We start from the raw sequence: 124,186 nt of genomic DNA, 5'->3' as shown, positions 1-124,186 counted from the left end.
AACAGTTGAGTGGGTAATTCAAAATAGTGAGTAGTATCAAATAGCATTGCTCTTTAAAATATATAGTGAAAAGATATTTCAATAACCAATGTGATAGAATGACGTCATTCTGACCAAAAGCTCCACTCGTATAAATTACAACAACTGATTTCAAATTAGGATGATTGATATATATCTAGTAAGTTAAGTATATATTGGTCAATATGGCTCACTCAATCAAATTAAGTAGCCGGGTGCTTGACAGATCCGCAAATTAAATCAAGCAGACCGGCCATTTTAAAAAATATTTTATTTATTTCACAAAGTATTGGATTTAAACCAAACCAACAAGATTTAACCATAGAAGATAATTAATGAGAGTAAGATAAAGGCCAGGCTCCAAAATAATACATACACCTAACATATTGCCCTTTCTTTATTTTTCTACCCTACTTTCACTCAAATTTCACCCATGTCCTTATTATTATATGTACATTCATCAGTTGTACATTCATCAGTGGGAAGAGAAAGAGTAATAAAGGTAGGTCGGGTGTTGGAAGAACTAGAATTATCTTTTTCCCCTTGGATGCGAAGTGATGAGAGACAATAATGCACAATAATGTTGTACCATATCTCATCCTCTTTTAGTACTACTCAGCAACCTCTAATCAATAATCTGAATATAAAAATCAAATAATGATTCACCTATTTTCACATGTCAAATTACAAACACATGATACACACGTACGTATAGCTTATGATTGTATCATTTATGAACATTATATAGTCCTGCCACCAAATTCCTATAACTTATAGTGTAAGTAACTAAATTGTTATAAATTGATATAGTATTATATGAATATAAACCTCCAAACTCTCGAAACAGCCTAATTAATTACGCTGAACTATTCCTCAAAAAAAAAAAAAAAAAAAAAAAAAATTACGCTGAACTAGCTAATGCATACACCACACACTTACGTATTGGATATATATAGATTTTTTTGGTGTCCCATGCTGTACATGTGTGATGTGTCATGTGTGGGAATAAGTATGCTGTGTCAGAGAGTGCATGCATGATTGAATGTACGTACGTCCAATAATAGCTCGTTAGCTCAGACCAGGCACCACGTAAATAGCTGTATTTGAAAGAAAAAAAATTATATTAAAAAAGTTATCTCTTTTTAATAGAGTGAATATTACCTACCATAGATATATAGATGGACATGTGGATAGACACATCACCATTGGTTAATTATCCATAACATAGTTAACAAGCTATATTTTTTTCAAAATGACTAATTATTATTCTCAGTTTCTCACGCGTAAGCTGGTTACGTTCTTCGACTTCATGAACGTTTATACAAAAGTATACTTGCCTCCTATAAAAAAAAAAATTTGCACTTTTTGCCCATTTTTAAAAAAATACATTTTTTTTCTCTTGAAAATTTATACTTTTGGCCCAATTTTTATAAATTTTTTACAATCAAGCCCCCCTGAATTTTTTTTTTCAAATTAGCCCCCCCTGATGGGCTTTTCTGGCTCCGTCACTGGGGATAGCTATAGACCCATTAAGAAAATAGCCAATTTAAACATTTGACATTGCTAAAATAGCCAACGTTTAATAAATTTTAAGTAAATTGTTAATACCTGAAAATGGATCAACACGAAAATCGGTCCGCGGTTCGATCTAGGGCCGGAACCTATGACCGCGCGGTGATCGAACGGAGAAGTTGTCCCAATACATGTACCTCCGCCGTGCCGGAAAATGATTTCCGACGACTCGTCACCTGAGAAAAGAGAGAAGAATGAGCTAAAGGACCGCGGAGGGGTTTCTTCCTGCGGGCACTCCGACGCTCAACATTAGTCTAGGTGTCGTGCTTCAAGTTCTAGAGAGAGAAGTTCTGATGAGAGAGAAGCAGAAGTTTTGTAAGTGTGAGCAAACTTTCCTCCAAGTGTTGGAGATGAGGGTATTTATAGTGTTGTCTTGAGAGTGGGGGTAGATTCGTCATCTACCAGGGGTCCTTCTCTATTGTTTGAGGTTGGGATCCGGGTTGCTTGCATTAAGCAAGTCGCCTTAGGCTGCTGAGCAAGTCGCTGGGCAAGCCACTGAGCAAGTCGTTAGGCAAGTCGCTGAGCAGGTCGATAGACAAGCCGCTGAGCAGGTTGGTAGGCCAGTCGCTGAGTAGGTCGCTAGGCAAGTCGCTAAGCAAGCCGCTGAGCAGGTGGCTAGGTAAGTCGCTAGGCAAGCCGCTGAGCAAGTCGCTTGGCAGGCTGCTAGGCAGGTTGCCTCTCCTTGGTAGGCTGCTGAGCAAGTTGCCATTTTTGGCAAGCCACTAGGCAGGTTACCTCTCTTTGGTAGGCTACTGAGCAGGTCGCTGGGCAAGTCGCCCTTTTTGGGTAGGCCGCTAGGTAGGTTGCCTCGTTTTGGCAGGCTCCGAAGCAGGTCGCTTGGCAAGCCGCTGGGCAAGTCGCTCTTTTTGGGCAGGCCGCTGCTACTCGATCGCGCCTTCGAGTGTTCCATCTTGTTTCTTGGGCCGGGCTTGATATGCTTCTTTGATTTTTTGTCAGGCTTTCATGTTTTTCGGGCAAGAGAAAATCCCTCAAAACATAAATAATCATTTTCATGTATGTACAGACGTAAATCTTAGATAAAAAGTCACTTCTCCATATATTAGGCTACGTCGTTATTTACGGTTACTTAATATTTATTAAACGTTAACTATTTAGCAATGTTAAAAGTTTAAGTTGACCATTTTCTTAATTTTAGGTATAATCAAACTATCATTTTGATACAAAAAGTCATGATTAAGCTATTTTAAACCATGTTTCTCATGTTAGTATAAGTTTTTTTTTTTTATGTATATAAGGGAACAAACAAATAATAATATACATTGCGTAAACTCTGATCGAGTTAACGACATATGTTAGTAACAAAACAAAAATCTCATAAGTTGGGTAAAAGTGACATAATTTCACCAATAAAAGAAAACGGAATATTACTACATATGTACTAGTTTACTAATTATTTATTCAAATTTTGGAGAGCAATAGCAAGAAAGTATTGAGTAGGGCATAGATGTGGTAGACTATAGGGACAACATGGCTTGGTCCGTATGAGAGTTAGATTCTGAGGATAAATGAAAGGATTTTGTTTTTCTCTTTATTTATAAAAATATTAAATGTTTCCTATGCACACTACAAGTTTGTCTATCCACAGGAGGTTGTTGAGCATACAAATAATATGGGCTCAAATTGTAACAATACCACACGGACGTAGATATATAGTATATAGTATATAGTATATACATACATGTAACATGTACTCTTTTTCTTTTCGAACTATATATACATGTATGGTGGAGGTAAGAATTGCAATTAAAAGGAAGAAATTATAAATTTGATTCTGGATAAAAATTATAATTTTCAAAAGTTCAGGGAGCATTTTATTCCCCTTGATCGCCGGTGCATATACTACTAGATATTCACGTACATGATTTATAAAACAATTTTATTATGGGTTCAGTGACTATCTAGCCATAAAAAAAACGTAATAAAATTTGAAATAGCCAACGTTTCGTTAATTTTTTGTAAATAGATACGTAAATCTATTTACGCTATCAAAATAATAAAATACGTAGAGTGAATTTCTAGTAAATATGACTATTCATAAAATATTCACAATAGTTTTTTGCTATTTACGAAAAATTTACAAAACGTAAACGCTTATGTTTACGTAGCTTAAATTTTTGTTTAATTATTAGTTCATATGTATACACTTCACGACTACTCGATTCTCTCTTGCACAAATTACATGACCAAAATGCTTAAATTATATATAAATATTGTCAAAGATAACAACTTCATTCAATAATTATATTTGGACACATGTTTATGTATGATCGCCAAAAAAAAAAAAAAAAAAAAAAAACCCTGAATTCAACGACGATTTAAGTTGAATTATCACTACAATGGACGAATATAATAACATAGAGAGATAGTAAACAAAATTAGATTGAGGTACCGAGTAAATTTAACCATGAATCACACGGTTAAAATTAACCGTGACTGAATAAGAATAACGTGTGATATAATCATATAAATGCTTCAGATGTGAATATTTATATTAGCATTTATCATCATTAACCGTGTGATATTTATATATCAGCATTTATAGTATATAATATCAGCATTTAAATGTATTAATTGATTATCCCCTTTTTTAGAATTTTGTAACTAATTAGGTCACCCTAAATTCAAGGTTTGAAATTTAACTCACGTTTGGAGACTTTTGGAAAAATAGCCAATTATATTATGTGACATTAGAGCTAATGGGTTAAAATTTCATATTTGTCCTTAAATAAATATAATTTTTTTTTAGATTCATCACTTTCTCTCTCTTGTTTTTTAATTCGCCACTTTCTCTCTCATACTTTTTTTCAAACAAATTTTTTTTTTTTGCATCAAAACTTCAAAAATCCATATATATCTCATATTAACTCGAAATTGAGTTTTTCCAAATCCTACAGATTCGTGACGTCGAGATCTTAAAAAATAAACTCATTATGTTTGATAAAAAAAAAATCATGTTTAATGCATCATGTTTACGTTTCCATTTATTTCCAAATGATTTCCGAAAATTTTCAATTATTTTCATGTCTAAGGCAGTAGTGTGATTTTTCTACATCTATGGCATTAAACATGATTTTTCATCAAACACAATGGATCTATTTTTGAATATTTCGGCGTTACGAATCCGTAGGATTTGAAATCACTCAATTTTGAGTTCATATGAGATATATATGGTTTTTTGAAGTTTTTATGAAAAAAAAAATGTAGGAAAATAAAAATAGGATAGAGAAAGTGATGAATTTGTTAGATAATGGCAAATCAGACTTTTTTTTTTCTTATCAGTCCGTTTGGTTATATTCCTAAAGTTTGACAAACATGAGCTAAAACCAAAAACAGATATTTGCTTTTGACCATATTTTTAGAACGCCCCTTTTTTTATTGGTAAATGTGGCCCGAATAATCTAATATCCACATTTGTATTATCAAAACTACTCGTGATTATATTAGACATGATATAAAAGCATGCTTAAGATCTTTAGTGAATCATCTAAGTGTATATTATCGACAAGCAGTACTAATTGATAAGGGCAAACTAGCAACGTAACCTTTTTGAAACGTGGTATTTAAGATCTAGCCAACGTTTGATAAATTTTTTAATCTAGCCATTTATTGAAATTTACGACTATGAAATATTGAATATACTCTTATGTGGTTTAAATGGGTGAAAATAAAACAGTAGCCAACGTTTGAGTCTTACTAATAAGAAAGTCAACAACATCATCAGGCTTAGTACACGCTTGGATTCAAATTTGAGTATTTAAAAGGAAAATCATTAATGAATATAATATAAGAAACAAATTAAATATTGATTAAAATAAGTAACTTGTGAATCGTCAATAAATTTTCGTTAATTTTTATTTATACGTGTAATAAATAAACGAAAATAAACCAAAATAAATAGGCGAGATATTCAGCCGACTTTTAAACAAATGATAAACATGTAAATTGTTAAATGACTAATAAAAGTCACGTCATCAATTGTGGTTATGTTTGAAACTTAGCTGAAACGTTGGTTAGATTGCAATTTTCACGCAATTGATAATTTGATAAAATTATGAATAGTAATACATTAAATTATGTTTAAATCTCACAAGTGTTAGATATTGAAAAACCATGATTATTTGGAGAAAAAGATATTTAAATTGTTTAACCCAGTACTGCATTTTAAAATTTTGCATCAAGTTTATGGTTTTTAGAAGATTTGGAGAAATTTTGTCGCTAGGGAAGTTATTTTATAACATTACTGTATATATTTTGTTGAAAATTTGTACTTTGTGTCATTTGTCGCTGGGTCCCCGTACGTAAGTCGCATTTGACCGCAATTGTTTTTTCTTCAACTATGGTGCGTCGCAGGTTCTTTAAAGATATTTTGGTCTAAAAAATCATAGCTTTCTAGTTTTTATTTATTTATTTCTAACGATAGCTTTGTAGTTTATGACATTCTTGTATCACAAAATTGTGTCACTTTAAAAATATAAATCGAATTTAACGTACTTTAGCAATATTTTCCAATTTTTTCCGCTATTTAAGCGACTAAATTTCTAATAATTAGAATATTGAAGGTCATAATTCCAGAGTGTTTTGGTTATTACCAATATACTAGAATATTCTAAGCACAATTCCCAGTTTCAGGCACAGTTGAGAATTGAGATAGGATGTGTATGGCAAAAGGTAATGTGCACTAAAATCTGACTCTATTAAAATATCTTAATTAAATCTAAAGAGCAGCCTCATTAACGTAATCAATAGTTAATCTTTCACCTTTGTACGGTTGTGTTCTAGTTTGAACGTTATACGCCCATACGGAAAGCACAAAGAAAAAAATATACATAACTTGGGCTCGACATTTAAAAAAAATGAGTTCATACCTATAAAGTATCATAAATCTTGCCTCAAAAGTAATTCACAATGAGAAAATTAAAACATGACATGTATAAACTTATTTAGTTCCTATATATTCTCTTTTCAACTTGGGATCTCTAACCTATCTTATCCGTGAATATGATGACTCTTTACAATGTAACAAAGAATTCCAAAGTACGACTTATCAAGCTTTGATTTCTAACCTTGTTGCACGGTTCATGAACGAGAGAAGTATAAAGAAAGTAATAAATGCTCTTGAAGGCAATAAAGATGAAATCAACCTTATCAATTTTCATTAAAGTTGTTTCCTTATATACAGATACGTTACTACCAATTCTATACAGAGAATATACAAGCAGACAAAATAATCATCTGCATTTACAGCTGCAGATTGGTACGGATTCAATAATGATATGAGTTCATTAAAGATTCGATTCCAATGAAATGAATCAAATGACAAGAGTTCATTAACATGCCCTATGACATCATTTAGAATGGTCGATTCATGAATTAATGCAGGTTGTTTCATTGAATGTAAGTGGTTTAATGCATGGTCTGGAGTTATATACCATTAACCAGCACTGCATAAACCACATAATAGGACCGACCACTGACATCAAATTAACAGCATGAAACCGTTGGCTAATCCCAGGCTTCCAGCACATGTACGAGGTATAACTTGGGATAAGGATGGACACGTCATGGATGTGCCACGTCAGCAGGCTGGAAGTAACTAGAAGCTTATGGGAAGAGGAGGGCATAATTGTCTTGAAAGACCATTTGATTTGCTGAATGTCGTTTTAGACAATTTCTGTTGTGGCTGTATGAAAAAATATACTTAACATGCCCCGTTAATTCGACTGTCTCCTCCCATGGCCGTACACCCAGACGATTTCGAAGATTGGTGAAGAACGCGGCGGAGAGGGGCTTCGTGAAGATGTTGGCAACCTGGTCCTGAGTCGGAACATGACGAACCTGAAGCGATTTGTCTTGAACCTTTTCACGAACAAAAAACAGATCGAGTTCCATGTGTTTGGTTCGTGAGTTTTGAATCGGATTTCCAGTTAGAAGAACAGTGCTTAAGTTGTCGACCCAAATGACGGGGTTTTGACTCGATGATACTCGTAGTTCACGAAGGAGTGACCTGAGCCAGAGAATTTCAGCGGTGACGGAGGCCAAGCTTCTATACTCTGCTTCCGTCGAGGAACGAGAGACCGTCGGTTGTTTCCTTGAGCTCCAGGTCACGAGATTGCCGCCAAGGTAGACACATATTCCGATGGTGGATCTTCGATCGTCGACATCCGTGGCCCAGTCAGAGTTTGAAAATTCGATGATGTCGAGGGTCGAATCTGAAACTCCGGTGATGTTGAGAGTTGGTGATTGACGCAGAAACAATCCATAGTGAAGCGTGCCACACAAATAACGAAGGATTCATTTCACAGCTTTCCAATGAGGTTGTAACGGACAGTGCATGAATTGGCTTGCTTTATTCAGCTGATTTTTGGGCGAGTGATGGTCGCATATTGTAGAGCTCCGACGACGCTGTGATACAGAGTTGCGTCTTCCACTGGATCTCCTTGAGAGCGGACAAACGAAGACCGCTAATCATGGGCGTTGGTAGAGAGCTGGCTTCGAGCATGTTGGTGCATCGGAGAAGGTCTGAGATGTACCACTTTTGTGAGAGGTGGATTCTGGACTCATTGTACTTGACTTCGATGTCTAGGAAGAAACGCAGGGGACCCAGATCCTTAAGGGAGAATATCTGGTCGAGTGCTGAGATAAGCATCTTGACTTCACGAGGCTCAGTACCGGTGATGATGATATTATCGACATAGATCAATAAGTACACCGTAGATGTTGGAGAGAAGCGTACGAATAAGGAGGTGTCTGCTCGTGATTTGGTGAAGCCAAACTTGGTGAGTGTGGAACGCAGCTTCTCGAACCAGGCACGCGGTGCTTGTTTAAGACCGTAGATCGCCTTATGTAGCTTGCAGACTCGAGGATGGGCTGTGGAGACTTCAAAACCGGGGGGTTGATCCATGTAGACCTCCTCGGTAAGACCCTCATTTAAGAAAGCGATGTTGATGTCGAGTTGGTGTATTTTCCAGCGACGAGACAAGGCGACTGTTAGGACAACACGGGCGGTGACAGGTTTCACGAGCGGTGAAAAAGTGTCTGTGAAATCAAAACCAGGTACTTGGTGGAATCCTTTTGCGACGAGCCTGGCTTTATATCTTGCAATATTGCCATCTGAGTTTCTTTTTACTCTATAAATCCATTTGTAACCAACAATTTTCCGATTTGTCGGAGCGGACGTTAGGGACCACGTGTGGTTGTGGTCGTTCGCGTCGAGTTCTGCCAACATTGCATTCCGCTAGTGAGGAGTGTCAAGAGCTTCCTGCAAAAACATGGGCTCTTCTTCAAGCAAATTGTAAGTATTCTGAGATAACGCTATAAAAGCTTTGGGTTTCCGAACTCCAACCTTTCCTCGAGTAACCATGGGATGTGTATTTGTGTTGTCGGTGTTTGATACATGCATAACTACATCCATATTAGGTTGTTCATTTTGGGAGCAAGTTGTTTGAGGGGTAGAAGGAGTCAGTGAGGTGTGTGATTGGCGAGAAGATGGGGTGGCGATTGGTGAGTGAACAATGGGTTGTGACGGAGATGCTGAATAGAGTAAAGGTTGTGATGTTACCTGAGAGGATGGAAGCAGGACTAGAAGAGGCGCGAGCACCGGCATATCAATATTCGAGGGTGAGAGAAGTGATTTTTGGCTGTAGGGAAAGACAGATTCATTGAAGGTGACATCGCGAGATATGTAAGTCCTTCCATCTTGGGCTAAACATTTATAACCCTTATGTTGTGGAGTATAGCCTATGAAAGGTGCATGGTTGAGACCGAAATTCTAGTTTATGCTTAGTGTATGGTCTGAGATTAGGGAAGCATTGACACCCAAACACTTTTGGCATATCATAGTTAGATTGACGGTTTAGGAGTTTTTCATAAGGGCTTAGGAAACTTATAACACTAGATGGGAGACGGTTAATGAGATAGGTTCCCGAGAAAAAAACATCATCCCAAAATTTTTGTGGCATGTTGGCTTGGACTAGGAGGGTAAGGCCGATCTCGACGATATGTCGATGTTTTCGTTCGGCGACACCATTTTTCTCGGGTGTATGAGGACAAGACACAACATGATCGATTCCAAGGGTAAAAAAAAGATTGTTAAGGCTTGGTATTCCCCACCCCAATCACACTGAACTCTTTTGATTTTGTGGTTTAATTGAAGCTCAACGTTGGTTTTGAATTTTGTGAATATGTGAAAGACATCAGACTTATTTTTTTAAAAATAGATCCAAGTATATCGAGTGTGAGCATCAATAAAACTGACATAATACTTGTATCCGTTTCGTGATAAAACAAGGGAAAAGTCCCCAAAGGTCACTGTGAATGATTTCTAATGGGTGGGATGTAATGGTGTTGGCACGAGAATAAGGTAATTTGTGTACTTTTTCTTGTTGACATGTTGAACATAAAACCAGGTTATTTGACATAGACATGTTGCAAGAAGATATACTTTTTTTAATAATTTTGACGGTTGGATGGCCAAGCCGTCTATGCTAGTACATTACATCATTCTTGCTAGTGTTTTTAACATTTTGATTTAAAGAAAAGACTCAGAATCTAAAAACCCGGAAGACCTCTGAGCTAGGTTGATACATGGTTTTGGAATAGTAGTAACGCAAACAGAATTAAACCTCGGCTGAATGGTGTTGATGTTGACTTTGGCTTTCTTGTTGACGGTGAGATCGAAGCGATACATCCCATGCTCAAGCATTCCCCGAAGAAGTGCCTGCTGCGTGGCTTGATCCTTTACAAGACAAAATGAGGGGTGAAATTCAAAATAGACAGAATTGTCACAAGCAAATTGTGAAACGCTCATGAGATTTTTCGTAATTGCAGGTACATGTAAAAGGTTATTTAGAACAAGTTGTTTTGTGGTTTTGGATTTAGGAGAGTGAGAGATAAATGAACAGAAAATATTAGAGATAGATAATCTTGTACCATTCCCGATTTGCACTTTGTTGTTGCCGCGATACTCAGTCCCGGGGTTGATGTTGTTCAGGTCGTTGTGACATGGTTGGAGGCGCCGGAATCAGGGTACCAAGCGTCGTCTCCAAGCTGTTCGGATGCTGAGAAGATGGCGGCAAGGGCAGTGGGGTTATGGCCCGAGGATTGGCCATTGTTAGAGCTAGTGTAGTAGCCTCCATCGTTGCTGGTGTAACCGTAGAATTAGTTATTGAAGCGATTGAAGCAGCGAGCCGCGGAATGGCCTTGTTTTCCGCAGATCTGGCAGAGAATGCGATTGTAGTTGTTTCATCCTCGCCCACGTCCACCTCGTCCTCCTTGTGTGTTGGTGTTGTGTTGGGGATACTGGTTGTGACCAGGTCGAGGCGAGAAATTTGAGTGTCATTGTGGACCAAGGTGAGTGAGGTTGACACTTAGGAGGTGGGATTCAGATGAGGGATTGATGCTCTGGTCGAGACGAGCTTCGAAGCTAAGTAGGAGGGAGCTAACATCATTCAGCGTGAACGGTTCCGACCTGGTGGTGATGGATACAACCACAAGGTCGTATTCACAACCGAGGCTGGCAAGAACGTGCATAATCTGGTCTTCTTCAGGGAGCTTGTGTCCAGCGGATAACAAGATGTCGATGCAGGAATTCATCTTCGAGAGGTAATCACGCATGGACATACCTCTTTTCTTCATGGTTTGAAGTTGGAGCTTGTATTGCAGAATTTTGGCTTTTGATTGACCGGCGTAGGCTTGTTCCAGGGAGTACTATATCTGGTGGGCACTGTTCAAGCCCACAGTGGTAACAAGAACTAGCTCGCTGATGGATGCGAGGAGCCAAGAGGTAAGGAGCTGGTCGTGGCGTTCCCAGTGGTCGAAATCTGGGTTGGGGAGGCCGTTGACTGTCGCCGGCGGTGAAGGACTAGTGGGGAGAAGAATCTCAGTGAGGCCATAACCTCTAACAGCCGTGATAACTTGTTGACGCCACATAATGTAATTTGTGTCTGAAAGTCGGATAGTGAGTATTTGGTGGCCATGGTTGATTATGGGTTGGGGAACAATGGGGATGATGGGTTGTGTATTTTGTGGTTCGTCAAAAACTAGGTTGAGTATTTTAGGGTTGGCATTTGGGAGTTGTTCTGCCATTTTGGTTGATTAGGCTGATGGGAGCTCTGATACCATATAAAGAAAGTAATAAATGCTCTTGAAGGCAATAAAGATGAAATCAGCCTTATCAATTTTCATTACTTTTGTTTCCTTATATATAGATACGTTACTACCAATTCTATACATAGAATACACAAGCAGACAAAATAATCTTCTACATTTACAGCTGCAGATTGGTACGGAGAAAACTGTTGGCTAATCCCAGGCTTCCAGCACATGTACGAGGTACAACTTGGGATAAGGATGGACACGTCATGGATGTGCCACGTCAGCATGCTGGAAGTAACTAGAAGCTTATGGGAAGAGGAGGGCAGAATTGTCTTGAACGACCATTTGATTTGTTGAATGTCGTTTTAGACAATTTCTGCTGTGGCTGTATGAACACATTTACTTAACAAGAAGTAATATGAGACTTCTATTAACTTTGATGACAGTTCCTATCTTCTATAATAATAAAAAATGAGACTCTTAATAATATGACTTGGTTTCATAAACAAAGTAAAATCATTAATTTAACCCCAAACACGTTTTAAAAATACATAAATAGATAAATAAATAATTTTCATCGGTGGACGGGGAGAATTGAAATACTATTACCGATGTCGTACCGGTACTCAAATTTTGCTGGGATACCAATAGTTAACCGGAGTATCCAGTAAGAAAATGATAAACTATATCAATGAAGTTACCGTTCCCAATATGATAAATTAACAAATATCGAATTTACCGAGAGATATCCAGTGAACACAAAATTAAAAAAAAAATGTGTTTTCATACATATGATAGAAATGTAAATAGTCTATAATATCTTCATTACAATACATCACTTTTGCAATTCAACAAACTCATTGGAGCAATCAACCATCTATTATTTAACGTCCACAATCATGTGCTTAAAATTTCAAAAATTTTAAAAGTCGGCCCATAAGTTGGTTTTTTTTTTTTAATTTAAAAAAATTGGCATGATTTTTGAGATTTCAGTAACCGATCCTGTTTTCTGCTGATAACCGACAATTTTCCCGATGTCTAGCGGTTTTGGTCATACCGCTATCAAGAAGTGCCAAAACTGGTATACCCACCGTGGGATACATGGGTAAAAAAAATTGATTATTTTTGTTTATTGTTATTTATTTATTTTGTGTGGTTAAAGTTGAAAATTTTGATTAAAGAGAGTAAAATTTGGTAGCCCGTGAATAAGTTGAGGACTATTTGCGCGTGCTAAATAACATATTGTAGAGCTTGTGAGTTTTGTGTGACAATAATGTCTATAAATACGTGTGTGAGTATATGCAAAACACTCATCATATCGTCAAAAGAGTGGGACACTGAAGCAGAGGATATTTCTATTCTTCTCTGCTCCCAAACAAACAAACTAAGCTCTATACAGAGAGAGAGAGAAAAAAAAAATGGAGATTGAGGGTGAAATATTGAACGCATCAAAATTCAAGAGGATTTGTGTCTTTTGTGGAAGTAGTCCCGGAAATAAGAGCAGTTACAAAGACGCTGCTATTGAGCTTGCCAACGAATTTGTAAATCTCTCCTCTGTTTTTTCTTTCTTTATTAATTAATTTATCAATCACTCTGTTTTTGCTATAGCTTCTTCTTTTTCCAAAATATGTAACTTTTTTTTTTGTTCTTGTGTGTGTAAATTATTCTCCGTTTGTTCTCTCTGCCTGCCTCCAATGATCTTGGAAAATAGAGATCCTTTTTTGCTATTACTTTTATGATATAATTTATTTTTTATTATTTAAAGGTTGAGAGGAACATTGATTTGGTTTATGGAGGAGGAAGTGTTGGTTTGATGGGTTTGGTTTCACAAGCAGTTTATGACGGTGGTCGTCATGTCCTTGGGTCAGTAAACGTATCTATTTTATTATTAAGAAGATTAAAAAAAATCAGTTTATGGTTTCAATTAATTTAATTTTTTTTAAACTTTGTTGTGTTGTAGAGTGATTCCCAAGACACTAATGCCTAGAGAGGTATGTACTTCTGCTCTCTCTCTCTCTCTCTCTCCTACTGTTGTATTAGCTTCGTGTCACACTCTGGAAAACAAGAGAACGTTGAATTGATTAAAATGAAAAACATAAACAATTGATCTCAATATTCATCAGCTCTGTCCGTTTTTAGGATCCATTTGAGGCTTTTTTAAATTTTTTACTATGGTTACATACACCTTTTTGATTGGTTCTCAAATTTCTATAAAATATACTCTATATATTGTCCTTCTCAAACAAATATATACAAGAGACCAAATTATCAGGCAGTTTAACTAGCTTCTTTTTTTTTTTTTTTTTTTTTTTTTTGTCAAGTGGGAATGTATTACCATTATTATGTATTATCTCTCCTGGGCCAGAAAAGATGGCCATATGAAATACGGAATAGGGATATGAAATACGGAATACCGGGATCTCATTTCTCGTATTATTAATACTATCTAAAGACTGAAGAAACAAAACATTATAAAATGTGGTATCGAGATTTTTATCCCGAAATCATCTGGAAAATGAGACTGACCAAGATTTCCGTTTAGCACCATTTTTTTTTAAGTTGTATTCTTTTTTTAAACTGTAAATAAAAAAATCCATTTTTTTAGCATTCATGATCAAATATGAGAATTCCGAAATCGCAAAATATGGTACAGAAAATTTCCGGTATCGTGGAAAATCATTCTGAAATTTATAGGCACCATTTTTTTATGATTTCAAGAATCCCATTTTTCATAAAATACGAGACAGGATAAAAAAAATTTATTTCCCGAATTTCACGTGACCAACTTCAGTGGAGAGTTAATTTTGCCAATTGACCTAGCCCACCACTCCTGAACCACTCATCATTTCTTCTCTTCTCTCACTCTTCCGCTTTTATCATTATCATTATTATTAGTAGTAGTAAAATATCATTATCTAAATTACAAAAGATATTTATATTAAAAAAACACACACACACACACACACACACTCAAATGAACATCATTTCTTACGACCGGTAGTGCGCATAACTAATTTAAAAATTCTATCAATTTATATGAATTGAAATAATTAAATTATATTAATTTATTAAAAAATGAGTGAGTTTTGAAATGGGATGTAAATACAGATAACTGGAGAAACAGTAGGGGAAGTGAAGGCAGTAGCAGATATGCACCAAAGGAAGGCAGAGATGGCAAAGCAGTCTGATGCTTTTATCGCCTTGCCTGGTTCGTCTATTCTCAGCCACTTCTTTATATTTCTTTATTTTTATTCGTCAACATTATTCATTATTGCAACCAATATATATGTATAGAATATCAAATGCAATCATGCTATTATCATCCGAAAATTATGCCATAAATTAAGAGGTCTTTCCGTTTATAGAAAGGTTTGTCACGTTAAATTACGATACGTTTCAAAAGAATTTCAACTTTTTTTATTTTTCTGTGGAGATAAATAGGTTTTAAGGTTATTGTCCTTGATTCCAAAAAAAAGTCAACCATGCATGTTGACACACCACACTTTGAATAAGCATTACTTTTTAGTCACGAAAGAAAGAAGATAAATCGAAATTCTGTGTGGAGAATATTCTTCCAAAATGTGGTTATTGTCAAAATATCCCTGGCCAGCAGGCCAAGGGTGGGTGAAGGGTCCTTTAGTTTTTTTTTTTTGCTTTATCTAACCCTTTAATTTTTTTTTCATGAAATTGAATCTAACTCGTTCAACACTTTGAAGAAGACTTTTTCATGTCACACAATCCAACCTTTAAGAGGATAAGGCATGTTATTATGTATGAACACGTGAGTAAATTAATCAAGAACGAATCAGAACTTATCTTAGTCGGGAAAATCAAAGAAAAATTAGAAGTTTTATAGGATTGAAATCAATGCTTATCAATATGACAAGTTTTGGGGTTTGGTCCACAAATGGACCCAAAAGAGACCCATAGAGAGAGAGAGAGAGAGAGAGAGAGATTTGGGACCCACTAAAAATTCAATTCACTCGAAAGTCCAAAAACAGCCTTATTATCACCAGCCTCTCTGATGGTGACAACTAGGCTTCTGGGGCTTTCCCTTGCATTGTATTTTGTGGCTTTATATGTATGAAGCTTTTCTCTCTCTGATTATTCCTTTGCCTGTTTGTAATCACCGTACAATCCAATCCATTCACTTTTTTATTTTATTTTTATTTTTTTTATGAAAGAAAAAAAAAAGACTCTTCTAGTTGTAAACTAGTGACACTTAATTTTCCAGCCAATGGTTTTTTTTTTTTGTCCTAAATGCTACTGCAGAAATTTTATCCATTCCTTATTGGGCTTTAGCTAAACTTTTTGTTTGATGGCCAAAGCTGGGTCAAGATTGAAAATGGCCCAAATTATATTGAAAATTAGCTTGGGCTTTTTGATGCAATCTAGGGTTAGTAGAAGTAGTTTTTTTTTTTTTTTTTTTTTTAATTAAAAAAATTCATGTTTGTGTATATTTAAAAAAAAAATATTTACTGTTTTGGGCTCTATTTAAAAATTTGTTTATTGTTTACGATTTAAAATGACTCTTTATAGTTAAAATATAAAAGATTTTTTAAACCTTAAATAATGTTTTGTATAGGTGGTTATGGAACTCTGGAAGAGCTCCTCGAAGTGATTACTTGGGCACAACTTGGCATCCATGACAAACCGGTAATTCAGAAATAAACGTCTCAAGGAAATTATTTAGAATCACCCATATTTTGTATATTCAAATTATAACGTGACAATGATGAAATTGCAGGTGGGATTGTTGAATGTGGATGGTTACTATAATTCATTGTTGTCATTCATTGACAAAGCTGTCGAAGAAGGCTTCATTTGCCCTAGTGCTCGCCATATCATTGTCTCTTCACCATCTCCCAAGGAATTGGTCAAGAAAATGGAGGTATATACATATAAACAAAACTAATAATAAAAATTAGATACTAAATGAACTTATTGCCTATTAAATTTCAACATATATTTATTTTTCAGGAATACTTTCCACGCCATGAAAGAGTCGCTTCAAAGCTAAGCTGGGAGATTGAACAGCTAGGGTACCCACTACAATTGGATATTTCAAGATGAACAAGTCTTGAGATAATTTTGGGCAGCAAAAAATAGTGTAAGCCCATAATATTGGTGATGGAATTTACTAATTTTAGGTGACTAGACCATTATTCAAGTGGGAGATTGTTCGCTTTTTTTTTTTTCTTTTTTTTTTTTTTTTTTTCCTTTTCCTTGTTGCCTTGCCACTTCTGTTAGTGCAAACCTTTATTTCAAGATAAGAAAAAAGAAAAGGTTGACCTTAAAAAAGTATGTATATTTGATTCCTTCTCTTTTGCATAGTTGGTTCTCTTAGTGACAAAAAAAAAATTAGTATATTATGTAGTAACAATGAATATGATTTGTGCACTGAAGCTACTAGCTAGAGCACTGTATATATTTTATAATTTTACTCTCAGTATTTAGCCACGAATGAAAGCTCAAGCTATGACTTTTGGCTTTTTATACCTGTTATATATGTGTGTATCTATATATATATATATATATATATATATACACACACAAATAGTGAAGTATGTTGCCAACTTACCATTATATATTTACAATTGAACTATAAACTTAAGAAAAATAATATTTTCATATGGAAATCAGTAAATAGAAGTGGACTACGCATAAACAGCGTATATGAAGATGTTGTGAGAGCACGATTTGCCAGAGATTGAACGGTATTAAATTATGATCCACATGCCCGGGGTATTTTTTTTAGGCCCACATGTTAAAGAAAAACACAAATTGAATTAAGATCCACTTGAACCACACGTTCTTGTTAGACCATTAATTATGAGCTTTATAATCAGTTGATAAATGATTCAGAAATTTGATTCATATTTCTAAAAAAAAGCTGTCCAACTGAGTTGTGTTTGTGAATCAATGTTGATCAGTATACTATAAATGATAGATAAGTACTTGATCAACTGATATAATCACCTCACAGAACCAACCTCGAATTATGTATATTGTATAGTGTCTTCGTGTGGCTTAATTCTTCTGTACTTATTTTTTCTTTCTCAAACGTCATTGATTCTGAACACTAAACAGATCTCATATATAAATATATACATATATATATATACATAAATTGCAAGTGTCCATGAGAAATTTGATTAATATCTCATATCTTTTAAAAATGTTGGATATGGTCCCTATATTAATACAAATAAAGTATAGACACACACACACTGTCTAGCAATAAAGAAAGAAATGGATAACAAACACACACTTAGTTACATAAAACGATTGAACTCAATTAATTACATTTTTGCAATTGCTTTTTTGTTACTAATGTATACACACCGACGGTGCTATTTAAATAGAAGCAAATAACTAATTCCACTACTATCTCTTAGTCCACTAAAATAGGACTACTATAAGACTAAATAGTTACCACTAATAACACTGTAACAGATTACTAACAATTAACACAATAACACCACTAACAATTCAATCTAAACTCTGCTAACCACTACTACACACACGTAAAAATATCCACCACGTTTCATAATACAACGTAAAACAATACTTTCTTTTTCAAGTCTAGATTAAAACTAACAAAAAATTGGGTTTGTATAATTATCTTTATTGTTTTGGACAAAGATATCATTTAAACTAGAATATTGTCCTTATCTTCTCTTGTCATCATTGAATTCGAATATCTTACTCAGTCACTGCAACACTTAGTAAATAAAATGGTCAATTCCCTGGTAGAAAACGCCGGAATATTTTTTACAGTATTGATATATAGCGTCCAATAATTTTCTCTTTAAACAACTTTGGACAAGTCAAATAAATATTGGGAGAAAAATATAGATTGGGTGGTTTTCAAGTAAGTTATCGGCAGTTCGGCACTACTAGATGAAAGTCTATTTACGTCCCTCAAAAAGCAATGTCTAAAGCAACGTGTAATAGTTTTCACGTCGCTCCACGTCAGTCTAGTTAAATTTATGGATAAATTACATCAATGCCCCCTCAACTATGTCGCTAATAACGTTTCACCCCTTCTAATATGAAATCGTACATCACAGACCTTGAAATCCTACATCGTAACGAGCACCTCCTTCTGTCAAATTCTACTTAACGGTGTGAAATCATTAAGGGTAAAAAAGTATTTTTATAGCTATACATAAAAAAAAAGTGAAAATAAAAAATGATAACAGATGACTATGAAGACACAGAGGCTAGAGCCTATGAAGGCAAGCGCCTATGGACAGAGCTATGCCCGGAAGCTCCTGAAATCGCAAGAGCTGTGCCCGAAAGCTCCTGAAATCGAAAGAAAAGAAAGTTATTACTGTAAAATAAGATCTCGACAAGGCCTAATGAATTTATTGATAAACAAACCAACCTTGTGATGGGTCGATCTGTGACGAGATTTCCGATATCTCCGAGAGCTCGGCGATTTCTCCCATCTCCCAGGCTCGCGTTCTTCTTGTGCACCTTATTATTGTTATTATTATTATTATTATTATTATTATTGTTATTATTTTCTCCTCCACCATGTACAGTCACACCTGTTTATAGTGATAATGAAAAACCAAAGAAAATCCATTTTTTACATTAAGAATCAAAGAGCAACGAGATCTTCTTGCAAGACTTCAGTCAGGAAATAGATCAAACATAGGATGAGCGAGAAACAGAATCGGAAATAGAAATACAACCAACATAATCTCAAACAAACGCTAAGAAGTGATTTTGATATGTCGCAGTCCCGGAAATCTCATGGCGTAATCGCAGTCCCGGAAATCTCAAGCAAACGCCAAGAATCTCACGGCGTAATCGCAGTCCCGGAAATCTCCACTCACTGGATCTCCTCCCGCGATCAGTTGTCATCCTCGCCACCGACGGGGTGGGAATCCGTTAACCACTCAAACCCTAACCAAAACAATTTTTTTTTATATTTACTTTGGGCTTTGGTTGTTTCGGTGCAGGTTTCGGACGTGATGGCGATCGGGCAAGTGGAGGAGGTGGTGCGGAAAACGGCGGCGGAGGGGAAGGAGAAGGAGGCGGCGATGGCGGGTGGTGGAGGCCGCCGGAAACGCGTGGAAGAGGAAGTTCTTGAGGTCCAAGGTTGATGGCTGCGCAGTCGCTTGCCTCTTCTTTCAAAGCAAGATGAACGGAAACGATGTCGTTTCTGCAGCCAAGAGTTTGCCTTCACAGGCTCTAGCCTCTGTGTCTTCATTGTCATTTTTTATTGTCACAAAATACATAAATAAATAAGTAAGGGTATTTAAGTAAATTTATGGTCCAACACATAAGTTACTCTTAAATGTTATTCCACGTAAGCATAAAATTTGTTAAATATTTAACAGAAGGAGGTGCTCGTTACGATGTAGGATTTCAAGGTCTGTGATGTACGATTTCATATTAGAAGGGGTGAAACGTTATTAGCGACATAGTTGAGGGGGCATTGATGTAATTTATCCTAAATTTATATATGAAAAAAAATATTTTAATGACGTTTGTCACAGGAGTAGCGTATTTTTTGTTTTTAACGTCGCTTCACACAGAGCGATATTGCTACTTCTATGCTCCAAAAGTTTCCACGTCACTCTTGCGATTAACGATGTGTTTAGTGAAGGTTTTTTCAATTTGCTTTATAATACCCAATTTAGTTAGTTTGCTATAAATCATGGTATGTTTGTAGTTCTTCATTGAGCTGCAGAAATAAATTTGGTGTTAGAAGTAGTACGTAACTTTCTGAATTAAAATTGTTTGATAATTTCACAAAAGTAATAAATTAATTCTAAATGTAATAATAAGCCGAAAAAAGTTAAGACTAGTAAGCAATATGTTAACAATCAATTATTCAGCCGTAACATCATTTTAAAATTTAAAAACTATTTGTATATAAATAATCTGAGACTATATCATAAAACAATATATATATATATACTTCATATAGGCGAATACATATTATCCTTTATTTATTCAAGTACCATTATGAAACAAGAGAATATCATGAGCTTACCAATGATACAAGATTAGGAAGAGTATCCCTAATTAATATTATTTACCCTTTATCATTATTACAATCAAAATGCTACAAGAGAGAGGGTGGGTTTAATTTGATCGACTGTATATTATGGACTATAGAAGAGATCTGCCTTCTTAGAATTTGCCTCTAAAACCCATGTGAAATGCCTCGAGAAAAGCCATTAGGCACTACTCCACTCACACGTACAAAAATGAATTGGAAAGAAAAATAAATAAATAAAGCCTACTGGTTAAGACCAGAACTTTGTAACGTTGACTTTTCGACGTCAGATAAAAATGAACAGCACGCGAAGACCCCTTTTTAAAAAAAAAAAAAAAAAGAAAACTATTTTTCATTTCTCTTATATTTTTGGGAAAATAACACATTTATACCCTGTATTTTAGTGAAATGTCGAGTTTAACCCTCGGTTTTCAAAAATGTCGAGTTCATACCCTCTGTTTAACTAAAATGACAAAATTATACCATCTGTTTAACTAAAATGACGAAATTATACCCTGAAATAGACAACAGTGTCACGAATATTCTTTTTATTGATTTTTCATTGACGTTGACTATAATATTTATATATAAACATCAATTATCTTTATTCATTCGCGCCATATATGTAATTTATTTAAAAACTAAAAAATAAACAACAATCTCTTAATCGTGAAGAACACAGAAAGATGCAAAGGGGTAAACATCGATAGTTGATAGTCATCAAAATCGCATATTCGAACAGAGAATCCAGGATTTAGAGTTACAGTTCGAACACGGAATGAAGTCATTTATTGGGAGGTATGAGTTTTATTATTTAATTTCAATTTAAGGCTATTTTTATTTCAAAATTGAGAATTTGGAAGTTAGGGCACTGATTTAAATTTGATTTGGTTTTTCTTATATAAGAGTTTATATCAATGAAAGGGAGATTTGTGACACTGTTATTCATTTCAGGGTATAATTTCGTCATTTTAGTTAAACTGATGGTATAATTTCGTCATTTTAGTTAAACAGAGGGTATGAACTCGACATTTTTGAAAACCGAGGGTTAAACTCGACATTTCACTAAAACACAGGGTATAAATGTAATATTTTCCCTATATTTTTTTGAATATCTACCTAGTTTCTCATTTTATGAAACATATGTTTTCCTTATCTTTAGGTTCGTTCTTCGTGCTAATTTATTCTATTTATGACACGGCTCACACTATATATACCTGCTTTACCACCAATCAAAATCCCAACTTTTCATTTTACGAAAGGGACAAATGCTTAATTTTAGCCATGAATTTTCATGTTTTAAATATTCATAAGTCAAACTCATCTAAGTGCGCGCTGGATTTCTAGCTATATTCTTCATGATCTGACCATAAAAACTGTCACATTATGTAGATCAGTGATTTTACAGTTGACTTTTCCCACATGATTTTATATCTGACCAATTATATCTAATATTAATTCGAATGTATACAGAATTTAATAGAATAAGAATATAAATATAGTCTTGCGTTGCGTGCATATCATTCAATATAGCCTTCAAGATCAAGAGCTTAGGAGAAAAATACTCACCACACACAATTGTAGAGTTCAGAGGATTATATAAAATATATTGATCTTTAAAGAGAAACAGGAGCTAAATAATGCCATTTTTAAGATAAAAGTCGAAAACGTTATATTGGACATCACTGTCTATGTTCTATAAATTTTAAGGGCTTGCAGTTGGGTGATTATTAATTATATATTCATCAGATGTGGCTTGATCCAACATTAACGCTGAAACCATTTGCTGATTTTTGTACGCATTAATTGATAACCCTTTCAAAGAAAATGATAACGCTATACACTATTTTGATATACGCAAAATCATTATTATTAATATTAGTATTATATCGATAGGCGCAGAGGCAGAGAGCTTAAAATTTAATATTTATTGACCAATCTAAAAAAGTTTGAGGTTGTGGATGGTTCAACCTTGTAGTCAAAATTGTGTGATATTTTTTTTTTTAATAATTCAATTTTACATAATATATTATACAAATAATTGGCTGCTTAAGCCACGGAAAGTGTAGCAATTTAAAATTGGCCAACCTTTCGTTAATATGCTGTAAATAGCCATATTGCTTACGTGACAGCTTATTAATTAAATTAGGTTTACACTTTTGCCCTTATTTAATTCGCAGAAACCGAATAGGGAAGTTTTCAAATTTGAAATTTGAAATTTCCTGCAGATTTTGAAAATTAATAGCCCATTTATTGTTATGTTTTTGGAAGTTTTTAGCGTTGACTTTAGGTAATTAGTATCTATTTTCGTGGTTAAACTCTGTAAATATATTCTTCATTTATTGATATTATTTTGTCTTCCATATATTCATAATTTTCAGAATTTTCATGCTCAAAATATTTCCAGAATTTTTTTTCAGTTCAAATATACTGTAAATATGCTTCTTATTTACAATGAATATACTGTTAATATGTTGTGTATTTACAATGAATATACTGTAAATATGCTTCTTATTTACACGGATATACTGTAAATATGTTTTCTATGAACAACAACCAGGAAAAAAAAAACTGTTCTTCGCGGTGTCGCAGATCGGGACCTTGGACGCAGATCGCGGAGAGGAGGACGATTTATGGCTGTGCCATCAACTCTCCGGTGCTCTACGCGTCATTTCCCGGTGTCTCCTCTCAGTCCGGCATCCTCGGCGGCTCGTGGCTGTCCTCTTTTTCTCGGCTGGAACACGCGCGAGTGGTGCTCGGTCTCGGCCATTGATGGCGCGCAAGGAATGAAAAAAAAGATAGGAGAAGGAGATGAAGGAGACGATGACGATGAGAGAGAGAGGAGGGGGGTGCTCGGGCTCGGCATTGATGGCGGCCAAATCTCTCTTTTTTTTTTCCTGAAGAGCAGTAAAACAAGACCGATACAAATCGTATTTTTGATTTATTTACTAACCTGTGTTCGTTCTTCTTCGTCGTCGCTGTATTTCTTCTCTGGGTTTCGATTTCGATTGTAAATAAATGTGTTGAATCTTTTTTCCGGTTCAAATTTGAGCAGTTTCTTCTCTGCGATTTTTGGGCATCTCTTTTTTTTTTAAAAAAAACAATTTTTTTGAGCGGTTGCGTGTTAATGTGAACGCAGCTGATGGTTTTAATTACTCCTCGATTTTCGCGTGCATTAATATCCAAATATTACAGCTGATCACGTATTAATGACCAGGAAGATAGTGGGCGGGAAAATGGAATGGTAGTCTCGGCCAATTTTTGTTGTAAATGAATCCTCCTGGCTATTTACCACTTATTTACAGAACGTTGGCTAAAAATAAATTGGCTATTTTCAGGAGGCTACTTAGCTTAATTTCAATTACATCGAATATTTAAACACAAATTATAAAATATAATCATCCAACATTAATATTGTGTTTTTTAGAGATGCTTCTATGAAATTATAAAATATAATTTTCCAACATTAATATTGTGGTTTTTTAGAGATGCCTCTCATAGAGGTAATGTCATCCAAATTAAACAATTGGAGGTTAAAAATGGTGTGATATTAATTTGGACACTTTAAACCCAGTGAAGTTACTATGATTGCTGAATTATTAAAAGATCATATACTTGTGGCTCCTATCAATATTTACTTTTGTAAATGATCAATTATACTAAATTATTTTAAGCCCAGCTAGTAGCTATGCTCTGGAACATAATTATTACAAGCTATCGATTTGTTTAAAATGTGTTAAGTAATCACGTGTGCAGTGTAGTGCAAATCTCCCTTCTCTGCATGCCATAATTACAAATGTAAAATAACTGATTATGTTATTAGAAAAAACTAAAATCAAAGGATATTCAGTGACAATTTATTATTTGAGAAAAAATACGCCGAATTTTTAGCTCCTCCGTCCCAAAAGAAGAAAATTTCACCACGTAGATTTTTATAGCTCCGCTCCAAGTGGAATTGTATCTGCAATAATTCGTCCCACATGGACTTTTCTTTTTCTTAATTCAATATACATATTATGGATACTTCTTGAAATTCGTTTCCCGTCTACATCTTTCACACTTATATAAAATATTGTTTCCCATTTGGCCTTTTTTTTTTTTTTTTTTCTAGATCGTGGAAAAATCAATGAATTTAAAACAAAACTAATCTGTAAGTTCCATAAAACGTAATCATGAGTAACTATTGACGTAAGTACGTCACGTTATAATTAAAAGCTAGATATATATTTATACGGAAACTCAAATTTTAACATATAATTAATATTTGATAAATCTTAAGTAAATAATCACGAAATTTTATTAACAAATTCAAAAAAATGTTAATAATTATAAGTTTTCATTAATAATTATAAATAATCATCAAAATCCAAATATACAAATGAAATGCTAAAAACGTCAAAACAATGCCACATCACCATAATAGATATTTACTAAAAAAATTCAAAAAATTAACTATTTAAAAATCTCTAAATTTTGATGGTTTAATTACTCAATTAATTGTTATATTAAATACTATCATGTATTGAAGTTATAATGATTGAGAACTTAACAATGTCTAGCCACAATAGTGCAAAACTTGTTTACTTAACATTAGCTAACCCAAAATATTATCATGCTTGAATTTAATCCAAAGAAGCTGGGTATCTTATAGTAACATGTCTTTCATAGCGGTTTCTTATTGAAATAAACTATAATAAAAAATAAAAAAACGAAGTCTTATTTAAAGAAGATAGACTCCAGTCGCCTACACTACAAAAAGCTAACTATAGCTAGGGATGGCAACGGGTACGGGTAAGGCCGGGTACACCTATTCCGTTACCCGTACCCGCTATAATTTTTTACCCGTTACCCGGACCCGTTTACCCGGATTTTGAGACGGGCCGGGTAACGGGGATACCCGCCGGGTAAACGGGTTAAAAATGTTAGACCCGCTACCCGTTTACCCGATTTAAAAAAGGGTAACAGGTCGGGTAAACCCGCTCACCCGTTTATAAAATAAAAATCCATCAACAATATAAAGTTTAAAAATAATAAAATTTATGTGAAAAATATTAAAGTGCTACTACAATATAAATGACATTAAAATTCAAAATAAATAAATAAAAAATTCAAAAGAAGTCTTCATTGCAAATTGGATCATCTTCATTGTAAATTTGGTCATCTTCATTGCAACGCTATCACACTGTAATAAGTTGTTTCCTAAAAAAAAAATTGGTTGTAACATATATGAAAGAACCAACTTTTAATTATTCTTATGTATAAAAACAATGTTTAAAATATATCATGTAATTAGGTAAACATATGATTTATTATATTTTTAAATATTTAAAAATTAACGGGTCGGGTCCCGGGTAACTGGGTACGGGATGACTATTCCGTTACCTGTACCCGGACCCGTTAAAACCTTAACGGGTATTACCCGTTTATCCAAAAAGAACGGGTATTACCCGACCCGAATAAATCGGGTAACGGGCCGAAACTCGGGTAACGGGTCAAATTGCCATCCCTAACTATAGCCATTTAAAAATACTACACGTTTTCGTTGTAGTTAAACATTTTTTGTGGTAGTGTGGCGATTAATCTTGGACGAGATGAATGGATCCTCGATCATTGGTGAAGATCCAAAGGCGGTTCAACGAGGATCCGAATCTGAGCAAGACGAGTGCCTAATTTGACGGCTAAGTCCTTAGGCAAATTAGTTTCAATTTTGGGCTTTGTTCAATTGGGCTTCAGTGACATGAGTCTATCTCCAGAAGTGGGTTTAGATTTCTGTCGCTTTTTACATTTGGAGTGTCGTTTTTCTAATGAAAACATAAGATTTATTATTGTAAGAAATTTATATTTAATATATAAAATATATTGTAACCACGTGGATTATCCATTCCTAAGGGTACCGTTACCATCAAATGGCCTATTAATTATTCTTTTTTCCCTGCAAATGTAATCTTCCTTTTCATGCATGGCCGTTTCATATTTCTCTTTTCACTAAGGCAATACATATTATTCCCCTACTCATTGTATTCTTGATGATCAACTTGTTTAAGTTCGGCAAAAAGCCAATAAAATATTGCTCAGATCTTCAACTATTTCTCTGAGCCCACTTCAGGAAAATGAAAGTCAAATGTACACTTTTCACACATATACATACCTTTCTCATATACTCGTTATCCATTAAGCACTTAATTCTTTCCATGTATATTCTCTTTTTATTGAGCAATATATAAGCAATGTATTACGGTTTACATTCTCTGAATAGTACAGTAATTAAACAATTTCGAAAGACGTGGAGTTTATAATAAATTGTTAGCTTGTTTTGCTGAAGAAGAAAAGGCTTAGCATATGTATTATCACCACAACTCAAGTCAAGTTCATCAGATCTCCATCTTCCTTTTCTAATAAGATATTGAGTGACCTATCAATGTTGTCTTCGTTTATTTCTTTTTAATGTTTTAATTAAATTTTCCTTATTTTACTAACCACACTATATATATATATATATATAACGTTACTGAATGACATACATTAATTTCCCTTGGGAACTGGAGCTTGACAAACCAATTATACGGGATCTGATATTTATTTCTTTCTAGTTTTATTTAAATTTGCTTAAAGAAATGTAGTGAATTTGGGATTCCCTTATTGGCTTCTAGCAAGTTCTTATTGATACTATTTTTTTAACTATATTTATTCATAACAACAGAAAGTGTTGTAGAGAGAGAGAGTAACCAATTATTGTATGGTGCTAAAGACGCAAGGAAAAGGCCTATTGAGCGGCAGTAAAAACGGCTTTTAATTGGTGTCTTTTAAAGTGTTAGAAATCATGCATATATGTACGAGATAGAGCCACTTATAAGCGAATGTAACGCGTTGATCACATATATTGTACAATCATTTCTTTAATTAATATTGAAGTATTAGTAATATAAGTGTTTTGCCCATGTGACACCCTTTATTTCCATTATGCATTTCTCATGATTTTCCTACGTTTTTAAAGTCACTTTTTTTCCCCTCTCACTCAAATAACTTATATATATATATATAGATATATATATATATATATATATATATATAGTCACACTTCCATTACTTCCTCATCAACTTCTCTCTCCCCCTTTTCTCTCAATATCTCTCTCTCTCTCGATCTCTCTCTCTGATCTGATAAACGTGTGATGAACTAAGCCAAAACCGTGTCATCACTACTAAACCAACACACATTTGATTCATTCTCTTGTGCCCATAGAGAACCAATCACCTTTGGTGGGTTTGGTAAGTCAATTTCAAGCTCTTCTTCAACCAAAAATAATAATAAAAAAAAAAACCGCCTAGACAAAGCTAGTCTCAAACTTCAAACTTCAAACCATATACACAAAACCAATGCCAGTACCGTCCATGTATACATTTACACATATATAACAAACGCCACTCTCTTTCTCTCCTCTTATTTTTTTTAGGTATCTCATCTCCAAAACAAAATGATGGGATTGTCGAGACATCCCATGGCGGCGAGATCAAGCGAAGACCACCTCGAAGGAATGCTAAACGACTACGCAACCAACAACGGGCTCATCAAGCCCAACAAGACCACCATGATCAAGGCTTCGAAAGCCGGGTCGGGGAGGGTGGTCACGTGCCTCACGTGCCTCCAGTTCGCTTTCGCCGTCTACGCCACTTTCCTCCTCTACTTCATGAGCCCCGCGGTGGACCTCCGTTCCACCGCCTCGGACTTCACGTGGGCCACGAAGCTGGCCCAAAACTGGAAAACCCTAGTCATAAGCCCGCGCGTTGTGGGCCGGTACGCCGACTCGGCCAACGCCCTCGTCCAGTCCGAAACCCTAACCCTCTCGATCTCCGAGGTTTGCGAGCACGAGAGCATCGAGTTCGAGCAGAAGAAGAGCTCCGACACGGCCATGATCAAGATCAAGCGCGAGCTCTACGACGAGGTCCGAGCCTTCCAAGCCAAGTCCGTCGGGACCGAAACCCTAAAAGAGCTCATGGCCATGAAATCCCGGTGGGACACGAGAAACCCTAAGGGAGAGAACCCGAGAGTCACCGTGATTCTCAACCACTTCAAGAGGAAGACGCTCTGCGCTCAGCTCGACTCGCTCCTCGGCCAAACCCTAGCGTTCCACAGCGCGTGGGTGCTCTCTTTCGGGAGCCCCAACGAGGCTTCTCTCCGGCGGATCGTCGAGAGCTACAACGATTCTCGGATCAGCTTCGTCTCGTCCGGCCACGACTTCAAGTACTACGGCCGGTTCCAGCTGGCGCTTCAGACCGAGGCCGACCTCGTCTACGTCCTCGACGACGACATGATTCCCGGCCGGAAGATGTTGGAGATCATGTCCCACGTGGCAGGAACCGAGAAGTACAAGAACGCTGTTTTGGGGAGTATTGGCCGGATTTTGCCGTTCCGGCAGAAGGACTTTACTTTCCCGAGCTACCGGAAGTTTAGGTCAAAGGAGGCCGGGCTGTACTTGCCTGACCCGGCGTATGATATCACCGTTGACCGGGTTGTCCAGGTTGACTTTCTGTCGAGTTCTTGGTTTTTGTCTGCCGACCTCGTTAGGACGCTTTTCATTGAGTCCCCGTTTACTTTCGCCACCGGAGAAGATCTTCACCTTAGGTACGTACATGCACGTCATTTTTATTTTTATTTTTTTTAAATATATATATTTTCCATTTTTTTTACGAAAAAAAACACTCAAATTGAATCACTTGGTTGGTTATTGCTTAGTAATGTTGCAATTACTAATGAGCTGCTGTTGTTAATATTGGTTTTTATTTTTTGGTTTATATTTACTAGAGAATTACAATACTACTAGAATAATAGCGCTTGTAGAATAACTAGTAGATGCTTAATTAAAGGGAAGGTTGTCTCGGCATGTGGCCTAATTCATTACAGCGTCTTGACGTACAATTTATTTTGCTAAAATATAGACGTGATAATTCACTAGTTTATTAGATTTGAGGCAATAAAAAAATTGGAAATGAAATGGCGGGTTTTGAGTTTGCTTCATTTTTTAGAAAAAAAAAAAAGGTATCGGGGTGCTAAATTAATGCTACATTATTAAGTTGAAAAACGAACATGATCTAGTGTTTATATACTTGATCCGTACTCTATTCAACTAATCTTTGGAAATAGAGCATGTATTCGTATATTATACTCAATTCACAAACATTTAAGCTTAACTTTCGCTGATAATTTATAATTTAAGGAATAGAATTTGAGTTTTGTGTATACATAGCCTATTGATCCCTACTTAAAAAAAAAAAAATTAAAGGCCTATCGGCACCAACTATTCTTTCAGTTCCCACTAGCACTATCACAAATTTGTCTGTTAGTAAGCAATTTTATTCAATTTGTTAACGAGACAATTTGTCTGAGTGCTCTCCTTAGATGATTGTCTGTATTTTCTATTTTCATTTGATCAATAATACATTTATTTGCATATATGCTTAGAGGAATTATAGGCGTAACCCCATTAAAACACTTGGTGGCTTATCACCAAACCCACTCATTCAGTGACACACTTCCGTACGTATTAAAAACGAAAAGGTCACAGGTACCAAAATCCACTTCAATCTTTGTTAAGCAAAAAGAAAAATGATATTATGAGAAATTTTAGATATTTTAATGAGTACGTTTCTCAAAATTTATTCAGAAGACAAAATGCACTCGCACACTTGTTTACTAAAACTTACATTATTATGGTAAACATAAAATCAGCATAAAAGCTTAAATTATGTCTTAGTATTTGCCTTTAGTTATATATGGTAATCTAGTATGGAGATATTTATGAAATAGTCTAATGACTGCTTTCAATAAAATTATAATGTAATTATATTTAAGTACATAAATTATAGTATAAGTAATATATAGTGTTTACCTCGATTGTTAGTGGCAGAGGCACATGGGAATCAGTAAGAATAAATGCTTCTTTAGACTTTTTTTAAAATTATATTTTATTCTAAAAAATTTCATAAATTTGTATATTTTTAACCGAAATTTATATAATTTTTTAAAATTTACTACCTTGAATTAATTGTTCAGATTTGACTCTTGACTAGAATTGCTGTCTATTATAATACGAGACATTAGTGTTGTCTTAGTTAAACTATATAATACGTGTAAATGGTCTCTTTGTTTGCCTCTAATCTGTACATGTGAATAAAAATGCCCAAAAAGGCTAGCTCAATCGGCACTCAAGCTCTAAATTTAAGAAAAAGAAGACAGAATATTCAATTTGAAATTTGAGCTGCCTCGTTTCTCATTTTCGTAATTTTTTCTTGTTGCTTATAATTTTATTATACTTATCTTTCTAATTTTTACACTTCTATTTCAATTTCTATTAGTTTTTTTTACATTTTCATTAAAAATATCAGCAAAATTATCTGAAAATTAAACAAAACGAGGTATGTATAGAATGTTTGAAAAAAATTCGAGGTATTCAAAGAATCACCATCTTGAAACGAGGTACCCGCGGAATATTCTCAATATCTAAAGCGAGCATTTATTAACTGATAAACATTTTATAACAACTGAAATGCAGTTACCAGCTGCAAAAGTACAGAAACGCGGGGTCGTTCGTAGTCCCAGTGGACGCAAACGACAAGGAAACCTGGGGCGACAGCGAGCACCGACTCGCTTACGTGTCCGAAACGACGGTGATATTCAAAGACATAGTCACAGTCCGCGACGACCAGTGGTGGCGAGCCCTCTCCTCCGGCTACGTCACCCAATGGGCCGCCATGAACCCACAAAGAATCGACGCCCTCTTCTACGCCCACACCGCCGACCAGGCCAAAGCCCTCTCGCCTCTCCTCGAGAAGTTCCGCTCCGTCGCCGGGAAAAAGGCCTACGTGGCAATCCCCGGCGGGCGGTTCTGCGCCTGCTCCGACGCCGCGGCGGCGCTGGGCTGGCCTCCCGTGGTGTGCCGGGAACGAAGGTTCAAGTTGCTGGACTTGGGGCTTGGGAAGCTCTCCGGCGACGGGTCGGACTCGGAGGTTCCGGTGGTTCAGGGGGTTTACGCGAGCGTGAAGGGTCTGGTGAGGATTCATAATCCGAGCGTGGTGATCGCGGTTGATGATATTGATTCCAATGTGAAGAAGGCGTTGAAGATGGCTTCGGAGACTAATGGGAATCAGACCACTTTGGTGCTTTTGCCGAGGAGCTCCGTTTCCAAGGTGCTTTGGATGGCGGATCTTAGACCCGCCGCGCTGTTAAGTAAGATTATCTTCTATTTTTTACTACTATTTCTTACGTAGTGCATTGAAGTAATTTTTTTTTTTTTTTAGCAAAATGGTAATCATATATATATATATATATTGTTAATTTTAAAAGCAGTTTATTTCATGATGAAAAATTAAAAAAAAAAAAAAATTGACGTTCGTATATTTTATGAAAAATATTAGAACTTAAAACACATTTTTCAAATGTGCAAAATTTGTTCATGATAGCACTAGATTAATGTATCATTAAAACAGGATCTAACTTTAAAATTCAAAAGTACATATATTTAATTTTATATATGTTATTCTTAGGGTCAAAATAAATTTTAATTAACCTTTTTAATATATTTAAAATAAACAAATCATTTATAGTTTTAAATATCTTGAAAGTTTTAGGTGATAACTTTAAGCTAAATAATATAAATTCACCACCAGTCCTTCTATTCTATTATAGTAGTCAATTTTCGTTTGTAATTTGCGCGCAGATTGGAACCGGATGCGAGTATCGGTGAACATCATAACCCAAAACCGGGTCGGATCCCTGACCCGGCTCCTAAACTCCCTAAAAAACGCGCACTACATCGGCGACGAGATCCCGATGAGCTTCAACATGGACAGCAAAGTGGACGCGTCGACGATCCGCCTGGCCGGCTCCTTCGAGTGGGCCCACGGCCCCAAGACCCTGCGCCGCCGCATCATCCAAGGCGGCCTCATCCGAGCCGTGAGCGAGAGCTGGTACCCGGCCACGGACCACGACTTCGGTCTCCTCCTCGAGGACGACATCGAAGTCTCACCCTACTACTACCTGTGGATCAAGTACGCCTTGCTCGTCTACCACTACGACCCCGCCACGTCGCTCCCCGACCTCGCCTCGATCTCTCTCTACACCCCGAAGCTCGTCGAGGTCGTCAAGGAGCGGCCCCGGTGGAACCCCACCGAGTTTTTCCGGCGAGTCCACCCGAACACGCCCTACCTCCACCAGCTCCCGTGCAGCTGGGGCGCCGTGTTCTTCCCCAAGCAGTGGCGCGAGTTCTACGTCTACATGAACGCCCGTTACACCGACGACGCCAAGTCGAACCCGGTTCAGATACCCAAGTCCCGGACCAACGGGTGGCAAGCTTCTTGGAAGAAGTTCCTGATCGACATGATGTACCTGCGCGGCTACGTGGCGTTGTACCCGAATTTCCCGGGGCAGGCGAGCTTCTCGACGAACCACATGGAGCCCGGGGCCCACATCAGCGCCTCGGACAACGTGGTTCGCCACGACAAGGGAGATTTCGAGGTTCCGTTGATGAAGGAGGATTTTACGCCGTTGCTTCCCGGCGGGAAGCTTCCTCCGGCGTCGAGGCTTCCGTCGGTGAACCTCTTTAACCAGGCGGTCTCGCTCAAGGGCATGAAAGCCGCCGGAGCTAAGCTCGGACAGGACGTGCTGAGGTGTAATAATGCCACGGAGATTGTGGCCGTTGACCACCACACTGGACTTCCCTCCGCCTGCGCTAAGTTCTAATTTTTTTTTTTTTTTACACATATATTGAATTTATTATTCTTTAGGGGATATATTATATATGTATTATTGTTACGTGTATGTTTTGCATGGGGGGTAAAAGTACGTCATTTGTTGATCGATGGAGTTGTTTGGTTGTTTATTGTTTATGTGTATGAAGCTAAAAAGAAAAGCTCTCATATTCATCGGTCGTACGAACGATTGATTTTGTATGCAAAGAAATTATTAAATGTTTTTTTTAACTCTCTTTAATTTTTTTTCTATTCTTTGATCAATCATGTTTTTCAAGGATTCAAGTCTGGTATAGAAATAATAGGTTAAGTGTTTAGTTTTAATGCAATATTTAGGTTGACTGTTTAGTTTTTAATGCAATATTTCTTTTTGAGCAAAAAAAATTGGTATAGAAATAACGCCATTCCCTTAATATTTTATTTGATATTATATCATGTGGCCTCAACGAATGTTTCTTTATATTAGTTTAGCGGGGATACATATTTCTACCGTAATTGAAAAATTAGATAGGTAAAAAATTAATTTAAAAATTAAAAATTATATGAATTTCATTAAATATAAGTATCTAATAAGCTAAGTTTATTTTACAAGGTAGCAACACCGGAATTAAAGCATGGGCGGAGCCACATGAGACCTAAAATAAGTATATGCCGCCTCAATTTGTTGAAATTGTATATTTCATATTAAATTTTTATTTTTAGTCCATAGTTATGTATTTTTCATCAATATCTTCCAAAAAGTATTCAACATATATTCCCCTCCTTGGATGAAATTATGAACTAAAGTATTAAAATATTGACTTGAAGTATGGCTAATACAAGGGTTGGCTACTTATAAATTTAATAATTTCATTTTGGCTAATTATTTAGAGTGCCCTTAAAAAATCAAAGAGAATCATTTCTTTGCTCGGTGGTTAAAAGAAGAGATTCAATTAACTTAGGTTAACCTTTAACCGAAAATTTAGGTTAAAGGTTAACCGTTTAACCGATTTTTTTTAATTAGGTTAACCGAAATTAACCGAATTAACCGAATTGTTTTAATATATTTTATTTAATATTTAAATTTATTTAAGAAATTAATGCCTTTAATTTCATTATAATTAAATTAATTAGTAAATTGATATAATTAATTTTTTAAAAATTATTATAAATTCGTATATAAATTTTAATAAATTTCAGTTTAACTAAATTAAATTTTGTTAATAGATATTATTAATTATAATTAAAGTTAAATTAATTAATTTAATTTGAAAAATAATATATATTTTTTTTTTATTTAATAAGTCTTATAATCTAGGTTAACCTAGGTTAACCGTAAATTAACCGGTTAAAATTAACCGAACGGTTAATTTTAACCGAAATCGCGGTTAAAATTAACCGTTCGGTTAATTTTAACCGGTTAATTTAGGTTAAAAAATAAATCAAAAAGATTAGTTTAACTTAATTTGCATCTTTATCGGTGGTCCAAGGTTGATTCGCAGGAAAAAAAATTATTTGAAAAAAAGGAAGGATTTGTGGAATTAGCTATAAGCTTTAATCAGCTGATGTGGCTTTTTGTTGATGCAAAAATAAAAGTTGATGGGTCTTTTTTTGTTCTGCGTGGTTATTGGTATGTATAGCCTAGATGAGAAACAGAGCATTCTTGGCTCGTCAATTGAATTCAAATCATCTTCCTCGCTCGTCTCTTTTTGTTACTATTGAGAATGCAGTTGGTTGTCGTTTATTTCTTTCTCTTCTTCAGACTTGTCGTCTGTTTATATCATACGACAGTCTTTTCTTTTTTCTCTGTTGTTAACTCATACGACAGCATTTTGCTATAAGCTGTTCGTTATGTTCGTTAATACTGTTTGACTCTTCTTTATATATATTTTCTTGTATTCATTTTATCTGAATTAATGCGAAAGTAAGAATCAAATCCAGGTATTGTTCAATCCTCTGTGTTTTTCTTTTCCACTCTCTCTCATTCGATTTCGTCTTATCCGATAGTTCGATCGTAATGGTTTTTCTTCTCCAAGACATTTCAGAGACTCTGTTTCAAAACTCTCTCCACATTCATCGGCACAATGGCGGAACGAAAGCTCCCTTCTCTTCCCTCCGATTCCGACATCCCTGCAAACACAGGACGGTCTTCTCTCTGCAACTCACGGTAATTCGATTCGATTGTTTATTTACTCGCTAGGGCTAGGTTTGCGATTTCGTATGAAGTTGGATTGTAATTACTAATTATTACATGTTTTTGTGATTTCGTATTTAAAACGTTTCTTGAACTGTAATTATTACATGTTCTTACTCTGTTTTTAATGAAAAATTCGTATCTCAATAACTTTTCTTTCTTTGTGCCTCTCGCTAAAATTTCCTTGCTAGGCAGACTAGTGTTGCGATTTCGTATTAAAGTTGATTCCGTCGGACGTTAAATGAAGTGCACTCTTTTAATTAAAAATCGTATTTTCAAGAACTTCTCTATTATTTGTGTACTTCGATTTCTACTTTAGGGCTACAATACTGTTGCGATTTTTACGCGCACAAGTGTACGTGTCGCTCAAGTAATATAGTGAATTAAGTACGAGTGTTGATCCCACGAGAAACAAGCTTAATTAACAAACAAATCAACTAGCACGAATTGAACTAAAGATGAGATGGAAAGATGTCACAAATTATTGACAAGTTCTAACGTAAAAAAATAACAAAACACTCAAATAAAAGTTGTAAGCAGAAATAGAGGTTAAGGACCAAGGCTTCACGGGTTTATTCAACGGTTTGGATACACGAATTTCACGCACAATCAATAATCAACTCACTACTCTTTGCTAACCATACTCACAGAATAATATTGCTAAATCTCTCTCAAGCATCTAACAGCCTATGTCAAAATTAGGATATTCTCTCGATCTCAATCCCTAACAAAAACATGCATTAATATCAAGAGTATTCACGTGATTCTATGGCAACCTAACTATCTCTAGCTTAGGCATGCATCATAGTAATTCAAACCAAAACACTGACAACCTAATCTTTCTTAAGCATCAAGTTTAAATACAAAATCATGAACAAGGTAGTTAATCTTGATCAAGCATTAAAAACGGATTTGAATTAAACAAAGTAGTAGAGAATGGAAATTGAACTTCAATATATTAAATTATATCCATAACCAAATCCTAAACTCGCTACGCCATAGTCCTTAATGGAATTAGTTCATGGCGTAGCGAGAAAACAAAAATAAAATAAAAGAGTAGGAAGAAGAAGAAACCATAATTAAATACTCAATTGTAAATTAAAATACGGGAGTTGAAGAGTAAAGGAGAAAAATAAAACTGTAATTGGCGCGAATTGATAAAGAACGGCTCTCATCTTTTTCTCTATCTCTCGCAAATACTAAGTGAAAACAATTATAAAAAAATGCTAAAAGTCCCTAAACAAGAGGTTGAGAAGTGTATTTATAGGCTTAGGTCGAAATTCTTGTGTTTCCTCTAATTTTCGGAGAAGGCTAGGTAATAAAACTTGATCCGACGGCTCAGATTGACTCAGAAAACGCGTTTCCTCTTTTGGCTTCGCGCACCTCGCGGTGCGCGGTATCTGGGTCGCGGCCAGGGCCGGCTTAAGGCATTTTGAGGCCTAAAGCAAAACTTTGAATAATTGGCCTTTATTTAAAAAAAAAATCAATATCAATAATTATAATTTAATGAGAATAACATTGAACAATAATTACTTATTGGACTAAATAACTATTTCATATTACCGAATTAACGCTATTGACATAATAATAATAATAATAATAATAATAATAATAATAATAATAATAATAATAAAAAATAAAAAAACTCACACGCATACAAAGCTAATTTAAATATAGAAATAAACACAAGAGGGTGAGTTTTTGAAGTTTTTAAAGCTTGAAGTCCATGTCAATATTTTTTAATGAGTTTCTATTTCTATTTTTCTATGTTTTTTTTAATCTTAATCATATTTGTATTGACTGATCATTTTTATGAAAATAAAAAATCTCGTACTTCTATTTTTTTTTTATCGTAATCCCACACTAATATGGCTTTAACACAAGAGTTTGCAACATCAAGGGAATTGGAAATGCTCTAATAAATGCTATTAGCAGTCTCACTTGGTGGACCAACACCCTAATACTAATATGTATTATGTATTCAAATATATTATGTTGTATTCCCTATACCATATGCTATGTTACGGAAACTTTTGCTACAAGCATCAAACAGAAGAGACTAACCCATGGAATCGGTTTGTATATATAATATATTAGCCTTGAGCGAACTATAAATAAAATATAATATATAAGGTGTTCTAATTAAATAGTCAATCAAAATTAATAGATTCGTGAAATAGTAAAAATAATTACCTATGAGTACAGTATTTGAGGAGATACTTTCCATTAGATGCCTAAAAATCCAACGAATATATTAACGCAAGTGCGGATCCTATTCATGCTTTAACTGCACCATTCCCAAACTTCAATATTTTTTTTTTAAAATGGTTTACGCATATGGCATATGGGTTGTTTAAAAAACATATTGTATATGGGCCTTTGACAAATGGGCTTGGCTGTCTTTAATTTGCTTCATGTTTGCTTCCGTTCATGTAGAGAACGTTCATGTCTGTATTTCTATTCTCTTTTTTTTTTTTATATATATATATATATATTTTTTTTTGTGGGCCTTTTGAGGAAAAGGGGCCTAAAGCATGTGCTTTACTTCCCTTGCAGGTGGGCCGGGCCTGGTCGCGGCGCGAGGTAGATCTTCTCGGGAGGTCGCGTTCCGCGCTTGACGCTGAGGGATTTTCGACGCTAAAGTTCTTCAACCTCGCGGCGCACGGTATGGGGGTCGCGGCGCGAGGTCAACACTTCCATACCCTCGCGGAACGCGCAAACTGCTCGGAGATGGCTCGGGATGATTTTTAGACCTTGCGGCGCGCGCTATGAGGGTCGCGGCGCGAGGTTTTGATGTCTTCTTAACACATTCTTCGTTTTTTACTCGTTTTTTATCCCGAATGTCTCGATTTGTACAGATTTGTCCAGAGTATCATAGAAATCCCACTTTTGACCTGAAAACCTTCAAAACACACGAAAAAACCTCAAACTACTCAAGAACATGCTCGGATTAGTTGGGATGATAGGAGTTTTCTACGCACGACACGCACCTATCAAATACTAGTAAATGTTTTCACTGTTTTTTTTTTTTTTCAGTAGAGGTTGTATCTTTCAAGAAATTGAAAGGTTGATAAAAATGAGAATCAAAACATATTTCTTAATCGTCTGTTTAAAACAGGTGTAGACGAGTTGTTTTCTAAACCCCTTCCCGAAGATGTTTTGTTGAATGTACTGGCCCAATTGCCAACCGAATCCTTTACGGGCTAGGAGTTTCTGAATAAGTCCTGGAAAGATGTCATCGATAGAGTAATCAGAGATGACAAATTTGGGGCCATGCAACAGCGAGCCGTTGCGGAGGACTTTTTGCTATAGCCATAAGCCATGTGAGACTTTTTGCTATAATGAGATATAAATACGCTTCACTTTTCACTTGTAATACAATTTTTTTGTATTAAAATATTTTCTATACATAAACTATTACACGCATACATATATATATATATTATTTACAATTTTCGACTCACGACTTTTCCCCAAAAAGTGATAAACACTGTTTAAACTTTACACTTGTCAATTGTTGAGTGAGTCGTTTAAATTCGTTAATCGGGACGAATAGTTTTACTCATATATTTAAGTATATATATCCGTTTAAAATATAATTGTTAAAGATATATATATATATATATATATATATATATAAAACTAAAATAATACAGCTGTAAGTTTTATTTCATTACCAAAAATAATAGATTATTTACAAGAATCCCTCTGATCTCCTACACGATTAACAACTTGCCACTTGTTGTCGAAAATCTTAGATAAGAGACCCTGGAAATTTGCATTGTAACAAATATAATCCTTCTGTCAAAAAATTTATAATAGCGTGAAACAATTAAGGGTAAAATGTATTTTTTCTTTTCTTTATATTCTTTATTTTGTTTTTATTACTATATTGTTAAATACTAAAGAAATCTAATTAATTAATCTCTCTTTGTGTGCGTGTGTCTCACACATCTCTCTATCCGGTTTCTCCATACACGACCTCACTCCGACCACCGCCTCGCACCTCCACTCCGACTAAGCCACCTTTCTTTTCCACGCGACCGCCGAGTCACCACCAGTACCGACGAGCCACAAGATCTGACCATCGCGGGTAAATACACAAAGCTCTCAAGGTGTCGATTGATCTCTTTTCAACTTCCTAGCTCAAACTCGTTAATTTATTTATTTTTTTTCGAAACCTCCTCAGTCGACTGTGACGACGGCAGTGAGCTCAATCACGATTCACGACGGTGAATCCGCGGAGATAAACTTTGAACGACAAGATCTCTCCGTTAGAAGTCGAGGCGATCCTTGCCTCCGTCGAAGCCATCAACGCCGAGATCAAGCACAGCATCACCGTCCTCGTTTTGCTATGTTTCGAATTCCGATCTCAATTCAGGAACTACAGATGCGAAAAAGCTTCTGATAGTGCAAACGAGTCGGTGAGTAAGCACGAGAAGCCGCGGCAAAGGATTGTCACTTTCTCCGGCGTGGGCCTGAGAATCCTGATGTCATCGGAGCTCGGCCTCTTCGCCGGCTTCCTCTGCTACGCCGCTAACTTCTGGTTAGACCTATGGTTATTTTGAAATTCATGTATTCATGTCTAGTCCTTCTGTGATTAAAGACGAGATGAGGGAGATTTGCGCAGAGAAAGATATGAGGATTTTGTAGCCAACACGGGATCGACGGAGGGCATGGAAGTTCATATTTTAATGATATAATTATATATTTTTTATTGTTTTTTTAATAAAGATATTTAGGTAGTTTTTTCAAAAAAATGCCATCACATGACCAAAATGTGATAAAAGAATTGGATGTCTGTTAAGGAAACATGACAGATGGACTATATTTGTCACCATACTTCAAGTTTGCTATGTCAGATTTTCGACATCAAAGGGCAAGTTGTTAATCGTGTAGGAGATCAGAGGAGATTCTTGTAAATAATCCAAAAATAATTTATATATAATGTAAATACATGTATAATTTATATATATGAAAATACTTATTTATATATGTATATATTTATTACAATTAAATTATATACATTTGTAAAATAAAATAAAAATCAGCCTTTTTGAATATATATATATATATATATATATATATATATATATATATTCCTATATATTTTAATTTGTAGCATTGAAGAACTATTTCATCTTTTAAATTTGGAGATATGTATTTTGGATTTTTTAAAATTACACTTATAGAATTTTTGATGATATATTCGGCGGTAGTCGATATATTAATTCTCGTATACTCGCAACTCTAAAATGCTGATGGAACCTAAGGAATTCAATCAGTGTGAAATTCAAATTTTAGGGAGAGTGGATATGATCAATAAATATTTTGATAACGCAATCAGTGTGAAATTCAAATTTTAGGGAGTATGGATATGAATAAATATTTTAATAACACATTTAAGATGCAATATTTTCCTGATTGTTCTTGTAATATTTCTTGCATTACATCTTTATATTGAATAAAATCCAAAAAGATTTCCCTTCCTTTTCATAGAGATTTCCTAATAAAATTGGGAATTATATCGTTATCTCACAGAAACGACAAGGGTATTTCTGCCATTCTTCAGAAACGTGGCGTCTTCTTATTGATGATGTCGCTGAGACTAACTGATCGTATCAATTGTTTAATATGTTTAGAATCCACCGCAAAAGCCAAAAAAGGTACAAAAATAGGTACTCGGTCGATTTGACGTTGTCACGTCACAACCTTAACAAAACCAAGTCCCACGTGGCAAACGACATCGGATTTTTACGCCTCAGAAAATTTCAAACAAGAAGGCGGGGTAATTTGGTCATTATAAATAAAACTACACACGTAGTATTTCCTTTTCAGTTCAAGCCTCTTTTGATTCTCAATCTCTCTCTCTGATTCGATTGAAATATCGCTTGTAAGCTTAAATACCCTATGATCTCAGTTCGTGTTTCGCTTGGAATATCTCCGCTTCGAATAGCGCAATGTAAGTGTTCTATAATCGTTTAAATAAAAAAAAAAAGTGTTCTATAATCGCTTCGTAGGATATGAATTCGTAATTCATAGCTGTTTTTTTTAGTTAACGTTGGAATTCGAATGTGGATGATTTTCGTTCGCATTTCTTTAGCGTCTGATTGTTTTGTCGTCGAAACTGTGTTGAGATGAAAGATTCAAATCATCAATTGCTCGTTTGCTTAATCGACGATTACAAACTAGACTGATTTTTTTTTTTTTTTTTTTTTGGTGTGTGATAGAATTTATGCGTTCGGAGACAAAGAATGTGATATTTATTTTGTGACTGTCAAGAGACAATACTAGATAACCATGGGAACCCTGCACCGAAGGTAATGTTCGATTATTCCCTCTTCATTGTTGTTCTGTTGAAGCTATATGTGTTTAGATAATTCAATATATCCCTCTCTTTTGCAGTGGAGTGATTAAAAGATCGAGCGATGGTGCCAGAATTTTAGTGGCGACTATAATGGGGATTGTATTTGGATTCTTTGTTGGAATGTCTTTTCCTTCTGTAACACTAACTAAGGTACGATTAGATGGTCTCTCTATTTAATGGTGGATTTCCGTAAAACCCCAGCCCATATATCGACTTGATGTGCCTTAAATTTCGCAGATTCACTTACCTTCACGCCTTATGTCATCTCTTGATGTAGCCATGGCTGACATTCATAGATCCGCCTCTAGCAAAAATTTAGAATATCGCGGACCTTCCAATATGTCTAAGGTGAGTTTTCTACTTAGTTCGTGATCATGTGGCATTTCCTCGTCAAATTCTTTCTTTTAAATCATTTACCTTTTATATATGTAATTAGATTGAATGTCAAGAACTTGTCTTTGCATGTGTTTCTTTTAGCATGAACAATTTTTTTTATCCAGATTAATAGAAAGTCATCAAACATGTTGAACTAGAGAAACAGAGTTGATCGGGAACAAAATCATAAGTAAGAGTTTTACAATTATTTTTGAAATATGCCATCTAGATGGCATCGCTAAAAGTGTATTTTCATGAATTTGTATCAATTTCCGTATAGAATACTTCCGTTAGTTTTGCTATCTGCTTATAAATCTTTTATTCCTCGGGTACAGTTCAAAAATATATAGTGCTCAATAACATCTGGCATTGATATACAATTAAGTGGCTTTCTCTATTTTGTTCCAGATATACGTTTCTACAAACCCTCGTGGTGCTGAATTATTACCTCCCGGAATTGTTGTGTCTGAGACTGATCTTTATCTGCGCAGGTTGTGGGGTGATCCCAGTGAGGTACGATATATCATTATGTTTAAAATTGAAGGATGCCATAATTTGAGTATTCGAATGTTTCTATTTGGAAAATTAGTGATAATATCGACCGATTTAGTGTACAATATGTTAAGTTTAACTTGATGTGGGCCAAACTGGTTTGGTGAACACACATTACCTGGGAAATTTCCGGGAAGGAGTAAGTACATATTTCCAACCTCTCCTGAAAATCTATCTCAACAACTTTGCATCCTTTATAGTCTGTGTGTATAAGTTTATTTTATATGGCTGTTAAAATGTAATGGGACAACTTGAAACTTTCAGGATCTCCCAATACGGCCAAAGTATCTGGTGACATTTACTGTTGGAATTGACCAGATGGACAACATAAACGCGGCCGTTAAAAAGGTTAAATTCTGTGAGCTATTTAGTACGTTCTTATTACAACTAATTTTCGGTGGCCAGAATTATACTGATCGAAAGACTCTTTTGGATAGTTTTCTGAGGACTTTATGATCTTGCTTTTTCACTATGATGGACGCGTCACTGAATGGGATCAGTTTGAGTGGTCAAAGAATGCAATCCATGTCAGTGTTAAGAAACAAACGAAATGGTTAGTTTTTATGGTGATGAAACTAGATTCTAAAACTCATCACCAAAAAATTTAAATAGAATAGTGATAGTTGGTTCTTGTGGTGATACTTTTTCTATGTGATTCAGGTGGTACGCGAAAAGGTTCTTGCATCCTGATATCGTTGCAGCTTATGAATACATTTTCATATGGGATGAAGATCTCGGAGTCGAGCATTTCAGCGGAGACAAGTACGTTTTCCTTTGATCAACCTGGAGAACTTAAAGTTCATTTTTATCAAGCCTTTCTCTCCAATGATCCTTCATGTAACTTGCCAGATATATTGAGTTAGTCAAGAAACACGGATTGGATATCTCGCAACCCGGTCTCGAGCCCAATAATGGATTGACATGGGAGATGACAAAGAGGAGAGGCGATAGAGAGGTTCACAAGTGAGTCTCTTACCCCATTTTTATGTTCCATGTCCTTGTGGACACACATCGTTTATATTGTGGATTATCCAATATGTAATGCAGGGATACAGAAGAGAAACCAGGGTGGTGTAATGACCCCCTTTTACCTCCTTGTGCAGCGTACCATACTTTCCTCTCTTAATTTTTCTATTTTTCCTTTCCATGGTTGTATATATGTGGTTAACATGATCTTTGTTTTTAGATGGTTTAGAATTAACAGTCCCGTTGAAACATGTTTCAGGTTTGTGGAAATTATGGCTCCCGTATTTAGTCGTGAAGCTTGGCGTTGCGTGTGGCACTTGATTCAGGTATCGCTACAATATTTTAAAATAAATTGATAGGTTTACATTCAGAAGAAGACGGACTATTTTGTTATCGGATACTCTGTTGTTCCAGTTTAAATATGTACTTGATGCTTTCAGAATGATTTGGTGCACGGATGGGGATTGGATTTTGCTCTTAGAAGATGTGTCGAGGTCAGTTATTTATGTTGATTTTTTATTTCTTTTTTATATTCTCTGTTAATAATCGAATGCTAGAATTCTCTAGAAACTTAATCATGGGAAATTGATATTCAATTATGATGTATTGAAACTTAATCATGGGAAATTGATATTCAATTATGATGTATTTTTAAGTATATACATTTATTCAGTTATGATGTATTTTTAAGTATATACGGATTCTCTTCGATGGGTGAGTATATACAGATTTCAGTCAATGCTTTTTATTTGAAGTGGTTCTGATTTTCTGGTTTTTCTATCTTTTGCCAGCCTGCACATGAAAAAATTGGGGTTGTGGACTCCCAGTGGATTGTTCATCAAGTAATACCTTCTCTTGGCAACCAGGCAAGTCTCTAGTCCATATTTAAATAAATAGTTTTTCTTGTGACTTCACATCAGATAAAAATGCATTTAAAAAGTAGTATATTTGTGAATGAACTACATTAAATTGATGTTGCATGTGGATTTCTTGCAAAAATGTAGTTAAAACTGTAAAAGACTTAATTATGTAAATTATTCGCCGACTATTGAGGATAAAATACAATCCAAACAAGGTTTGGTTGCGAAACTTACGTTGCTTTTAATTGGATTTTGAATAGATCCTAAAAGCAACAAACATTATTTTAGAAAGAAAAATAAACAAAGGAGTTTCCATTAGACGAAGAATTGTCATCTTAAAAAACATAGCTTGTTGCATGTGAACTGCAATCCAAGAGAACATGTACGAAGAACAAAGCAAAACAAACTATTAGGCAAAGAAATAGTTCTTGAATATAATTATCCTCGAAATGAGAACCAGCCTCCAGCCATAAGGGAACAAAAAAGAAGGTAGAAGAGCTACAAGCAACGCGGCAACAATCATGATTTCTAGAAGTTAGTTGGGTGTAGAGTCACGAATCTAATGATTTAACAATGTTTGTTCATTTTAGTTTATTTAGTTTTTTTTAACCCAAATCACACTCATCTCTTTATCATCTACCAAATTTCAGGGCAAGGCTGAGAATGGAAGAGCCGCCTGGGAGGGGGTATGTGTACTACGATCCTCTTTCGTTAATTCTATTATCAGTTAAATAGAAATAAATAATGAGTTAAGGGAAAGTTTATAATTTTTCCTACTCGGTCATTAATGCAGGTTAGAGCAAGGTGCAGAAGCGAGTGGACCGAATTCCAGGCGCGTCTCAACAATGCCGACAAGACTTTCCTTTCTGCAAAAGACTAGTCATCGGATCGAATTCCAAAACTGTATCTCCTCTCTGTACATGCTTTGCTTTTGGCCTAGAGGTGTTTTTTACATATAGTTTTCAGCCCCAACTTTTTTTTACATGTATCTTACACACATTATTAGTTTAGATTATATGGAAAGAGATTTTTTTTTTTTACATTTTCCATGGCAGTTTAATTAAAGTTTGTTACTTTCCGCTATTTAATTACGATTTGTTGGAGCAGTTAACGAAGTTCCTTTGACTAATACTAATGGACAAGAACGTAAGTTAGAACTTGCACCAAACTAGACAAGTTGACAAGAATCCAGTCCTTTTGTTTAGTTTGAGCCTTGAAATCATGTATTTCAATTTGTGTCATATCTCTCATGTGAACTGAGATGGCATGCATTGGTCATTAGTTGGTCTTTATAAAACATGATTCATGTAGCGTCTCTTCCAAAAGATAAAAAAAAAAAAATGAAATTGGTACGTTACTGAGTGGCTCATAATGAAGACTTCGCTGGCTCGACCGTATGAGATATATGGTATATAAAACTTGATTCTTCTCAACTAATTTCCTCCGACGTATCACATATGTTTTATGATGCCTTATTACATTTTTTTTTGTTCAACTCTGTTTTAATTATACCTACATTTTCAGCTATCTATGGCTCAAATTATTGTACATTTTATACCCGGTTGGGTAATTTGTGATGCTAAAAATGGTACCCAAAATATATAATAGATATAAAATCATATAAGAAAACAAAGAAGTATTTGGAGTGAGATTTAAGTTGTCTACAATTTATCACCAAACGCTAATTGAGTTTGAGAGAGTATCGCAAAACTTTTTTTGCTTGCTTTGGGAGCTTGCTTCTCTCTAGCTACCTCACAAAACACTCATTTCACCTTCCTGACTTGTTTCCTAAGACTGATTTAAATATGTGATTGATTAGTAGGATTGATTTAGACTAAAAACACCTTCTCTCTTTCCTCTATTATTTCTTTAAAGGATAGTACGCAATTTTGCTTTATTTCAGTTATGAAATTTTAATAGTACCATCTTCTTTTAGCAAAATAATGATAACAAATTAACTTTGATCATTTGAGTAATTTTCTAATATTTTGATGTTGTGCGCTTTTGCTTATGAACATTATATTATTTCAATATTTTAGTAATCTACAAAAAAGAAAAGAAAAAAAAAAGAAGAGAACACTTTATTAATCAACGTCAAACGGCATATTCATATGTTTTTCTGGACCAATAATCATAAGAATCAAACTGAAAGTTCGTCCGGTGCAACAAACAAGGGCAGTATCGTAATTCCAACAACCTTAACGGCCATTCGAATTCAACAGCCGTTAACAACCATACACAAACGTGACAAAATATTAAAAATAAAATTAAAAAAATGACAGTCGTTTAGTGTGAGTCACCAACCGCACGGCAGAACCTTCAAAAATAAAATGGGCGAACAAAAAAAACTCTCCCATTATATTCGCATACAAGCCAATCCAACAAGCCAACTCTCTCTCTCTCTCTCTCTCAAACCCCACCACCGAATTCTCGGGCAGTGAATTCCCCGGAGTCCTAACTAGGAGCCCAATTGACCAAACATTGTAATCCGGGTTTTTTTTTCCTTCTCTATCCAACCTAATTGACAAGGTACCACAAAAGAATTTCCACACTGAATAAAAATTAAATCTTTTTTTTTTTTCCTTTCAATAAACAAGCACGTATATTTATTTATTCACCTATTTACTTTGTGGTGAAGATGGGAGAGATGACGTCATCAAGGTTCCAAATAGGCGTGATCGGAGCTCTATTTCTGTCGGTGGCTTCGTCGGTGTCGATAGTGATCTGCAACAAAGCGTTGATGAGCAACCTGGGGTTCCCATTTGCCACGACGCTGACGAGCTGGCATCTCATGGTGACGTACTGTATACTCCACGTGGCACAGCGGGTCAAGCTGTTCGAGAACAAGTCCGTCGACATGAAGACTGTCATTCTCTTTGGGATTCTCAACGGCATTTCCATTGGCCTTCTCAACCTCAGCTTGGGTTTCAACTCCATTGGCTTCTACCAGGTCATCATCAATCTATAGTATACACACGTACATATACAATCATTTTGAAGCTTTTGTTTCAGTTAAAATTAACTTTTCACCAATATTACTTGAATTTTCGGTTAAAGTTATAACCTTGACCAATAATTCTTTGGGAATAGTAAACCTCGTGAACTTTTTTTTTTTTTTTTTTTTTTTTGTCTACAATACCCTAAAGAAATGTCTGGTTTTGTAAGGTTATTTTTTTTACTGACCCATTTTTAAACCCGTTTAAATTACCATTTAACCTAAATTTTTCATTTGAAAACAAGTATAATTAACATTCAAGTAAACTTAAAATGCTCTTCTTTAATACGTATGCATATTAATTACGTATAATATGTTCTTTTCTTTGCCTGTTTTTTTTTTTTTTTAAGCTCAAACTTTTCTTTGCCCTGCTTATTCATAACTTCTTCTCTTCAGATGACAAAGCTTGCCATTATACCGTTCACCGTGTTACTAGAAACCCTTTTCCTCAAAAAGCAATTCAGGTATATAATGCAAAGGAAAGAAGAAGAAGAAATATCAATTTTGTCGGCAATGTTGCTAATTAATTATCTTATTAATTGCTTTTTTCAGCCAAAAGATAAAGTTCTCACTGTTCCTATTACTAGTTGGAGTAGGGATTGCTTCGGTCACAGATCTCCAGCTCAATTTCGTTGGCACAGTCTTATCTCTTCTTGCCATCATAACAACATGCGTTGGCCAAATTGTATCCTTTTCCGCTTTGTTTTGCTTTGCTTTTAATTAATCTTCATTGTTTTTTTTAGTTCAAATAGTCTTTGAACTAACACAAGAGTGACATTTTAGTCCATAAATTAATTCTTTTAGTGACATAGTCCTCAAACTATTGGTTCTGTAGTCTTTTAATCATCTTTATAAAAAAAATTAATATTTTATTGAATTCAACTCCTTAACAATATAAAACGTATTTCGAAAAGAAAAATTTACTCTAAATTCAAAATTATATATTTTTTTAATTAGTATTTTTAATGCTAATTAATAGTTTTTTTATTATTAAACTAACAAGTTTTTTTTAAGTTTTTAAATATATATATCAAATGTTGAATTTTATGCCTAAATGTCTAAAATATCTAAAATTTTATATAAAAATGTCTAAAATTAATACTGAATAGCTTGAAAATCATATTGTACAAAAATAAATAAATAAATTAAGACGGACTAAAGTGCCACTCTCGTAATATTTCAGGATACTATTTTTTATTTTTATTTTTTTGAAATATCTAAATTTATATGGTGACCTTAACTTAATTGGTGAATAATCAGCTAACCAACACAATACAGAAGAAGCTGAATGTATCCTCAACTCAGCTTCTGTACCAATCAGCCCCATATCAAGCTGCCATTCTATTTGTTTCAGGCCCTCTTGTTGATCAATATCTAACCAACAAAAATGTCTTTGCCCACCAATATACCACCATAGTCATGGTAAACATTACATATTTCATTTTTAATTATTTTACTAAAATATACATAAATTGTAATTTGTTTCTTAATGTACAGGCATTTATAATCTTATCGTGCGTAATAGCGGTGTCTGTGAACTTTAGTACCTTTTTGGTGATCGGAAAGACGTCCCCCGTGACGTACCAAGTTTTGGGACATTTGAAGACTTGCTTAGTCCTTGGATTTGGCTACACTTTGCTTCATGACCCTTTCACTTATAGGAATATTATTGGCATTTTGGTGGCCATGCTTGGCATGGGATTGTATTCCTATTTCTGCACTCTAGAGAATAAGTCTAAACAATCTGGAGACCTCTTATCCCCTCAGGTATTATTACCATCACTTTGATACGCGTAATTAATTAATCAAAGGAAAATTCTACTATAAATATTTAATTATTTATAATTTTATTTTAGTTTAATCAAGTACTATACATATTAATCAAAAATATAATTTTGAAATCCCGAGAATTTTTTTTTTTTAAAATCGTTATAGACTTTAATTAGCAAGTATGTTATAAATTTTATTCAAACCGAAAAATAAAAAAAATTAAGATTGCACTTTCATTAATCTTTGAGCTCGTAAATTATTTTCGCGACTTTGAAACTTATATTTGAACTCAGCATGTAAAATGAGGAATAAGAAAACCTCTAAAAATATAACATGAAATATTGATTTATTATGACTTCTTTTTTTATTTCCTATATAGTGACTTTTTTTTATTTATTTTTTTATTTTTTTTATAAATCAGATTAAGGACAAGGACACAACTCCTCTTTTGGGAGGGAAAACAATGGGTCACCAAGATAAGGATAGTCATGAGGTTATAAAGAAATCGGCAAAGGACTCTCTTGTTTGATTGAACATAGAAGCTATAGACTTAGACTTTGAATTAAAGCTTGCTTTTTCTTGTGTTACACTCTTAGATGTCATATGTCTCTTGGTGACATTTTCACGGGTGTATATGAGTTTTTTATTCTTTTGAATAAATTAAAATGTAATAAGGCCTCCCATTCTTTTCTTTTTCTATTTTCCTTTTTTTATGTGTTCTATATATATATTGTTTTGTATTCAAAGTTGTACTAGTACAAATTTCCGGTGGTATATATGTTACCAAAATGTGTATAAATTGCACAACATGGTTACAAAATCGTCCAATTTTATGTATCGTTCGGTGTCAATGATTTCAAATCAGCCATTAGAATTGTGCAGTCCAAAATCATAGGTATGATTAGATTGTTGATTAAAAAAAATTAAAATTAAAAAACAAAACTTTATTGCAGCAACATTTACTTTAGTTTTGTTACCTCTAAAGACAATTATTGGAGTCTGGTCTCTGTGATCTTATAATTGCCTCTTGCTTTATATGGCACTTCAGTTTATCTTCATCATAATGTTGTCGCTAGACCCGTTTCACATACTCATTATTACTTATTTTAATTAAACATGTCACTTAAATATAAGGTTCAAATGCTTCATGTTGCCGACTGAATTTAAATTCGTTTTATATTTTATTCATAAAAATTTAATTATCTCTATTTTTTCGACTATTTTCCAAGCTATAAAATCATAGATGCATACTGACATTTTTTTATTCGATTTCCACTAGTTCGTCTGTACGCATTGAACGAAAAAATAATGTAAAGTTGAATTGAAAAAAAAAAATTATGAAGACAATTAATTGGGCTGAAATTCTTTATACATATTATCACCTGAAATTGTGTCTACATGCAATTCACGAGGGAACAACATAAATAATCCATATTGAAATAAGTATTTTTATATAACACTGAAGTTTATGAACAAATATCTTAGCTGTACCAGTAAAGATTAACATCTTAGCCACAGCAAAATGCAATAAATATAAGTGACCGCATAAACAGCAAATAATGAACGATGTTACTATGGAAAATGGGAAAACGACATGGAAATACGTACGTGTAATTAAACGACAAGGAAGGCAAAACGACAATGATGAGACTAAACGACAATGATGAGACTAAACGACGAAAATGACATTAATTGCCCTCTTTTTTTTTTCTTTTTTTTTTTTTGTAGGGCTCTAATACATTTTCTATGCTTTACCTCTATTAATACCATATAGGTTGCACAAACTAAGCCACTTCAAACTATCAATTAAGAAAGGGTTATTAAGTTATATAGCCACACGACTATAGTGAATTGAGATATAGCCCACATTTGGTTAATTTCTTATAAATAGTCAAGTGTACTTATTAACAGATCAGTAAAAGACTTATTTGACACAGTCAAATATGTAAAAAAAAATAGGTAGTTAATAGGCTGCCATGTATGCAAGTTGACTATTTACAAAGTATTTACCAAAGGTTGGCTAATTTACTATTCATATAATTTAGGCGGTTTACGTAGCCAATTTTTTTATTAAGAAATAGCCATAATTCACATATATATAAATAACTAGTCATTTTTTTATCAGGCAGTTTTTATTTATTCAATTTACTATTTTTCCCTTTTATTTCTTTAATTAATTTTTCTTTTAACTGAGGTGAGATTTTTGAAAGTATCACATAATATCTTATTTTATTTCCTATGTTGGGTTTTGTTTGACTTTTAACCAATACAATCTATTTTCATTTCAGCGTTTAGTTATCCCTGTTACAGTATGTTTTCTTACAATTCAGTATATGTTGAGTGGTTTTGATTTGCTTTGATCTTCCTCATTTCAAATTGCGTCACTCATTATTTTCAAATTATATTTTTCTTCTTCCCCATTTGTCACGCTGGAGGCTATTAGTTTCACATTATTTTAGGCGTTCACTCATTTCAGGTTTCTTTTCTTTCAAATCATCATCTTCGATTTCATTTCAAAATTTTTTTTGCAAGGTTATTTATTTATTAAAAAGAAAGAAAATAGTTTATAGAGGAATTTATTTATTAAAATAGTTTCCTGGTTTGTTTTCTTACACAGTCATATTTATTTTTTTAAAATATATTTCAAAAATAGTTTTAAAAAGTTTTTGTTTATTAAAAAACAATAATAACACAATAAACACAAAGGTGTATTTAAAAAAAATGAAAATATTTGTTTACTGGTTAGTCTTTTTACAAATACATCTGTATAGAATACTCATTTGTTTTATTACAAATAGACATGTTTGTTTAACAAAAAAAAAACACATAAATGAATCGTTCATATTGAAAGCCAATAGGCAATAGGTATTCATTTCCTTTTATAAAGTAATTTCTAGCAGGTCAATTTAAAACTTAAAAAAAAATATTTGAATATTATTGTGCCCAAAAACGTTTAAGTAAAATTATGTAGATATTAATTTTGGGATTTTTATTTTTGACATATATAAATTAAATTTGAGTCACTGTTACGTACGTAGAATCCAAAATTACCCATAGACAAAATAAAAGAGAGAAGAACTCGGCGATAAAAAAAATAAAAATAATTATTTTTAGTAAAAATGGAAAAACGATAATAATTTTATAAACAAACGACAGAAAATGTTAAAATATTCACGGAATTGGAAAACGCCTAGACCACCTTATCTTGAACACTAAGCATTTTTTCCAAGTCGAGTGGATTATTTTTTTTTTCGTCACGAATGTCGTTAGGTTTCTTTTTTATTTAGTTGACTATATAGGTCAAAGGTCAAATTGCATACAGGTATATGACTATAGATAAAGAACTTTTCTTCTAAACAAGCCTAACTAAAGTATCTTAATACTAATATACTAAAATATATAAAAGTATCTTAGTACTTAATTTGTGTATAACATATGTAATGGTATTCGGTGGGTTGGAAAATGATGTTTGCGTAAATTATTCAAATATACTCTCATAGGCTAAAACTTGTAGGTTTATTCCGTGGTCAAATTTAAAATAGTTGAACAATCGCGTAATATCCAAGCAACTTCTAGATATAGCAGTAAGTGCCAAAGGGCACAAAGTATTGTGGGCTCAATTACGCGACAGCTAATTAAAAAAAATGAAAGAAAGAGAGGTTGACATGAAATTAATTATTACAAGTTTTTATTTGGTTTCTGGGTAGCAAATATAGCAATGGTAGGGTACGAATTAAATGCTAACTGAACTTCCAGCAACGAAAACGAAAAGAACTCAATTATGAAAACTCGAGAGAAGTTAATCAATATAGATCTGATCTTTATATTAATTATGAATAATATTGATGGATGTACTATTTGTTTTATTTTGTTAAATTACATTAAAGGACAAAATCATATGATTAACGAGAAGCCGGTAATGGCTCCAAAAAGCTAATTACTTTGTTGGATGGGGCGGAGAGAATTGGTACAATAATTGGGTCAATAAATAATAATTGGTAAAAGTCAAACAAACCTTTAATCTTTACTTCTAATTCTAGGCTTTGTAAATGAAGGACAAGCAAAGCATAGTAAATAGTAAGCATGACAACATATACAAATAGACATACAGTACTAAGGTAGCAAAAACACACATAAATTACTTGTATGTTAAAGTGTATAGCGATCTTGCTTGTGTCGGTTAAAATTTAAGTGATGTTTTTTTTCTTCAATATATTAAAATTTACATGATGTTGATGAACAAGATTGTTATGATAATTACTCAACAAAAGATAAATAAGTGTAATTACTAAGTCGAGTTGTTTTTTAATACAGAAATCGTGCTTTATTGTGTTTGAAAACGCTCAATTCTCCTAGTTATGATTTATCATTTATAGTCAACAGATTTTATCATTCGCGTTTCATCAAACCCGCGATCATTTTAATTTATTTGAAGTACATGACTTGGGAAAATTTATCAGCTATAGTTGTTGTATGTGACTCTGGACAATTTCTTGGCTATAGCCTATAGCTAAGTTCGTGACTCTTGAAAGGTTACTTTCTAATGCTACGTGGACAAATTTTTATTTTATAACTAGCCCTTATATCTACTCAGTTTCGTCAATATTTTGGGTTCTTCTTGCAAATATTATCTTTTAAGTTATGAACTTGGTGTTTCCCATAATTTATAGTCCAAGAGTAGAATCTGCTTGAGCCTATATGGTTTCTTCACCTTCCGACCAAATATGTCCGATGCTAAAACAATACCAAAATTCTCTCTCTCTCTCTCTCTCTCTCTCTCTCTCTCTCTCTCTCTCTCTCTCTCTCTCAAATATAGAGCAAGCTTATACCCTCACCTTGCACTATTTAGTAATAAAACTAATATTGAGCATAAGAGAGTGAATTGGGGGGAAATTTATATGCACCCATCTAGCTTACCCTTCTTTTTTCTTTTTAGGCGACATGAGAATGAAATCGTTTTATGACGAGAAAAGACGACCATATTCAAAGATTCCACCAGTATTTGGTCTCACGTGAGAAGATAGGGACTAACTCTCAATCAAAATACAAGGGATATTAAGTGTTGATCCAAAAATAATATTAACTGTAAATTACATATGTATTTGTCCAAAAGTGTTATTTATCCTAGTGCATGCACTTGCTCTCGTGGAGATAAATAAATTGTGGAAGAGCTCCGCCATTATAATGTGACTCTCAAGAGGACCATCAAATATTCAGATACAAAAAAAAAAGTGGTAATCAATTGCCTGTTTATATTTTGTATATATTAACCGTTTATAATGAGTATTATCATTGTGTTATTATAGATGTATCGGACAATTAATTAGTAGATATAAGGTAAACCTACCCTCCTCTTTACCCAATTTAAAAATCAATAACTTTTTTTTTTTTTTTTTTTTTTTTTTTTTTAATAATCTTCACAAAAGTGTGTTCGTAAAGCAATCACATAAAATATGTTGTTGCCAAAATCCACCTAGATTATTTTATTTGCAATTTGGAACTATATATTATAAAGGATGGAGACGAATGAATACTTCACTTTTTGAATTTTTTTGTTGTTGTTGATATTACCCCTTTCTTTTAATATTTCATTTCATTCAACATCATAAAAAATACTACATTGTGGTAGTTGAGTTATTTATTCCACAAAACATTGTTTTCTCTCTATAAATTTACGTAATCATAACGACTTTATTTTTTTCCCCTAATAAAATCTTAAACTCCACTATGCGTATAAGCGTGTTGATAAATAGATTTTATACCAATCATTCATACGAAAGTCTATGGATGCCCATATACCTTCATTAAGGGACAAGGCAATTAGGCAAACCTTTATAGCAAATAACCCGCCGCCACAAAGTTCTTGCAACAAAATCCAAAATAATCAATTCAAAATAATCACAACTATAAATTTTTAAATCAGAGGTTAAAATCACACACGATTATTGCATGTATCTGCATGATACTAGGATACGATCAAAAATAAGAATACATTTGAGCACAAACAAATTGGTAAGTAAGATTGTGCATGCTTATACTGATTTTATTATCGTTTCTTATAAATGAGACCCTCTGAAAATTAAAATTAAAAATAAAAATAAAATATAAAAAGCGTTTTTGGTTGTATACTATATACTTATTATATTATCATATATGGTGGACGGTGGTTTTGGTATACGTAGTGCAAAAACGTGAAGTTATACGTTTCAAATCATGTACGTGTCTAAGATATAGATATAATATGTTGCATGGGTATTCATGCATACGTTTGAAAAAGGAAAATATAATGCGCGATCAAATATTCATGCATACGAAGGTTTGGGAAAGGAAAATATAATGCGATCAAACGACTCTTATAGCCTTGGAAAATATATCAACAATCATACTGATATAGTGCAAAGTGGAGTTTCGTGTGACGAATGCATTATTTAGTAGCGACGATATCGATAAGACGTTATATCGATATTGCAACGCGTGAATTACTCAGTTCAGCTCAAAAAAATACTGGATTAATAAACGGCAGTGTCAAATCAGTTGACCCAATTCGATTTGAAGAAAAAAAAAAGTCGAATTTAGATGCTTCAAAAATATACCGATATGACCTGTTTATAGCTCAACAAATATGTTTTTATAGTTAAACCTGACATAGATATTATTCACACATATTTTTTCTAACAGTAAAGTAAAAACTCCTAAACCAATTTATATGCATTGTACCCTTGGATTGGTGCACTTGATTGGGAATTTTTTTTTCAGATGATGATTGTAATCATTTTTTAGACTCGTGATTGGTAAAGGATATTTTATTTGATAAATAAAAACTATATATATATATATATATTTATTTTTGTATGAATATTTTAATTATTGGTGCTTTTATTGCATTCAACTATTCTGTGGATCGTTGATTTGGATCATGATCAATCCCGAAAGTAACTAAAAAAGGAAAAAAGCTTTTGTTTGATTTATTAGTTTCTGGTAAAAAAAATTGAGTTTGGATTGTATGGTTTGAAAAATCAGCTCCCATCATGTACCTTTATTCTCATTTTAGACACAATTATATAATCAGATTGTGGTATCTAAATTTTACATTGCGTGACTTAAATATTTTTGACTGACCTGATAGTTAATGAAATGACTATATTAAGAAAATTATCGATGTGAAAACGAGAATAGGAATATTGACTTTTAGACACAAGCTAGAGAGTAGAGAGTATCGATAAGTAAAAGTTAGTATGGTAATCTTGTAATTTTGGGCTAGAATAATAATAGTCACTAGCCCTTGAAAATTCTTAAAAGCCAGTTTAAGCTTGCTTTTCTTCTTCTAATCCTATATTTTTCTCTAGTACGTAGTTCTCAGAAGAGCCAAAACTTTGATTTATTTAATATTTTAATTGGTTCATTCCATGTGACTGATCCCATGAGGAACAAAGACACCTATAATTAATTAATCTTACTTACATATATAACAACTCCACTATACAACTTATGTTGTATTACAACATAAGCATGCCAATTCTATTTTTTTAAGAGATCTAAGGGAATTAGTTATAGAAGTGTCTCTATAAAGCGAGAGTAAAAAAAAATCAATCAAGCACCACCTTATACCAACTAAACTATTATCATTTGCAATTCCTTTGAATGACATCAATAATTTAGATTATAATCTTATTCATTTATTTTATTACTTCATTATTTTTTATAGGGTTTTTCTTCTAGCACTACATGTCATTTTATCACAGTAAAATATTAAAATAAATCAATAAAACAAACTGCTTGATTGTCATTATGCTCGCTCACACTACTGCACTTTAAAAGTTATAACCAAATCGATCTATTAAAAAAAAAAAAAAAAAAAAAAAAAAAAAAAAAAAAAAACCAAGAGGAACAAATAGCTACGGATATAACTAACAAAAAATACTGGCATTATTTTATTTATGCCCGAATCTACCATGTTAATATTTTTAATTCACGGCGGAAAATATTCGCATAAAGTAAAGATCTCCTTTTATTTTAAATTTGGTGATAACAACTGCACTTTGAAAATAAAAATAAAAATAAAAATAAATATCTTTACCGGGTCATTTGTAAAATCACACTATTATTTCTCACTAGTTGTTGCCAAGCATTTATTTACAAAAATACCCCTAATTGCTGGTGAAGTGAACTGTGAACTAACCCCAAACTCTCTTATAATATTAGCAGTTATTCAAAATTCTTTTGCAACTGAATTTTTAGAACAAGTCTTGAGAGAATATTTATATAAAAATGTAAAATAATATAAATTTCTTAAAATATAAATTAAATTGCCTGCCATAATTCTTTCTCATATGCGAAATATTACGAATTTTATTTTAATAAATGAGATGCATGCATTTGTGATTGAACACTTCAACAACTTGGCATTAGTTTGTTGGGTACAGTTAGTAGATTGAATATAAAACTCAGATATATTTGAACCAAAAGAATCAGTCTTTGTTCATTGGCGAGCTAAGATAGAGAGCTGTGGTCATTTTCTCGTACAATATCTTTCTGGCAAAACTCCACGAAATCCGACGACTTTCCAACATTTTTAAATAAATTATTTATAGCTAGGCAATAGATAAAGGTATATGAAGATTTTGGCAAAGAACAAAAAGCAAATTAAAAAATTTGCACTTGACATGACCGCCTAATTACTTGAAGATAGAAGTATGGGTTGAGTCAATGATTGAGAAATTTAAATCATTGTGACAAAAGCAATTCAACAATTCTCTTATATGTGAAATGCAATACATTATGATTTTTACGCTCAATGACTCATTTGGTAACTTCTTTGACCTTCGTTTCTTTAGTGACTGCAATTCAGACTCTTAAATTCAAAATCTCATCACTTTCACATGAAACTCTCTTCAAAGTAATTTTGGTTTTCACAAAAAAGTAAAATTTTACTCTAAACACTTGATATAATAAACACTAACAATTGAGTAACACAAACTCCAAAAAGAGTAAGACACAAAATCTGAACCCTCAAAATCATGAATAAATAAATAGAACGTTTACAAGATTAAAGGTTAAAGAAATGGTCTGAATATAAAACTTGAACGTGTTAAGGTAAGATAAGCGTGCAACAATCTTTATATAAGCAACTATGTCAAAAATTCGAGAAAGTCGAATTTGCAATGTGTTGTTGTTTTTCTTCTCTTTTATCTATATATATATATATATATATATATATATATATATATATATATATGTATATTTGTTGACATTCAATTTGAATTCGGATTAGAAAAGTACATTCGAATTACCCGCATAAATAATGGAATATGTTATATAATTTATATTTATGCAACTTATAAAAAAAATTATGCGAGAATTCTGAATACCCAAAAAAATGCCACTCCTAATTGAATCGACATGCATAAATGAGACGATGATGATATATATATATATATATATATATATATATATAATACGGCTTTATGATATATTTCTTTGTAAGTACAATATCTTAACTTTGATGATGAAGTCTTTGGCACGAGAAGAAGAATAACATGCTTTAAAGAAGTTATGTTAAGTTAAGATGAAGAGAAGCAAATTCCAAGAAAAAGAAGTAGAACACTTGTAAGTTGTTATTGTCCCTAAAATTGAGTTTTAGGTTATTTGCTATTAATTCTCATTGGTTTATAAATGTTCAATTTTTTATACTAAAATCTATACCACCATTACTTGCAACACTAATTCATAGATAAATAAACAAAAAACAAGGACAATCAAGAATTTGTCCGCCATTGAAAAATAAAATATAAAAAATATTGTGAACTCTAAAACAAAGCAGGGACAATAAAGTCTTTTTGTACATGGTATTATTATTTTATTATTTTTGCCTGCCAAGCTTTTCTTTGTCTCTTTCTTATACGAGCGAACCAATTCGGTTTCTTTATTAACAGAGAGCGAGAGATACAAGGATTTCATTTCTTCTACAATTCCAAGAACGAACGCAGTGATTCTCTGTATTCCTTAGCTGGTTTCAGAGATTCGCCTTCTTCGTCTTCCACGAAACCCTTGCTTTCTCAGAACTCGGACCACAGGCAGACCCGCCGCGAATACGAACCAGCGATCGAGCGAAAGCGAATTATGGTCTTCCGATGAGTTTTTTAATTTTTATTTTCGTGAGGATTTTGGAGCTTTGATATATCGTTGGCTGTGGTGATTTTCGAGGAGCGAGGCCTGTTCGAGAATGGCTTCGCCTCAGTCCGATGGAAGAATGGAAGGTTGGTTATATCTCATTCGCTCAAATCGGATTGGACTACAGTACTCGAGGAAAAGGTACTTCGTTCTCGAAGGTCATCATCTACGAAGCTTCAAGTTGGTTCCGACTTCGAATGACGAGGTTCGTTCGTTCTTCTTCTTTTTTTTTCCTCTTTTGTGCTCTCTGTACGGCTATGTGTTTCTTCAACTGTTCCGTGTATGTCTTATTGTTTGTATAAAGAGGCATTGCATTTTACAATCTCAGCGTCCGGTTTTTGCTTAGTGTGCCCTATTTTATGAACTTTCGGTGATGGATCGGCCTATCGTAATCTAAGTTAGCTTATCTTAATTTTGATTTTCTTTATGATTTAGAGTTGAGACTGAACTTGGTTCGACTTTTTCTTTGGTTTACGAGCTCGTGATTGCACTTGTGTACTTTGAAAAAAAAAAAATAGTACCGAAAATGTTGTGAGTTCGAATTATTAAGAACCTTCATTGAAGAGAAATATATTGGATTGAAAAATATTAGTTTGTGTTTTATGACATTTAACTCTGAAACCACGGTGGTTATTGTGGAAATTTTTTTGCCAATTAAGAATGGATGACTTTGAGTAATATGATTTTTTTAATGACTTGATTAGTTTATTGGGGTGATTTTCATTTGTACGGGGTTTGTTGCTAATGGAGATCCTTGGAATTCTGAGTTTTATAACTCAACTCGTGGGAACTTTTTTTTTTTTCTTCCGGTTTTTATAGGTATGCACAAGAGGACTTGGTGATGATACTCTGTAAATCCTTGTATCGATTGAGAAATGATCCACTGAAATGAATTCCTTTCAGAGAAAAACCCATCTTCGAAATTAAACTTCAGTGTTACTTTTTGAGGCTCCTCTTTTGCTTTTTCTTTTCCTTTTCAGGCAATGATCCTTTAAGCATAGCTGTTGTGTTGCCTTTATTAAAATGTAGACAGCTCCACTTTTAGAATTTCATGGTTGCGGAAAATTAAGCACTGTCGGATACCCGTCTTTTTCATTCTGTTGATGATCCTGCTTTTTAGGAAAACAAACAATTATAACCAGGTCTCTAATTTCAATGTATGTTTGCAGACAAAGAGAATTAGGTAACCTCAAACTGTCTGGATGATATGAACTTTGAACTTTGTTGCCAGTTATCTTTACTATAGTTTCCTCTCAACTTGTTTACACTCTCATGAGATGGATTTAAGGATGTCGTTTATTTTAATCCTTTCAGGAACCTGTTAAAAGTGCTACTATAGATTCATGCATTCGGGTCACGGATAATGGCCGAGAGAGCATTCAAAGAAAAGTACGTAATTTACTCAAAACACCTCTCGAATAGTGATATTTATTTGGTTACGCTTTTTTTTTTTAGTATAAGAAATATATTTGTTGTTTATGAAATTTACAGGTCTTCTTTATATTCACTCTGTTTAACACCTCCAACGACACCGACCAACTTAAGGTGCAGTACTATCCATTTCTTCTTCGTTTTTCCATATTATAGTTACAACTATTATAGGATGGTATTTTTAATCTTCAACGGCATATCCGTTCTTTTATCCTATTTTTCGGGTGAAATTTTACAGCTGGGAGCAAGTAGTCCCGATGAAGCAGCAAAGTGGATCCAATCCTTTCAAGAAGCAGCCATGAAGGTTTTGCAATTATGACTTTCTTTGATTACAGAACTGATTATAATTAGCGCCATTGTTAATGTCAATGTACGTATATGCAGGGTGATCCAGATCCAGGAGAGGACATGTTGAACTGTTCAAAGAGAAAATGGCATTCATTTAGGTGTATAGCTTACCGTCAACTATTCTTGTTTGTTATGCTTTAACTACCCTTTTCATTTCATTGTTTGTACAGCAATCTTCTCACCCAGTTCACTGAATTTCGCTTTATTTATCTGTCCTTCCAAATTTGATTTTGCGTACTATACTATATTATGTTGTGCTGCTGATCAGCCATCTTCAGATTATTGCACTACTTAATTTCTTGTAATTAAAAAAAAATACTATGTGAACACAGATTGGGTGGACCTAGCAGAACAACTCGCATTAATTCTATAGACTGGACTACTTGTTCTCCCCAAGCTGATCCAATGACATCTGATGTAGTTGCTCCCTCACCATGGACAATATTTGGTTGCCAAAATGGTAAGTGAAATGATAATAGGCGTTAAGAGACGGATTGATCGCTTATTTATTTCTAATCGAAATAAAATAGACTAACCTTCTCTATGATTGTACGTGTTTTTTCCTTTTCAAATTTAGGTCTGCGATTATTTAAAGAAGCAAAGGACAGGGATTCTCGTGGAAAGGTATTAGGTTCTTTTGTTTATTGCTTGTTTCGTGGTTGAACATAGACATTTTATTGACGATTGTCTTCGTATATTAAGCAATGGGACGACCATCCTGCTATTATGGCTGTGGGTGTGGTTTATGGAACTTCAGAAGCCATCTTCCAAACGCTTATGTCACTTGGCCCTTCAAGATCACAGTAAGGTTTCTGCCCATACATGTTTCTTTTAATAAAATAATAATGTCATTCTTGGTCGAGCCATTTAGTTTATCAAATTATAACCTATGCAAGATCTGATTTAGATCTATTACATCGCTATAACTCAGAACTTATATAGCTACATCTATCTGCTCTTTTATTTTAAAACCTGAAGCCGCTGAGACGGTAAATATATATTATAACTATACGTAATGTGTATCCGAACTCTAGAAACCTTGAAGTTTGGTCAACATAAATATGTGTGATTGATCTTTTATACTGTGGAGTTATCATTATCTTGAGAGCCGTGTCAGTATGTTCACAGTTCAATGAGGAAGGTAAGTATATACTTCAATTGTATTGGATAAATCAGACTTTCTGTATTCATGTTGACGTCCGCGCTCTGTTTCTGCTGCTAGCTTATTCATATAGCAGCGATCAATTTATGTTATGATTACCGAGCATTAACTTGTAGGTGGGACTTCTGTATCTACAAGGGAAAAGTGGTCGAACACCTTGATGGTCATACCGATATTATTCACAAACAGTTATATAGTGATTGGCTACCATGGTCAGTTCTCCATTTATTAACGCTAGTTCTTTGATTCCCGAGGTATTTTGCATTTTACCTCGGTCCATAGCTTATCCAATTACTCGCCTTTTGCAGGGGAATGCAAAGAAGAGATCTATTATTGCGGCGTTATTGGCGAAGGGAAGATGACGGGACATATGGTAAAACGGCTTTCTTTCAAGGAGTGTATTCTTGAAGTGTTGGCTTAGTTTGATCAGAAAGAAATTAACATCTTTCTGGTTTATTTGTGTCACAGTAATCCTTTATCACTCTGTCTCTCACAAGAAGTGCCCCCCTCAGAAAGGCTATGTCCGTGCCTGCCTTAAAAGTAATGTATGCTTGGAAGCTCATTTTTTTTTTAATATGATTATGATTATTAAAAACTGTATTTCCGAATTTATGGTGCATTGCAAAGTCGGCTTTATATCGTAAGATAGTATAATATATGACTTTGATGTTTCACATTGCTCCAAATTTATGTTGTACTCCTCTTTTGAAGGCGGAGGCTACGTTATAATGCCAGTAAACCAAGGGAAACAATCAGTTGTGAAGCATATGCTCGCAATTGATTGGAAATTCTGGAAATCTTATCTACGAACTTCCTCAGCTAGGTCAATAACAACCCGGATGCTTGGGAGAGTTGCAGGTATTCTTCAACCACCGAGAAAATACATTCATATATCCTATTGTTTCGTATAGCATGTCATGAGATCGATTCATCTGACTGATTTCTTTGTTTTTTTCCCCTGCCATCTCAGCACTACGAGAGTTATTTAGGGCTAAACAAGGGCATAGTTCATCTGAATTTTCGTCTGGGGAGTTGACAAGAAATCCTGTACTGGAGAAAAATGAAGTTGACAGAAAATCTGATGTCCGAACAGCCGAGAATGGAAGCAATAGAGGACATATAGCAGAAGAGTTAGAGAGAGCAGCTTCAGAACATGCCAGTCTCGTTAGCCTTAACGACGCTGATGAATTCTTTGATTTTCCAGAGCCATCAGATTATGATCAATTAGAAAATGATTGGACACCGGACTTTACGCCAGAGCTCAACTCTCAGGTAAAATTATGTCACAATGGTACCTGGTTTATCTACTGTTATACAACCCCGGGTACTCAAGAACACAAATGCATACTTCTATTGATAATTAAATCGATGATTGCACCATAACGGCCTGCAATTCGGGAGATAGGTCAATCTATCTCTCCAGATGACTTGAATCTTTAAATAATTTAAGCTAATTTACTCGCTCAATACTCTCATAAACCCTAACGACTCATTTATATTAGTCTAATTTATAATTAAAAACTTAATTCATAAAATAAAATTACCAATTTACCCCTCATAATATTAAGAGTCTTAATACCGTTGCAGGAAGTACGGCAACCAAGGATGTCAACAGCTGCTGGTTTTGTGAAAAAGTTGCATGATCTCGCAGGTCAATTCGCTGTTAAAGATTCACCTAATATACTTTTTATACAGGGCTCTATCGTTAAATGCTGATCCTAATAATGGATTTAATTGACACGGTACAGTTCAAAAAAGGGGATACGTGGACTTACAAGAGATGGCAATGGAGGACAATATCCCGTGCTGTTATGGTACGACTCTTCCGAACGATTCAACTTGTGACTTGCCTTGCAGCTGGACAACTACCGACCCCGCAACTTTCTTAATTCGCGGAAAGAGCTATTTAGAAGACCGTCAGAAAGTAAGAACCCAGCCACACATCACTTCAAAAATAATAATAATTAAGCAATATTCATTTTTCATTTTATTTTCTTGGCTTCTTTATAGGTTAAGGCGAAGGGAACACTAATGCAAATGGTCGCTGCCGATTGGATAAGATCCGACAAACGTGAAGATGACCTCGCGGGCCGTCCAGGAAGCATCGTTCAGGTCTTTTTTTAAGTCTTTGTTCCATTATAGGATCTTAGGCTTGGCTTTATGTCTTATATATCATGGTAAAAAGCTATACAAATTTTCTTATGCAGAAAAGCGCAGAACAAGGCAGATCAGAATTCTTCTTCATTGTGAACATACAGGTATGCGTAAACTTGAAATACTTTTCTGTCCCTCAATTGATAATCATATATGCACACACAATCCATCAGGTCCCGGGCTCAACAACTTATAGCCTAGCGTTATACTATATGATGAATACTCGATTAGAAGATTCTCCGTTGCTAGAGAGTTTTGTCAAAGGGGACGATGCGTTCAGAAATTCTAGGTTTAAGCTCATACCATACATATCTAAGGTTGGTACAAGAAACATCAAAGGTTTTATAAGAGCTTTTATTTCGTCAATTTGCTAATTTCTTGCAAGAAAAAAAAAGTGTCATCAATATACAAGTGCCTCTTCAATATAACTTTTTATTCCATACTTAACTTAAGGTAGTTGGGAGTGGAGTTTGTAGTTTGATAAATTGATAGCTCGACTCGGCACTCTTGTCCCAGGGTTCGTGGATTGTTAAGCAAAGTGTGGGAAAGAAAGCGTGCCTCATTGGTCAAGCTCTCGAAATCAATTATTTCCATGGAAAAAACTATTTGGAGGTAATTTCCAAAAGTGTCTTCTTTTTAATGTTAATCAGCTTATTTCGTACCCTGATATACTCTCGCAATGCATTGGATTCAGTGGCAGTAAGCTGACCACCCTGCAATGCAATTTAGAGCATGAATGGAAATAACTAATTAGATTCATTTCTTCACGCCAACTAACCATGACGTTGTACTATTAGCTTGGTATTGATATCGGGTCATCAACGGTGGCGAGGGGTGTGGTCAATCTCGTCCTCGGTTATCTTAACAATCTGGTGATCGAGATGGCATTTTTGGTACAGGTATTATAATTACACATTCCAATCCCTTCCATTTTTGGCTAAATTTAAGAGTCTTATATGTATTTCTTTTTCTTTTCTTGCTTAGGCAAACTCGCCGGAAGAGCTTCCAGAATATCTTCTCGGGACTTGCCGGCTCAATCATCTCGATGCCTCGAAGTCAGTTCTAGTGAACCAGTGATTACATCCCAATTTCAAGCTATGCCGATGTTATGGCTTCCATTTAAATTGGTTGTGATTTACCCTTAAATTTAGGGAGGGTCATTATATATAGAGATTGCCTGTGACCTGCGTTCATATAGCGCAGAGAACTCTCATTCTTTTATTCAAATTCACCATAGAATTGACCTTTGTAAAGATGGCTTTTCACTAGTTTTAGTTACGCATAAAAGAAAAATAAAATAAAAAAATAAAGTGTTTTCTTCTTGAGATTTTGACACAAATATTATCAAACTCGTGTCATTTTACTAAAATCAATTAAAACTCAAAATTTGACAATTTTATTATTAAATGAGTTGTGCAAAAATTGTAATACCCTTTAACAGATCGGTCCCGAAATTCTGTACTTTGTGATCAATTTAAAGTTTTTTTGACAAATTAGTCACAAAAATGGTCATGAAAAAGTATTTTTGTAAAAAAATTCTCTCTTGATTTTGATAACGAAATTGGAGTGGCGGTTACTGTTAACCATAAGATCAAAATATTGTTACCTTTATCGTTTCGAGACTCATATTTTACTGGTATCCGGTGGTAAGTCAGTGGTATTCTGTAGAATACATAAAAAGAAATGATGAATTGTGTCGTTGAAGTTACCTTTACTGTCGAGGCATACTGTCAAATATCGTATTTACAGAGAGGAATCTAGTGAACATATATTTTAAAAAAAAATCATACATAAAATATGATAAAAATAAAAATAATCTACAATATTTTCATTACATTACAAACTATAATTCAAATAATTCAACATAATGATAAACATAATACCAACACTAGAATAAAAAATTAACAGCACAACATTTATTTTTAAATTATATTATATTCGGATTTATAAAACAAATTTGGATACAAAATCAAAATAATGAAAATATTCATATTAAAAACTAACTAATTATACATAAACATTCATAACCCACAACTAATTTAACAAAAAAAAAATCCCAAAAACACATTAAAATCAAAACCTTATTTTCGGATTTGACAAAAAAAAAAAATTTGAAAAAATTTAGTTACAAACTCATATTAATATCAATAATCAAGTTAGAAACTAAGAAATTGAATTTAATTATCATAAAATCATAAAAATAAAAATAAAATTGGACAGTTAAATCAATAGTCTAATAGGCCACGTTCCTTTTAAAAAATAAAGTTTTATTTTATTAAGAAAATATTCCTTCAGGGCGAAGTTAATTAAATTAATTTTTCAATTAATTTAATTAACTTCGGTTTGATGGGTTATTTCCCTAATAAAAGAGTCTGTTGTTTAGTGTTAGTTTCCAAGGAAAAGAGATTCTCCCGGCAATGAAAATGAGACTTATAATTTATGTGATATTGTAGTAACTAGCATAGTCTAGTTGGTAATTCCACACTACCTCCAAAATAGAGATCGTGGATTCAATCCGCATACTTCAAAAAAAAAAAATACCATGATATAAGAGCTTAATTGAACTCGATCCAAACCATTAATCTTTTTTATTATTATTATTATTATTAGTTGAGCGACAGAAACGTTCAATTCAAAGGTCTTAGTTATCGTGTTGCTAAAATAAGTCTTGTCTTTTAATAGTCTAAATTTTAAACAATAATGAACACGATTATTATATAATTTATTATAAACGGATATGGATATGTAAATTAGAGAATGCACTGTAGTATTAGCAACGCCTAATCAACAAATTTCGCCAGTAGCAATTCATTTTCATTGATGAAACCCCTGCATATATTATGACAACATGTTTAGAATCTCGAACAAGAGCCATGTATCAAATCATGCTATTACAATACTCAGGCCCGGCCCAACCATGAGGGAGCTAAAGCAATTGCTTTAGACCTCATGTTGAGGAAGACCCCAAAATTTCGAAAAATTTATTACCTCAAATATCGTATTTTATAACTAATTTCTGATAATACTTAGATAGTTGTTTTTATTCCGAGAATAGCTTATTTAATTCTAAGAATATCTCATTTATTGTTTTTCTCTTGTTTAAATTTGCTTCAAATGTGATAATTACAGTAGGTATCTTATTTTTAAAATACAATATATCAATTTTCATTCTTTTTCTAATAATATATTTTTCTATTATAACAACATCTTAGTTTCCAATTTTTTTGTTTCTCTTATTAATGTGTTTTAAATAATTTTACCATATTCAAACTAAAAAAATTGTGATTTGAAATTAATAAGATAAAAAAAGGCCAAAAGACAAAAAAAAATGACTTTCATGTTAATTATTTTTTTTGGGATGATTGAAAGAAAAAAAAAATTAGGCCCCTTTTTTTTCTTCGCCCAGGGCCTTCGATTTAGTTGAGCCGGCTCTGCTTATATAAAAATCATATATGCAGTCCATTAATTCTTCTATATATATTCTCCAAATTAGGCTCTCTTATGTGCAAATGAATATAAAAAAGTAATTATCATTTATATTTCTCTGTTTATTATTTTTTTTTTCTTTATTATTTATGTTGTTTGCGTTATAAATATCAATTAGACATTTTTTTTTTCCTGATTGTTATATATTGTCAATAATTTTTTGTTTGGGTTACTTTGCAAATATAAATAAAGAATAATTGCGCATACTACCAGTAAAAATTAGTAATTGGAGTACAATAAAATTAAGAAAAAAAAAAAGAATAAAATTTGCATGTTTAAAAAAAATTTAAAGGCCCTATTTCGAACTTTCGCTTTAGGCCCCATAATCTATTAAGCCGGCCCTGACAATACTTACCTCGCATATATGGTGACCAGGATCATTTAACGATGTTTTCTCTGAGCAAGTCTTGATTATGTCGACGGAAATCGGCGGCGGTGCCGTTTTTGTCCCCTTAACGGCCGACGACACAAGCATTTGTTGTTTTTCAGTAGTCTGCCGTTCGAGTTTTGGCAAAACAACATGCCGTTTCTCTAGAAAATGACCGACTATTTTTTATCTCATAAATGAACAAAACTCTTCACGTGTCGTGGAGATTCGGCGAATGTCGTGGAAAAGGGCGAGCCTCTGGCGATTTTCAAAGCTTCAAACCCAGTGAAGAAAAAGACTCAGAAGCCGACGACAATCACGGAGATTCGGAGAATTTCCTTCATTTTCGACTCGGTGAAGTGCAAATTCAGCAAAACGTCGACGAATTTTGGCGACAACCAGCGCGATTCGTCGTCTGTTTTGAAACCCTAACCTCGAATATTTCTTTCATGATTTTGCTGAGTAATTTGATTTTTTTATATATAATCTCGTTCATTAATGTTGTTTATATTGTGACGATCTATGATATATTTTTTTAAGATTTTTTTGGAGACTTCCGACATACCACCACTTTTTTTCGGCGAACCACCCACTTTTTAGGTGACTCCAAAAACCAAATTTTCAACCAATTATTTATGTATTTTTAAGTAAGCTTATGTCTTTACATATACATATATTCACGTTTGAATAATAGTTGTTGAAATTGAAATTGTTTGGAATGATGTCAATTGAATTGAAATTGTTAGAAATGAATATGAGACTTGTAATTAATGTGATATTGTAGTACCTAGCATAGCCTAGTTGGTATTCAATCCCCATTCTTAAAATAAAAAAATAAAAAAAACCATGATATAATAACTTAGTTGAACTCGACCCAAACTATTAATTTTTTTTATTATTATTATTAGTTGAACGACAAAAAAGTTCAATTCAAAAGTCTTAGTTCTCGTGTTGCTAAAATAAGTTATGTCTTTTATTAGTCTAAATTTTTAACAATAATGAAACCACGATTATTATATAATTTATTATAAAAGGATATGGATATGTAAACCAAAGGATGCATCGTACTATTAGCAACGCCTGATCAACAAACTCCGCCGGTAGCAATTCATTTCCATTAGTGAGACCCATGCATATATTATGACAACATGTTTAGAATCTCGAACAAGAGCCATATGTCAAATCATGCTATTATAATACTTACCTCGCATATATGGTGATCAGGATCATTTAACGATGTTTTCTCTGAGCAATTCTTGATTATGTCGACAGATTAAAAAGCAGACGAAAGTCGTCGAAAATCGGCGGTAGTGTCGTTTTTGTCCCCTTAACGGTTGGAGAAACTAGCATTTGTTGTTTTTCCGTAGTCTGTCGTTCGAGTTATGTCGTTTCTCTAGAAAACGACCGACTATTTTTTATCCAAATTTTGCTGATTCAAACTATCACCAAATAAAATGGAAACATGAAACTGAAAGCGAAACCCCTAAACAGTTTTCTTCTGCGGTTTACATTAAAAAACATTAAAAATAAATAAATCATTAATTAAAGCATACTCGGTAGTGGTAAGCGAGGAGAAAAGACCAGATGAAAGGATGAAGACCAGCAAGCGTAGAATTCCAGAAATCGGTTTCTTGTTGCCGTCATTGGTACCAGCTCATACATTGTATTTGGGCGACTAGCGAACGTCATCCATCCTCTGCGTATTGATTACAAAGAACATGGCCTTATCGAGGTCCGTTAGGAAATCGGGGAGTTTAATTTACTCTTTGGACAACTAAAACTTTAACTTTTTCGAGGGGTGGATCCATGAGAGACAGCGGTCATCCACACATTCGAAGGAAAGAGGCAATGTAGTCCATTGACAATTCATCTTTTCCCAAGGCTACATACACAAAAAATGGTTTAGTCGATAGAAGGACGATGATGGAAAAAAAGTGTGCATAAGGAGGTTTACCTAACCATACGAATGAAGGAGCTTATATTCCGTTGCTAGCCTCTCAAAATGATTAAAACCATCCAACATGATGATTCCTCATCATATCTCTTGAAAATCCTTAACATTTTGACTTTTTGCGTCAATTTAACCTGCAAAACACTGTGAGAAATTGATCACATGTTTGAAGCCCTACATTACATTAGGGTGTCGTTTGACAAAATCACGGACGTGATGTCATTATCTTCCAAAGTGATGTGCACCAATCGAGATTTAGGAAAGTCCTTGACAATATGCCAAATGACCAGGAAATACACATTCCACGGCCATAATTCGAGGTCTTCGTCGATATCTACTTGACCAACCATATCGGCCACTCCAAAAAACTCAGAGACTCTTGCAGATAAGAAGAGGTTGGGGATCTCGGATGCTTCTCACGGAAGGTTTGTCGAGTTTGTTCTTGTCGTCGGGGTCCATACATTGTATTTGAGCGTCTTGTGAACGTACTCTTCCATTTGCGTCTCGATAATGAAGAACCTCACCCTTTTATTAATTTGGATGATGGGGAAATTATATTGCTCCTTAAGCATCTCAACCTCAGATATCTCAATTTCGATTCCAAGTTTTGCTGATTCAAACTATCGATCACCAAATAAAATGGAAACATGAAACTGAAAGCGAAACCCCTAAACAGCTTTCTTCTGCGGTTTACATTAAAAAAATAAATCATTAATTAAAGCATACTCGGTAGTGATAAGCGAGGAGAAAAGACCAGATGAAATGATGAAGACCAGCAAGCGTAGAATTCCAGAAATCGGTTTCTTGTTGCCATCATTGGCTCATACATTTTATTTGAGCGACTAGAGAATGTCATCCATCCTCTGCGTATTGATTATAAAGAACATGACTTTATCGAGGTCCGTTAGGAAATCGGGCATTTTAATTTACTCTTTGGACAGCTCAAACTTTAACTTTTTCGGGGGGTGGATCCATGAGAGACAGCGGTCATCCACACATTCGAAGGAAAGAGGCAATGTAGTCCATTGACAATTCATCTTTTCCCAAGGCTACATACACAAACAAAGGTTTAGTTGATAGAAGGACGATGATGGAAAAAAAGTGTGCATATGGAGGTTTACCTAACTATACGAATGATTGAGCTTATATTCCGTTGCTAGCCTCTCAAAATGATTAAAACCATCCAACAGGATGATTCCTCATCATATATCTTGAAAATCCTCAACATTTTGACTTTTTGCTTCAATTTTACCTGCAAAACACTGTGAGAAATTGATCACATGTTTGAAGCCCTACATTACATTAGGGTGTCGTTTGACAAGATCACGGACGTGATGTCATTATCTTCCAAAGTGATGTGCACCAATCGAGATTTAGGAAAGTCATTGACAATATGCCACATGACATGACCAAGAAATACACATTCCACGGCCAGAATTCGAGGTCTTCGTCGATATCTACTTGACCAACCATCTCGGCCACTCCAAGAAACTCAGAGACTCTTGCAGAGAAGAAGAGGTTGGGGATCTCGGATGCTTCTCACGGAAGTCTTTGTCGATTTTGTTGTTGTCGTCGTCGGGGTCCATACATTGTACTTGAGCGTCTTGTGAACGTACTCTTCCATTTGCGCCTCGATAATGAAGAACCTCACCCTTTTATTGATTTGGATGATGGGGAAATTATATTGCTCCCTAAGCATCTCAACCTCCGCTATCTCAATTTCGATCCCAAGTTTTGCTGATTCAAACTATCACCAAATAAAATGGAAACATGAAACTGAAAGTGAAACCCCTAAACAGCTTTCTTCTGCGGTTTACATTAAAAAGACATTAAAAATAAATCATTAATTAAAGCATACTCGGTAGTGGTAAGCGAGGAGAAAAGACCAGATGAAAGGATGAAGACCAACAATCGTAGAATTCCAAAAATCGGTTTCTTGTTGCCGTCATTGGTACCAGCTCATACATTGTATTTGAGCGACTAGCGAATGTCATCCATCATCTGCTTATTGATTACAAAGAACATGGCCTTATCGAGGTCCGTTAGGAAATCGGGGAGTTTAATTTACTCTTTGGACAACTCAAACTTTAACTTTTTCGGGGGGTGAATCCATGAGAGACAACGGTCATCCACACATTCGAAGGAAAGAGGCATTGTAGTCCATTGACAATTCATCTTTTCCCAAGGCTATATACACAAAAAAAAATGGTTTAGTTGATAGAAGGACGATGATGGAAAAAAAGTGTGCATAAGGAGGTTTACCTAACTATACGAATGAAGGAGCTTATATTCCGTTGCTAGCATCTCAAAATGATTAAAACCATCCAACATGATGATTCCTCATCATATCTCTTGAAATGATGTGCACCAATCGAGATTTAGGAAAGTCCTTGACAATATGCCACATGCCCAGGAATTACACATTCCACGGCCAGAATTCAAGGTCTTCGTCGATATCTACTTGACCAACCATCTCGGCCACTCCAAGAAACTCAGAGACTCTTGCAGAGAAGAAGAGATTGGGGATCTCGGATGCTTCTCACAGAAGGCTTTGTCGAGTTTGTTGTTGTCGTCGGGGTACATACATTGTATTTGAGCGTCTTGTGAACGTACTCTTCCATTTGCGCCTCGATAATGAAGAACCTCACCCTTTTATTGATTTGGATGATGGGGAAATTATATTGCTCCCTAAGCATCTCAACCTCCGCTATCTCAATTTCGATCCCAAGTTTTGCTGATTCAAACTATCACCAAATAAAATGGAAACATGAAACTGAAAGCGAAACCCCTAAACAGCTTTCTTCTGCGGTTTACATTAAAAAGACATTAAAAATAAATCATTAATTAAAGCATACTCGGTAGTGGTAAGCGAGGAGAAAAGACCGGATGAAATGATGAAGACCAGCAATCATAGAATTCCAGAAATCGGTTTCTTGTTGCCGTCATTGGTACCAGCTCATACATTGTATTTGAGCGACTACCGAATGTCATCCATCCTCTGCGTATTGATTACAAAGAACATGGCCTTATCGAGGACCGTTAGGAAATCGGGGAGTTTAATTTACTCTTTGGACAACTCAAACTTTAACTTTTTCGGGGGGTGAATCCATGAGAGACAGCGGTCATCCACACATTCGAAGGAAAGAGGCAATGTAGTCCATTGACAATTCATCTTTTCCCAAGGCTACATACACAAAAAATGGTTTAGTTGATAGAAGGACGATGATGGAAAAAAAGTGTGCATAAGGAGGTTTACCTAACTATACGAATGAAGGAGCTTATATTCCGTTGCTAGCATCTCAAAATGATTAAAACCATCCAACATGATGATTCCTCATCATATCTCTTGAAAATCCTCAACATTTTGACTTTTTGCTTCAATTTAACCTGCAAAACACTGTGAGAAATTGATCACATGTTTGAAGCCATACAGTACATTAGGGTATCGTTTGACAAGATCACGGACGTGATGTCATTATCTTCCAAAATGATGTGCACCAATCGAGATTTAGGAAAGTCCTTGACAATATGCCACATGACCAGGAAATACACATTCCACGGCCAGAATTCAAGGTCTTCGTCGATATCTACTTGACCAACCATCTCGGCCACTCCAAGAAACTCAGAGACTCTTGCAGAGAAGAAGAGATTTGGGATCTCGGATGCTTCTCACAGAAGGCTTTGTCGAGTTTGTTGTTGTCGTCGGGGTACATACATTGTATTTGAGCGTCTTGTGAACGTACTCTTCCATTTGTGCCTCGATAATGAAGAACCTCACCCTTTTATTGATTTGGATGATGGGGAAATTATATTGCTCCCCCCTAAGCATCTCAACCTCCGCTATCTCAATTTCGATCCCAAGTTTTGCTGATTCAAACTATCACCAAATAAAATGGAGACATGAAACTGAAAGCGAAACCCCTAAACAGCTTTCTTCTGCGGTTTACATTAAAAAGACATTAAAAATAAATCATTAATTACAGCATACTCGGTAGTGGTAAGCGAGGAGAAAAGACCAGATGAAAGGATGAAGACCAGCAAGCGTAGAATTCTAGAATGCCATTCCGAATAGCTCTTCGTAGTTCTCGAAATCCAGGTCCACTTCATCCATGTCCAAGCCCGCATACAAATCATCGTTTCCGCAGAACCCGCCACTTCTTGCTCCCGAGAAGCTGCTTAACTTTGTGTTAAACATTTTAATAGTTGTAAGTCATGTTCTAAATATTGTCAAATAATAAATTTGGACCATTTAGACATTTTTTTTTACAAACTCCAACATGAAAAACCTGACTACGTGAGAATAACAAAGCTTAATTTTGGCACACTTTACTGAATAAACTTCCATGTTTGCATTTTCCAAGCTCAGAAGTCAAATTCAGTAAATGAAAAAAAAAAGAAAAAAAAAAGAAAAGAAGAAGAAAAAAAGAAAGGAGAAAGTCCCAAATGCCTAACTTCAGTGATTGAGTGGTACTTTTACGAGAGTGGCAAAAAGGACACTCATCCATCTACATATAGCCCTAACAAACTATAGGCCAACTTAGATTCCTATAATTCTTTGCACATCAATCATAAGATGGCCAAACTCAACTGGACAGTTTAAGATAAGATGGCTTTTAAGCTATAATCATAAACAAAAATTGATCACCATAATATTCGCCCTCGACGCACAATCCTCGAAACCCTGAATATAGAAATAAAAATAACAATAATAATTAGTAACCTTTTATTCGATTGCCTTTCTTTTATACTAAAGCCCCATCGTCATTGTTTACGCATCAAAATTTGAGAACTTGTCCAATATGCTATACCAAACAACACGCTGAGATGACTAATAAAAAAGATATAATAAAAATATCTCTAGAAAACGCATAATATGTTGAAATTTAAGGTGGCTTAGTTCGTCTAAGCATTCTTGTTATTTTAGTTTTTGGAAAGAAAAAAAATATATCTGAGTTGTTTGGTGGTGGTATTAAAGTGTCGTCTAAGCATTCTTGTTATTTTAGTGTTTGGAAAAAAAAAATATCTCAGTTGTTTGGTGGTGGTATTAAATTGACATTAATCACCACAAGAGTGACAGATTTACACTAGGGCCAGGAGGGTCCCGTGCCCTCCTCAAAAAACAAGGAAAAAAATTACGTGTAATTTTGTGCTAATTTTTATATAATTAAATATCTTTATTTTAAAATATATAAAAAAGAAATGTGTGCGTCTACCATGAGCTCTATTAGCTATATATGTAGCGATCCCCAATGGTTATATATTTCCAACCTTTATCTGTTTTCTAAGACTTTCTTTCTATTTATTTATTTTTTTCCCATTCTTTTTCTTAATTTCTTTTATATGATTATATATTTTATTCTTTTTTTTTCTTATAACATTTTATATACATCCTAGTTCAATTTTTACATTATATATATATATATATGTTATTAAACTTAATTTTTTTTTTATATTACTACTAAAATTAAGTTCAATGTTCAATGTTACAGTAACATAATAGTAATTTGATTTTATGAATGAATTTTTTTTATATACTTGAAATTAAATATGATATTTTTAATAAGGATATTTAAAAGAAATTAATAGTTTCGTGTAATCTCTTTTCAACTCTAAAACTTAATTAACTCTAAAATTTAAAATAATCATCTAAAGTTTATTTTTCACTATATATAACTTATTAGAGTTGAATGTAGTATATAATACCTTAAACGCGATAAAACAAACTTTCAAAACTCTATACTTGCATTTTGACGTATATAATATATCTCTGAACAATAATATAATACAAAAAAGTAAAACTTACCGCTCATTTACGCACCAACAATATGCAGCTCTACGTCGTCGTTTCTGTTCATTTATTCAAAGAGCTTGAAAACACATAATTTAAAAATAAAAAAAAAATTAAAAAAAAATTAAAAAAAAACTTTCAACTAAAAATAATTAAATAAACTCTTCATCCCTTAAAAAAAATTTAAAAAAGGAAAAAAAAAAAAAAAAAAATTCTTCATCAATGACTAATAATCAGGAAAGGATCATGAACATTTATACATGGATAAACATATCCCATTTATAATTGGGATTATGTGTATATATAGAAGATTAGATATAGACAAACACGCCTGACCTGCGTATGAATTCTGAAATGGAACTCCAAAAGGTTACAAATCAAAATAGCAAAGAGAGACAAGAAAATCTGGGAAGACTCTAATTCTGATTGTCGTTTCCCGGGACAATCAAAATCGTTTTGACGGCCGTTTGTCTGCCACAGTCTCGGCATCGGGTTCTAGAATTCACGAGCTCGAGACTTCGGAGAATCGATATTGACGCAGGTCTTTCAAATTTTCTCTCTCACTTCGTCGAACCCAAGTTTCACCTTCTTTGTTTCTTCCGCTTTTTCGGATTTCATTTAAAAAAGATCGCAGCTTTTGGCGACGAGTATTCTAGTTTCCGGAGAAGATTAACAAAAGCTATATCACTTGATATTTTTGCCATTTTTTTTTCTTCTTTTCCAGGCGAAGAAAGTTGTTGGGTATAGCTTGAGAATCTGCTCTTTATTGGTTTTTCGGAAGAAAAAAGCGTTTGACGTCCTTTGTTACTCTCATTAGGGAATGAGACTTTTTGGAGGATTTCGAGAGGCTTCGGATTTCAATTGTTATTACTGAATTTAGGTAACTTATTTATTTTAATTTTTTTGGTTTCCCGTTTGATTTTTGTTGAATAAAACCTAACATCCATTTCTTCATTATGGTAACAGGTCTTTGTTTTTTCTTAAGAGTGGCAATAAGATTAAGACCTATCTATGGACGCAGCAAAAAACTTCTCTGTACTTCTATTGTTGCTTCTCAGCTTAGGTTTGTATGAGTTTGAACTCGAATTTGTCTCCTTATATTTATACCTCTTTTTTCCCAATTGATTTTGTAAGTAACTTCCAATGTAGTGTACACTATCAAAACGTGTTTTTCTCAGTTGTTTGACTTTGAAGAACAGTACTGTGTCTATTTCTGTGAAAATGCTAGCCTGTTTTCTTGCCCCCGAAGTTATGTTCTCGTGTCTGATAGCGAGAGCAAGCTTAGTGTCCATTTGTTCAAAATTATTTGAGAGTTGAATAGCCAATTTCAAGTTTGTCTTACCTTTTTCAGGTATAAATTCTTTTTTAATGACTTTTTTCTTTCTTTTTTCAGTGTCCGCCGTTGCAAAGTCATCTTTGTACGACAAGGATTTCGAGCAGTGTGAAAGTGTGGTCCAGAATTGGGCATTTTCTTCGCTCGAAGAGGAAGTCAAAGAAGACAAACACACCCTCCGCGATTTGCTGTTTTTCCTTCACATCCCCAGAACCGGAGGACGAACCTACTTCCACTGGTAATCAATTCAACACGACTAAAAAAACAATTTAACTAGCGATTATCATTTCATGTGTCAGACTTAATCATCTGTGTGTTCTCTCAACAATGCAGTTTTTTGAGAAAACTATATCCGGGCTCCTTGGAATGCCCTCGGTCTTATGATAAGCTACGCTTTGATCCGAGGTAATACAATATAAGCTCTCTTCTATCTTTTTTTCTTTTTTTACAAAACCAATTTGTGTGGTTTGCAGAAAGCAAAAATGCAGGCTGTTGGTGACCCACGACGACTATAGTTTGATCTCCAAATTTCCAAAGCAGAAAACATCGGTTGTGACAATACTTAGAGACCCCATTGACCGAGTTTTCAGTGCTTATGAATTCTCGATAGAAGTGGCGGCTAGGTTTCTGATACACCCTAATTTAACATCTGCAACATCTTCGATAATGGCTGGTCGGTTGCGCGCGAAATCCCAAGGCGTGAAAGGTGTGAGTACGCTTGATATCTGGCCCTGGAAGTACTTGGTTCCTTGGATCAGAGAAGACCTTTTCGATCGTGTATGTTTTTTTTTTTAATCAGATGTCTGAAGCTAAATGCGAGAGAATTGAAATGTTAGTGGAACGAGTACAATTATTTTTTAACTGAACATTTTCTTACGAGCAGAGAGATGCCAGGAAGATCAAGAGCAAGAAGAGCATTATTGGAAACGATCCATATGACATGTCGGAGGTTGTTATGCCGTTACGAGAATATATCCAAGAACCCATCGTCCACGACATAGTACATAACGGAGCAACTTTTCAGGTACATGTATAGACTATTCGATAATGCTGAAGTTATGGTTACAGTACATAACAGATTTCTACTCTTAACTTGGGCAAAGAGTCTTATTGGTGTGCCCTAATTCACTGCGTTTTGTTAAAAAAAAATTATTAGGTCACATCACATGAATGTGTGTATATATATATATATATATATATATATATCTTATACCTGACCTCTGAGCTGAAAAAGGTTGCAGGATTGACAAACAACTCTTACACTTCGGAATCACATGAAGTGCGCCACTGTGTCCAAAAGTACGAAGTTCTCGGGGATCATGTCCTTCAAGTTGCAAAGGTGTGTAACAACTTTCTGTACTGTTGTTAATTAATGTGCATTATTTTCGGGCCTCGTCTCCGATTCATAAATAATACTCAAAAGAACTTGTAATTCCCCTGCAGAAAAGACTAGACGACATGTTATATGTTGGTCTCACTGAAGAACACAGAGAATCCGCGACCATGTTTGCGAATGTGGTCGGATCACAAGTCATTTCCCAGCTCAGAGAATCGATTCCAAGTACAAGCGGCGCCAATGGCAGAAAAACAGGTTTGTGACGTATTTTGTTACTTATTTTTATTTTATTCTACTTTATGTTAATAAGAGTGGCATAATCGAGTGTTTTCTTTACCTACGAAGTTTCCAAACTAAAGATACATTACATAATATTGTGGCTATTTTCGCTTTTCCTCTCTTTCTGCACGTGATTGATTTAAACTTAACTGTGTCTCCTCATTAAACAGAGCCGAGCTCTTTAGGTTCAGATCCCAAGACCAATAACGATAGCCACCAGGTTTCTCATTCTCAATAAAAAAGGCTTCGGTGGTAATTTCATATCTAAGTTTACAACCTTCTTACTGAACTTTTCCCGTATGACAGAAGAGCTCGATGTACCAAAACAGCAGCGACATATCTTCGTCTCAAACTGAAACTAACGAAGCGATTAACCAGAATGTAAGCCACACACTGTACAATACACCTTTTTTTTTTAGTATTGTCTACTTGAATATGTATGTTGAGAATTTGAATTCTATGTAACTCCGCTTTTTAGATGACCGTCGAAGAGCTCATGGATTCTTACGGGCAATGCATATCGAATTTGAGGAAGACTCAAGCACAAAGACGCGTCTTGTCGCTGAAGAAGATATCACCGGCAAACTTCACCAAGGAGGTATATATATATATATGAGAATGTTATATCTTTGTCCTTTCTTTGCTTTGTTTTCTTACATAAAAACACTTCACTCACGATTTGACAGGCACGCCGTCGTGTCTCTGAAAATGTCATCCAACAAATATTATCGCTTAACCACCTTGATGTCGAACTCTACAAACACGCCCAACTTATATTCACAAAGCAACATGCACGCTCGACCTCTAATTTCGCGGCTATGGTAAATTCGTCTCTCCCTAAGATTTTTTTTTTTTTTTTTATATGTTTATTCCTCAACCATATTTTATTTTTTTATTCATATCTTGACACATAAATGCCATGGATCTTTTGAGACTACACTGAGCAACTTATTCAGCCAGTTCCTTAAGGGTTAAGGGCCCGAAATATATATAGATACATATATCTTTAGTTAAAAGTAGATGAGAAATTGAAATAAAATACTATAATTCCAGGCTTGTATCTATCTATTTATTATTATTATTATTTAAAGCCCAAATCTAATAAAAGTTATTCTCAATGCCTAAAAATTGTTATTTATGTTTATTGTAAATGAATAAAAAAAATTAAAAAATAAAATAATTATTAAGTACCAAAAATGCTTGAGTTGGTATTACATATCATTTAAAGACTTATCATGTCTAGACACATATGTTACACGCACTTTCACAGTCAAACGTGCATGTATAAGAAAGATTACAGGTCTTCTATCACATGCCATGTTTATGTCTCAAGTCCGATGCATATGATTCTGAGATTTATTTTCCTTCTAAAAAACAAAAAAAATGGTTGCACCTGTTTTCACGCTAATAAATAATGTGTACAATCAATCAATTTATTTTGCAAATAATGTGTACAACCAGAAAATGAGTTCTTTGTCTTTGTCACATGGCGTGCTCGACTGCGACTCCATTTCAGGGCTCGACATTATCTTCGCAAGGCTCAAAATTTTCTTTGTTTAGAGACAAACAGAGCAGCTTAGATATTCTAAAAATATCTGAAATTTCACAATTTTTGGCAGGAGAGATTGGACAAGATGCTGAAGAGCTCGAGCGGCGTTGTGTCGTGGAAATTCATAACGATCGGGACGATCATCTTACTCGCCGCCTCGGCTCTTCTTGTAAATGCGCGGAGAAGAACATCATCCAAAGTTAAAATATGAAAACTTTTTGTTTTTCAGTTCACAACTAACAGGGTGATTGAGATTCATATGAAACTCTTGGGAGAGACAGAGATTAGATGTCTTTTTTTTCAGAGATCCAAATCAATCAATCATCATATTCTCAAATTGTTTGTTTCCGGTTAGGGAAAGGTGAGGGAGATTTTGATGTGCCGTAATATGAAGTTACGGTTATACCCTTAGGCGTTAGTTTATTAAGAGATAAGTGTGGTGAGAGGGGAGGGGTGCAAATTGTAAATTTCTGGTGCCAAAGAATCGTGGCTGTCGAAAGCGAAAGAAACTTTACGAAACGTAAAATTTTCTAAGCTATTAGAGAAAATTTTGGTAAACATGATCAGTAACACATAAAATTTAATTTCTATTAGAAAATGTCATAAATTTGAACACTCAGTTTGACCAATATAGTATTAGTAGTTTAGTTTTTTTTAACGGCTTTAGTCAATTAATTTGAATGGTAATATTCTCAGAGAAGTGTTTTAGCCCAACAATTTTTGTTTTTCTATGATTTAACACTTGAAATTGAAACTAGATTTCAAGTTTTATAATTAAGATGATGGTTGAGAAAGAATTCCTTAGTATGTACGTATGTCTCACGACAGCACTAATCTAACAGCGTAGTACTACCAATCAACGACCACCATGTCCCACGTTGTGCCATGTGGCTCATATTATTTTAAGACTCACAGCTATTATTTCATAAATGGTGTCTTTTGCTCTTTCACCATCAAGACAAATGCAATTTACCACAACACCAGCTGTGTAGCAATGGACGTTACAAAATACCTTTATCATCGTTATCTATTTCTCTTTTCTTTTTTCATAACCAAAGTGTCCCAACACAAAGTTATTTTTTCAGCTCCCAGGATTTGAACATGTAATATTTACGCCAATCACATTCATGACCTCTTTTCTTAACGGCTGAAACAATGTCGTGTTCATTGTTTTGTTATTATTATTTTCAGTACAAGTAGTAGTTGGTTGTTTGTTGTACTGTATTATTAGATTTCAGTACCACAAATTACGTTAAATTATCAATTTGCTTAAGCGTCACATACGCGTGTGATGATACATAAATTATATTAATAAACAATATTTCTTTATTGTCACTATATGTTTGTGGCCAGGAGCTTTAAAGTAGTCCATCCAATTATATTTAATTTGCTTAGATGGAAAAAAAATTATAATGTGCGCTGTTTGGTCTCATGATCATAGTAACAATATGAAACGCTTAATATGACATGCTTAAGTTTATGGTTTATTTAGTTTATTTGTTTGCTCTACCTTTTAAGCTATTTATTTTGTTGGTCATTTTGTAACATATCATGTGGTTTTATTATATTTAACGCTTTATGTTGTTCGCCATCGCCTGCAAAGTTAGGGTTAAAATTAGTCATATGGCGTTTAATTTCATATTCATCGAAGATATGATCGGATTTTGTTTTTCGATCTTATGCGATTGGAGAAAGAGATTTTTTATACTAAACAAGATATTTGCTATGAATTTTGTTACATCAAGTAATTTTGTTACATCAAGTAATTTTGTTAAATCATAGTCGAGTAACACTCATAAAGTCACTAATATCCGTGAGTTAAGGGTGAGACTCGCCGAGCAATGCCTTAAAATAAGAAGAAACATGCGTAACCAAAAGACTAGTCAAATAAGAAAATAATGTGGCCACAAACCAAGAGGTAATTACTTGAACTTGAAGTCCCACGACTTGACAGTTGAAACTCAATCCGATCGAAGATACATACTCGGAAGTTGTCACATGAAAGTATGGAAAGAATCATGGATTCGATCCAACTCACAATCTTCACGAAATACAAGCTATAAAAAGGCAAGTTCATGGGTGAAAAGAAGTACGCTCTCAAACATACGTTCGAACTCATTAACAATCTTCCTTAAACATCAATACATGTTTTCCTAGTTTTTAGTGGATTCGTCTGTGATTCGAGACAATCGCGCCTAAAATTTTCACTAAGTTCGGCACTTTGATTTTTTTGTGACATAAATTATTGAAACATTTTTGTATATTCAACCAGAAGTATTAAATACACCTTGCTTGTAATCAGAACCGACTATGAATGAAAGAATTCATTTTTCAATCTTTGGAGTTACTCAATTATTTTCTCCTCAGTAGTTTTATATATTTGCATATTTTCAAAATCAGAATCTCTGTTTTATTTTATGTTTGAGTTTAAAAGTGTAAAAATCGCGAGAAATAATTAATGTAGTGAAATTAGGGATATCGTGCATGTCTTTCCGAATTAGTGATCTCTCTCTCTCTCTCTGAACTCAATAGGCCAACTCGGTGTCGGTTAAGTGAAGCCAACAAACACTTTATTTGTTTATTTATTTATTTATTTTCTGTGTGAAGAAATGAAAAGACCAGAGATGTGAGATTTGTTGCCATTTTCCTTCCACCATGTGCAAGCGGTCCCATCAACCCAACATACGATATGGTACTTGTTTCTTTATCTTTTTCCTATTCTTTTTTCGACCTTAAAACCAATATACCATATTGGACTATATATATATATATAAGCCATACAAGACATACATGATACAAATTATCATACAACACATAATATTAATGTGACGACTTGATGGGGAACTACGACAATACGTGTGTTGAGAAGAGAAGAGAGATAGAGTGATGAAGAACTTGGACTACGTTGAGAAAACGTCAAAACTATTTATATGCAAAACGGATTTCTTGGGCATCTATGAATAAGATGCATAACCAACATTTAAAAAAATAAATAAATAAGTAAATAAATTATCTAGCATATCCATACAAAAGAGTTCTTCAAATGAGTAGTTTATATTTTTATTCTTTTTAAGCTTTCCACTAAAGGCCAAGATCTGCTTTGCGATGGCGAGATCTATGAGAACGTGATTAAAGTCGTCGCTCACACCAAATGTGTATGCAATGCAATATATGCATATTAGTGATCTCTAAGAGGAGAATTAACTAATATTATTTACCTTTAACGGTTTCAAAGAAGTTGGGCCAGAGAGGCCTTTATTTTATGCTTTTTTGGACTTGTGGTTTATATAGGCAATTTGATTTTGTGAAACTCTAGTCCTTCATTTATTTTTTCTTTTGCATCTTCCTCTTACATTCTAAAATGTTGACATTTTGATATATTTTAAGTTTTTCGTCTATTTTTGGACGGATATTGTAATTTGTAGGTAGAAATTTGAGGGTCTTCCACATCATCAAAAACCCATCCATATCGGTTATTTATTTTGCCCATCGAATAAGAGCATTGGTCTCGACTTTGAGGCCGCTCAATAGCTCAACAAAGGCCCTCGAGGCTTCACCCAACCCGAGAGACCCTCATCAACCCTCTCGTCTATGTGGATTCTCATGTATCACGTGTAAATGAACTCTACGTCTAATTCACCGTATAGCTTTTTAACTTCTCTAACGTAAGCGTGTTAATCAAAGAAAAAGTTATTTATGGCGACAATTATAAAGACTTTCGTTTGTACCGTGACGATTTCTTACTCTTTCTTCTCTTTCTCTCATCTTCATACTGTGAAAACCTAAAAACAAATATTGATTTTTTTTTCTTTTTGTATCTGCATGTTGTCTAATCTCTAACAATCTATAATTCTAAATTTGAGAATACATATGCTTTATTCTAAGAAATTCATAATTTAATTCAGTGTTAATCTTAATATGAATGTAAGTTCAACTGTCAAAAATAACTTACTGCCCGTAGTACTTTTTCATATTGTAGACTAATAATTGATGTACTTAGGTTTGGCCTTATAGGCTATAGCTATGTGATACACCAAAACAATTATAACTTTCTTAAATTCTAATGTGTTAATTCTTTACTAGCAAGAGAAATTATTCAATTATATATCTAGATTACTTGTACGCGTTTTTAAATAGTTTAAATGAATAATAAATCATGTCATGGAGAGTTGAAGGATACTAACTTTCTAAGTTCTTCCTTAAAAAGAGATGTTTTTCCTTATATTTTTCTCTAAGAATAAATCATTAAGGAATTTCAATCCACGTTGAGTTGTTACGGGAAAAAGATATATTGGGTGGAGCGATATGACCGCGCAACTTATTATATAGAAATAAATAAAATAAATGTAAAAAGTTTATCTATATAAATATTAGCATTTTAAATTTTTGGAAAATTAAAACGAGTACTTTTACTCAACAATTATATATGGTCAAAGACTATCAATGATGTTCTTCCCCACCTTATAAAGAATTTTTTTTTACCCAATTTGATTGTCCATTTAATCGTTCATGGCATGTATTCAAGTAGCAAAATAAAAATAACAATAAATCCCAATTACTTCATCATTTATTATGTATATATTTACTACTTGTACTTTCAAATTCTTCGAAAAATTCAATTTACAAGCCATAACAACCATCAACGTGATACATTATTATACATATATTCATGTATAATTGTATATTATTATTATTCGAAATATTTTTCGATCTCAATCTATTTGTCGGTGATCTGTAAACTTTGACTATTTTTTTTAAAAGTCAGAGAGCCACGTCAACATTTGCTATTATAACCATATAACTCCGCATCACCGAAACAAGTACTTAAAAGTTAGAAGAAGCAACGGTGAGATTTAATTGGTTGGAGTGAGAGATCACTGTAAAATCCCGTGAGGTGTCGGTACGGTAAAAAATTTCCTTTTGCAAAGAAAACCTAAACTTTCTCAGACATTAGAAAATCCCAATCTTCTCTTCGTACAAACTCTCTCTCTGTCTGACAACCAACGAACGGTCTGATCTGAGTTTCGCTCGTGGTTAATCGGAGCAATGTCGGAGCTCGAAACGGTTCTCTCCTGGTGAATTTTGTTCGGCTCTGTTGGAGGTTAGGTTTTTTGCTTCGTAGTCTCTTTCCTCTTTCTCGTTTCGCTTCGCATTTCCGTTTCTAGGTTTTCCGAAAAACCGGTGCGATGCTCTGTGTATTTGTTCCCCGAGAAAGCGAGGGAAAAATTTATGGAAAATCTGCGAAAAGTGGTTTGTTTTCTAGTGAGAATGTTGTGTTTCGTTGCGCAAGAAGATTGAAAATGAAGTTTTTCAAGTGTTTATTATTTTTTAAAAAAATTAAATTCTGAAAGTTTTTGTTGTTGCATCTTTTAGATTATAAAGGTATAAAATTCAGTTTCTAGCATTACCATCTTTCAGACACACATTAGGGATTTCATCTCCGTGTCTTTGAACATATGCAATTCAGATAAGAAAAAGAAACGACGTCGTAGTTGAACCGAAAAACGGATATCAATATCTTTTTCCGAAAATATATTTCAAAATTCACTATGATCCTGGAAATAAATGGATATTTTATCTTCTAGAATATTCCGAGACTATTCCTTTGCTTGGAATCTAATAACTAATTTTTCAATAAATTATTAATATATTCTATAATTTATATGCATATATATACGACATTTAGCTGTCAATGCAGTCTCGTATGATTTTGTTGCTCTGCATAAGTGTTATCCTCTGTTTTACTTTCCAATTGGACGTATTAATCGAATCCATGACTAATGAGATTACGTTTCCAATTTGACTTATATCTCTTTTGATCACCATTGATTCCGGAAATTTAACGAACATAAAGAATACGCGTGAGTTCTCTACTTTAAATGGTACAACTACAGGACTGTAATCTTTGAAATTAATTATCTTTTTTCTTAATCTTTTGCCTAATTATTTTTATTTGGGGGGTGTTCATTGTGTCAGGCTATCAATTCGTGATGGCAGATTATCTGGACGCCGATGTAGTAGTGCCCAATGATTTTTATGATATCTTCGATTTACCGCTCGAAGATATTGAACCGTATTCTGAAAAAGATGACTGGAACGACTTACAGTTTGATATTCCCATGGATATGGCTATGGGCTTCGCTTCGGGGCTTGGTGGTGCAATTCAAACTGAACTGCCTAAAGAGACTAAAAATATATCCACGTCGGTGAGTTTTTTTTTTTTTTTTTTTTTTTTATCTTATCCTATATATGACACGTATGTGGTGTTTGTTTTTAGAAGTTATAGTTTTTACTCTACAGCCCATGAAGAAAAAAAAAAAGTCTTTTTGTTTAAATTAATTTGACATTTTGATTTTGGTCGCCATTTGAAGTGATCAATTAGATAGAGAATTAGACTGAGGGTGGGTGAGTTTCTCGGTTAGACCGAATATGGGTCTGTGTTTCAAGCGTTTTAGTCTCTTTTGAGACTTTGCATTATTTATTTATGTTTTTTTTTTTTTGCTCTGAAAGAAATTGATTTATGTATTATACAAAGAGGCCCACAGTCTAGTACGATTTGAAATTAATTGGTTATGAATGCCTGTACCAGTTGTCATCTACTTACCTCTTTGTGGTCGAAATCGAAAGTATTTTAGAAGCTGAAAGTCTCAATGACACTGTTGCTGTTCTTTAGTTGAACAGAGTGGAAATCTCACTTGAACTTGAAACCCCAGGGAAAAAGAAACAGAAACTGTTTAATTAGTTGCTCACTTTTGTCGGGTTGGTTCATTTTTCTACACTAATTTTAAATACTAGTAATCTGTTTTTACAGTGTAGATGTTATTCCTTGAACGTGATAGTCGACCTTTATTTTGTGTAACTCTGTTTGGAAAATAAGTTACTGAAAACATTTTCTCTTCTTTTCGAGTAACTAGAAAACAAATTGGGGAATTAAGGAATTATAGGCGAATCAAGCATAAAGAGGTTGTTGTTTTGTGGACTAATGAGTGTCTGCATTTTGTGTGAATCTCAAACTATTAGTTGGGTAGCTGTTAAAGATGCTATGAGCCAAAGACGTTTAATTACTAGGAGGGACTGAGACGGTGGGGACCACTTGCAAGAAGGGTATTGTGTAGTCCTAGTTTAGACCTTTATTTTCGAAACCGTCACATTCAGATGGACTATGTAGAGTTTTATCGTTAATTATTTCTTCCCGAATTCTACACATATATGGGTTCGCTGACTGAATCTTCAAATGCTAGTTTTCATCGTTTGTTTTCTTAATTTTTCTTCTTCTTTCTCCTTTAGCACGAGAGAACTTGTCGACCAAACCAATTTACGAGCCCAGACGAAACGACTTTCAGCGGAGGCCCTATCCACAGCAGCGACGACTCGTCCGACGCGAAACCCACGCACCTCTTCAAGACCTCGAGCCCGGTCTCCATCCTCGAGAGCAGCAATTCCTGCTTCGCCGAGAACCCGAAATCCGCTGCCCTTAACAACAACCACCCTAACCTCGCCGTCGCTCCGGCGAAGCGCGCTCGGACGAAGCGTTCGCGTTCCCGTCCCTCGAGCTTCACAAAACTCTGCGCTCTACCCTTCATCTGGGAAACCAACTCGTGCGCGTCGGACCGTATATACTCTGCGGACCCCGCGACCTTTCCGGCGAGCCGGGCCTACAACTACAACAAGCCCGCGAAGAGGTCGTTCCCGAAGAAGAAAACGGGTTTCTCGGGGGAATTTTCGGCGGCGGCGGCGAACGGGGATGCGAAACGGTGCAGCCACTGCGAGGTGACGAGCACGCCGCAGTGGAGAGAAGGGCCGATGGGACCGAAGACGCTGTGCAACGCTTGTGGGGTCCGCTACAGGTCGGGCCGGCTCTTCCCGGAGTACCGTCCGGCGGCGAGCCCGACTTTTGTGCCGTCGGTGCACTCGAACTCTCACAAGAAAGTGGTGGAGATGAGAAACAAGACCGTCGAAGGTTCCAACAGTAGTACTAGTAGTGGTAGTGGTGGTAATAAAGCTGCTGTGAAACTTTATTATCGTTCCTCTCCTTCTCAGTCAGGAAGTTCAGTTAGGCAGCTAATTGTTTGATTATATATTTGATAGACCAGTTTTTTTTTTTTTTTTTCTCTTTTATTTAAAGAGCGTGTCGTTTGTCTTGTCTTATCTTATCTTTTTTCAATTTTTTTTTATATAAAATGTGCTATTTTATCGTTTTCCTTCTCTTTTTTCTTCTTACTTAGCTTTGGCTTATTATTTGCAGAATGTTGGAAGATGAATTAGTAGAATAATAGGACATGTTGTAGGGGAAAGAAAACCCCCCACGTTATTTTATTAGATTTTTAATCATATGATTTATGAGTGATGTGATTTGTACGCAAACAATAGGAGTGTAATTGGGACCACAGGCGATGATAGAGACCAACAAACTCTTTTTTTCTTATGGTCATTGGTTAATGCTAGATCGAGATCCATGATTATTATTCATTATAATTATGCCTGTAAAATAGAATGGTAGTTGGGCTTCAGTGCTCATTAGAATTTCGGTTATGCATCTATTGATTACACATCATTGCTGCCACGTCACTAACAACTCGATGATTTTGTGATCTTGATGTAATTATCAATATAATACAATTTACTGGTTGGGTCTTTCAAGTATATAATACCATTTTCTTATGGAAATGAATATTTTCCAACGGCCGATTCAATCGCCGAACACGTATTTCTTGTTTTTCTTTTTTATTTGTAGATTGTCAATATTGTTGAGGACATTAGAAATAGACAATAATGCAAGGCAAATTAGATCTGAGGGCTAATTTGGAGGATATAAATGAACGTCGATATTAGTCTTCTAATAATGTTACTCACATCCACTTCTATAAAATTATTTCATGTTATTTTACGAGTCACTCACTCTCACTCTCTCTTGGTACTGCATGTGCATTTAGCTAAGGTTCATCCCACTAGAACTGGCATTATTAGACTAAAAACTAATAAAATAATATTTGCAACACAAACATGGATTGTGTACTAGTCCCACTATGAACTCCTAATAATGAAAACGAATATTTATTATTTTCTTTTTTTGTAAAAGAATATTTATTTGGTTATTCATTTTAATTTTATAATGAATGCTCGATGTTTCACGCTCGTCTGTATCAGGAATTATATAAACGATTACATGTTAAAAATAATAGCACATTTCATGCTCGATGTTTCATTTCTATTTATACATCAAGCATGTATCACATTATATATTTTTAAATACTATGTAGCTATTGAAATTTGTTGTCAAGATTAAAGGTGTGAAAGACTTCTTTGGTTAAAATATATATATATGCAAAGTCTCAGTAACTTTAAATCATATAGCCAAATTAGAAACACCTCAGAATTGTTTTTTACAACCTCGGTAATAAAATTATTTTTCAAAATCTATCCAATGAAGACCCATATAGTGAGCTAATTTTCTATATCTTGAATTGTAAATTATTATATTTTTTTAGCAAATTGCTTTCGCTATGACTCGAACTTATCTCATAATTTAGGGTCTTTAATTTGCACGCACAATTAGAAGTGAATTTATTCGAGAGCATTTCAACCAACGAAAGTGACGTCTAAATTGGACGGAGTAAATCATCTATGTGTCTTTTACATCAAGTAATTCCATAAATAAAACTTGTATTGTTGGTAGTAGGATGGATGGACAAGCACATCTCTCAAGCCGGAAGAAGAACTATCATTGTGAAATCAGTCATTTCAACTATCTTGAACTACTCGATGGCTTCGTTCAAATTCCTCAATTCCGTCGCAAACTCCTTCAAGTACTGGCTCACAACTTTCGGTGGACCAACGATGCTAAGAAGGCTCGTCACATTTCCCTTAAGTAGTAGGATGGTCTACGTCAACCAAAAGCCTAAGAAGGTATCAAACTACGCCGATGTGAAGACTTATATGTGAGAGCGGTTTGCAAGAATAATTTAGTAAATTTCTAATTACGCAATTCAAAATCCCTAGTATTGCATAGAATATAGTATCCAAGATCTTAGACCAAGATAATTTTCACATACAAATACATATCAAAGAGCCTTGATCCATGACGAGGGGCAATGGAAATCGTTGATCACCAAAATTGAGTTTCTTCCGCTCGACCCTTTTAGGTTTGACAAGCTTTATGCGATGGCGGAGAATAATGTATAATGGGTAGAGGCAGCAAAAATAATTACAAAAAATAATTACCAAAATTGAGTTTCTCCAGCTTGACCCTTTTCAATTACGCACAGATAAAGAACAATAATTATTGAACTCCCAAAATTGCTGAATAGTTTTTTTTTTCTTTCTCATCGCAGCAAATCCATAGTAATGTTATTTATTGGCTGATTTGGTTCCACCTTTTTTTTAGCACAGGAAACATAAATAATAACTAGGATATCAATGCTAGACTACAAATTGGCATAAGATTAAATTACAAAATAATAGTTTGCCATTTCCACTTCAATGCAAGAAAACAATGGTATTGATATGCTATTTTTCCTATTAAAAGTTCTTATAATTAGAAAGTGATAAACACATCGAAAAGCAATACTTGCAAGTTCCTAAATGTTAAATAATCTTCACAACAATTTTTATGAATTTTTTGGAGGGTATACTATAACTTATAGTTTCTTCTAAAAGCAAAAACAAAAAAACAAAATTTACCACCGAGGCAACGCTGTCTAGATCATCGTCTTCGAAGCAAAATCTTGTTTACAACATCCACAGGCAAAGCATAAGCTGGGTCTACAGCCTTGATTCCTGGGTATTCAAGAAGGGAGAGCCCTGCGTATCAATAAGCACGATTGATATTAGGAAAAAAGCGTACTTAATCAAAAATAAAAGAGAAAAACTCTTTGATAAAGGAAAGCAGAAAGATGGGAATTAGGAAAGCTTTCAGTTTTTAGTTGGTAAATATGTTTTTTAGAAAGACTAGAATGCCATAAATCAATAGTTAAACGTCCCTTTTACTTAGAAAAACCTATAATGAATCTCTCACTTCTTCCTCTCATCTGGCAAATATAAGGATGGAATTTTTTTTTTCAACCACTAACTTTTTTTCATTTCTGAACCAATTATAAATACATATTATGTATGTGCAACTTTAGTACATATTTATATTAAATTTATATTTTCAATATTTTACAAAACAAATATCCAAATATAATGAGTTCGAACCACCATCATTTGTTTGAATATTTGCGCTATTTTTCATATTCTAAATTTGTTATGTACTATTGAATTTCAAGGTGTCTCATAATCTCAAATAATTAGCCCAAGTATAATAAAAGAACAAAGGGGTGTTCGAGAGTTAATTGTACCAGCAACGCCAAAGTAAGTATGGTAGACATCAACCGCGTCGTCTGGTCTATCCGAGATACCTCCATTTTCTGTATCCTGGGATTTCCGTGACGAAAAATACATTTTTTCAACAGTGAGACCTTTATTTCCCCAAGAATTCACGACAATGGACCTTAAGAAACCTTTACCTGGCAGTCCAAGATGAACTTGGCAAGCTTTTCCTTGTTGATCCAGTGCACTCTGTCAATAATGATCAAGCTTGATAGAACCCACCATGAATAGCACACCTGACCAAATAATTAAAATAAGGATCCATTAGGAAAATAGCCAACTTAAACGTTTAACATTGCTAAATAGCCAACGTTTGGTAAATTTTAGGTAGATAGTCACTTCCATATATTAGGCCACGTCATCTTTTATGGTTATTTATCTAAGATTTACTAAACGTTGGCTTATTAACAATGTCAAACGTTTACGTTGGCTATTCTCCTAATTTTCTGTTAAAATAATAATAATAAAGGTAACTCGGCAACAGACTCGTGGAATCAATTTAGTTATATGTGGGAGAGAGAGAAAAAAATAAATAAATAAATAAAAAATACACCCACGTCGGGAAGTTTTTCGGGGCGGCCATTGAGACCCCCGGATTTGACTTGGCGTTCGCTTAGCCACCATCCAAGAAGGTCTTTGTCGACATGATGCAGAGACCCCGTTATTGCAAGAGCACCCACACAACAGAAAACTGCGAGTTTCATTGGGGGAAAAAAATCAAATTGATCGCCGAGAATTACAACAAAAAAATAATAAATAAAGATTCATACTTTGTCCCGCGTGAGACTCTCCACCGGGCGTACACCCGAATCCACCGTCCAGATTTTTGCAGCTGACGATGTAATTGACAGCCTTCTCCACGTTGATTTTATCCAAACACTGAAGTAGCGAAAGGCAACATATCGCAACGTACGAGAATCTGAACGATAAACAGCTCTATTGAGATCAAAGAACACAAATCTAACTTCAGAATAGCAATATGGAAATGAACGGACACAAAGTGAAAAGACACACTACCTTGTATCAACTTCACCCCACTCGTCCCCCGAAAAAGACCCGTCCTCGTTTTGAAGCCCAGCAACATCTGATATTAAAGCTAAGAAAAAGGAGAGGGAAAAAAAAAACTCTACTCTAACAAGGCTTTTACTCGGGTGTCATAGATCATCCACCTTGTCAAATAAAGCAAACAATGACTTGAGTATCAGTATTTGAATCTTACAATGACCAAGCTCTTGGATACTGAACGAACAATGAAAACTTGAGTAGCTTAAGAAAATCGAATATACACCGTTGAGGTTAAGGAAGGATACAATTCGAGACCTTTTCAATGTCTAGAACATCAAGCTTGTCATAGAGAGCCAAAACCTGCACAGCGCTGAGCGTATACAATATGTGTGGGTCGTGCCCGACGTTACCGCCAAAACCACCTACTCAACACACACACACACAACAAAAGGACCAAATCCATTCAAGGAAAAACCTTACAATTGATTCTACTATAAAGAAAAAGAAAAAATAAGGGAAAAACTCGGACAAACCCAAAAACGGAAACGATTCACGAGGACCTGTATAATTGATTCTAATCGATGAAAGAGAACAGAAACAACCCATTCGGATACAAAAACCCTGCACGGGCAATCCTTAAATTTATTTATAATCGATTAGAAAATATAAAAAAAATAATAATAATTAGCAACAACAGAAACATAAGCAACTCATTCGAAAACCATTCATGGGAAATCCTTAAAATTTGATTCAAATCAATTAAAAAAATTAAGTGCAGAAACAACTCATATGAACCCGAAACATTTCATGGGCAAACCTTACTCAAAACCTGGTCCAAAACAACCCAAACAACACATACACGCACAAAAGGGATGAAAACCATTCAGGGCAGTCCTAGTACATGATTGACAAGCTAAGCAACACATAAAAAAGACCAAACCCTTTATGGGAAGTCCTTATTTAGTGATACAAAAATAATAATAATAATAATAATAAAAAATAACAGAAACAAATCATACGAACCCGATTCGTGCTGACAGGTGATGATCCACGAGACAACCTCGTCGACGTCGACAACTTGGAGCTTTCCCAAAATGTCGAGAGTGGTCAGACCCCAATACGCACCGTTCATCCTCAGATGCTCCATTGCCACGGATTCAATCGAATCCTTCCTCTATTTCTCATCACATTCTCATAATTCACACCCCAAAAAAAAAACGTATAGGAAAAGAGCGTACCTTTTCAACTGATAACACATACTTGACGTGCTTCTCAGCTGCAAGCTCTCCCATCTGCTTTTTTTCCAATTGATTCGGAGCAAATCAAATACTTCTTATAGAGAATAGTTTATTGTGAAACTTTGGGTGTGATAAGTATGTATTTGGGAAATATTAAACTCTGTTGAATTTAGCCAAATGCCTGATAAAAGCAATAGTTAAACATATTACTAGTGACAACCGATATATCCTAAACACCTCTCTCTCTCTCTCTGATTAGCAGCGTGAAGAGGGAATAAACGAAGTATTACCTTGGATGAGATGAATATGAACTCCGGCGATTTCCTTTTCCTCGCTCTCACTCTCTCTCAGAACACACCTTTGTCTCCTCGTCGGCCTCCTCTCTCTCTCTCTCTCTCTCTCCTCTCTCTCTCTCTCTCTCTCTCTCTCTCTCTCTCTCTCTCTCTCTCTCTCTAGTTATTTTTCCCTCCTAGTTTCCGCCGCAACATAACTTTTCTTGCTTTTATTTGTTGCAAATGTCTCACCTTAGAGATTTCATTAATTTTCGAGAATAAATAATTATTTTTACCTTCATTCTCAAAATTATTTATAAACTTCATTCAACCTTAATATTTTACCTTTCCATTATCTGATCATTCAAACTTGAAATTGTAAAATAACCACCGTTTGAATAATTATTATTTATTAGCCACATAACATTATTTTTGATCGGATAAAGACTGAATTACCTTTTAATTTAATTTTCGTGCAGTGCATTAATTAATAATGAAAAAACGAAAATAAAGAACAAAAATTAATTATGCGATTAATAAGACATAATTAAGGATACACGTAACTAATTACATAATTTAAAAGGGAAAATCAAAACATATAAGCCATTCAACACATTAAAATCGCAGAAAAAGTTCTTGGAGAAGATAAAAGCCACGAATAAATGATAATTAACAATAGTTATTTATTCACAATAGTTAAATATTTTTAATAAACATAAATATTTAAAATAGAGATTTTTCTATAATCAACCAAAAGTATAATTAGAATAAATTATTTGTAGAATCACGAGTGATAATTTTTTTTTTTAATTCTACCCTCACTCCCCCATTCCAACTTTTGTCTCACTCATCGCTCAAGCCCACACCATTATCGCTCAAGCTTGGTCTCTTCGCCCAAATCTCGCATCTCCATCAGGCCAAGATTATGCGTAGTGTTCATAGTTAGTTATGGATAATTGTCTAATATTGGGTTTTAAATTTTCGTGACTTTTGAAATATGTACTTTTTATAAGAATGTGGGAAAATTGTTAATAAAAATGGGTGTGTTTGAAGATTTCATGACAAACATGTCAACAAATCCTAGATTTGATGACATATACGTCATTAAATATTGGTTTGTTTGAAGATTAAAGGCTTGCATGTCATTAAATCAAGCTATGTTTGAAAATTTGTTGACATATATGTCATTAAAATATGTTTGAACAATATTTGACAAACATGTCATCAAATTTATATTATTTTTTTAATAAACGTGGACGGTACCACAGGATTTATTATTAAGTGTCTTCACATATAGCGGAGGAAATTCGTGGTTACATTTTATTAAAAGAAAGCAAAAAATAAGGAAAGTGAAATAACATGAGGTATAAATTACACAAAAAAAAAAAAAAAAAAAAAAAAATATGATATCTATACCCCTGTTGTCTTTTAAAATAACTTGAAAGGAAGAGTGTCTAAACAAAACATCGCAAGCTTGTTTCTAGAGTGACCATATTTACACAAAATGTCCGCAGCCATATTGCACTCCCGATAAACATGAGCTATCCGTGTATTTTTAGAAAATCCTTGATGAGATTTCACCTGTACGCGGCGAGCCCATGAAGTTGAATAGAACCAGAAATAACATCTACAAGCTCTTTACAATCACTTTCAATAATCGAGATTTCATTCCAGTATTGATGAAGATACTGACAGCTCCAAACAAGGCATTCCATTTCAACCTCAAAGCTAGAAAGAGCATGTATAGGACCGGAGAAACAAGTGATGCACTCACCATGTTTATTTCTTACAAGCCCTCTGATACCCCCTTTATTAAATAAGATACTGCTTTTGAGAATATGTAAGCTTCACAAGACCTTGACGTGAGCCTTGAAGGAGGCCCATGTAGTCCGAGATAGATCTCTTGATAACATTAGTAGACATATGAACATTATCGTGAATGCTTTTACATCTACTTTTCCATCTCTTGATTTTTTTTACGTTACCTTTCAACCAATTAGAGAAGATGTTAGGTTTAGTATTTTCCTTATTCGAATGTTGAAGAGAGGCCCGGAAGAAAGTCCACAAATCAGTAGAAATATCGCTTATGTTGTAATTGAACTCAGCATCATTAGCTTGAAGATTAAGAAGAGAGGTAAAATTGTTTTCAGTTTTAGTTGCAAGTGACCGTTGGATCTTAATCCAACGGTAGCGTGCGATTTAGAAAATCTTTTGATGGCCTTAAATAGAAAGCGTTGGATTGGAAAATCACTTGTAACATATCCCACTGGGTCTGAATTAGAAAGAGAAAGAGAGAATTAGGGAGAGAATCACGTTGATCTCAAAATCGTGATTTGGGGGTAATTCTAGGGTTTTTCTTCGAAAAATTCAAAACTCAATTGTAAGTTGTAATACGTTGATAGTAAAGATCAGAGGTTGGACTAGGTCGATAGTGACTGAACCAGGGTAAAGAGTCTTGTGTTTTCTTCTTCCTTTCTCAAATTCTACGTCGACGAGGACGATTGCTATTTTCTTGCATTCGAAGCATCTCTATTTTGAGAGCTCAAATCCAGAAAATTCGCAATAGTAGCTCATGAGAAGTAAGAGATGGTCGATAGTCTCTTGTTTTGAAGTAGAACAACATTGACATTTATAAGAAACAAGAGAGATACTAAGCTTATTTATTCTTTCATCAGTAGGGACCGCTCTATACCACAATTTCCACACATCAAATTTGTATTGTTTTCACATGTTTAACTGTAAATTAATTCTTATTTTTACTTTCGTTATGTACTGATTTCGGAAACATTTATATTAATTAAGCACAATGGTACATGGGTCCAACTCGGTGTGTACAACAAGGTTGCATCTATATTAATTTGGTGTCGTTTTCAATTAACTATCCTAGTCTGATGCAAAGTTGCTCGCGCAACTGCTATTTTCATCATCCACTAATACAATACGTGTTACATTTGTAATAGATGGTGCATGAAAAGTAGTTGAGATCAAGGAGAATTGCAAGATGAAATGTTATTTGTATATAAAGACTAGAGAAGTTGACTTAGCCAAGTTTAATTTGATTTTGGAAATAATTGAAAAACATTACAGGAAGCAGCATGTCCGAAAACGGAAACCATTAACGGGGACTTGTATTGATTATAATAGACGAAAGAGCATAGAAACGACCCATTAAAAAAAATTAATTGCAACTCTTAAATTTGATTCGGATCGATTGGAAAGAGAAAAATAAAAATAAAAAATATGAACAACAAGAAACATAAGCAACTCTTACGAAAACCATTCATGGACAATCCTTGAAATTTGATTTCCATCAATTAAAATAAAATAAGTGCATACACAACTCATGTGAACCCGAAACATTTAATGGGCAATCGTTACTCAAACCTTAAGTTCAAAACAACCCAAACAACACATACACACAAACAAAAGGGATAAAAAATAAAAAATAATAGCTCAAATACTATTAGCTCTAAAAATCTAGTAACGAATAGTAGCGAGATCTGGTTTCTCTCTCCTTCCCTTGCTTCTCCAAAAACGCAGAAACCTTTTCCTTTTTTTTCTTCGCCGCTCCCCTCCTGGGAGGACGCCGGCGCTTTGGTCGGCTCCGACTTGGGGGGGAGGCTGTTCTGTCTTCTCTCTTTGGCCTCGGAAAAAGCTTTTACCCATCCCGCCTCTATGGGTCTCCTTCGCAGACCCCGTGCCTCGCCGGAGTTTCCTGCAACAGCCATGCTCTTCATCTTTCCCCGCTGCAGATGGCAGTCTCTGTCTTTTGCATGGCCATGCGGTTTGATTTCCAGATCTGGAGCTTTCGGTCCCCGAATCCAGCTCCTCTTTTTGGCCTTCCTTCCGGAGATGCCGTCCAGGTCGCCGCCGGCCCCGTCGGCCCGCTGTTTCAGATCCTTCTCGGCGACGATGACCCCGTTGCGGATCTTGTAGGGTGGGATTTCGTGGGCTTTTTCTTTGGACATGTTGAAGACATTTTTAGTTTAGATTCAAGTTTTTCTTTGTATCTTTTGGGGTCCTCCGCTGCAGATGGCAGTCTCTGTCTTTTGCATGGCCATGCGGTTTGATTTCCAGATCTGGAGCTTTCGGTCCCCGAATCCAGCTCCTCTTTTTGGCCTTCCTTCCGGAGATGCCGTCCAGGTCGCCGCCGGCCCCGTCGGCCCGCTGTTTCAGATCCTTCTCGGCGAGGATGACCCCGTTGCGGATCTTGTAGGGTGGGATTTCGTGGGCTTTTTCTTTGGACATGTTGAAGACATTTTTAGTTTAGATTCAAGTTTTTCTTTGTATCTTTTGGGGTCCTTGCTCCGACTTTTTTATTTTTCTGCTTGGTTTCTTTTGGTTTCTTTTGGACTCGGATTAGCCGTAGTCTCTTATCCCGTAGTGGATTTCCTGTTAGGTTTTGATCTATGCAGGTTGAATAGCCATCTTATTTGTGGCCATCGGACCGAGGTTGGTTGGATTTCTCCATCGCCAATCTTTGGGTTTTTGAACGAGCCTCTCGTGTGCTCTATTTGTGCTTGTAATTATTCCCGTTGTCGGAAGTTTGCACATAACGTACTTTTACCGGAATTTAGTGTTAGATTCACTTGACTTAGGTCTTGGTGACTCATGTACTGAGGTGTCTTTCTCCTGTATTGATGGGTTTTTTACCCAATTTTAATGGAAAATCCGTTCTATTAAAAAAAAAAAAAAAAAGGGATAAAAAATAATAATAATAAAAAAATCCAAGACAAGCTAAATTGCATTTTAAAAGACTAAACCCTTATGGAAAGTCCTTATTTAGTGGATTTACACTTGACTGCAGCTTCACCGGAACAAGCGAACCTCTCTAATCAAGTGATCTTTGAAGCCTTCTTTGCTAAGTCCGTTGTGCTGATAATAGTGTTGCTGATTGTTAAAGCTGTTTGGCTATGAGGCAAGAGATTTTGGGAATTCTTAGTCCTGAAAATCTTCCTGATGTATTTTCTCATGTCTTGTTCACTTAGCTGGGATGAAATCCTTCTTTTTCCATGCCAAAAATATTACGTTTCAAATTATCTGTTTTTCCCTAAAACTATACATGGATACTGGATATAGAATACACGTGCTAATTAAATTCATGATATTAAAGCTGGTAATTATAAAAAATAGTTATGCTAAAATTTGTTTGTAACCCCTTTCTTACTATGTCTTTTTTGTGATTTACTGCATCACCCAGAATTATTAACAAATTTATAAGCGATTATTAATAGCATTACAATCTTGGGCTTGGCCCAGTTTGAATACCAATCAGTATGTTTTTTTTTTTTTTTTTTTTTTTGTGATCAAATACCAATCAGTATGTTGGGCTGTCCTTACTCCTTAGTTCAAAACGTTTTCACATTGTAATCTCATGCATTGTAAATTTGTAATGGAACTTTGTGTCTTTCTTTAAGAAATAAACCGAAAGGACAAAAAAGCAAACTGATATTGATTCCACATAAAGAGGAACAAACTGTGAAAGGACTGGATTTCAGTTCAAAACATTCCTTCGTCAACGGAATATGTTAAAAGCATATATTAAACTCGAAATGTGTCACTGAATTAAAAAGCTAATAAAAGTTCGATTGTTGTAACTTGTAAGTTGTAACGACTATTTACTCCAACAAAGAAGACAACTGCCTACAAGCCCAGCTTTGGGCCCACATCCCAAAGTCGCCTCTGCCGACGGAGATTCGCTTGTCTAATTTCTCAACAATAATCTAGGTAAAATTATAAATACTATAAATAGTACCATAAAAGTGAAATAAATATACTGATGATTTTCTAATATGCAATCAATATTTAATAAGGGAAAATATCTAGAGTATCACTCGTGTTTAATCGAAATGCGAGATTTATCCCCTCTATTTCTAGAAATATCAGACATATCCCTTCGGTTTAATATAAATGGCATATATCTCCCCTAAAAAAATGTTATATTACAAATATCACCATTTTCGTTTATTTTTTACAAAAAAATAATTTGAACTCCCCAAAATACCCTTAATGAAATAATTTTTTTATTTTCTATTTTATAAACAAAAAAATTAAATTAAAAAAATTTCTTTATAAAAAGTTAAGGATTTTTTTTTATAAAGAGATTTTGATTTTTTTTAATAAAATAGTAAATAGAATGTTGAGAAAAATATGGCCTTTTCCCGGATGAAATGGTTGTTGCTATCTGCTACAATAACGAATCATTGCTTTAACTAAACAAACTATTCAATTAGGAAAAAGATCTTTTAGATCTCTTTATTTATTCTACAATTACTTAATTTTAATATCGTAATATCTGTTTTTCTATTACTTATTTTAGAGATTGCCTTTAGTGGGCTTAGTATTTCCGACAATTGCTATGGCTTCTTTATCTCTTCATGTTCAAAAAAACAAGATTGAATCTATTTACTATTTTATTAAAAACAATCAAAATCTTTCTTTATAAAGAAAATCCTTAACTTTTTTAAAGAAATTTTTTAATTTAATTTTTTTTTATAGAATAGAAAATTAAAAATTATTTAATTAAGGGTATTTTGGGAAGTTCAAATTATTTTTTATTAAAAATAAACGAAAATGGTGATATTTGTAATATAACATTTTTTTAGGGGAGATATATGTCATTTATATCAAACTAAATGGATATGTCTGATATTTCTAGAAATAGATGAGATAAATCTCGCATTTCGATTAAACACGAGGGATACTCTAGATATTTTCCCATTTAATAATCCGCATGTTCCTTCAAAAAAGTAATATAGTTAAAAATACTAATATATAACGATTTAAGAATGAATAAATAAATAATATGTTTAACTAAGGCAAACGACTATCATCTATTAAAATTAGACTATAATTATTCAAATATTTAAGAAATAAATTAACAATAAGTTAACTCGTGCATACGTCTTCATAGTATGACATATATATTTTATTTTTGTTTGGATTATTTTCTTAATTTTTAGATAATTCGACTATAATTTTAATGTAAATAGTTTAAGTAATCTAGATGACCAACTCTTTCATTTTTTCAAAGCATAAATAAGTTATTATTTTGACGAAATTTTCAAATATTTTGCGGAATTGTGTAACAAAAGTCTGCATATTTTAAAACCGACACTAAATATTATTTAAAAAGATGCATTATTTTTTCTTATTAATTTAGAGCCAATAAGAATCAATCAATGGATCATCAAATATAAAACACAAAATTTGGTAACTAGTCAACTTTAACGTTTGAAATTGTAATATAACAACTCTTTCGTAAATATTTGGTAAATGACCACAAACATGACGTGTCAATTTTTGTTTGTCTTTTTATTGAAATAAATATGTGAGATATTTACGTTAATTTAAGCGTGTAAATACGTGGACGTGGCTAGTTATTTATTATTTATAAAATATTGATTATATAGCACGTAAAAATGATTATATAGCTAATGAATCAAATATAAATAATGACTGTTTGTATTTAATATTAGCCAACTTGAAAGTTTTGACTCACCTTCATTGTTGTTGTGTTCATATTTCTTACATTTTGGGCTAAATAATGGTGACTACACTCTATCATCACACCTACTTCTACATTTTATTTTATTTTTACTAAATACTTCTACACTTTTGATGGCTCAATTGTTTACCCTTTGTTTCTATTGTTTCTTCTATTCATTGCACTCAATTTTTATTTTTATTTTTTTTCTCTCTCTTTGGCTCAATTGTGTCATGACTTTTTCCACTTTCATTTGGAACATTGATTTTTTCTCCCAGGAATAAATGTTGCCGAAACTTAAAACAATTTGATGTCACCTAGTTCTCATCTCTATATACTTAGTAGTAGTACGAGTAACCAAACCCTACTTGCTTAAATGTCTCAATAAATACATAAATAAAATATTTTTTATGGCATAAATAGACAAAAGCATCAACTTTATTAATATCAACCGCAAAGGCCTTCCCTAATCGCTATATAACTCCTAATGTCAATAACTTTCCCACAAGATTTTCAAATAATCATAATGTAAGTATACTCAAAGAAGAAGAATTATTTAACACTTCTAATTGTCTAGGTAGCTATAAGCTCGTCTAACCCATTGATTAAAGAAGAATTTATTACAATTAGCTAATTTTTTAATTTCATTTAAGATTATATCTAAAGTTTTATTTTATTTAAAAAAAATAACCCACTAAACCGAAATAAATTAATTAGTTAGATTAATTTAATTAATTTCAGTTAGTGGTCTATATTCTAAAGTAAATTAAATTAATCTAATCAATTAATTAATTTACTTCAGACTGATGTGTTATTTCTTTAATAAAATGAAACATTGACTATTTTTCAAAAATAAGATAAATTATTAGGCTACTAACATAAATGTCTATTGATTAAAATTAGTGAAATTAAATCATTTTCTTTTATTTATGAGAAGAAAATTAACATAACAAGTTGGATTAATTAAAAGAAATGCTTTATATTTTTACTCTGTTTGTTTTTAATAAATATTTTATCTCTCATTATAATGTCATATAAAATGAGAAACCCTTTGAAAAATATACTGAGAAAATTGTTCTTTTTCGACATTATTAACGTTTTGGATTGGTGGGGACAACTTAAGAACTAAGCAAATGAAATTTGATATTCTTTTGAACTGGCGGGGCATCTCTGACAGAGCGAAAAATCCTAGCCGTCCACGTGGCGGAATATCCGATTCGGAGCCTAAGATTCAACCAAGTCAATTATACGGGTCGAGAGAACACAACGACATAGATTCCTGGGCTGTTTCCCTGATCTGGGTCCCGCCAAGAGAGAGAGAGAGAACAGTAACGCCTTGTGACGTGACGTCGTTTAACACAGAGATCGGCCGTCGCGATCATGCCACGTGGAGAGCCAGACAGTGTTGAGTCACCCGCGGGTCACGTCATGGACGAGTTCTAAGATACTCTATTTAAACGCGCACTGAGGCGCAGGTTAGCGACAGGCATAGGCTCGCTGACGAAAGAATTAAAGAGTAGCTCTAATCCATAGATTGCTCTCTCTCTCTCTCTTCTTTTCTTTTTGTTTTTTTTTTTTTTTAATTAAATTTTATGGAAGTGACAGTCCAGTGTTGTCAGTTAGGCTGTTGCTTTTTTGGGGTCCAATCTGTGGGTTTAGGGTCCAATTTAATTTTTCCAGCAATTTGTTGGGTCCGATTTGTAATATATAACAATTCCCTTTTTTTTTAAACGACTATAAATATCCTGCTCATTTGAATAAATAAATATCTTTTTATATCAATATTCTGCTTAATTATTTGTCGCATCCTAGCTATGTTTTAAATCAATCATGAGTTTTTTTTTTTTTTTTTTTGGCTTGATAAATCAATAATTATTTGGTATTATAATTTATATCAATTGCTCATGGGGCATCTTATAGCTTAAAACAAACAACATAGTAGCCACAAAAACATATTAGTTGATCATTATTATATATATATACATACAAATATATTTATATATTACGTATTAGAAACATTCAGAGTAGTAATACTAAATTTGTATACAGGTCTACACGCGGACATTCTAACAACTAACTGTCGCTTTAGTAAGGCGTGGATCAGAATGCACATGGACCTATATATACACACACATAATACACACATATAGATATACATATATAGAGTACTAAAAAGGGATTGGCCATAGCCTTTGACTGGTTTAGAATAAATAACCCAAAGTTAAAACGATCCTTCATGTGACGAGTTATATATAGACGACAATCCGAATTGAAGAGAAACTCTAATATTTTCAATATCTCGATTTTTTTTGTCATATTCTTTTAAAATTAAAATAAGAAGCCGGAAATACCCAGGAATTACTAAATCTTGAAGTGAGCCAAACTGGGGTATGGCAAAAGATAATATTATGCCTTTCTATAGAAGAAAAAAGATATTAAAAAAGGTCGGTTCTGATGAAGAAATAACAAAGACGGCCAAACAAATTCAATGACAGCTAACTATTACGTCCCGTGAATAAACAATTAGATTAATTGGTACATATATAGTTACACGTAGAACATTACGATATACACACCGATTCTTGGCTAACGGATTGGCAATCCATCTCTTTCCTACACTGTTGAAATGGGTTTTGGGTTGGAATAATATACAAATATATATATATATATATATATATATATGTATATGATGCTTTATTCGTTTATCAATATAAGGGAAAAAAGTAATTATACTAAAGTTAATTAAGTTACTATATTAAGCAGTTGTGTATGAACTGATGGTGTATGTTTGTATTGGGTTGATACTATGTTGTTTGTCTTCATCAATGTTGTTACTTGTTACTACCAACCCACAATCCACTTAATTTTCTAGGGATTTCAATTTTTGTCGTATTTGTATCTTTTAGGACTTTTTAAAGAGTTCTATATATTTATATTTGCTTATATAACGTACGTCATTTTGTTATCATACCAGGATGAGTATGAATTACGGATGAGATGAAAGATTATTTAGATCAAGTTGTAGTATATTATAATGCATAATTTTTAGAGAAATTGTCCAATTTGCCACCAATTTCATAATATTTTCTCACTTTTCACCAAAACACTAATTTTTTCCAAAATGCCACTGAGATGTCAACATTGTTGACATCTATGTCAACAATGTTGACATCTCATAGTGAAATGCAAAAATAGATGTCAACATTGTTGACATAGATGGTGGTATTTTTGGAAAAATTAGTGTTTTGATGGAAAGTGGGAAAATGTTATGAAATTGGTGACAAATGAGACAATTTCTCTAATTTTTAATGGAGCAATCGGTATAAATAGCCTTCAAACTATTGTAAGTTTAATTATTAGGTCTTTGAATTCTTTTTTTAATGATTTTGTCCTTTATTTCATGTTAATTATTATATGCTTCCGTTAACTCTACAATATTCCATCAGCAACCATTTTTTTTAAAAAAATCTAGCTACATGTTAGTACTAGTATTATGTTCTAGTTAATGAAAAATAAAAATAAAATAAAAAAAGAAGCTCTATTGTATCTTCAAACCAAAGCTTGATTGTTTAGATTTATTTAACTACATAGCACTGTGGTTATTAATTACTTTGTATCTAGAATGAAACAATATTTTTTTGGAGTCATATACAAAAATACGTTTAACTGGATAAATATCTCGCTGCAACAAAAATTCATATATCTGTACTTTGGAGTAAAACCCTTCAAAAAAACATCTCAACGTTTCATACATGCATAAAAAAAAAAAAAAAAAAAACCAATTTTAAGAGCATATCTTAATTAAAATAAAAAGGAACAAAAATATTCGGATTCAGTAATTAAAATATATTATTATTTAGGTTTGAAGAAAGGTTTTACCCTGTTTTTTTTTATCTCAGAACGGAAGTCTAGTACAAGCTTTGTTAAATGGCTATTGGTGGAACACTGGAAATGAACAGAAGAATATAATAATTAGGATGAAATAGTTATCAAGCATGTCATGGTTAAACTCACAAAGTTTACTATATATATATGGTAATTTCTCTTTTTATTGTAATGACTTTGCGTATCTAATAAAAGAAATTTCAGAATTTTGTTTTGTTCAAAGAAAATAATAATATATCAATGATCTAAATAATAACTTTGAAACTTTCGGCAGTAATCTGGTTCAATTGCATAGCTGTTTTACTAAAATACAAGTATTTTTGTTGCGGACTAGACATTTGTTTAATTGAGCTCTTTGAAATTATTCATGTTGTAAAGTCAATATAATATATGATTAATGTTATTTTCTTTTTCTTGGATCAATATAATACATAATAACTGTTAATAAAAGCGAGTAAGTACACATGCATGCAAAAGCAAATTAGTCATATGTACGTGCCAATTTGACTACATGTATTATATAATAAATATGCAAGAAAGTTTCAATTCAATACGCAGATTTATATATGTAGTCAGAAACAAACATAACTTTCTGTCAGATCTTAACACAAAATTAGAAAATTAATACAAAAAAACATGTTTTTGTAAAAACTCAATTATATCTCCGTAAACATGCAAAATGTGTAGTGTACCCACTTTTTGCCAACCTTGATTAGCAAGCTAAGCTCCTATGCATACAGGCTTTAAAGACTTAACAGTTCAATAAACACCTACAACCTTCATTTACACCTATAGATAGCTAGAACTAGATTCCAAAATTACAACAACTTTTAGAAGATTAGCTGGCTAATTCAACTTTCTAAATGGTGATCAGATCGTGTAATTAAACCGAAGTGCATTCATAATTAAATCTAATTGGGAAAGATTCTATCATTTTATTTTTGCAGTTGATATTAATCAATTATATACTTTTATAAAATTTTATTAAGCATTTTAATCCAATATTATTTTTTGAATTTTTGGCTTTTATTAGTATATTTGAATTTTTTTTTCCATGTAGAAGTCATTTTCATCGATTTATGCTAAATCCTAAAATTTTGGAAGTCACATAAATGCTTTATTTTAAATTTTATTTGTTTATTTTTAATTAGGATACATCTATAAAATTTTCTAGCTACTTTTGACATACGATTATTTTGTAATATATAACAAATGTTGACTATTTTGAAAAACGCATTTTAATTTGCCTAGTTAGCTAGATTGCATAGTTTTATATATATATATATATATATATATATATATATATATATATATATATATATATATATATATATAACTATACATTTATGTTTGTAAGTTGGACATGGCAAGTATATATTTTAAAATAAGTTTTTTGAGGCAAATAATCTCATATCGTTTATTAATTTAGTGTTTTTTCCCCTAAACTAATAATTTTGTAATATTTAATATTTTTTTTACCAAAAATCAAATAGAATAACTTCACATTCATACAACTTAAAACTAAAATAATTATTAGTGTACATTGGGCAATGTAACGATCGACTATGTCAAGAAACCTTAACACTCTTATTTTTCAATCAAAGCAACTCTCCGTCAATGTTTTCTATGGAATATTTGTATGTTGAATTGAGCATTTGTTATACATTTTCTATTGTGAAATTAGTAACTACATTTGACTCTCAAGTTGTAATATAGTTTTTCTCCATAAATTGGTTAAATCAGGTGTCAAGTGGTTCTCTATTTCGGAGCTCCCGTAAAGTCCAAGAGTGTTATAAAATGTTATTGATGAAAAAAAAAGTGAATTAAATATAACAACTAATTCAATTAGAATCATGAATCTATCAAATAATTATAATTCTCGAGTTATAGTTTTCTCGAAACCTCTTATTATTTACTTTATATGATAAATTTTTATCCTGATTGTAATTCGAAATCACAATCTCAAATTTATGAGAGCGAAAGTTGTGAACATTTGAGCAACAACAACTTTACTTATTTATCTTGTTCATCTATATATATCGTTTATTTGAACAATATTTATTTTATTTAGTATCTATCGTGTCCAAATTTCAATATTCTCACAATATCCCAATCATATTATAAAATTTGTTTTTTATTTCTTCGTCTTTTTATCAATTCCATTCTAAGCGGAATACGTCCTAAAACAAAACGGAACATTCCCTTTTATTTGAAAGCCATAGGTTTAGTTAACATTATACATATTACATAGGTGATGTCGTAATAATCCATATCATATATATATATATATATATATATATATATATACATATATATATAAATACATATATATATATATATATATATATATATAGGCGCTGATGATACAGGTAGTAGCGTAGGACTGGTCTATGGAGTATTATTGGTTGACAGCAGTGACATTCTCATTATAGACCTTGAGAGACCACCACTTATAATGGACAATGAAAAGAAAAACAAATAAAAGTGCTATGCTAGTCCCTAGTCCCTACTCCATAACCTACAAAATCATCACATGCCCTTGTATGATTGGTTGAATGACTTCTTCTAATTGTGTTTTCTTTTCTAACCTTTTTCTTCTATAAAATTCTTTGGAAAATCATTCATACTTTCCTTGAAAGAAAAAAACATGTTCCCTTCTTTTAGTTATTTATTAATATTTGTGATTATTAATTATCCGATGTACTACTCTGCTCTGCACTACGTTACATAAGGTAATAGTTGATTTTTTTTAGGTAAATTGAGATGATTTATTAATTTATTATGTAGTATAAAAATAGTGCAATAAAAGAAAAAAGATAATAAGAATAACATAATAATGAAATACATGTAAGCTCCATCATTTTTTATGTAAAACAAATTCTTAACGAAAACATGTAGACAGGAGTCAAAATCCTTTAACGAAAACATATAGACAAAAGTCAAAATAGTTTAAATTCGACAAGTTCAAATAAAAATTATAAACTCCTTAAAAAAATGAAAAGTGAATCACAACCACAATCATATTTACAATTAACATTGTGAGTTTACTAATCTATCTGATACAAAATTTATAGAATGGGACTAAACTCACTTCGATCAAATATCCAACTATATAAACCAAATCTATATTATGATTACTAGAACATAGAGCAACACGGAGCTTTATAATATTTCACGTATTAAAAACCACAAAGGATAAGGTTATTTATTTGTTGTCATCTTATAATTTTGTGTATATACCACATTATTATCGCTGAATAGTCCATAAAAAATAATAATTTTGAAAACAAGCTATGATTCATCTAAATTAGTGAAATAGTCCAAATATGTTAATACTATTTTTTAATTATTTTTTGTACTATGTAATTAAATATTTTAAAAGTGATAAATTACTTTGATAAATCGTCAAATTTTTTTTTATGATAACGTAATTTTAGCTATTATACTAAAAGTCTTAAACTTTTACTACTTTATATTCAATTAATTTCGAATAACTATTTTATATCATAATAAAACCTATTATATTATTTTGGCTATCTCTAAAACTTTGGCTATTTCTGTTATATATTTTCATAAATTAATCAATCTTATAAAATCAGAAAATATTTTCTACTATATAGAAAGAATGGTATAAACATTAAACACTCAACCGTTTTCTAATAATAATGGTATACTTATTTAATAACGAGTCAATCTAAAATATTTAAAAAATCCTATTCCAATTTTGATATCAAGCATTGTATCTTATAATAAATTTTTTAATTCATGATCAATTTCAACCGATCGATATAACAATAATAGTCCAAAACATAGGCCAATCACTATTTTATTAACATAAATCATGTTTATTTAAAGCAAAAAAAAAAAAAAAGAAGTAGGTGGGTAAGAAAACATATATTCAGGGACGAATATAAAAAAATTATATAAAGGTTTTCTTATCCGTCCTTGATGACAGATAACTTGTTGTAATTAGTTATCTAAAGATCAATGATAATTAGTATATTGATAATTCTATTTTACAAGAGATGTCGGTTCATTTAATGAATATCAACAAATAACAAAAAAATTGCGAAATATTGATATTGACAATTCAATAAACACACACGAAAACAAAAATTGTATTACACATCGTGGAATTACATATGAATTCTTAAAAAAAATAAAATAAATCAACGAAAATATTTTTTGTTTCATATCTATGGTCTCTTTAATTAATTACAAAATAAAAAATAATTATTAGATACAATACTAGCTAAAAGTTTATTATTATGTCATTATCCCATAATTGAAAAATATAATGAAAAAATGACCAAAAGTCATAGATCTTTCCAATAACAAATAACAACCAAGTATCCATCAAACATCGAAATCAAAGTCTTAGATCTTTTTTCCCTCGAGGATGTAATCTTATCGCTCACATGCTTGTTAAAACAGCCCATCTTTTTTTATGAAGTTGTGGTATGGAAGGACTATTTCCCACCGGACATTGTTGATCTTATTCAGGCAAATTTGCCCTTAATCCATTAGTCCCTGAGACTACTTTCCTTAAAAAAAAAAAGTGTACCAATCTTCTCACTCGTGAAAAATCTTACTCTTTCAATCTTCCATCTTAGCCGATATTTTTTTAGATCGGCGAAGTGATCGTACTTTCTTCTACGAAGAAGAAAAAAAGGATACCTACATACACAATCTCATTGTGGCCAATCAATAATGTAAGCTGAGATTATCTCTCCACAATTTCACGAGACTACCACTATTGATTTAGCTACACTAATCAATTGATCCAAGTATTTTTTTGATCGAAATCAATTGACCCAAGTATTTTTTTTATCGAAATCAATTGATCCAAGTATGTATAATAACTTCAAAAAATTTCTCCAAGCTTTGGGCGTTCGAGAGACGTGTGTAACTAAACTCGCTCGTGGAAATTAGTTGTACTTGAAAAATATTTTTTTTTTCTTAAACGCATCACATATCCATATTCAGATGCAACATTACAGCCTCTTAAGATTTTATGGTAATTTGGTTACAAATTTGGTGTCAACAGATGTAATAAAATAATCAAGCACCAAATTTACCCTAAAGTAGAGAAGGTCCATTTTGTGACTGTAAAAAGTCAGTGCATTTATTTAACAATACTCTCTTAATGAGTTAAAAAAAAAAAAAAAAAAAATGAGACGACTTGTTGTTCACTGATAGTCCCACAGTTGTCCTCCTCGTCCGACCCGACCATAAAATCGCCGACCCCACTAACTTTCCCTCCAAACCCACGCGCCAATTTCTTCGCGTAAACGTCACGCACCAAATAATAGCGCTGATTACGATAGACCACGGTGCGTGAAACTCAGGCTTAAACGACAAGGCAAATAGTTCGATTAAGTTTCCTTTTTATTTATTTATTTAGAAAGATTAATTTTCCATTTTTAACCAAAGGTCCAAGTTAAAAAGTCTTTCTCTTGTCTACTTATGACTGCTCTGATTTCATAGTCAGTCCAAAAGGGTACTAAAACATTTTTAATTTGCTGTTCATTTTCTTTTTTTTTACTGAATAGTCCAAAAAGTACTTTGTCTCTATATTTGATTGCGTGTATATATCGCGATTGTTTGCTGATTTGATCTTCTCGCGACACGATATAGTAGATCACGCACTAGAAAGCCGTGTGCGTCGATTGTCTGAAAGACAGAGAGAGAGAGAGAGAGCTCTATTAACTTCAGATCTGAAGAAAAATTAAAAAGATAAGAACAAAAATTCAGGTAAGCGAGAGAGAGAAAGGGAAAAGAGACATATGGTAATGAAAGCGAAGCTTGGTTGTTTTAAGTTTTTGGTTCTCACTGCAAGGTCCAAAAAGCTAGTTTCTTTATGATCAACAAAACAAACAAAAGGCTATTGTTCTTTTTGGATTTTCCCTTTTCTTTCCGCACACAAAGCTCTCAGTAATCCGTGAAGAAGAAGAAAAAAGAAAAAAAGCAAAGAAGATACGAAGTTTAAATCCTTGGGAGGTCGATTGGAGCATTTCGTTTCTGATTCTCCGGTCAATCTAGAGATTTGGGTTTAACAGCTTATGTAATGACCACTGGAATCTGAAAGCAGTGAGTATATTCTTCCTCCTTTTCCATTACCGGCACACTCAGATTTATCATAAACTATTGTCATCGCAGCATAATTTAAATATCCTCTTTTTTTTTTTGTGGTGTGTTTTTTTTGTCTTGATCAGTCACGAAGAAAAGGGTAAGGAAAAAAAAAAATTCTCTAGTTTTGGACACTATTGCTTGGATTCATCGTTAGAGCGGAAATGAAGGAGATGATGGGAGAGAAAAGCTTGGACCCTCAGCTATGGCAAGCCTGCGCAGGTGGAATGGTCAACATCCCTCCGGTCAACTCAAAAGTCTTCTACTTTCCCCAAGGCCACGCCGAGCACGCCCAGTCCCACGTCGACTTCCCGGCCGCCGCCAGAATCCCGGCCCTCATCCTCTGCCGCGTCACCTCCCTCCGATTCATGGCCGACCCCGACACCGACGAGGTCTTCGCCAAGATCAGGCTCGTCCCTCTCGGAACCGCCGACCTCGATCCCGACGACGACGCGGCAATCTCCGTCCCCTCCGCCGCCGGCGACGTAGCCAGAGAGAAACCCGCCTCGTTCGCGAAAACCCTGACTCAATCGGACGCCAACAACGGCGGCGGATTCTCCGTCCCCCGCTACTGCGCGGAGACGATCTTCCCCCGGCTCGACTACGCCGCGGACCCTCCGGTCCAGAACGTCATCGCCAAAGACGTCCACGGCGGCGTGTGGAAGTTCCGCCACATCTACCGCGGGACCCCGAGACGGCACTTACTCACCACGGGCTGGAGCAACTTCGTGAACCAGAAGAAGCTCGTCGCCGGTGACTCGATAGTCTTCCTCCGCTCCGAATCCGGCGAAATCTGCGTCGGAATTCGCCGCGCGAAGCGCGGCGGCAGCGGCGGCATCGGCCCCGATCAGTCGAGCTGGAGCTACGGCGGAGCGGCGGTTGAGACGGGGCGGAGGGCGGCGATGAGGCCGGAGGCGGTGGTGGAGGCGGCGGTGCGGGCGGCGAACGGGCATTCCTTCGAGGTGTCGTACCATCCTCGGGTGAGCACGCCGGAGTTTTGCGTGCGGGTTTCGGCGGTGAGAGGGGCGATGCGGGTGCAGTGGTGCCCCGGGATGCGGTTCAAGATGGCGTTCGAGACGGAGGACTCGTCCCGGATAAGCTGGTTCATGGGGACGGTCTCGGCCGTCCACGTGGCGGACCCCATCTGGTGGCCCCACTCCCCGTGGCGGCTCCTCCAGGTGGCGTGGGACGAGCCCGACCTCCTCCAGAACGTCAAGCGCGTCAACCCCTGGCTCGTCGAGTCCGTCTCCAACGTGGCCCCCGCCGCCGTCCTCCACCTCGCCTCCTTCTCCCCGCCCCGCAAGAAGCTCCGCGTGGGCCCCGCCCCGCCCTTCTTCCTCGACCACCACCACCATTACCACAGCAACAACACCACCACCACTACTCCCTCGGGCATACAGGGAGCCAGGCATGCTCTATTCGGAATCTCGCTTTCCGATCTTCACCACCGCACTCGCACCCCATACGGCGGCGGCGGCGGCCATCGCTTTCCGGCGGCGCCGAAGACGGAGGAGAGGCTGTCGTGCCTCCTCTCCATCGGGAGCTCGTCGCCGCCGCCGCTGCCGAAGCAGGAGTCGCGGCGGCAGTTCGTGCTGTTCGGGCAGCCGATTCTGACGGAGCAGCAGATGTCGGAGGCCGCCAGGTCCGAGCACTGCAAGGTCTTCATGGAGTCCGAGGACGTCGGGAGGACGCTCGACTTGTCGCTGCTCGCGTCCTACGACGATCTCTACCGACGCCTCGCTGGGATGTTTTCCGTCGATGTCTCCGAGCTTCAGAGCCACGTGTGTTACCACGACTCCGCCGGAGCTCTCAAGCGCGCCGGCGACGATCCCTTCAGGTTCGTTCTTTTTTTTTTTTTTTTAATCTATGTGTTGTGTGTGTTTTCTGATTAAGAATTGCGTGTGATTGTGTAGTGACTTCGCGAGGACTGCGAAGAGGCTTACGATAGTCTTGGATTCCCGCGGCGGAGACAATGTTGGAGGGTAAGAGTTTTTTTTTTGTTTTTTTTTTTTTTTATTTTCTTTTAAATTGGAATTTTTAATTAATGAGTTGATGTTTGTTTTGGGGCAGGACTCGGATTACTGGGATGAGGAGCGCGGAGAACAACAGGCTCGGGGCGTCGAACAAGACCGGTCCTTTGAGCATATTTGCTTGAAAGCCTCTCTCGTAAAGAGAGACTTTGATTTTGGAAAGACGACGGTGATTTTAAGAAAGATTTTTAATTTGTTTCCGTGAAAACTATTTATGTACATGTATGTAAGCACGGCGGTGGTGAATTAACGAACATTCCTCTGCTTTCTCTTTACTTGAAATTGTGTTTAAAAGAAAAGAAAAACATGTGAGAATTTTTATTACTTTGTTGTTGTTGCTTTTGTGTTTGTGATGACTAATGCCATTGAAGTAGTAGTACCATTTTCTGCAGAATGGACACTAACAAGACAATGGTTTGAAAGGACAACACTCACGAACCTTGAATCAATGTCTGAGTGTTGTGTCACTCATTTTGATTTTTGATTCTTTGGTTTTTTTATTGGGTTGATAAATAGTGTGTCGCTGCATAATTTATTATGGCCAATTGCTATTCCATTCAAGACTGCACAATAGATCCACATCATTATTATGTACTCTCTTCTTCCCTTTTCTTTTAATTTTTTTTCCCCTTGGAGAAAAAAGAAAACAACTGTTCTATTGGATTGTAAACACAATGAAAAGTCTCTGTTTATTTATTCTGTCTTCTCTGAATTGTCATTTACTAGTTGACATTGTTCACTTGGCTTCTTACTGCAATAAAAGGTCAACCAAGACATTACTTGTCAAGACTCAAGCGCTTATTTTCTGTATTAAAAGCCTTGCCTTAATAGGAGAAACATGAATAATATATAAAGTCACTATTGAGAAGAAAAAAAAAAGAAGAAGAAAAGAAATTGGAACAGGAAAATCATAGGCTTAAGACTTAGTCCTAAACCATATAAAAAGAGTTTTCATGAAAAAGTCATTCAAAAGCAGTTTCGCTTTCAGAAATCAGAAGCCTTGTTGTGTCTATATAGCCCGTGGAATAATTTAAAAAAGAAAAAAGAAAATAGTGTCGTTGGTGTACTAGGAACTTGACACTTGACAGTCTTCTTTATTACTCTCCGTAATTAAATAAAAGTATAAAACACATAACTTTGACCAATAATCTTACAAGTCACAACGTTACAACTTAATACCATTTTTCACCTTGTTTAAGTAAACAGTCTTTTGCTTTGAGAAAAAAAAAAAGTCTTTTAAAAAGTTTTATATTTTATATTGTTTTTTTGCAGAGAATTTAATGTTTGTCAGTCAGTATAATATACCAAAGATGTCCACGTTAGGAGGTTAGTCTGGTTCACAAATTGACATGGTATGTACGTTTTATAAGAGAGAAAAAGAAAATAAAATAAAAAAGGACCAGAAAGTGGGACCCACCACTGATAGCATGGGGATCTGAGATTCCACTAACTCACACACTGTTCCGGCTTTCTTTGACGGCCAACCTGGGTTTGTTCCTTTTTTAATCATCTTTTATTACATTATTCCCATTTTCTTTAATATCTTATTCATTTTTTTCTTAAAAGATATATAAACTAGAGCATTAAAAAGTTTAGAAAACTAGATTTCATAAAATAAAAATTATATATGCTGATAATAATTTCAGGTATCAGAGCAGATTGCTGAAGTAAATATGGTAAAATTTCATTTAACGCAAGTTACAACAAACTATTACGTACGTCATTAAAATTTAAAAAATTTACATCTATTAAAATTTTACTTTTTAATGTCGTCAAAGGCAAAGCTTTTTGTATATAATATGTTTGAGACACTCGTGTGGGTGTGGGTCCCATGGGTGACGGTGTGTTGATGGTAGTTGCGTAGATAGATAGATCAGAGAGAGAAGAAAAAAAATGCTCGAGAAATGGTAAATAAATAGTAATATTTAAAGTCCATTAATGCTCTTTGGAATTTGGATTAATGAAAAATAATAATAATAAAATAAAGGGTGTGTGTTTGCACGTGAAGTCTTCGCACTTGTGACGCCGTTTTGGCGGTCGAGCTTTGCGTTTCGAACATTAATTTGACTCTTTTTCACATTGGCAATTGCTTTATTATCGTTCAAACTACATTGCTACGTTGTCTTTGAATTTACTTAATATTTTTTTGCCACTGAAATCAATGATTTATGAGTTCAAGAGACTCTTTTAATAAAAATGTTACGCTTCTTTGGATATAAATATATATATAAAAATCAATAATTATTTTATTCGACCAAAAACATTGTCTCCTAAATCACTCTCTCTCTTTTTCTGTACACAACTTGTCGACTTTCTTACCACTTTATTAATACGCTTTCTTTTCAATTGGGATTAAGAAGTAAAAAAAACAGATATTGAGTTCATTTCTATTGGGATTTGGGAGATCATATTATGGTTTGTTTTTGGGATCATAAATTCAACGATTTTGACATTGTTGAACTGTATGGCATTTTGTCTTTTCATAACGTACAAATGTTTATATTTTTTTACTGTGATAATGAAACAGTGTAAATCTTATACGTACTCCACTTAACAATAATATGTATGGTATTTAGCTGTAAGAATTTTGAAATATTATATTCAAAATCACATTTCATAATGGCTACAAATAAATTGTGTCCCCACCATATAATGGTATATGGGTGCGAGAAAAGAAGTCTTGTGTACTCATCTCAAAATAACGTCAATTTATCGTCGCCAATTTTAACAATATGTCTGTTTATCATGAGAATTTCACACCAATTTATAGTATATAGTTCCATGTGTGTGTATATATAACTATATATTTATGTATAACCCTACATGTGTATAAATTATAATAAAGCGCGTGGATGTGAACACACATTGTGACCTGTAATCTCAAGTTTATGTATAGAAGGCTTAGAAGCAAGTCACACAGTCAAAAGTTTTATTTTAAGTATAAGAGACATGAAGGATGATCAAATTTGTAAATTAAATATTATATAAATAATACAGGTATATATAATATACTATAGACAGAACCATGTTTCCAAGCACATTCAAAATTAATTTTCCCCAAGTTTTCCTCCATGTTTTCAGTTCCTCTAGTTCGTGCAATGGGATTGAGATTTCTCTAATTGGGATTTTAACTTAATATATGTTTTGTTTATAATTTTTTTTTAATGAAATTCTGCTAACAACAAGTCAAAGGTCCATTAAGTAGTCAAAAACAGACAGGCTCTTGAATATTGATATTTGTGACTCATATAGATATCCATGACCATACAAAACAAGCTTTTATGCTAAATTAATACTAGTTCGACTACACTAATTTGAATGTGAATTAATTATCCATCGTGAAAGAACTTGATGGGAATTAATTGGTTCAATATTGTGCAAATTTTCTATACATATATAAATAAGTGTTGAAAAAAATAACGCGCGCACAAACACCCACACGCTCACACTACTTTGAAGTTTGAATTCGTACTTGTATAGCAACAACGAAAATGGTTCAATCCACGTAAACTTGTTTGACAAATGGTTTCCAAATGAAATGGATATAAATTAAACAACTTAAATCTCTTTTAGTCGGTATTGAATCCAATGCATGATGACGACTATTTCTATGGAAGAGTAACGTGATCATGTCACTAGTGAATCATAGTAAACGACACTGGATGTTTACAAAAATGTCGGCTTTAAACTCCACACTGAAAAAAAAAGTTAAAAAATAAAATTCCACACTTTTTATAAAAATGACATTTCGTATGTGCCATTACTTTTATTTTTCTATATTACAAACAAAAAAAAAATTGCGACATAGAAGTGTGTATATATATATATATATATATATATATATATATATCTAAGAGCATCTCCAATGCATCTCTATTATAGAGATAGAGATACATATGCATCTACAATGCATCTTCAATTTTTTTCTCTATTTCCAAATATGGAGATAAATGCAATAGTGTATCTCCAAATATGAAGATGCACTATTCTATCTCTATATTTGCCCCAAACTTTTAAAAATTATATTATTAGTCCAAAATTTAATTTATAACTACAATTTAATACTTATATGTATTATGTATTTATTTGTAAATTAGTATATTCTAAAAATTATTAATTAAAAAACAACTCATACTTGAAAAAAGAAAATAAAATTACTACAATAGAAGTCACAATATTTTACATAGACGATTAAAAAAACATCAAGACATTTAAAAATTACATAATTGAAAAACTTATGTTGTGGTGTGTTTTTTTTTATTATGAGATGTAATATTTTAATTTATGTACTCTATTTTCAATTAATATATTATTATATTTGTGCAATTAATGATTTTTTTTAAAATTTTCGGATAGATTATTAATAATATCTATGTGTATTTGGACTAATATGAACAAAATTAATGGTGTTGATCAAATTTGCAATTTATAAAAACAATAATGGGTTAAAACTCAATTATAAAAAAATATAGTGGGAGATGATATATTTAGAATATTCTTTAAAGAAGATGTAAAATAGAGATGGAGTGCAGATAAAATATACTGTTCACTGATGTAAATATGTAAAATAGAGATGAAAAATAGAGATGGATTGTGGATGGTCTAAGGGGCGAAGAAAGAACATGGACTGTCGTTTTTGTTTATAAATAATAATAATAAATTTCCTTCTGAAAAATGCTAATTTTTTTTTCTTTTTCTATATGGGGTTTTTTTATGCTCTTCATGTTTGAAAAGTTTCACAAATATTTTGTTGAAGATAATGATTTTCGGAATATCTCTAGTTTTAAGACATTTGATAATTACTTCTTTTTTTCTCATATGATTTTACCTGTATTTTCAACGGAGATGTAACCAACTAATATAAAGTGAAATGAAACTACAAAAGTCAAAAGAAAAATAAGTCTTATAGAAATGTATGTTGGTGGATCGAGCTCGCATCGGTCACGAACAATCGTTCTGATGCGACTCGTTTGAGATGATTCCACCATATAACCATATTAATGCGGAAAAATAATTAATTACGCTGATCATAAGCTAATTAAATTATGGTTATAATTAACAAGATCTAGTTATGTTTAATTAATTTAATTCACGAGAGCATATAAGTCAACCAACCGATATAAGAGTAAACGAGTACTTACATTGATTTTCGGTTAAGCTACAGAACGCTCCAATCCAATCGCGTACTCCTTGCGTCGTCTTGATGAAGGACTCGAGGATGACACCTTAGTCTTCCGAAACGTAATCTCCGTGACGAATAAGAAAGATGAGTGGGCACAATCTTTATCTCACTAGATCACGAAACTATGTGTTTCGAGATCTCTCTCTTATTTTGCTAAGAATGGAAACGAATTTCCGAGGGGAGGGAGAGGCAGATGCACTGCCAAGAGAGGCTAGTGATGCACGAAATTTTCACTCAAAATTCTTTAAAATAATTCCTTATTTTTGCCTTCTCATGAGCCCCTATTTATAGTAGTAAAAGGAGATATTCATGGAAATTGAATCTTCCAGAATATTTTATTTCCTTTTATTGTGTTCACACTAGAGGATTTAATCTAGGCCCTTGGATCTCAACAAGTGAATCCGATTTTTTCTCTCATCCATCAGATCAATATCTATGGGATATTATTCTTTTATTTAAATAGAGAATAATTTATTTAGTGAGATAATAAATGAGAATATAGGACAATATCTTATATTTTTTTCTCTCCTTTATTTAAACAACTAAAGAGAAAATATTGGTAAATACCAATATTATAAATTTTGAATTTTAGGCACACGGCCAAGGGGGGATTTGCGCAAACCCTAGTGCCAAAAATTTCCAAATCCGATTTTCATATTTTGTGCAAGGCCCAATTGCTTAAAACCCAATTAATTATTTATTTACTTGGTCCAATAATAAACAAATAATTAATAATTGTTTATTTACTTGATCAAACAATAAATAAACAATTCTACTATAAATATTTATTTAATTATGCGAATACCCGTTTTCCAGAATTTATGCTGTCAATCACAATTACAGGAAGTGAGATTAATAATGATAAACATTATTATACGAAAGTTCTTATCCGCCTTTATCAGAGCCGAATCGGGGACTATGGACCTAGTAATAGGAGCTTGACAAATCCGATGAAAAAGACGAAATAGTCATTTCTCTTTTGTCCATCGATTCGTCTAATCTTGGTCAAATACTCCACCTTGTAAGCCAAGACTGAACTCTCCTTTATACTAGAATTATATTTACTCATCGTGACGAGTGTCCACTGATATAGTCAGTTCGTGATCAAGATCCTCCAGGTTCAACCCGTGTCAAGAGAAGTCAATTTTTCCGTTATACTTCTCTTGATACTAAGCATTGTTGCTTCCCCAGCGAAAGATTCTTTCGAACGTTACTTACTTCGAAAGTGCTAGCAATCTATCGGTTCTGGAATCAACCCTTATGTGAGTGAACATTAACCTTCTTTCAGGAATGCTGGATTCCGTATCTGTAAATCACTTCCCACTCGAATCATGCTCTGAGAAAACTCGCAAGACATAAGCTGTGATTAGCATGAATAGCCTTTTAGCGAATGAGTCAAAGAGCTCAGTAACATAACCCAGTGTCCATGATCACTTTAGGATTTAGATCAAGTCTCACTGTGACCATCATAGTGGCCTCGGTTAGTGTGTCGTAACGGTCATTAAACGACACATCTACACCAAGACCTGTCCAGGTCGTACACTTACCACAAGTGTAGAATGCTCCCACATAGTGATCAACCTTCACCTATGTGTTCCACATATATGACTTTAGATATAGCTTTCCAGGCGTATATCAGTCATCGACCATGTTTTAGCACACCGCCCGAACTCAGGTGCCCAGCACGTGACTCAGTTAGATACGGAGGCTATGGAAGATAGTTGTTATTGATTCTAATTGTTTAGAACTCAACCCACTAATCATATAATGCTAATAAAGCAATCTTATTATCGAATTTAGTAATCATTATCTTCAAGTGGGCAATATTCCCAACAATGTAAACATCGATAATTTTTATTTTATTTTATTAAAACGCGGTATTTTCATAATATAAGGAGATATTATCTATGATAATTGAGGTGTTTTTGTTAAAAAGTCATTAAGATAAGGCGTGCCATATTTTTTGTAATTTAACATGGTATTAAAATTTAAAATAATCAAAATTTACCACTAAAAAATTGGAGCGTTCACATTCAAATCCCAAGTTGAATCCCAAGCACGACAAAAGATATAATGAAAACTCAATTTTGACCATTTGACCTTTCATTCTAAAAGTCATTTTTATTCCAATTTCAATCATCTTAGGATTTTTTTTTATATTTTATATTAAGCTAATGTAATAATATTTACTTTATTTTTTATATTGAATAGAATCGATATGGAAATAATCTTCCTTTATATATATATATATATATATATATATATATATATATATATATATATATATATATATATATATATATAGAGAGAGAGAGAGAGAGAGAGAGAGAGAGACAAATAATCAACTGAAAATCGTGCTCAAATCAATAGTCAAAATCAAGCAATTATTTATAATAGCAAGACTCATATTGCACATTAATGATTATGAGGCTATAAATACAAACGTTTTGAGATCCATAAGTCCACACACACACTCACACTTTCAGAAGAACAATGTTCATGGAGAACACTTTGGGGTCTCAGAGAAACTCGCCAAAAAAATATAATAATGATAAAAAAAAATAAGTCGATTTTTTTTCGCTTATGCTTTTACGTGTTCATGTTGTTTAGAACATTTTGATACATGGACTAAGTTCTTACAGCTAATGCAATTAAAACTCAAAAGAATATAAAATACAGCCTGGTGATGCTGTCCCAAACAGTGTGAACACAGTAAATAAAACGGTGAAATATGAAAAACTCAGAAACCAAGGGGCATTAGCATGAAAACAGTGTCGTACATCTTTCAAACGACAAACACTATTTTTGGTAATAAAAAATTGGACTTTAGATAAGATATTTCATAACTGATGATGTAAGTAGTGAAAAACGTGAAACACAATTTTTTTTTGTTTTTTTTTTACTTTTTTTATATTATTTTTTATAATTGTAACACGAGTGAAATACCTATTGGCCATATTGCAAGTCCGAGTAGACCGATTCATTTGAGAAACAAAGACCATATCCGATAATTCTAGAAAAAAAAACTAGCGATATCTAAAATTAATATATTATTATAATAAGATTTAAAAAAATTGTTTTACGTTCATGGTTACGCGTGATATAGAAAATAAATGCTTGTATTTTTAATTTTTTTGAATTTAAAAATTGCTAAAACTTAGTCGCGATGCTAAAACGTAGATAGAGCGTGATATTTGGTCCAAGCACGAAACTATATGTAACAACTATAAGTCTATAACTACTGTCTAATTGCATTAATAATTTAAGCTTAATATTTACTTATTTTACCACTCCTGAACAAAATTTTTGTTGGCTTCGTATGTAGGTTTTGAGCAACTGCTAGATTTGACTCGGCTCTATCTCTAGCCAAACAGAACTATGGTGTGCTTTTTTCACGTTTTTTTTATGGTGTAAAACGTCATTGCGCTTAGATATCATCATCATTGTTACATTTATTGGAAGTTTGTAGTTTTGAAAAACTGTTCTTGCATTGTAATCTAACGTTTTGAAAAAACATGTTTGCCTGCTAACTAGACATTGCAAGGTTTGATTTCGGCCGTAACTTGCGAGAAGTGCTGTTTTTAATAGATTTGCTTCCGAGATTATTTTCACCGAAATAATTAGTTATGATCTTCACTGAAACCTTAAAAAAAAATATAGTTATTAAGGTTTGATTCCCATAAAAGAGATTTATTTCATGCTCTTTCAATTACATCTTATTAGTATAGAGAAGAATCGAGAGAGAAGAGAGTTTAGAGAGAGAGAGAGAGAGAGAGAGAGAGAGATAGAGAGATTTGTTAGATCAGTTGAACAATTTGTTCTAACTGAATTTTCATTGATTGATTGAATGATTTACACTACATGGAATGTATAAATATCAGACTTCGGCTGATTCAATTGATCAACTGAAATCAGTTACAGAACACGTGCCTAACTTTACACGTGGCAGTGGTAATATCTTTGAGCTACACCTAGATGGAGCTGAGGTGGCACTCTTATCTTCACACGCCCCCGTGAGCTGGACGTCCGTCGCTGTCGTCAAGATGAAGTCGGGTGCAAAGATCACGAAATCTGGATTCAGGCAACAGCTTGGTGAAGAGATCAGCAAGCTGTTCTTCAGTAGGGATATACCGGACTTTAATGGCTTTGTTGGCAACAAGATCTCTGATGAAGTGAACATCTATCTCTATGTGTTTCGTGCGCGCATGGAAGACAGGGTTGGAGGCCAGCGACCCTGCTCCAAGATTGTCACACCATAGAGTAGCCGTTGGAGAGACAAGAGGGACGTTCAGCTCATTGAGCAGCGACTGAAGCCAAAGCACCTCCGTGGATGTCTGAGAGAGAGCCCTGTATTCAGACTCCGTGCTTGATCGTGAGACAACCTTTTGCTTGCGTGCAGACCAAGTAATCAGATTTCCACCGAGGTATACTGCATAGCCTGTTGTGGAGCGCCTGTCATCAGAGCAGTCTGCCCAGTCAGCGTCGGAGAAGGCCTCAATGTTCAGGCGAGGAGTCGGAAGAAACTGAAGGCCAAAGTGAAGAGTGCCTTTGACATAGCGAAGTAGATGTTTGCACGCCTTCCAGTGAGTGTCTCTTGGCGTTTGAAGATATTGGCTCAACTTGTTCACAACAAATGACAGATCAGGTCTTGTGAGAGTTAGGTACTGCAAACCACCAACGAGGGATCTGTAGACGGTGGGTGAGTCAAGAGGGGCTG

At 34.1% G+C, this 124,186-nt stretch overlaps 9 protein-coding genes across 13 annotated transcripts; 8 read left to right on the top strand and 1 right to left on the bottom strand.

Moving 5' to 3' along the window:
* Positions 1–13,003: 13,003 nt before the first annotated feature.
* Positions 13,004–17,197, top strand: LOG1 (Putative lysine decarboxylase family protein). Its single transcript, XM_089630382.1, has 7 exons — positions 13,004–13,244; positions 13,469–13,566; positions 13,664–13,694; positions 14,812–14,911; positions 16,289–16,359; positions 16,451–16,594; positions 16,684–17,197. Exons 1-7 carry the CDS (start codon positions 13,122–13,124, stop codon positions 16,774–16,776), a joined length of 660 nt encoding a protein of 219 aa, XP_089486508.1. The 5' UTR covers positions 13,004–13,121; the 3' UTR covers positions 16,777–17,197.
* Positions 17,198–27,847: 10,650 nt separating this feature from the next.
* On the top strand, positions 27,848–33,661 carry LOC149382113 (glycosyltransferase family protein 2). Its single transcript, XM_089601020.1, has 4 exons — positions 27,848–27,988; positions 28,174–29,342; positions 31,270–31,943; positions 32,434–33,661. The coding sequence occupies exons 2-4, from the start codon at positions 28,195–28,197 to the stop codon at positions 33,453–33,455; spliced, it is 2,844 nt and encodes a 947-aa protein (XP_089457146.1). The 5' UTR covers positions 27,848–27,988; positions 28,174–28,194; the 3' UTR covers positions 33,456–33,661.
* Positions 33,662–41,450: 7,789 nt separating this feature from the next.
* Positions 41,451–45,829, top strand: LOC149382112 (uncharacterized). Its single transcript, XM_089630836.1, has 15 exons — positions 41,451–41,598; positions 41,867–41,956; positions 42,042–42,153; positions 42,241–42,351; positions 42,787–42,891; positions 43,195–43,278; positions 43,368–43,483; positions 43,591–43,692; positions 43,780–43,893; positions 43,978–44,034; positions 44,156–44,222; positions 44,337–44,390; positions 44,688–44,762; positions 45,407–45,442; positions 45,550–45,829. Exons 2-15 carry the CDS (start codon positions 41,937–41,939, stop codon positions 45,634–45,636), a joined length of 1,140 nt encoding a protein of 379 aa, XP_089486962.1. The 5' UTR covers positions 41,451–41,598; positions 41,867–41,936; the 3' UTR covers positions 45,637–45,829.
* Positions 45,830–47,093: 1,264 nt separating this feature from the next.
* Positions 47,094–50,358, top strand: LOC149382111 (Nucleotide/sugar transporter family protein). The gene is made up of 7 exons (XM_089601748.1): positions 47,094–47,285; positions 47,395–47,706; positions 48,148–48,215; positions 48,304–48,436; positions 49,012–49,173; positions 49,249–49,518; positions 49,943–50,358. The coding sequence occupies exons 2-7, from the start codon at positions 47,395–47,397 to the stop codon at positions 50,048–50,050; spliced, it is 1,053 nt and encodes a 350-aa protein (XP_089457874.1). The 5' UTR covers positions 47,094–47,285; the 3' UTR covers positions 50,051–50,358.
* Positions 50,359–59,424: 9,066 nt separating this feature from the next.
* On the top strand, positions 59,425–66,111 carry LOC149382110 (Pleckstrin homology (PH) and lipid-binding START domains-containing protein). Its single transcript, XM_089630798.1, has 21 exons — positions 59,425–59,896; positions 61,006–61,080; positions 61,183–61,236; positions 61,361–61,426; positions 61,507–61,568; positions 61,803–61,930; positions 62,048–62,094; positions 62,173–62,273; positions 62,749–62,844; positions 62,941–63,005; positions 63,101–63,172; positions 63,344–63,490; positions 63,603–63,904; positions 64,220–64,283; positions 64,381–64,556; positions 64,643–64,744; positions 64,840–64,890; positions 64,960–65,103; positions 65,303–65,398; positions 65,584–65,685; positions 65,771–66,111. The coding sequence occupies exons 1-21, from the start codon at positions 59,744–59,746 to the stop codon at positions 65,861–65,863; spliced, it is 2,196 nt and encodes a 731-aa protein (XP_089486924.1). The 5' UTR covers positions 59,425–59,743; the 3' UTR covers positions 65,864–66,111.
* Positions 66,112–76,591: 10,480 nt separating this feature from the next.
* TPST (tyrosylprotein sulfotransferase) lies at positions 76,592–81,409 on the top strand. Of its 4 annotated transcripts, XM_089600924.1 has the most exons (15): positions 76,593–76,919; positions 77,103–77,119; positions 77,196–77,258; positions 77,345–77,441; positions 77,772–77,949; positions 78,045–78,116; positions 78,185–78,488; positions 78,595–78,735; positions 78,946–79,050; positions 79,155–79,302; positions 79,497–79,546; positions 79,633–79,707; positions 79,805–79,924; positions 80,013–80,147; positions 80,946–81,409. In XM_089600924.1, the coding sequence occupies exons 4-15, from the start codon at positions 77,390–77,392 to the stop codon at positions 81,084–81,086; spliced, it is 1,521 nt and encodes a 506-aa protein (XP_089457050.1). In that variant the 5' UTR covers positions 76,593–76,919; positions 77,103–77,119; positions 77,196–77,258; positions 77,345–77,389; the 3' UTR covers positions 81,087–81,409. The 4 variants fall into 4 exon arrangements, with proteins under 4 accessions (XP_089457052.1, XP_089457050.1, XP_089457051.1 ...); XM_089600926.1 differs by having other exon boundaries at positions 76,592–76,919; positions 77,103–77,258; positions 79,636–79,707; XM_089600925.1 differs by lacking the exon at positions 77,103–77,119.
* Positions 81,410–85,800: 4,391 nt separating this feature from the next.
* LOC149382108 (GATA transcription factor 11-like) lies at positions 85,801–89,350 on the top strand. The gene is made up of 3 exons (XM_089600716.1): positions 85,801–85,976; positions 86,852–87,081; positions 88,163–89,350. The coding sequence occupies exons 2-3, from the start codon at positions 86,866–86,868 to the stop codon at positions 88,946–88,948; spliced, it is 1,002 nt and encodes a 333-aa protein (XP_089456842.1). The 5' UTR covers positions 85,801–85,976; positions 86,852–86,865; the 3' UTR covers positions 88,949–89,350.
* Positions 89,351–91,295: 1,945 nt separating this feature from the next.
* On the bottom strand, positions 91,296–94,986 carry LOC149382107 (geranylgeranyl transferase type-2 subunit beta 1-like). Of its 2 annotated transcripts, none has more exons than XM_089602131.1 (10): positions 94,776–94,986; positions 94,486–94,666; positions 94,271–94,421; positions 93,553–93,669; positions 93,260–93,326; positions 93,013–93,161; positions 92,800–92,933; positions 92,380–92,478; positions 92,212–92,287; positions 91,296–91,675 (listed from the first exon to the last, which is right to left on the bottom strand). In XM_089602131.1, the coding sequence occupies exons 2-10, from the start codon at positions 94,537–94,539 to the stop codon at positions 91,578–91,580; spliced, it is 945 nt and encodes a 314-aa protein (XP_089458257.1). In that variant the 5' UTR covers positions 94,540–94,666; positions 94,776–94,986; the 3' UTR covers positions 91,296–91,577. The 2 variants fall into 2 exon arrangements, with proteins under 2 accessions (XP_089458257.1, XP_089458258.1); XM_089602132.1 differs by having other exon boundaries at positions 94,486–94,539.
* A 16,771-nt stretch (positions 94,987–111,757) lies between these two features.
* On the top strand, positions 111,758–114,851 carry LOC149382106 (auxin response factor 18-like). The gene is made up of 4 exons (XM_089630401.1): positions 111,758–112,218; positions 112,344–114,094; positions 114,171–114,239; positions 114,328–114,851. The coding sequence occupies exons 2-4, from the start codon at positions 112,422–112,424 to the stop codon at positions 114,410–114,412; spliced, it is 1,827 nt and encodes a 608-aa protein (XP_089486527.1). The 5' UTR covers positions 111,758–112,218; positions 112,344–112,421; the 3' UTR covers positions 114,413–114,851.
* Positions 114,852–124,186: the final 9,335 nt, after the last annotated feature.

Source organism: Urtica dioica, chromosome 11 (assembly GCF_054948205.1).
Source record: "Urtica dioica subsp. dioica isolate 48M chromosome 11, U.dioica_male_clone48M_v1_H2, whole genome shotgun sequence".
NCBI classification, from domain to species: domain Eukaryota; kingdom Viridiplantae; phylum Streptophyta; class Magnoliopsida; order Rosales; family Urticaceae; genus Urtica; species Urtica dioica.
This window is presented reverse-complemented; position numbering and strand designations above follow the sequence as displayed.

What these genes read in the sequence shown, in the direction of transcription:
- LOC149382113 (XM_089601020.1), top strand. Translation starts at nt 28,195, where the DNA reads ATGATGGGATTGTCGAGACATCCCATGGCGGCGAGATCAAGCGAAGAC. An exon ending in GGAGAAGATCTTCACCTTAG is followed by an intron (nt 29,343 to 31,269) that starts GTACGTACATGC and finishes ACTGAAATGCAG; the next exon opens with TTACCAGCTGCAAAAGTACA. An exon ending in TAGACCCGCCGCGCTGTTAA is followed by an intron (nt 31,944 to 32,433) that starts GTAAGATTATCT and finishes ATTTGCGCGCAG; the next exon opens with ATTGGAACCGGATGCGAGTA.
- LOG1 (XM_089630382.1), top strand. Translation starts at nt 13,122, where the DNA reads ATGGAGATTGAGGGTGAAATATTGAACGCATCAAAATTCAAGAGGATT. An exon ending in GGTGGTCGTCATGTCCTTGG is followed by an intron (nt 13,567 to 13,663) that starts GTCAGTAAACGT and finishes GTTGTGTTGTAG; the next exon opens with AGTGATTCCCAAGACACTAA. An exon ending in AATTGGTCAAGAAAATGGAG is followed by an intron (nt 16,595 to 16,683) that starts GTATATACATAT and finishes TTTATTTTTCAG; the next exon opens with GAATACTTTCCACGCCATGA.
- LOC149382106 (XM_089630401.1), top strand. Translation starts at nt 112,422, where the DNA reads ATGAAGGAGATGATGGGAGAGAAAAGCTTGGACCCTCAGCTATGGCAA. An exon ending in GCCGGCGACGATCCCTTCAG is followed by an intron (nt 114,095 to 114,170) that starts GTTCGTTCTTTT and finishes GTGATTGTGTAG; the next exon opens with TGACTTCGCGAGGACTGCGA. An exon ending in GGCGGAGACAATGTTGGAGG is followed by an intron (nt 114,240 to 114,327) that starts GTAAGAGTTTTT and finishes GTTTTGGGGCAG; the next exon opens with GACTCGGATTACTGGGATGA.
- LOC149382112 (XM_089630836.1), top strand. Translation starts at nt 41,937, where the DNA reads ATGGGAACCCTGCACCGAAG. An exon ending in ATGGGAACCCTGCACCGAAG is followed by an intron (nt 41,957 to 42,041) that starts GTAATGTTCGAT and finishes TCTCTTTTGCAG; the next exon opens with TGGAGTGATTAAAAGATCGA. An exon ending in GGCGATAGAGAGGTTCACAA is followed by an intron (nt 43,894 to 43,977) that starts GTGAGTCTCTTA and finishes TATGTAATGCAG; the next exon opens with GGATACAGAAGAGAAACCAG.
- LOC149382107 (XM_089602131.1), bottom strand. Translation starts at nt 94,539, where the DNA reads ATGGGAGAGCTTGCAGCTGAGAAGCACGTCAAGTATGTGTTATCAGTT. An exon ending in GCCCCGAAAAACTTCCCGAC is followed by an intron (nt 92,479 to 92,799) that starts GTGGGTGTATTT and finishes TTATTTGGTCAG; the next exon opens with GTGTGCTATTCATGGTGGGT. An exon ending in TACTTACTTTGGCGTTGCTG is followed by an intron (nt 91,676 to 92,211) that starts GTACAATTAACT and finishes ATTGATACGCAG; the next exon opens with GGCTCTCCCTTCTTGAATAC.
- LOC149382110 (XM_089630798.1), top strand. Translation starts at nt 59,744, where the DNA reads ATGGCTTCGCCTCAGTCCGATGGAAGAATGGAAGGTTGGTTATATCTC. An exon ending in TGTCCGTGCCTGCCTTAAAA is followed by an intron (nt 63,173 to 63,343) that starts GTAATGTATGCT and finishes CCTCTTTTGAAG; the next exon opens with GCGGAGGCTACGTTATAATG. An exon ending in TCTTCATTGTGAACATACAG is followed by an intron (nt 64,891 to 64,959) that starts GTATGCGTAAAC and finishes ACAATCCATCAG; the next exon opens with GTCCCGGGCTCAACAACTTA.
- LOC149382111 (XM_089601748.1), top strand. Translation starts at nt 47,395, where the DNA reads ATGGGAGAGATGACGTCATCAAGGTTCCAAATAGGCGTGATCGGAGCT. An exon ending in TTCCTCAAAAAGCAATTCAG is followed by an intron (nt 48,216 to 48,303) that starts GTATATAATGCA and finishes TGCTTTTTTCAG; the next exon opens with CCAAAAGATAAAGTTCTCAC. An exon ending in GAGACCTCTTATCCCCTCAG is followed by an intron (nt 49,519 to 49,942) that starts GTATTATTACCA and finishes TTTATAAATCAG; the next exon opens with ATTAAGGACAAGGACACAAC.
- TPST (XM_089600925.1), top strand. Translation starts at nt 77,390, where the DNA reads ATGGACGCAGCAAAAAACTTCTCTGTACTTCTATTGTTGCTTCTCAGC. An exon ending in GAGAAGACCTTTTCGATCGT is followed by an intron (nt 78,489 to 78,594) that starts GTATGTTTTTTT and finishes TCTTACGAGCAG; the next exon opens with AGAGATGCCAGGAAGATCAA. An exon ending in ACGAAGCGATTAACCAGAAT is followed by an intron (nt 79,708 to 79,804) that starts GTAAGCCACACA and finishes TCCGCTTTTTAG; the next exon opens with ATGACCGTCGAAGAGCTCAT.
- LOC149382108 (XM_089600716.1), top strand. Translation starts at nt 86,866, where the DNA reads ATGGCAGATTATCTGGACGCCGATGTAGTAGTGCCCAATGATTTTTAT. An exon ending in CTAAAAATATATCCACGTCG is followed by an intron (nt 87,082 to 88,162) that starts GTGAGTTTTTTT and finishes TTTCTCCTTTAG; the next exon opens with CACGAGAGAACTTGTCGACC.